This window comes from Gymnoscopelus microlampas (assembly GCF_963454915.1).
Source record: "Gymnoscopelus microlampas genome assembly, chromosome: 17".
Lineage (NCBI taxonomy): Eukaryota > Metazoa > Chordata > Actinopteri > Myctophiformes > Myctophidae > Gymnoscopelus > Gymnoscopelus microlampas.
Genome location: NC_139954.1, coordinates 29,518,815 through 29,656,314, shown reverse-complemented (window position 1 = coordinate 29,656,314; position 137,500 = coordinate 29,518,815). Strand labels below are relative to the sequence as shown.

The following is a 137,500-nucleotide window of genomic DNA, read 5'->3' as shown; positions in this document are numbered from 1 at the left end:
TCAAAATCTTAAAATCAATTCTGAAACGGACCGGGAGCCAGTGGAGAGAGGCCAGAACGGGTAATATGGTTCCGCTTCTTTGTACCAGTGAGGAGGCAGGCAGCGGCATTTTGGATGAACTGCAAACGTTTAAGCAGCGATTGGTCAATGCCGATGTAAAGTGAATTACAATAATCCAGCCTGGGAGAAATGAAGGCGTGGATCACTCTCTCAAGGTCGCTGGGAGAGAGGTAGGGCTTGACCTTTGCCAATAGGCGCAGCTGGAAGAAGCTAGCTCTTACCAGCTTCTCTTTAATCCTCTTTAATCCATAGTAAGTTTCTATAAGGACAATGCACCAGACAGTCAGAGCACAGTGGCACCCTTATCAATACATTTGGCCTTGAGAGCAGGCTTGTAGGCATAAACCCTACGCGTCACTGCGGGGTCCGCTCATAATTCCGACATCATAAGGTGTGTATGTGTGTTTGTGTACCTGTGCAGGACGAGGACTACCACGGCATAGTCCAGTTTGCTGTGTCCCTGGTGGACTCCCTGCTGTTCGTTCATTACCTGGCCGTGGTGCTGCTGGAGCTCCGGCACCTGCAGCCTTGCTACAGCATACGCATCATCCGCTCCACGGACGGAGAGACGCGGCACTACAACGTGGGACAGCTCAGGTACAGCGCATGCAACACTTGCTCGCTTGCGTTTAGGAGGGGCTGCTGTGTCCAGTAGTCATTTTCTCGAAGAAAAAAACCCAGAGAGGATTAAGTATTAGAGAAATAAAGTGTGAGAAGTGAGGTGGCGGGATGAGAAAGATCGTCTTGACATTGTTGGAGGACGCACGTATACAGCAGCTCCAAGTATCCCCCCCCCCTTTCCTTGTTGATCTATGTGTGTAATTGGAGGCTCATGTCCAGAGGGAAGAATGGCGGTAGCAGTAATTGAGTTACTCATCATTCAGTCTCCTTGTCCAGTTTGCTTGAGGGGGGTGGGCTGTGTCAGGAAGGTTTGGGGCGGGGGGGTGGCTACTATTCTAGGACCAAGCGAGAGAGGGTAGTAATGGGAATATGCCCCAGACAGACACCGATCCTGTGTTTGACTTTTTACTCGGTAAGGCAGCTCTGTAGGAGGCAATGGCGTCTACAAATGGGTCTGTGTGTGTTTGATTGTCCGGGTGTATTCGCGCAAACCGCTGGACTGATCAGGACCACATTTGCCAGTAGGCAGCATGCACAGTAGACATCGAAATATGTCAATTTGTTTCTATAATGGAAGTGAATGGCAGTTGGCTTGGGCTGAAACCCAAATAGATACATCATACAGTCTGCCCACATGAAGTCTGAGATCCACATCCATCATCTTTCTTTTTCTCTGTCTGTGTCTCAGTATCCAGAAGGTGGCTCTGTCCATTCTGGAGTACTACTACCGAGATTTTCCACTCCACAACCCAGCCCTCCTCTCTGCCTCCAAGCACCGGGCTGCCAAACACCTTGCAGGCTTGAAGGTCTACAACGTGGATGGTGAGTGTCCTCGCGAACGGACATAATTAAGAACACATACAAACATCTGTTTTCTTTGATCTGTCTTCAGATGATACCATTTCATTTGTATTCATGACTGCTCTCCTTCCGCCTCCTTGTTGTTGTGCCCCTTCTCTCTCTTTCCCCTGTGCCTTCATGAGCAGCTTTTAAAAATAAACTGAGAATGTACCTTTTGGACAGTAAGTACTGATAACAGTTCCTCCCAGTCCCTCGCCACAGCACTTTATCACAGGAAACAGACCGATCTCATGGTTGACTTCACAGCTATTCCTCTGGCCTCTGTCCTTAATGTACTGTATGTACAGAACTGCATCCCTGGCTAGCGCACACTTACTGCACTGTGTATATGCGCGTGCACACGCACATTAGTGTGATCTAGAGAGGCTGCTTGCCTCTGCACACACAAACACACAGCGATGCTACAGTTTCCTCTCGTTGAAAGGGTTCCAGAGCATCACCGAACCACCACAACCCATCCCCCACCAGCAAAAACACCCTCCCCCCACCTCCCGCCCCTGCCAACTCGCATTGTGGTTGTAATGATCTATGGGAGAGGTGCAGTCTGGGAGATGGTGTCCTTACAGCCCCCCACTAAAATACAGCAGAAAGGCCTCTGGGGCTGTGGAATTTCAAACCCTTCAATAATTCATCACAGTAAAGCTCATTCCTCGCATACCCTCACTCTCCCCCTCCCACTCGCCCCGTCTCCGGATTACTCCCGATCCCTCTCTCTCTCTGTCTCTCGCTCTGTCTCTGTGTGTGTGTGTGTGTGTGTGTGTGTGTGTGTGTGTGTGTGTGTGTGTGTGTGTGTGTGTGTGTGTGTGTGTGTGTGTGTGTGTGTGTGTGTGTGTGTGTGTGTGTGTGTGTGTGTGCGCGCGCGCGTGCGTGCGTGTGTGTGTGTGTCTCTCTCTCCCTCCCTCCTTCGCTCTCTTTCTCTTTCCCCTTCTTTTTGTCCTTCATTATTTTTTCCCCTTTTACTTCACCACCACCCTCCTGCCCGCACCACCAACACCCTTCCTCTGTCTACCTTTCTGCCTATCATTCATTCAGTCTCTAGGCAACATGAATATGTAGGCCAGGCTGACATTCACCGAAATTATTGTGTGTTTGTGTGCATGGTGAGGAGATGGTGGGGTAGAGGAGTGTATAAGGGTTATGATGTATAGATCACTCTCTAGAGTATATTACGGCTGTTAAAATATGTTGTTTGCTTCCACGGTCCACACCCCCCTCTCTCTCTCTCTCTCTCTCTCTCTCTCTCTCTCTCACACACACTCACACACACACACGCGCGCGTGCGCACGCACACATAAGTATGGACATCAAAGATTAATGATGCATAACTTATACCTCACCTGCAGGGTCTAGAATGCATTCTGTATGTCCTCTAATCATGCCTAATATGGACCTGATTCTACTCTGTATTCATTTATCAGTTTACCCTGATCCACTAACACCACTGAATTTGAACTTTTCACAGAAGCTAACAAATTCACACATTTAACTGGAGCTACAGCCTTGTAAGTCTATATCGATGAATATTTAATCCATCCCCACAATACCGCGGTTTAACCATTACAAAGAACTGCCAGGGCTGTGTTCTTTTCACTGTAATTAATGGTCTCTGAGAATGCAACAAGATAAGCTGGCAGGCGCCCCAGATATGTCCTTAAAATCAGCATACCTCGTAGCTCAAATCTTAAACTTTCAAATGGTGGGTGGGACATAATACTGACCAAGGCTTATTCACACACATTCATTGTTGTAACCTAGTGCTGGACCAAACAAATTTAAGTGGCTTACCCTCCCCTGACCCTTTTTGTTCTCCTCTTTTCTAAATGAGCCACAAACCCATGTATCAATGTCCAGGGTCCACTATCTCCAGCTGACATAACCATTAAGCCTAATTTATACTTAGTTGCAGGCCAGTGTTGCGCACTGATAATAGCAGATCTACAAGCACACAACGCGGCACACTGCGACTCGTTGTGAGCTTGTAGATCAGCTATTTTCGATGCGCGACACGATGCGCAACCAAGTATAAATCAGGCTTTGTGTCTATGTGCGCCCTCATGAAGCAGGTTCAGGGAACACAGCAGGGGCACAGCCTGGGACTGGGAATCAGTCACGGATGTCAGCTGCAGCTGCCACCAAGCGCAAGGACAGTGCCCACAATGAGCTGTACTACGAGGAGGCTGACCATGATAGAAGAATGCGCAAACGTAGGGCCAGGTGAGGAACAGAGACGATGAGGGTCTGTTGATTTGGAAAAGAGAGGAATGGGTCACTGACGTTGCACAGTGACCAATGCTGACCATTGAGGAGTAAAGCTTAATTTATACTTTGTTGTGCGACGTATAAATATCAAAATCATCTATCCTTTCTTTAACCAGGTAAAATTCTCATTTGAGATTAAAATCTCTTTTCCACAAGTGACCTGGTTAAGAGCCATCAGATTTCTACCTACATCACTTGATCAATGGCCACGCCCCGTGCGAGCCTGGCTCGTCTTGTCAACCTAAAGCTAAACTAGCTACGTTGAATGTTGAGGTTTCTGAAACAAGGTCAGCAGGACCGCTATCCAATGAGAAATGGGGGGGGTCATTGATCAAGTGGTGTAGGAAAAAGTACGTAGCGAAGAGCAGCATGAATACTATTACAACAATAAAACATACACAGTACAAACAGACTAATAGAACTACAACCAAGTGAACACAATATCCAGTTAAAATGCAAAACAGGGTCAAGAACAAAAACAATTAAAATACATATACAGGTGCAAATCAGTACGCAAATCAGTTCTTTTTGCCAAATGATGTCGCAAAGCAAAGTATAAATTAGGCCTTAGGTTAAGTATCAAGAGTTTATAACTTGCGGGACGCTGAACGTTGTGTGTTGCGTCGATGTTAGGCTGGTGGTGGCTGTGGAGGAGGCCTTCACACATGTCCGCCGAATGAAGAAAGAGGACGAGCGGGAATCTCCCTCAGATATCATGGATGTGCGGGAGGCAGCCTTAGCCATCTTCCCTTCAATGGCCCGCGCCCTACAGAAGTACCTCCGAACCACCAGGAGGCAGCACTGCCACAGCATGGAGAACATCCAGAAACACCTGGCTTTCTGTCTCATCAACAACATGAGCCCAAAGGTGAGTACGACTTCACTGGTCTGCTGATGGGATTTATTTAAAATAGTCAAAGGTAGCTAGGTATATTTTGAGGTGGAATTTTGCTGAATTATGTCACGACAGCACCACAGACCAAATGTATTGTCACATCACAGGTTTATGAGTGTAAAGAAGTAGGTGAGATTCTGTTTTCATGCCAGCTACATTATTTGTTGTTTTCAGGAAAGAGAGGAAGGATACAGGAAAGAGTAAGGAGAAAAAAAGCACAGGATTGAAACAGATCAAACAGAAAGAGATATACATAGCATAAATAGTCGCAGGTATGTACATGAAGTTAGACATGAGGTGCAGCAATACGGTGAGGTAAAAAAAAAATAGCAGCAGTACATAAGGTGCCACACTAGAACAGTAACAGATATGGCATACAGGCATTCATGCTAAAATATGTCATAATCCACAGGACTTAAAGCAGCAAAATGTAACTTTTTTAACAACTTTAAAGTATATTATGTCTCACAAAATTATAAAGTTACATGTTTAAGCAATAACAATCATCCTTCCATACATTTACTGTAGACTCCCTGCTAGGGACTTGACTGTATTATGTATAGGGGAGACAATGAGTTTCATCCTGGCATTTTCTAAGGCACCAAGGCAGAACTGCCAGTCAAAGCAAAGACTGGTCAATCACAGCACGTCATCGCTGGACATGCTTGCAGAGACTCTTGGGTAATGATGTTGGCTGCCATGTTATTTGTGTCAAAGTGGCCACTGATAGCCCAAACTACATAGTGCTGCTTTAACCTAACCTAAACTCTTATATTGTCTCTCCACAGTATGTTCTTTGTGATTTTTTTAATAACAGTGGTTGTTTGTCTGTGTTTAGGCCTTCCTGGAGGCCTACCTAGCACCTGGCCCTACTCTGCAGTACGGTACGGAGCGTTGGATGGCTGACCAGTGGACTTTGGTTAGCGAGGCATCAGTCACCAGTAGCATGAAGGAGGGCACCGAGTTTCTCCTGCGGTGTCTGGATTTTAGCTTGGCTGTCACCGTCAAGAGCATCCCATACATCCGAATAACTGAGGAGTACATTGACCCCAAGTCTCACAAGTTTACACTGCTGCTCCAGTCAGAGACATCAGTTTAAAAGAGCAGTAGACTGGTGCTGCTGATCTGGTCTGACCTGGGCTTTTATGACTATCATGACTTGTTTTTTCCAACAATAAAAAAAAGAAGAAGACATTTTTGTATTTTTTATGTACTTGTGGTTTACACCTGTATTTTTCTCTTCCCCAATGATTTGCGTACATACATACTGTACACTCCTTTGGACACAAACCTAGCATAATTGTGGCTGAAGTTCAACTGAAGGGAAGTGCTAGCTCTGCATCCCTGGACACACAATGAAGGCTGGAAATTGGGAGGAAACATGCATGGATCGCTCTGCACTGATGCTCACCAGAATACAGCTCAAGAATTCCTCTATGCACTACAAATGACGGCCCCAATTTGTGTTGTTATTTTTCATGTGCATGCCAGCACATGAAGGTGGGTTGTAAGCATTTGTGTGTGTGTGTGTGTGTGTGTGTGTGTGTGTGTGTGTGTGTGTGTGTGTGTGTGTGTGTGTGTGTGTGTGTGTGTGTGTGTGTGTGTGTGTGTGTGTGTGTGTGTGTGTGTGTGTGTGCATGCGCTGCACTCACCGAGTCTGTCTTGACCTGTGTCCAGTCGCTCCTTAGTGTTGTTATAGCAACGGGGACATTTTCCAATTCCCTGGTTGCCCTACTGAAACGAACAAAAACTGTTCTATTTCAGCTTCATTGTCCTATTCACACAACTACACTACTAAGCTGTCATGTATTGTGAATTTGTGTATAGTATTTATACGTGTACATATTACATCCCTGTCTACCTTTTTATATCAATATTTGTGTATTGTATTATGTTTGTTTTTTTTACCTTGTTCTACCTTGTCTGTCTGCCCTATATTTGTGGACATATTTTGACTGTAAATAATATAAGACATATTTGTAACTGACTGGCAAAACACTGGCCACCCATGGACTGTGCCCAAAATACAGTGTGCCTGAACAGATGGACATAGGCCGACCCAAGTGATTATTAATGAACATTTCTGTCTCTGTATTATTCAAGGTGGGATTTGTGCTTTTTTTTCTCCCCGTACAGTACACGCTGGTAAAAGAAAGGGCGCGGAAAGTTATCTGACTCATGTGGTTGAACTTATTATTTTTACATTTAAAACAATCCCTGTCTACTGCTCAGTCTTAATGTCATCTTAATGACAAAAATATGCTTATATTTCTGTCCTAATTCCTTACTCGTGAAATGGATCCATTATAAACACTCCATTTCTGGACAATGGAATCCTGTATGCCAAGTGAAGTACCTTCATCCTCAATAAGAGATATCTCAGATAAGAGAGATTATTATTCAGTGGTCTTTATTTCCTTTACTCAAACTACATTCTTATCCGTCATGATACCCTCTGAAATTTATAGTCGACTTCAATTGAACTGGCGTCAGTGTTTAAACAAGTGTTTAATTTAATTTGATACTTCTTTAATGTAGATGAACCCAGTGTCAGTATTTCTAGTGTCAGTATTATCTCTGTGTAGACACCACAGTCATTGTCAAGTGTCACACTACTGCCACCTAGTTCTGCCTATTGGAAGTGTAGCTCTTAGGAAATAGTTTTGTGTTTCTCTCGGCACTAAACAAAAAAAGAAGAAAATAATTTGTATAAATATTATACTTCAATGCATTTAAAACCCTATTTAGTTAGCCTGTCATGCTGTACATTCATATTTACACAAGTGTTATTATTGTCGCTTACGGTATGTGTAGTTAGGATTTTATAGTGTCGATAGTTGTGAACATTATGTCTCCTTAACTACACACGTGCCTCTGTCACACATACAGTGTGTACGTATGTGCTCAGCATGCATGTGCAGTTTTCAAGGTTGTGTGTGTGTGTGTGTGTGGGTGTGTGTGTGTGTGCATGTGTGCGTGCATGAGCGTGAGAAAGAAAAACTGACCAGCGTTCGCTGTCTTCACTGTCATCCAGGTGACCACTCACAAGCCCACAAGTTTTCCCTGGCTTCTTTTATATGGTGACACTTGTGAAATCACAGCAGCTGTGTCAAAATGACATTTGTACAAAATAAATATTTGTAATGACCTTTTCAAGACATTTGAGCAATGCATTGTTTTCTTCATGTACAGTATTATTATCCTCAGTATTAATTTAACTATTAAAAGTGTAATAAATGGACCCTTACCACTGAGTTAAATTAATACTGAGGATCTTCCTGTGTATAATGCTATAGGTTGGTGTGTGTCATCTGATATCACTCAGTGCAGACTGCTATCTCAGGTCTTTGCTTGGCAGAGCGGGACAGTGAGCTTCATAAAGGCCCCTTCCCCCAAACCTGGACCACATAGGAACACCTGGACCCCTCCTGCCACAATGCATTATTCACCCCCTTAAAACTAGACGGACAGTGACATGAGTCAATTACATTTACAATTTAGGCATTTAGCAGACGTTCTTATCCAGAGCGACTTACAAAGTCCATGATGAAAAGGGACAGCAGTGGAGTAGAATGAATGGTTTTTAGAGGAATAGGAACGAAATAGAGGAACTGAAACATGACGAATTAGCATTCAGATGAGCTTTCCAGCACCTTTCTAACAGTGTAATGGTGATTATTATCTCCCAGTGCAGCTGCTCCTGGCTCTATTGATTCAGTTGAGAAATAAACCCCTAAAGATGGAGAAGGAGAAATGAGCGAGAGATGGGTTATGCTTACTATGTAGGTATGCTACTGAAAATGGAGATTGTTGTCAGCAAATTATATGTTTTCAAAGCTGTGACCCCTGGGGCAGAGCATAAGGATTCTGCTCTATCGCAAAAACAACCTGCAAACTTCATTACCTGAATTGAAGCTGCAATACAACAAAAGGACACAACGCACAAAGACCATCAGATTTGTTTATTGGAATTGAAGGTAATGAACCTTTAATCTTAATCTCGGAAAAATACGTAAAGATTATGATAGAAAGTGCTATTTTTGTTCAAGTACCAGTTGACTTTCTAGTTGGGGTAAGTTCTCTCTAATGTTCAAGGTTCATTAAACTAAAGACCTGAGATAGTAGCCTATGTTATATTGGCTTAATTGCACACAACTGTATTCAGAAACAGAAATATTTGACTTGACCAGGTGCAATTCTAACATAATATATTTTCTCTGTACCTTTTCCTTGTAAACATCCATTTATCTTCATACAGTCATTTACGGTGTGGTGTGAAGTAAATGCCTGGTCCAGGCTCCTGTTGTCTCAAATATTACTTACGTTGACTTTGCATCATAGGAAAACTCCAGTCAATAATTTTTTTATATATTATATTTCATAATATATATATATATATATATTTATGTATCAAGTAGATTTTTACTGTGTGCAGCATACACACCATTCAATACAAATCCCAAAGAGATTGTTCTGAAACGTGAAAATGAAAACTTTGCTGTCTGCTGTGACGGTGTGGCTTGTGATGCTGACGACCCTGCTGGCTGAATCCAGGTCTGTTAACCGGAAATCACTCACTCTGATAACAGCGTGACAAGAGTGACAAGAAGTCAATGATAGATCTACAATTCACAGTTTATGAATTATTCATCATCGTCATCATCGTCGTCATCATCATCATTATCATCGTCGTCATCATCATCATCATCGTCGTCATCATCGTCATCATCGTTGTCATCATCATCGTTGCCATCATCATCCTCGTCTTCATCATCGTCGTCATCATCATCATCATCATCGTCATCATCATCGTCATCATCGTCATCATCATCATCGTCATCATCCTCAGTGTTGACTTTGCCAGAGAGAACATCATCAACCCAGGCCGCCAGCTCCTGAGCAGTAGGCAGGTCTTCCTCATCGTCCATCTCCATCCACACACTGTCAGCCTGCATATGAAAAAGAGTTATATCAGCAATTCCCAACCTGTGGGCCCCCAAATAATTGGCAAAACACTAAGATTGTATTGATAATAATAATAATATAACATTCATATTTTTATTAATGTTAATGTTATTGTGATACTGATAAGAACTTAAAGTATACTATGTTAGTTCCACTGATCCAAGCCACAACACAATCAATGTATTGATCATCAAAATAAACATGTTCTGCAAATGCACGCAGCCCACACATCTGACCACCGTGTTAAGTGGACAGATGGGTAGGCCTTGAACACTTGCAAGATTTTCAAGTGGGCCCTGATCCACAAAAAGTTGGGAACCACTCTAAATAACTTCAGGGAAAATCCAATATGTTATCCACCTGTTTCTTGGCTGTGTGTTTTCCACTTCCTGTCGGATTTCATTGGATATCATTAGTCATCTGACCGGTTTCATTGGATTTCATTGGATCAAAAGACAGGAAGTGGAACACAGTGAAACACCTAGGAAACAGGTGGATAGTCTGACTGCTATGGATTTAACTTGGCTGGCCGTGGCCGGTCTGGGACTTACGTCTGTAACATTGACAACTCCGATCTGAGGTCTGAACAGGTCCACCTTAAATGTCTTCTCCCAGTATGGAATCAGCTGAGAGGGGCAGCAAGAACAGCATATTAGAAATAAATAGACCACTAGGTGACATGTTGAGGATGATATTGACACGTTCAAATCCTCAGTGTTCATTTATCCATTTGTAACTCAGACTCTCAGAGTTCAATTAACACACATATATATTTCTATGTTTTTTTTCTCCATGTGTTTGTTAGCCTGTCTGTCTGTCTATCTGTCTCACCAGTGGGAAGTCATCAGGGTCGATCCAGACAATGCTGAGGTCAGGGAGATGGGTGTTGTCTCTGGCTACCTCCTTCAAGATCTCCAGGAACTCAAAACCATCTGCAGGAAATCAACACCACATGGGACAAACGCGATAGCAATGTAAGTCTTGCAGAACTGCACTCCATGGTGTCTGGACCACTGGTTCTCAACATTAGGTCGGGGGACCACCAGGGGTCCAAATAGATCCTTATGAGTATGTAACTCTCAGAGTTAAATAAGTACTGAGGAGTTTACAGTGTAGTTCAAATACCACCAAAGTGGAAAAAGCGGCACTCCAAAATAAAAGATGCAAGACAGGCTCAGATGCATATTTCTTCTATTTATTGAGAACGCTAACGCGTTTCAGCCTTCCTCAGAGCAGATTAAAAAGGTTTACGCGTAGATTGGGGTTCCAGTATAGTTTAGTTAATGATTCTCAACCCTTTTCATTTCAAGGACTCCCGGTTTTATATGCAGCATTAGCCCACGGACCTCCATTTGATACCATTTTATCTCTGGGACCCAATCTCACTGTAAAATCCAAATGTACCCATAACCATTTGGTTCCATTTGTATGCTCTCTGAGGTATAGACCTGTAAGGGTCCATTTGGACCCTTGGTGGTCCCCGGACCTCATGTTGAGAACCGCTGGTCTAGACCGAAAAGGTTCTATGGGTTCATGCATCCATCTGCCCTGGCCAGACACATGGTAATATATTTATGTTTCATCATGACATTGCTAATGGTCTCACCAGCGTCCTCCTCTTCTGCAAAAGCAACGATGTGGATCCCCTCCATGTCGTCCTCCTGAGAAAGACATCACGGCATTTCACAGATGTCAAATAGAAATATAAAGGTCTTTTAGTATATTTAGTATATCAATCTGTCTTATATGTGCAGTCAAGAGGTCCTCGCTCACCCATGTTTCAAACATATCCTCAGGTCGCAGCTTTCTCAGGGTTGGTCTGATAACACAGGGAAGATAATATGAACTACATGTGTCACACATCAACAACGTAGCAGTTACGTTTAGACTGTAGGCTAGGCCTCAATCCACACCAGAGGAAATGCACCAATTAACCTTCTGTGCTTGTTGATGTATTCCACCAGGTCCTCTTCGGAGTGTGGCTTGCCTGGGATGGTTACAGGCTCCTCCATGAAGGGTTCATAGAAATCCACCTCATTCATCTTCAGTGTCAGCTCCTTGGCCACCTGCAAGGCCAAAGACCAGCTCAAGGCAAAGTTGTGTCCCACTCAAGGTTGGACGCTGTTTCACGAATCTTTATTAATTTCAGATTTATTTTTGTGAAAGAGCATGTCTTACTACTTACAGACTTCTCAAATGTGGCAAAAAACTTAATGTAGGGCTGAAACTGCTCTGCTGCTTCTTTGAAAGCAAGGTAGTCTGAGGATGAAAGAGAGGAAAGGTATGAGGGGCGAATGCAGTGGGCAGAGCTATCAATAGTAAGTTACAATGTGTGCAGTTTGTGTACAAACTAAGCCACACAATACACAGCGTGGGACTAAACAGAAAGAATTATGATGGCATCATCCCTGCATTAACAAACCGGGTCCTTGTTGGCATGTCAACTAGAATGGTGACTGTCTTTTAAATGGAAATAGTGATCTTTATGAGTTTTATCAAAATCTGACACATTCTTGTCTTCATGAGATTCACTTTGGCATTTCCTGGTTGTACAGACTGTTTGTGCTGCCATCGTTTATGGATGGAGGTGGTTCTCCTTCGTGACATCATGCACTTACAGTTTGTGATTGGTCTACTTTTCAGGTGACAAACATACAGACAAACCAGCAAGTCGTATTGCATATCATTTTAGCATCGCCATCAACAAAACAGTTGTCCACACATTTATACAATAATTATTACCACTATTATAAGTTATTTAAGAGTCGTAATATCACAAAACAGTTCACTTTTCTTTTGCTATAGTATTATTACACACATCAGTGCGTGCTAGTTCTGGCCCCAGGAGAGATGTCACAGACACATCAGGGAACTGAAATAGCTGAACTTTGCTCCCTGGTTCATGCTCCCACAGTTAGTCAGAGGCAACACAACAGATGCTGTGGTGCTCATCCCGCCACATCCCGCCACATTAATAGAGAAGACGTACGTTGTTTATCCGCGTAGAGAGAATGCATTTGCACGCACATGCAGATCCGTGCACAAATTACGTAGGGATTGTTTTTCTGTGTGTACACACACACCCACACGTATTGTGAATGTTGCGTGTGCCAAGCCGAAGCTGATCGTATTTGAGCACAAGTGTGTTGCCTGCGATGTATGAGAAATGAAGACAAAACAACAGTTACTGAAGGGCTGAACCATGTAGAATTGATTGCCTTAACTAGAACGGTCCTCCTCAGAACGCAAATCTCCGCCAATCTCGGCCAGGCCGGGTTGTCTACCCAGGGCCCGCAAACTTTGGGAGGCAGTCATAGCCACTTGGAATGGGAAATAATCTGAACTTTTCAAAGAATGTTAACTAATCTTCTTAAAGGTCGGGTGCAATAGCTTTTTCGGTAATTTTATTTGAAGTTTCAGTCTGAAACGTTGTCGCAACCTGGTCTCAACCAATCAGAAGGTCCCATCCCTTCAGGCTATGGGACGTTGAAATCTCAATCACTGCAGACATGTGCGCAGGGCTATAGTGTTTGTTTACAAGGGAGAGAGAGATGGCCAGCTAAGCATGTTTGCTACTACAAGGCTTATTTCTAACCTATAATGTTTTCAGATACATATTTTAGTGTGCTAATTAAGTTTAAAATGAGTAATACACCGTCTGGATGTCATCTAGAATGAGATTCAAAACGGAGTAGTTCTGTAATTAAAATCACGGATATGCTCTAAATTTAAAAGCTTGAAAGACGTATTTTTGATTTCACCAGACCTTTAAAGAAGAATCTGAAAATGTCAATGTTGATAAGACAACGTTTATATTATTAATATGTTAAACGTTTTATTATCCTATATTCTCATTTGTTATTTATAATCATTATTCAAATAAAAGTTACTAATAATAATAATAATAAAATACACTAATCCTATATTAAAATTGGCTTAAGGGAGGACAGGCGGGCGGTTGGACCACGCCATCACATTCATGTCACCATGACTCAGCCATAGGAGTTCCCAAAGCAGCTAGGCCCAAATATGGAGTGTGTTGTCTAACCTCAATGCACCACAAAAGGGGCATCAGGCATCAGGGATCTCGATTTATGCCCATAAAAGCGACAAGGGCTGACAGACACAGAAATCTCCATATATGGCCATATCAGTCAGATCGACAGTGCTACGTAGGTGTGAGGGCCACGTAGCAGCCCAAACTCTAGATGTGAGGGCCGTGTATGTAGTGGGCCGAACCTCTAGTCATAATAACTGCACTTCACTGAGTTCTTCGTATGAAACAGGCACCGGCAGCTGCATGTAAAGTTGTGGTAAAAATGGAACTGTAAATCACTGGAGATGAGATCAAATGAAGGATATTCACCTTGAAGATCCCATCACAGATATACGAATTATCACAAACCCATTACATTCAAGGCAGCACATGCTCATAGGCTTGATTTATACTTGGCACGCCTGTGTCATGTTGCATAAATACCAGATCTACAAGCTCATATGCACAATACTGGTGCGCTAAGTATAAATCAGGCTCATGTGCAATTTCACTTGCATTATCGTCACACACTCACAGCTCACTCATCCTAACAGCCTCACACACTCACGCTCAGAGTCTTCACTCTTGAAGTAGCCAATGAGGCGGATGTCCTCCTCCATCCTATCAAAGGCTCTCAGCTCTGGAGCATTGCCTATCACCTCCACCGGTTCTTCCAACAGCTAGAGACAAACACACAGCGACACGTCAAAAGAGAAGGTGAGAGGAGTCACCAGAACACATGGCTTGTGACTGGTACCGATGCTAGCGTGTTGATTAGTACAAGCAGCCTACAATCACACCAGTCCACTTACATCTAGTAGGAACTCCACCAGGGTGTCAGCAGACAGGAGCCCGTCAAACTCGATCACTCGGTCGGCCTTGAATACGTAAATACTGCCCTCCTCCTTCAGACCTACAAATAGTGTAAACATTATTGAAGTAGATACTGTACATAGCTTAAGCTAGACTTAACCCACTTAACGTACTCTGTGTTTTTCCATCGGTAAAATCACAGTAAAATCCTGAATCCAGTTCCTCTACAGTATGTAGACGCGCTTCTTGCCTTTCCTGGCTTTGCCTTGGGTTGGCTCCCAATCCCATAGTGTCAGTTTGCCTGCCACTCATGTCCTTGCTCAAGGACATGAGTTGGATAGAAGATATAATACTTCACTTACCAAGTTTCTTGGCCACCTTGGCGTCTTTATTGGAGTCAACCATTCCAAATCCAATGTCTTTCTCCTCCATTACCTGGGCAGCCATCTGAAGAGAGAAAGAAAATATCATCAAAGACTAAATGTTGAGGAAATTATGAGAAACAATGAGAAAGCAACATATGAGATAATTGAACAGAGCCATAAACTACAGAAACTGACCAGTAACAGTGTTACTATTACTTGTGATTCTTCATCATTGTAACAAAATTGCCAAGAGCGGTTGTGTTTGCAAAATATCTCAATTAGCTCTTTATTGTGCAAAATAAGGCCTCGATTTTTCAACATTAAGAACATGGCTCTGACTAAAACTTAGTAAAAAGCGAGGGACAACAGTAATACATGGGTTAGTCATATTTACAATTTTCAATTTAGGCATTTAGCAGACACTCTTATCCAGAGCGACTTATAGCATATCAAATCAAATCTGAGCTACACAGATATATACATAGTGTAATAGTGTACTATATGTACAGACTCAAACACAGACCCACGGCATGCAATCACAGTCCATATTATTGGCAAGAAGACAGAGCTGCTGAGCAAAGGATTAGTGGTGGTGGCGTTATTGACACAGCCCAGAGAAAGGACAGCCCAGGGGCCACCGACAGTTATATAATCATCCAAAATGCTGTGGTCTATTTATAACCTAAGCATACCATTATAGCCATTGTGCAGTGAATTAGATTAAATAAATCAGATTTGGAGACCAACCCTAACACAACAGAGTCATTTCAAAGCTGCGGGTGGAAATATAGTTTGTACGACAAACGCTGCAACTGTTTGGGTTTGTGGGTTTGTTTGAAAGAAAGAAAGAAATAGGCCCCACCCTAATGTTTTGAAAGCAATTAAAGGCAAACAGAATGGGGTATCAAAACCCTGTTTGACAGGCATTGTCACTTGACTCATGATGAGACCATTGTGCTTAATTTAGTGGGGGGAAATCATGTGACATTTATAGCATTTGTGGCACCCCCTATGGGTGGAAGTGAAATCACTTTTGGTTACAATATGTAATTCAAATTTGTGGAATGTTTTTTGCTAAATGGGCCCCTCCCACATACCTTGGAAGCCAATCAAAATGATATGTATGTATGATACATCTTGATCACATGATGAGTTGAAGCGCAAGAGTTGATGTTCACGGATTTGTGTGAGTTTTGGACAAAATCTGTAGGAGTAGTAGAAAAACGTGTGTTTTGAAGAAAATGCTAAATGGAAGAAATTGGCGTGGCCTATATGGGGAGTTGCATCGTGATCCAAGGAATCATGGGGAACATTTTTGATTGTATGAAACATAATCTCCGCCTCCCGGCCGTACCGGCCTGGCAGAGATAATTAAACAGACTAGTATGTTTGCCAGTACTGACAGATGACCGGTGAATGCTCTATATACTGTGAAAAGTGTAAGCTGGACTAGTTGTTGCTAATGCTAGAACAAACAGGCCTCTGACAGGATGTGAGATTGTGTGTGATCTTCTGCCAACCGCAGCTGTGTGAGACATATACCAGCAGTTTCATTCAAAAGTTAAACATCTGACTGTGTTGGCACAAACAATATCCCACGGGACACAGGAATGTGTCTCTGCGACATGCCATGGGCCAATGAAACTAAATAGCTGCTTAAACAAAACTAACGACTTCCGAGTCTGACCACTACACTGTACTGTATGTAGTCAAATATAGTTAACCTTTAGTACAAGTCAAGTTCATATTGGTCTTTGTACATGGGTACAGTGGTGCCTAGTTCCCGCTAATATGTCCCACCTGTGCTGTGTAAAATAACTCAGGCTATTATCAGAGTTAGAAGACTACAGGTCTCAAGTTACATTCTACAAATCAGGCTGCAACTCAGCACAGACTGTGACAAAGAATGAACAGCTCATGCTGTCACCCCCTGTGCAGGATTCTGACAGTAAGGAAATCAAAATGTCACTTAGGATTTCATCTGACTACCGTAAGCCTGAATATCTACAAAGTTTAGCATTTTATATTTGGGCTTGAAAATAGACCTAATAAAAAACTAACAAAAATAAAGATCAAAGTGAATTGCACAGATACAGTACAGTACTGTATATTTTGCGGTTGGTAAGCTGGCTGAACAAAAAGACACTTCAGCTTCTTGGTGCAACGAGTTTGAGCGTTGTTGGCTCCAGTATACTAGTATTATCCAAATGGACACCTGGTCTGAAAAGGGGCTGCATTGCTGCAATCAATCAATCCTTCAATTGCTGCTTGACCGTATCACAGTACACATACTGTAACAGGTAGAAACACAAAAGATGATCAGTTTTTGTACCCGGATCTTGCTTTATTTAAAAATGTTATATAGGGAGTATAGGGCTTAATTACTGTGTACTTCTTCATACAACAAATAGGGAGAGTAGCCAATTTAAAAATGCACTGTGAGCTTGTAGATATACAGTATCCTTTTCATGTGCAGTTCAATAACATAGAGGAGCCCTTGCCCTGTTTCTGCCACTCTTGGAGAGCCAGGGAAGCATGACAGGGCTACGTTTGTGTGAGACTCGGGTGCACAATTAGCCTAGCAGAAATAACTATAACTGACAGAATTGTATCTCACTGTGCAACTACACACACACAGGCCCCCATGGATTGTCTTTGAGGAAACACATACAGTACAGACATACACATGCATAGGATATATGTGGGAACGTTGAAATGGCAGGCTGAAAATTCTGTTGACTCCATTGATATGCGTTTTTTTATAAAGGGTTAAGTCAAATAATAAGTCTATAGGGTTTTGACCTCATCAGAGGGTTCTTTGACTAGTGGGGGACCAAAGTACTGCAATAACACCCTCATTGTTCATTTAACTGGGCGAACAAATGTAACCAAATGGACACATTTGTACACTCAAATGCTACAATGGATAAATGAACACTGAGGATTTTACTGTATGCTCTGGTACAGTAAATCAGTCATACGAGCCTAGGCAAGGGGCTGCGATGACCTATTCACCCCTACAAGTCCCCCATTCCTCATGCCTCTCCCATCCACAGCACACCTGCTCACTCTTCTCCTTTTTTATCTCTCTTTATATCTTTTTATTAACACTGTCAATCCCCCCTGTGCCTATCATCTATCATCTCCATCCACCATCTCGTCTAGCTGGTTTCCCCTGCTCTCTCTCTTCTTCCTCTTCCCTGTGTCTTACCTCTAGCACCAACTCAGTCAGCTGATATTTCTTCTGTAGCTCCTTGCTCTCTGGCATGGGCTCATGGTAGAGCAAACACAGCATGCTGTACTTCTTCAGGGCCTTCTTGTAGTTCTTGTCGCTGATGTCCAGAACGCGGTCTTTGCCATCATAGCGGGGGAACTCCAGGCCCTTCTCAGCAGGGACCAAAGGCACAAGACTCAGGCAAGGGAGCAGGAACAACCACAGAGAGCGCATGGTCCACAACTACCACCCACACCCTGAGAGTCAGAGAATGTGGTTCGGTCACAATGTGCAGAACTGTGTGGCTGGCAAGGTCACCGCGACCCCTGAAACAGTAGAGAAATACAGGAAATAGTGCATAAGTAAAGGTTGGTCCTTCGATGTGAGCTCTCCTCAAGATGTCCCTGGTAATCCAAAACTATGTGCACAGGGACCAGTGACCCTGTATCTCACTCTTTCCAGCAGAGACAAAGGCAAAAGAGGAGGACTATCAGGCCTGTAGAAGACTGGGGATTGGATGCCGTACATAGCAGCACCCCTCTCCTCCTACCCACGCGAGACAGGCCCATTTTTAGGAGACCAGTTGTTTGGAGGCTAAAAATAAAGAGGTGAGCAAAGAAAGAGGGACAGGACAAGAGAGCGGCTGATAGCATTTTACGGGATCCTTAAGCATGCACTTAATGATTGCTCTGTTAGGCATGGATGTGGGTATAGAAGATGATTGGGCGAGAGAGATTTGGAGGGGTTCAGATATTTTGGGGTGTGTAAGTCTGCAGGGGCAAGAGTCAAAGTGGATGTTAAGTTTGCTGCTGCAGGGGAAACTGCTAATGTATTTTAAGAGACAGCTCACTGGACAATCTGCCAACAGGTGTGCAAAGGGCAACTGGAATAACTCTCTGTTAAAGAGTGTAAACGTGAACACGCAATGGCTGCTCTGCAGATGTGTCTTAAAGAGTTTAATATGGATAATGTGCTTATTGTTATTTTACGTAATTAGGGTTTACTAATATTACCATTTGCTGGTGCCAGTTTAGACTATTTGAAAATGAATTTGTCAATCAAAAGTGATTGCAGCTCCCCTGACATTATTTGAATTATCCTGTTGTGGAAAACACCACCAGTCTGATAAAAATTCAGTTACACTGTTATTGAGAAACATTTGCAAATAGACGCTGTCGGGAAGGAACCTTCTGTTTCCATAATTCATCTTTTGTTTTTATTAATATGAAATAATTACCCATTATATACTTCGTCATATGACGAGGTCGTGTCATGGAATAGCATATCTAAAAGCTGCACAAAAAATGCATATCTACAATGGTCACCATGCACAATGCATCTAAATTTTCTGTTTGAATTTTATATCTTTATTTGTTTTCACCTGCCCAACATATGCCAGGTTGAAAGTGGTTAAGACTGGGCTTTATAAATATTTCACCAATGAAAAGTCTTAACAAGAGCTTGTGTCTTTCTTCCATTTCCTGAAAGATAACGGTTTTGGACATACAAGGTTTACAATGTGATTTAGATTTAGATTTGACAGGTACAGGTAGGAGACCAGTGTTCTGAGGATCTGAGAGGTTAAAATAGGTTAAGATTTATGACCAGCTCATTAGGTTTCATGAGAGCAAATCAGAATGGATCTCCTGCCTTTAAAGCTTTAGGACCTTGTTCCTTTCAGCAAAACTGTTGAGTCAGGGTGCTGCTATTGTGCTCTGCAGTGGTGGAAGAAGTATTCAGATATTTTATTTAAGTAAAGTAGCAATACCACAATGTAATAATACTCTGTTACAAGTAAAAGGCCTTCTTTTGAGGAAGTTGCGGGCCGGATTGAGATGGTGCAGGGGCCAGGTCTGGTCCACCAGGCCGTATGTTGCCCATGTGTGCTATAGGCCAATAGACTATAATTGGTAACACCTGTGAAGGATATTGTCAACGTGGCTGCCATGAATCCGCACTTATCAACCAACCACTCAAGAAAGCAGCGTGCCAGTTAGTGGCATGTTGTTTTGGAAATGTAATAGGCTTCAAGGGTGCTTGGTCCTACCCATGCACACAGGCTAGTACAGCAATGAAAGGTAATTGACATGTTTAATTAATCCTAGTTATTAGACTATTGGTTTGTTTGTGTGTGGTTCAGTTGTAATATGAAGTGTTTTCATTCATGTTCAATTTGTGGCTTGTATTAGAATTGTCCTGTGTAGGCTACAAAATAGATAGTAGCAATAAAGCCTATATGTGAGTTAAATGCTCACTACACTTATTCAGCTAAGCTAAGGTGTTTCCAAGCTTGCACCATTTCAACCATTTTATCATTATTTTTTATGCAAAAAAATTAAATGTGCATAAAAACAGGTTGATGGAAACCCAGCAAGTGAGAGAGGGATAAAAAAGGTGAGCAAAATCTGTAAACTTCTCAACCAATTGAACCCTAGCATTCCCATTGAGCACTTGCCCTTTTGCCCCTGATGCCCAAAGCGCCATTTAAAAATTAAAAATGATAAGGGTTTTTTTTTTCAGACCTCCCCAACACCTTTAGGCCCTCATCTAGAAGAACATTTCACAAATAATAATGCGTTACAATAACTATAATTACATAATCATTTTATGAAATGAACTGGCTGCTATCTGTTTCAGTTTTCACCTGATGCAGTAATCTCTAGCCCTCCCACCTCGTTATTCTTTGCAGCTGCAACCAAGTAGCTTTGAAAAGGGAACAGCCTGAGTCATGAGAGACAATTAAGTACGGTAACCAAGCAGACAAAGTTGAAATGCAGTAGCCTATTAGGCTATACACAATCAGCCTGACTCAAAGCTAACAAAAGCTCACAAATTAATGAAATGAGAAATGTGCAGATTTCTTATTTGTGAAATCTGCACAAAAGCATCAATTTATGGATAGAAAGGGAGTATCAATCAGTTAATCACACAAATAAGCTAGATTATTGCATTGTTAATAGTTCACTGTATTATATTCTCTATTAGTTGTTGGACATTTTCTGATATGAGCATTTGCACCTGTAGTATAGTAGTCTCTGCATGGCCTGTGTTTCAATCCTCATTAGGAAAAAACACCTCAAAAAGACACATTGGTGTCTAGGTTGTACAAGGGTGATGCAGAATAAACATGCTATGCCGACAATGTTATTACTCTGCTTCACAATTGTTACATGTGGGAGTTAGCTCTGTTAAAGTCACAGGATAATTCTGTACCACAAGTTGTACTGATATCACATGGGGGACATACAGGCAAGACAGTGAATGGAAGCTATGATTTTGTGCAGCATATTTAAAACTTTGGACTGGTGTCCCCCCACCCCAAGTTAAGGAACACGGATTTATGGCTCCAACCAACTCCCAAACAATGTTGGTTGGAGTATGTTTTTTTTTATGCCTTTTTAGACAGTTACCAGCGCATAGGCAGATTTCACACTAGTGTCAGAAATGCAGTCATCAGACAGAATTCTGATAATTCAGCTAGATAACATAAGGCGAAGTCATCTTTATTTGTATTTGTATTGATTGCTCCATAAGTGAGAAAGCTAATGTTTAAAGATACTCTATTTGCATTGGCTGCAATTGGTTACATTAGGAATAGGATAGATATTCAAAATATTGACAATTTCTAAAATACTATTCAGAAATTCCCTACACTACATCTACATGACAAAGATTTTGGAAAATTGGCCCACGATGCCAGTTGAGGAAGTTTGGCATAGGACTGGATTTATGTGCAAAGTTGTGTTTATTTTCATGCATGGGCAGATATCCTGATTGGAAGAAAGGCAAATACAAGAGGGACTACAGTCTGCCCAACCCCTAATAGTAGTCAGGACAGCTGGTTAAAAAAAAGTAAGTCTACTCATTTGTGTCTATGTTTATCAGTACATTTCTAAACATCATACATCATCCTCTTCTCGTTTTTCCATACAAACAATCTATTGTCCAAGCTTTTCTCCCCTCTACGTTTTTTCCGGCCAAGCAATTTTCTCTGTAAGCTCTTCTTTTTAGCCTCCATTGCTAACAATAATAGCCTTTCTCTCTCATCTTTTTCTTTCACCAATCTGTCCAGCTCTTCTTTAGCATGGCACGCTTCCTTTTTACGACGCTCTTCCATTTTATCTAGCTGATCGTTGAGAACAGTCAGAAGGGAGATGATCTCCTCGTTTCTCTCTCTGCACTTTTGCTCCAGTTCATGGCATTTGTCATCCAGCTCCTGTAGTTGTGTAACGCTTTGTGTCTGGAACTCCATCCATATTTCCCTCATCTCTTTATCCACGTTAGGCAAGGGAACCTGTTGTCTAAAGCTGTGTTCACACCGGACTCGAAGCAAATTGGGTTTCAATATAAACACATACACCGCAAATTGTATACAAATAACAGCAATGTTGAGTGCAAGTTGGTACAGCAGCGACATGTACTGCGTTAATACACTTAAACATGAGGTGTATAAGCAGCAAATAGCACGGTGTCACGGCTTATGCATTATAGACCACCTGACTCATTGTGGCAAAGGTGGTGATGCGGTTATACTTATATGTATGCCCCGCCTGACTCGTTATGACGTAAGTGGTAATGTTTAGTTTTATGTTTTGTTATTCCAAACATAGATTGAACCAAACGTGACATCATTGTGTCATCACCACAATTACTTTATATACATGATTTTAGGCAGGACATTAACAGCTAATGCTCCAACCGGAAGTACACAACGCTACAGGAAGTTCCGGTAGGTAGGACAAATGTAGCCGTGTAACCTACTTCCTGTTAGACATTTTCAGATCACATGCACGTTGGAAAGGCTTGTATTCACTTGAAAAAGGTAAAGTGGGCAAGAGAGGAATTTGGCAAGTTTTATCACTGAAATAAATTACTATATAAATAACAATGCCACTTTGGGATTGCAGAGACGTAGGAGTATGTTATGGCAAGAATGTGGGAGGACAGTGGAATGGTGGGGATGAGTTTAAATACTTGATTTGTGACAGAAGGGTAAGCAAGGCTGAAAGAGAAGGTTTATAAGATAGTTGTGAGTCCACCTATGTTTTACGATTTGGCACTATGATGAAAAGACAGGAGGCTGAGCTGGAGGTGGCAGAGATGATGATATTGCGATTTTTGTTAAGAGTGACAAGGATGGACAGGATCAGGAATGTGTATAACTATAGGGAGAGCTCAGATTAGACAGTTTGGAGACAAAGACAAAGAGAGGCGCGGTTGAGTTGCTTTGGTTATTGTGGAGTGGAGTGATGCTGGGTAAATTGGAAGAAGGATGTTAAAGATGGAACTGCCAGGCAAGAGGAAAAGAGGTTGGTCAAAGAGGAGATGTATGGATGGGTAACCGCCTTCCATTCCGACATCTCACCACTCCGACTAGTGGCTTCCGCGTGCGGTTAGGGTTAGGGTTAGGGTTAGGTATAGGGTTAGTTAACGTCGGAAAGGTGACATGTCGGAAAGGCGACATGTAACCGTATGGACGCGGTGTGAGAGAAGACATGCAGGTGGCTGGTGCCAGAGGAAGCAATGGAAACTGATCTGCTGTAGTGAGCATACGAAAGAAGAGGAATGAGAAATGGTTCCCTCAGGTGGAATATCAACAACAATGCATCACATATTAGTTTTGCCTAGTAATTTGTTTTGTCACTGAATCACATTTACAGTAGATTATGTTTTGCATTCATGATGTTCAAGGGCATTGCTGAAATATGATACAAAATATTTTTGTTTGGCTCCTCAGACAGCAGCATTCGTAATAGTAATAAGACAAAATGATAATCACTCTATACAGCAGTACACGAATGTTGCCAGTAGAGAGCAATGTGACTCCACACATAAACTGTTAGCTTACTTTTCTCTACATCAGTGTTTCTCAACTTTTTTGGGCCAGTGCCCCCTATATCCATCATCCAGGTCCCTTACCCGCCCCCCACACAATTAAAATGTAAGCTTGATTTGTATTGTTTATTGTGTTACTAATATAATTTAAACATCTCATGATTTCCAAATTTGCCATGATTTTCCATTAAACTGGACTATTATTATGTGATTATTAAGTAATGATTAGGCTACTTTCCAAGGGAAAGGGGGAAAAAAAACTATTGTGATTATAAGTAGAATATGGATGTCAGGCCCTGTCACATCAGGCCACTCTCACAGCACTGAATGGCAGGACTGTCATGTTACCATGGCAACAACATGGTAACATGACAGTGAACCGCTACTCTCACAGGGATGCCAGGCCCTGTGACAGGGACTGACATCCCTGTACACAGTCCCTGCCCCCCCCCCCCCCCCCCCCACCCCATTCGACTCAAAACACTACAGTTAAAAGGGAATTAAAAACATTATCACACTCTTATGATAACAGGCTGTTATTGAAAATTACCATTTGTTCTTAATAATCTGCCTAGATAAATGAAGCTTATATAAAATAAATAAATAAGAACCATTTGGTGATATCGCCACTAATTATAGCATATTTGGCAGGTCTACATTTCAATCCTAAAGTAGAACTGATCTTGGTGGAATAAGAATGGCTCTGTGCCACAAGTTAGATGCACAAAACTGTTTATTCAGGTAACAAATAAACAGACATAATCAACATTCATTATTTATCAATTGGTGATGGTCAAGGTGACAATCTGTGATAGTGATGATGATGATGATGATGATTATAATAGCCTAGAAGATAATGACTATGACGATGATAATGACCCACATGTCCCACCCCTGTGTGTAAAGACTAATTTATACTTTGTCAAAGATTGAGGTATACATTTCACTTTAGCTGTCAATGTTTGGGTTGTTGATGACATAGCTCTGGCGCAACTTCTCGGACCAGTCCTCCTCGATATATGTGTGGTAAGGGTCGTCCGAGTGCTCCATTCTCTTGGATTTCACTGTGCTGACCAGGATGGCCACGATAATGAAGGCAAACATGCCAATCATCACCGCCAGGTACCAGACGACATTCCTGAAGTTCTCCTCTGCTAACGTGTTGTCCAGGGCATTTGCTGATGCCGTCATGTTACGCCTCCAGCTGTCAAGGTAATGACCCAAGGCGCTGGTCAGGGAATCCTGAAGGTGGAGGGTGAGGTTGGACCAAGCAACTGGTGCATCCATCTAGTGAGTAGGAAAACAAAGATTTTCTTCTTGTTGTTCTGGTTAGCATTAATTGACAATTTGCATTTACCCTGTGAATGGGGTAAATGCACACACGCACACGCACGCACACGCACACGCACACGCACACACTTATTTAGGTCCACTTAAAGGAGAAACATACAGGGACACATTATAGGTGCAGTAAGGTTACATTCACAAAATCATGGCATATGTCTATACAATAAGCATGTCACTCAGTACTCTGTGAGCATAAGTAACAGCGTCTGCCAATTACAGCAGAGACAGCACAATACTTTGCCAGCCTTTTTGCCTCCTTTTTGGGCACCCCAAGTAGTTGAAACCAGTCTGTGGGTCCTGGGCTGCCAAATATAAAAACAAATAGTCTGCTCCTGTAACCTAGCTCTGAGATGGTATGTAGGAGTGGTTGGTATTTAATGACCTTGGTCATAAAGGTCAAAGGTACATGCCATCTCTAATAGACACTCCCCTAGACTCTCTCTCTCTCTCTCTCTCTCTCTCTCACACACACACACACACACACACACACACACACACACACACACACACACACACACACACACACACACACACACACACACACACACACACACACACACACACACACACACACACACACACACACACACACACACACACACACACACACACACACACACACACACACAGCTACTTCCAATTCCACAGCAAAAAAGAGAATCCCATCCACCATGAAGATAGTCATGACGTGTTGTGCCAACCTTTTTGAGATGTCCTTGAAGGTTTGTCTGGAGATCCAGGTTTTAAGGGAAGTAAACTGAGAGAGAAGAGAAGTCGTCAGAAAGCACTGCTGGTCTATACAAGATGTCTCCTCACAAAGAAACACTCATACGCTTGTACTTGGTTTACATCTTATCTTTACTATTCGCCAAGTATGCTGTGTGCACGTGTGTGTGTGTGTGTGTGTGTGTGTGTGTGTGTGTGTGTGTGTGTGTGTGTGTGTGTGTGTGTGTGTGTGTGTGTGTGTGTGTGTGTGTGTGTGTGTGTGTGTGTGTGTGTGTGTGTGTGTGTGTGTGTGTGCGTGCGCGTGCGCGCATGTTTGATGATAACCTTGAAAACCAGTAAAACGGATAAAGAGCTGGGAGGTTTTAAGAACACACACACACACACACACACACACACACACACAGGTATATAGATACACACGTACTGTATGCACGCAAAAACACACAAACATACATAGCCTACAGTAGGTACATGCATGCATGTTAACAACTACACATTACAATAATAACAGCTTTTATGCATGGGAAAATATGTATTATGGGTACACAGTATAATAGTCTACTCTAAAACATTAAATATTGATTGTGTTTTAAATTATGATATTGTATACAATGGACAGTTGCAGCAAATGCATTGCCTCTCTACTCCAAATGAACACAAACAACTGTCTGAATTGACTGACTCAATACTTTTTATAAGATCTCATTGAACAATCAAACTTTAACTTCCATCCCCAAAAATGTATTTGGTTAACAATAACAAACATTTTTTTGTCACCGGTTGCTTAATTTAAGGTATATTACACACCAAAGGCAGCGAACTGTTTGCAGACAGTACTTTGTATTTTGTTATCGGCATTATAACATTATTTGTCAATTATTGTGAATTTGTCAACTTTGCCTGAAAGGGTACCATTGTGTTGTAATACCAAGTTTGTCCACACAGGAGCAGGCCAATACAACGGGAAAGGTGCTGTCAGAGTAGTTGGAACTAAGTGAACCTTTCATTCAACATAATTTAGAGGGATAGAACCCATTATATTACCTTTCACCTTTATTATATTTTAAGTTATATAGTACTTTTGTTAATTCAAATAATCTATAAAATATGTGGATGTAAATTACGCACATTGACTGCTCTTATAAGTCACTTGACTTGCTTGTATTTCCTTTCATACTTTTTCTCAATGTTATATCTGAAAATATAATTATTAATATAAAAATATTCTCAACATCTGCATGTGAGGGGTGACTTGGTGATGCCTGAGATTAGGTAAATTGATGAAAAGTATTTCACCAATTGAATTTCTCATAAGAAATTGTTCTCAGGGAGAGCTTTTTGTTAGTGACACAGCATTATGAAAAGAATACAGAGGGTTAGATGAGAGACATAGATATGAAATCAACTGATATCTGAACATCTGATCTATATGATTTATCATAGTCATTGATGAGCTATACAAACACTACAGTGTACTGTATACATTAGGTACATACATACATACATGCATACACAATTTGCTTGTAATATTCAAATCTTTGTCATGGTGTTTGTCTTTGTCATTTTTTGTGTTGTCTTTGTCATATTTGTCTTTGTCATTACAGTCAGATTTGCTGAGAAATTGGACAAGATGCATTAGGACTTATATAATTATAATTAACCACAGCCATTGAACCGTAATGTTCCCGATTCGATGTGTACTTGAGTTGCGTAAGATACTGAACCCCCCCAACTGTACCACATCACAGGTTTACAGGTGTATAAATGGGTAAATCTTTTGTCGTACAAGCTCCCAAGACAGATTGTGGCTGACACAGAATGTTTATCAAATTTGATGAGTTTGCAATGTGGATCTGGTCCATCTTGTTTAGTGTATTTCTTGTCAAAACAGCTAGGGAGGGTTACAAAATGTCTTGTTGGTGGTGAAGGGTTACAAAGATATAAATTGGGTGCAGCTTGATATGGGAACGTCACAAGTATCATCTCTACAGCAACAAGGACCCTGAGGACATCAATTGTTATGTTTTCTGCATTGATAGCAGCAGTGCTGGTGTGGCACACTGTACTTGATTAAGAAGAGTTAAGGTGGGCAGATTTGTAGACTTGGTTTTCAGCAAGAAAATTATACTGTCAGGTTATGCCTTGCAGGTTTTATGACAAAACATTTGTCTCTCTAGTACTCTAGTATGTAAAACTTTGAGAGCCTGGGACTGTAAGAGAAAGATGGCTTGTGATTTGCAGCCAACAGAGTGTGCTCTGTGTGTAATGTACTCCAGTCTCCAGGGTACTCCATTCTCCAGTTAGAGCTTGAGTGATCAAAAAGAACAGTATGTACTTTCCACATTATTCAAACAAATCTCACCATCTCTGTGTGTGTGTGTGTGTGTGCGTGTGTGTGTGTGTGTGTGTGTGTGTGCGTGTGCGTGTGTGTGCGTGTGCGTGTGTGTGCGTGTGTGTGCGTGTGTGTGTGTGTGTGTGTGTGCTCGCGCTCACGTGCGCGCGCAGGTGCAGGAGTGAGGCAGTCCAGATTCATGCTACAAGGGGAACGTGTGAGATGAGGATTATTTCTGTACAGGCATTCTAAGGCATGAGGACACGTGATCTTTTGCCCCATTAAAGGGCAAGACCACTTTGGTAGAGGTTTGGTTTGTGTAGTTACCTTGCCGTGATGTAACTCCAAAGGTGGGCAAGAAATAAAAAATAATTGCTCCATTGATTAGCAATTGATAATTCAAAATATGCTCCTCATTGACTTACATTGTACGGTAAAACAGCTCTCAAAGTCACTCTTTTAGCACATAAACGAACGCAAACAAAGTTGATTCAGACAATTTAGAACATCACCAAACCCAGTACTGTTTTTTTTTTAAATAGAAATGTCAACTTCCTGTTGATTTTGCCATTTTTAATAAGTAGAAAACCTGGACTGGATCCGCGGATCCGGATCCAGATCTTCAAATAGTAAAATCAACAGGAAGTTGACATTTATATTTAAAAAAAAACAGTACTGGGTTTGGTGATGCTCTATATTGCCTGAATCAGCTATGTTTGGGTTCATTTATGTGCTAAAAGAGTGACTTTGAGAGCTGTTTTACCGTACAATGTAAGTCAATGAGGAGCATATTTTGAATTATCAATTTCTAATCAATGGAGCAATTTTTTTTTATTTCTTGCCCACCTTTGGGGTTACATCATGGCAAGGTAACTACACAACCCAAACCTCTACCAAAGTGGTCTTACCCTTTAAAGGTGCACTAAGTGATATTTTAAAATAAGTGTTACATTTCTCTATATTCTGATAGCAGTCATTGCTAGAGTGTTTGTTCAGTAACAGGGGTCAACATAAAATGCATTTTCAGGTTGAGATACCATTTTTATCTTACCAGGAGAGAGTACTCATACAGGATACAGGATAAACAAGTGAAATTGGACACATGATGATGACACAATGAATGGAGAAATGGGTACTCATCCCTGATTGCCTGAAATTGGCAACCCACCTGAAAATGCATTTTCTGTTTATTAAAGAGCTGGAGAGACAAGGGAGAGGGAGACCTGTATTACTGAACAAACACTATAGCAATGATGAGCTTTTTAACAAAAAACACTTTTGTTTTAACCAAAAAATATCACATACAGTACACTACCTTTAAAACCAAACTCAGTTGCTCTTTTCTTTGCCTGATACATTGCTGTTTCCCCAAAACAAGTTTCCTCATCAACAATTTACACATGACACTCAAGGGAGGAGCCATGTTGTTTACCTGTCAATGTTGAGTAATGTCATTGTTACTGGATAGTTCTACTCTGTAGACTGGAAGTAAAAAGGCCAAGTTAGGTGCAACAGATACTATACAAACGTAGCTTTATACATACGTGTGTGTTTTCTTTTCCCTAATGTGTTGCAGTGAATGTGAATAAAAGGGGAATATGCATATTCCCAGGTGTGGCGGGAAATTTGGTTAAAATAGATTTTGAAGGAAGGAATCGTCTTCTCGGGGATGGGAGACAGTGTTGCAATATTTTGCGTCAATTGAGATAGAGAAAACAAGGCTCCAGACATCCCAAAACAAACTGGTAAGGCTACTTCTTGGCCTCAAACATACAACCCATCTAACCCCTTCTCACTTTGCTAGGGTTGGATGGCTCAGGGTTGAGGACAGAGTACAGCAACTTGCAATGGGCCTGGTCTACAAGATACACCACAACATTGGGATACCCATGTACCTGTCAAAATACTTCAAAAACGTAAATGAAGTCCACAATCATAACACCAGAGGCAGCTCCACTGATCATGTTCAACCCAGATTTCGCACAAACAAGGGAATGAACTCTTTCTCATGCTATGCAACAAAAATGTGGAATGCCCTACCTAAAGGAGTAAAGGAGTGTAAAACCCTACTCACTTTCAAAACTGCCCTAAAAAACACCTTCAGGAGGCTGCAATTCCAAACTGGCCCCTGTGAAAGTCTTAACCTAAAAGTGCTCCCCCTCCACCCAGCCCATCACAATGATGATTTTAACGAGATTCCCTGCTCCACACACACACACGCACACGCACACATCCCTGCCCTACACAGCCTAGTCTAGTCTTCCCACTGTTATGCCTAGAGGAAGGTGCATATTTCCCATTGGCATTGAAGCCTTTTTCCATGGATTAATGCCATGATCTGCACGCCACCATAGTTTAGTCAGTGGTGTGTGTAGAATGATAGGAATGCTTTGGCTACAGTATGTGTTTGCTATATATTGGAACGGTCACACCACATTCCTTACATGGCTCCTTCCGTTCCATCAACCAAATAAGTTGGAATTACCGTGACGTGTTTACGCTTTCCAATTGGCTCGCTAACCAACATTTCGCAGCTTGGACACACACCACTGATACATTTGGAAATACATAAATGAGCCATGTTTTTACTGTGTGGCTCTGAAAGAGGTAGCCATCCAGAGCTAATCTCGTTAACCCGATCAACTAATCAACCACATTTCTTGTGCACACTGTCACTCGGCCAACGTAGAATTCCACAAAGTTTTGTTCACATAATATGTTCTATACTTTAATTCAAATTTAAAGTAAAATGGAATGCTAACTCAAATTTTCTTCATTCAGTCATTGGGGCTCGGATTGTCTAAATTTGCGCAAGGGTGACATCACTAGTTCAGAGTCAAGCCATCAAGGGCATCAATGGCAGTCAAATCAGGCTGAACACCTTGCCCAAATATGGAGTCACGCTGTAGATACATCATAGAGGACATTTTGTCAAGAGTGGCTGACAGGGAGTGAAGGGTCAGCATCAAGTACATTTTAGCAGGGACTCTAATATCATCAATGAATATTGACTAGAGGTTTGGGCCGCTTTACGGCCCTCACATCTAGGCCCGATTAGCTACATCACAGCTACGTTGCACCAGTGATCCAACTGGCCATATATGGAGATGCGCAGTAGGCTGGGGTCAAAACAAAGGTGCTGCGGCCAAAAAGAAGGAAAGCTGCTGTGGCTAAAATGTTAAAATGTATTTTTTATATTAATTGTACACTATGTAAGTACATTGAAGGCGGGAAAGAGGCCTAAATAGTTGCCAGAGCACTGATCAACAGTCTGTGGCAAGTTTGGAGGCAAGTGGAGCAATCGTACGTACTTTTACCCCGGACAAACATTTGGAGGTCATTTCAATTATAGTAGTAGGATAGGATGATGGATGCACATTGGCTGTAACCTGACAATAATGTGAGTCTCTCTACCACTAAAGCACAGTAATGCCACAATGTTCATATTAAATTAATCATAAAAAAATACACCACCTCTCGGCTAGCTGCAACCCCATCTTCCTTTTTTTAATTATCACTACATAGTTCTTATTCTTATTTTAATCTTAGTTATAACTCTTTGCTCTTACCTGTATCATGTTTCATGCCGACTGTGGGGTCGGCTGTGGTTTGTTTGTCTGTCTGTTTGTCTGTACGTTACGTTACGTTATGCTACATTAGGCTACGTTATGTTTAATTAAGTTACATTACAATATAAGTTACGTTACGTTATGTTTCCTTTATTTTGTCCCCATTAGCTCACACTCAACTCACTCCATATCCCGGAGGGATCCACTCAGGCCTAACATAGATATGACCTGATTGACCTCTCTACTTTCCCTCACCTGGTAGTGACTTCTCGGTCAATTTATAGAGCCATCTCTGGTGAGAATGGTGGGCCTGCGTCCAAACCATCCTTGATTTCCCTATATACCCCCGGACAAAAGCAATGCATTTAGACACGTGCCTAACTATCACTTGTCCCTGTCTGACCCAGCTGTGACATTTTGTTATAACTTTTGTTTCTGCCTCTCCATTGTCAGAGAACCAGAGCTTGAGTGGATTCCTCGTGTCTCTCTCAGGTGCATCTCCATGGCAACCAGTCATTACTTCAGATTTGAGAAAGCAAATGGCATCTTATCGTCCACATCACTCAAGTGGAGTAGACATGTGATGTGTTGTTATGTAAGTGGGAAGAGTCAGATATATACCCCCGGACAAAAGCTATATGTTTTTTCCCCTCCAGAATGAGTTTGAACAGCGATTGTCAACCTTTTTAATTTCAAGGACCCCCTATTTGATATACACTATAGGCCATGGCCCCCCATTTGATCAAATGTTTTAATCTCTGGGACCCCAATCTACTCTGTTCTCTACCATATTGATCAAACAGCATAATTATTCATGACCAGTAGTATCATCATACTAATGTTGTAAGGCCATTGCGACTTCACACAATTGTTCTTTTTTCAGTCCAAAAAAGACAATAAACAAAGCCAGGCCTGTATGCCAGTACTTTTCCACAAGGACAATATCATTAGTTTCCTCTTGGGAGAGAGGGAGGGTGTGGGTTGGGTCTGAGTGTAAAAATGGACCCATAGATTCTCAGAGTTAATTTAACACTCAAAATGTGTCTGCGCACTCTGTAGTAGGCTATGGATACGGTAGAGGAACCACAAGCTGCAGGTAGACTATTACCGAAGTAAGAGAGCACTGTTCCATCTATTTATCTTAGAGGTGGGCATAGATTATTTTTTTTAATCTAGATTAATCTATCTGCAATCCTGGAGTTAATCTAGATTAATCTAGATTAAAATGGCTCATTTGAAGTCTGCCGAAGGCATTCAAAATATGTGTGTTCTAGGGATGCACCGATGGGATTTTGGCCGATATCGATATCCGATATGATATATTGCTGTTATGACCGATAACCGATATAACCGATGTCGATATGATCGATAAAAAAAACAGTTTTATCCAGTCTGAAAAACATGTGTAAACACTGCATTTGAAAAAGCAATCCCTGTTTATTCCAAATTATTTTATATTATCATCTGGATAATCCCCAGAGCAAAAAACATATGTGTCAACTGCAAAAAGTACCAGTGACAGCAGCTTAGAAAGAAACTTGGCAAATATCATTGATATTGAATAATTGAATAAAAAGTTTGGGCCCCAATACTGACCCCTGGGAGACGCCCAAATGATTTGAGCTGTATTTGCCCAGCTTCACAAACTGTTGACGTCTGTCCAAATAACTTTGTTTTAATCCAGTCTACTGCAATGCCTCTAATACCAATTTTCTCCAGTTTGTTTATTAATATGGTGTGATAGATAGTGTCAAAAGCTTTTTTGGGGTAAATTAATATTCCAATTGCAACTGTGATTCTTTCAATGGATTCCATCAATGCCTGAGATGTTGATCTGTTAGTTCTAAAACCATATTGACTCTCTGAGAGTAGGCTACATTACATTTTTCCAAAAAAGAATCTAGTCTGCTATTGAAAAGTTTCTCCAGTAGGCCTATCATTGAAAATTGTGAACAATTGGTTCCATTTGGACACTGAATTTACAGACCCATAAGGGTCCATTTGGTTTGTACACTCCGAGTTACAGACCCATATAAGGACCCACTTTTAGAACCACTGTCCTACACTGTGTGTGTGTGTGTGTGTGTGTGTGTGTGTGTGCGTGTGCACCCGCACGCTTAATAGCATACATGTTTGTTGTTGTTAGCATGTAGCACTCATTAGCATGCTCACGCAACAAGTATTACCAAACAGCGCCCAACTACTGCTATGTTTGTTCATCAACACGGTAGCGGAGGCTCTGCTTTTGTCCAATGACCACTTTAATAAGCTTCGCTGGGCTTACAGACCTGAAGCAAATGAATTAACGAGTGGAGCAACACGCTCCTCCTCTCTCTATCTGAGTGAAATGAATGAGAGGCAGTGCGCACGTCTGACCATGTGAAACCCGACACCTATTCCCCCCCCACACACACACACACACACACACACACACACACACGCACACGCACACGCACACGCACACACGCATTGCAGTCACACACAGACACAGAGTAATTCGCCCAGCTACATCAGCTAATGTTTTGGCTCCCAGACCCAACTTTGAGAATAGATTAACGGCGGTAATTTTTTTTATCGCACGATAAGAGTCCGCGTTAACTTAGCCCGTTAACGGCGTTAACGGCCCGGCCTTATTATATTGTATTGTTGACTCAAGGGATGCAGGCCATTAAAGTTGAAGACGACCAGCAATACCGCAGTTCTCGGCAATGCTGCACTAATTAAAAAAAAAAAAAGCAAAACACTTACTGCACCTTTAGTCCTATGTGCAAGGTTCTTGTGTCTGGGGTAGGAAGACTCTGGTGTGGATTCTGTCATGGCGGACTTCATGTTTGTGGTTTATGTGGTTGGCTTGATTATTAATTATAATTATTAAAAAAAAACATGTGATGTTAGTTTTATTATTTGAATATGGAACACTTAATATCTTAGTTTACCACTTGGAATCTACGCGATGATGCAGTTATTATTTGTTATCATCCGAGTCTTCAGACTCCACCTTAGCCCGTAGCACTTGACCTATAATGACGACCATGAAGACTTACCGTGGTCATTTGTTCTCATGTTTTTTTTACCACAATGTTATCATTTAGATTGCAGGTTATGATGCTAGGTTTGTTGTTTACCTGGTATCCTATAGTTTCACTGTACAGATTATTATTTTTATAGTATATTGTTTAGACTGATGCTAGGTTCTTGGTTACTCTGGATCCTAGTTTACGGATCCTTGTTTATATATATATATATATATATATATATATATATATATATATATATATATATATATATATATATATATATATATATATATATATATATATATATACTACAACTACAATAATCAGCTGTAAATATTACAGCTTGTCAAATCTTTGAAAATTCAACTGTTCATCGCCCTTAGTTCAGTCTTGGACAAAACTATAGTGAGAAATAAACATACATGACGATGCCCAATGAGCAGACAAGCAGCAGGCCCAGATTTAGCAGCAGTCTGATTCTCGGAGGCTCATATAGCATCTCCATAATAACCCTCTCATCCGCCTTGCTTTCCTTTGGTGTGGTGGTCTGTGTTCCATCCTTGTACCCACAAAACCAATTGAGCAGACTCAGACCCATGCCATGCGTTCCTTCACAGAGGCAGCGTTCCTCATCCCTGACCAGCTCTGCCTTCCCATTACCAATCTGTTCTCCAGGGGTGGTTACCGGGGTTGTCTCTGTACTAGGTGTTGCTGGGTCATGATAAGTGGATGGGAACAGGAGGTTGATGTCTTCCCCATCTAGACACCTTTCATTTCTGACATCCAGGGGAAGATCTTTATGGTGGCTTCCATTACGATTGTTCTTCTCGATGTCGTCTCGTTCCTTGGGGGGAAACTTTTCAATGTGGCGCAGCCCCCACAAAGTAGTGGTGCGAACCTGCTCCTTATCTGGTGGAGGGGTGCAGAGACTGACCACCACAGCGACAATCCCCGAGCCCCAAAACAACCCTGCTGCCACATACATGTAATGGACATGTGTGATGAAGGAAGGCCTATCATCTGGTTGATCACAGGGAGGCTCACGGTAGATAAATGCCAGGATCAGACGCAGGGTACCTAGTGTGAAACCTGTCATGCCTCCCCAGAATGCACCTGTTTCATTACAGCGTTTCCAGAACACACCCAGAAGGAAGAGAGCAGCAATAGGTGGAGTCAGGTAGCCAGCTACTTCCTGTATGTACAGGTACATCTGCCCACCCTGCATTTCAATGATGACAGGGACCCAGACAACGCTAATGACCACCATGAACACCACGAACAGTCGGCCAACAACCAGTAGTTCCCTCTGGGACGCACCTTTTCGAGCACTCTGGTAGATGTCCAGGGTGAAGATGGTGCTGGCACTGTTGAAGATGGAATCTAAATCACTCATCAGGGCAGCAATCATGACTGCCATCATCAGACCCCTCAGACCCACAGGCATCACTGACATGACCAGGCGTGGATAGGCGATGTTAGAGCAGCCAGCCTGAGAGCCACAAACTGCCAGGCAGTGCTCTGGCCCAATGCAGGCAATCTCATCAGCAAATAGGATACGGGAAATCATACCTGGAATGACAATTATAAACATGGGCAGGACTTTAAGAAACCCAGCCATGAGCGTGGAACCCTTGGCATGAGCAATGTTCTTTGCTGCGAGTACTCTTTGAACAATGACCTGGTCAGCACACCAGTACCAGATGGAAGCTGGGGTTTGGCCAAGAAGGAACCCTGGCCAAGGCATATCTTTGTCTAGAGGTCCACGAAGGATAAGCAGAGCATTAGGTTTGGGCTCGATGTGGCAGGAGGGAGAATATGTGAAGTTGCCACTGGCCAAGATAGCAGAAACATTGGGGACAGCCTGCATATATTTTGTCCGAACACCCTCCAGCCCACCCACCTTAACAAGGCTGATCACTGTCAAGCTGAGGGCTCCACCAATCATCAACACTGCCTGAAGACTATCTGTGTACATTACTGCTACCAGTCCGCCGGTTACTGTGAGCAGTGCAGTCATACCAATCAGTAAGATAATGGACAGATAAAGGTTCCATCCCAGTGACTCTTGAATGAACAGAGCTCCAGCATACAAGTTTACAGAGAGTTTGGTAAAAATGTAGAGCAATATAGACAAGGCAGCAAAGTAAACCCTCAGCCTGTTGCCTCCATAGCGTTTTGACAGATACTCTGGCATCGTGTAGACCCCTGAGTGGATGTATACAGGGATAAACACCCATCCTAGTAGCTGCAATAGTAGAAGAGCGTTGAACTCGAATGCTCCCACAGCAAAGCCACTTGCAGCTCCTGATCCAGCCAAACCTATGAAATGTTCACTGCCGATGTTGCTGACGAAAAGTGATGCTCCAATCACTATCCATGTCATCGAGCGCCCAGCCAGGAAGTAGCCACTTACCGTGCTACGATTGGTCTTCCACATGGCAAAAAATCCGATGCTTAGCACCAGGACAAAATAAAGTGCCACGACAGCAATGTCAGCTGCCTCCATTCCAGGACCCATTTCTGCAGATTACCGTTAAGGAAATACTCTGCTAACTATAACCTTTAAATGTCTCAATATGACAGCTATGGGATAATATGGCTGACATGACATAGTCAAAAGCTGTATGAATAAATAAAGGTGATGTGATGCATGTTATATGTCACGTGCATGTCATATGGGCATATGTACATATATGGACAGGACATGCCTGACGTCAGAGCTAAGTGGGCTAGAGCTAGCCTGGGACCAGACGAATCTGCGAGTGCAAAAAAAAATTCCACTCTGCGATTTGGGTCTGGCACCGCTCCTTAGAGAATCCATTTGCTGCTCCAGAAGACGGGGGTAACCAATCAGGGCCCAGTATTCTAATATGGGAGACTGTAATTGGTAGTTGGTTTGTAGGTCTAACCAATTGCGTTCAGAGTCATTGTTTTGATCCCGCCCCCTTGGAAAAAAAACGTCCTCATAGAAGCACCAGACTCATATCCACGCAGTGATATAGTCTGTCTACGCCAGGCTAGGCTAGAGCGGATACGGAAAGGGTCTCTCTATGTATGTGTGAGTGCAAATTATCGGAAACAGTAGACAGTAGATCTGAACACTGAGCAGAAAAATGACTATCCAGTTCCACCTTATTGTGGAAAGCCTGGTGACGCAAGTTTAACTACTGTGTACTGTATCAAATGGTCCTTTCACGTTGCATCGAGTCAGTACTGTATGAGGCATACATATTGTATACCAGGCTTCAATACCTTTTTTTTAGCTAACTTCTATAGCTCACAATCACAAAGAAAAGAACAAGGGTGACTCTAGGTGAGAATTTCCTATATTCATATGACTCACAGGGTTATTTATTTACTGTCCTTCCATTAAACAAAGTAACCTCTAAGTCATATAACAGAGATTATTCACTTGGGAGAATTTCAATGATTAGTCGCATAGCAAATTACATAGCGTGCGCCGTGAACTACATTTTAACATGCCACTGTTATGAATCATAATCTAAATATGAATACAGCTCATCCCTTGCTTCTAAATGCCGGCCTCTTTGACTAAAAGAGAACAGATGAACCTACCATTGTGGAATTTGTCATTGTGGGACATCGACAACTGCAGTTGTCTTTATGTTGTCTATCATCTGTCTGTGTTGTCAATGAATCACAGAATGCTGTTCATAAAATACATTCAGCTCCATCTCATGTGCAAAAGGTGTAATACAAATAAAGCTCTGATCATCATAATTAGCCTATATTTACAATGGTTTATTTATTTCTAACTGGATGTTATATCATTTTGGAAATTGGTACAGTACATTGGGATTTATACATGCTCTTCTAATGTTATGAGGCCATACATGTTTTTTTCATATGATAGACCTGTAATTTGTAAGAAACTTAGGCCTACTTCATGGTCACTCCTTCCTCTATTATGTGTTGAAATGGGGGGTAGATTACCCATGTTGAAGGAGGTTAAGAGTTGCGGTATACACCAATACTAGCTTTTTGATTGGTGGAGCTTTGTGGTACACCAATGCTGTCTTTGACTCTTTTTGATTGGTTATGTCCTGAGCCATCATCTTGGCTCAGGACAGTTTAATGAGAATATGTAACAGAAAGGACCCAAGGCATACATTAGGAAAATGTAAGCCTAATTTATACTTTTACAGACCATGCTGTTTGCCAAAAATTGCATCTTTGTTTTTATTTCATTCAAGTAAGGGTTAGGAGTCAATCAGTGTTCAGTTCTCTAGACCAGTTCAGTCACATTAGATCAGTGGTTTATTTGAGGAGGTAAGTTAGGAAGGATGCAATTTAATGGCATTCAAACAGATACCTTTTCAGTAACTAGGCCTGCATTTCCTAAGTGAGGAGGAATGGTTCATGCTCTAGTCTACACCCTGTCCACAACAGCAGTTCATACAGACAGAACAGGAATAACAAAACATAAAATACATGCAATAAACATATAAATGAATACAATTAAATACATATATATTTGTTTTAATTCCCCCAGTGGTGTAGAAAATAATGGAAGAAAAAAAAACACTAATAAGGCACTTCGTCTTCAGGTGAAAGAAATTAAGGATTTATAATTTTTGTCTTGCTCAAAAAGAAAAAATCATTCATTTTTTCATCTGAAGTTGGAGTGCCTTATTGCCTTTTGCATGTTTGTCTGCACCACTGGAGGATTATAGATCAAGCAAGACTTCTCTTTGCTTCATGTAGCTCAGTGGTAGGCAACAGGGCGGCCCGTGGGACAGGAGTCTTGCCGATCAGCGATAATATCTGACCTGGCATATTAGTTTGTAAATAATTTACAATATCTAATGGCACATAATGTCCAAATAGAGAATCTACCCCCACCTGTAGAATACTTATTATACTTTTGTCCATGTTAAGAGTAGAAGACAGGCATGTGAATTGCAGTGAGGTGCACTGAACCCCTCATAGAGCAGTCAGCAGACTGGGTATGATCATTTTCATCATGCAGTCATTTTGACTTTTGATCATTGATCTTGCATTAAAAAAAAGTGTTTCACATGCCTTAACAAGCTGTTTATCTCCCCAATAGACCTTGAATGAAAGAGCCCCTGTTCTATGAAATATCTCTTATTTATCACTGTTCAAAAAGGAGTATGCCCTTCTCTATGTTCTTTTTTAACTTTTTAATTAAGTACTGTAAATATCCTCACATTCAAGGATGTGGCCTGCGCAAAATCATTACACAGGTATTTCTATCTGCACCTGTAACATTTGATTACACACACACACACACACACACACACACACACACACACACACACACACACACACACACACACACACACACACACACACACACACACACACACACACACACACACACACACACACACACACACACACACACACACACACACACACACACACACACACAGTTCTATAGGCTATGCGCCACACAAATCTTTATTTATTAACTCTTATAGCAATATAGTTTTTATTGTATACAGTATAAGGCAGGCTATTGAATGATCCAGTTCTTAAATTAGCCATTATGTTCTGGCCCGTCATCTAATGGCTTATAAAAAGATTAGCCTGAGGCCAAACTTATTTGCCTACCCTTGATGTAGCCTATCTACCTATTCCACTAAGGCAGTGGTTATCAAAGTTGGGGTCCAGGAACACCCACTGGTCCTTGAGAAGGTTCCAGGGATCCCCAGAAAAATGAGGAACAGTTTAATTTCAATATAATTTCACCAGCTAGTGTTAACCCAATGACAGAATGTATAAGAATGCACTCATAGGTCTCACTCACTCCACTGTTATCTCCTTACCTACGGCATAAGTACATTAGTTGTATGTAGGCTACTACAGTACATCTAATATTCCAACAACAAAAAGCTTACTCTTACGGGGGTCCATGACACAAAATCATTTCAAATAGGGGTCTGCGGTCTAATATGTATCAGTGTTACTTGACATGAAAATATTGAGAACCACTGCACTAAAGTGCCAAGTGCACCTACTGTATCACATAGAACCAAACAGTGCTTTGTGTTATCTGGTGTCGCAGCACAGATTTTCAAGACGCAAAGTTTGACTTACACTTTTTATTCACTTAATATTGCACAACTAAGACACATTTGGTAAGAATAGGTTTAGAAAAGACACTTTAAATAAGATATAAAAGACAGTTCTGCATTACACTGTGAAAAATAAAATGTAACAGAATAGATACACGGTGTTATAGCGGGTGATCTCATGGGCTATGAAAAACATAATTCAACACAAGACTTCACCAAGTTTTAAAAAACATTATTTGAAAAGTATGAACTATACAAAATATGTGCATTGGTACTTGTGGCTTTTTTTGTTAAGCTGTGATAACAAAGCATTATAAGCTGAATTCACTAGCTGTAAAATGCAATTATACAATCATAAAATGATTTGCCACATTAGCTGAAATAATATTTGTAAACAGAAACAACACTACATTCATGACTTGAATTTTGGTCAACAAGAACTCACTACATATACTTACAAAAGCGAGTAACATACTGTAATAGGTTATGCGGTTTCTTCTTTATGAATGGAAGGAAATGTATTTTGATGGATACCAGTATTAAGTTGTTTTTTTCTGCTTCTATTTTCGATAAAGCTGACACATAAGGCTGACAAATCAGCACAATGATGTACTGCTACCGATGTAATGCCTCTTCAGAAGGGCTAAATCAAAAACACCTTGTGGAAAAACACGTAGAGACAGCATTTTAGCACTTTCAAGAGAAATTTCACTGGTGATTATTTGACTGGCTGTGGGATGACTGTTGCACAGATTATGGAGGAATATGGTATTAAAGATAGTGTACCGGTATGTGATATTTGCAATTTGTTGGTTCAAACAAATGTTCACTGATCAGTGAAAAGGTTAAAGCACTATATTCAGATAATAATCATTGCTATAGTGTTTAGTTCAAATAACAGGGCTCTGCCGTCTCTCCATCTCTTTATTGAACAGAAAATACATTTTCAGGTGGGGTTTTATAGTGTTCCAGTTTAAAATGTGTCTCTTCATTTCTTTGTGTCATCACTTCCAATTTCACTTGTTTATCCTGTATCCTAAATGACTTCTCTATCCTGATTGGAAACATTTGGTATCCCGAAAATGCATTTTCTGATTACCAAAGAGACGAGACAGGCAGACCCTTGCTAATGAACAAACACTCTATAGCAATGATTGCTACCAGAATATAGAGCTATTTAAGACTTATTTTAACAAAAGAAAATCACTTACTGCGCTTTTAATGGTATGCAAGACTCTTGTGTCTGGGGTGGGATGACTCTTGATTCTGGCATGGCGGATGACTTCATGTCCGTGGTTTGTGTGGTTGGCTTGATTATTAATTTTAATAAATAATTAAAAAGTGTTATTAGATCAGTTATTTTGAACAGGAATAGACAGATAAGCATAATATAACAAAGAAATGACATAAATTAAAATTACTCTAATCATCTGAGTATGGAGGCAAGAATGATATAACATGGCCAATAATGAAGAATTAATTGAAGACCCAGACAATGAACTGTTACACCTTCAAAATGCAATGTGGAGGGAGGAAGCTTTAAACAGATAACATTTATTCACCTTACAAAATTGGAAAAAAGCATATGTCCAATAAGGCAAATATTTAATTCACTTAAAGTACAACACTATTAAAAACATCCCAGTATATTCTTTGTGCAGGATCACAGTACCAATTAGCACACAACCAAAATTGGTACGTCAGTCCCAATGAAGCTTTATAGTCACACGCGAAGCTTCAGTCATTTAAAAAAATACAGTTGAATAAGCTAAAATTCCCATTAGAGAACTACAATAATAATCAACTGTAAATATTACAGCTTGTCAAATCTTTGAAAATTCAACTGTGCATCGACAATAACACCCTTCCTCAACTCCTATCCCCATACTGTACCAAACCAATCTGCCCTTTAGTTCAGTGTTGGATAAAACTATAGTGAGAAATAAACAAACATGAAGATGCCCAATGAGCAGACAAGTATCAGGCCCAGATTTAGCAGAAGTTTAATTCTTGGAGGCTCATATAGCATCTCCATAAGAACCCTCTCATCCTCCTTGCTTTCCTTTGGTGTGGTGGTCTGTGCTCCCTCCTTGTACCCACAAAACCAATTGAGCAGACTCAGACCCATGCCACGCGTTCCTTCACAGAGGCAGCTTTCCTCATCCCTGACCAGCTCTGCCTTCCCATTACCAATCTGTTCTCCAGGGGTGGTTACCGGGGTTGTCTCTGTACTAGGTGTTGCTGGGTCATGATCAGTGGATGGGAACAGGAGCTTGATGTCTGCCCCATCTAGACACCTTTCATTTCTGACATCCAGGGGAAGATCTTTATAGTGGCTTCCATTATGGTTGCTCGTTTCTATGTTGTCTCGATCCTTGAGGGGAACCTTTTCAATGTTGCGCAGCCCCCAGAAAGTAGTGGTGCGAACCTGCTCCTTATCTGGTGGGGGGGTGCAGAGACTGACCACCACAGCGACAACCCCTGACAACCAAAACAACCCTGCTGCCACATACATGTAATGGACATGAATAATGAAGGAAGGCCTATCATCTGGTTGATCACAGCGAGGCTCACGGTAGATAAATGCCAGGATCAGACGCAGGGTACCTAGTGTGATGCCTGTCATGCCTCCCCAGAATGCACCGGTTTCGTTACAGCGTTTCCAGAACACACCCAGAAGGAAGAGAGCAGCAATAGGTGGAGTCAGGTAGCCAGCTATTTCCTGTATGTACAGGTACATCTGCCCGCCCTGCATTTCAATGATGACAGGGACCCAGGCAATGCTAATGACCACCATGAACACCACGAACAGTCGGCCGACAACCAGTAGTTCCCTCTGGGACGCACCTTTTCGAGCACTCTGGTAGATGTCCAGGGTGAAGATGGTGCTGGCGCTGTTGAAGATGGAATCTAAATCACTCATCAGGGCAGCAATCATGACTGCCATCATCAGACCCCTCAGACCCACAGGCATCACTGACATGACCAGACGTGGATAGGCGATGTTAGAGCAGCCAGCCTGAGAGCCACAAACTGCCAGGCAGTGCTCTGGCCCAATGCAGGCAATCTCATCAGCAAATAGGATACGGGAAATCATACCTGGAATGACAATTATAAACATGGGCAGGACTTTAAGGAACCCAGCCATGAGCGTGGAACCCTTGGCATGAACAATGTTCTTTGCAGCGAGTACTCTCTGAACAATGACCTGGTCAGCACACCAGTACCAGATGGAAGCCGGGGTTTGGCCAAGAAGGAACCCTGGCCAAGGTATGTCTTCGTCTAGAGGTCCACGAAGGAGGCGCAGAGCATTAGGCTTGGGCTTGATGCGGCAGGAGGGATAATATGTGAAGTTGCCACTGGCCAAGATAGCAGAAACATTGGGGACAGCCTGCATGTATTTTGTCCGAACACCCTCCAGCCCACCCACCTTAACAAGGCTAATCACCGTCAAGCTGAGGGCTCCACCAATCATCAACACTGCCTGAAGACTATCTGTGTACATTACTGCTACCAGTCCGCCGGTTACTGTGAGCAGTGCAGTCATACTAATCAGTAAGATAATGGACAGATAAAGGTTCCATCCCAGTGACTCTTGAATGAACAGAGCTCCAGCATACAAGTCTACAGAGAGTTTGGTAAAAATGTAGAGCAATATAGACAAGGCAGCAAAGTAAACCCTCAGCCTGTTGCCTCCATAGCGTTTTGACAGATACTCTGGCATCGTGTAGACCCCTGAGTGGATGTATACAGGGATAAACACCCAGCCTAGTAGCTGCAGTAGTAGAAGTGCGTTGAACTCCCATGCTCCCACAGCAAAGCCACTTGCAGCTCCTGATCCAGCCAAGCCTATGAAATGTTCACTGCCGATGTTGCTGACGAAAAGTGATGCTCCAATCACTATCCATGTCATCGAGCGCCCAGCCAGGAAGTAGCCACTTACCGTGCTGCGATTAGCCTTCCACATGGCAAAAAACCCGATGCTTAGCACCAGGACAAAATAAAGTGCTACAACAGCAATGTCAGCTGCCTCCATTCCAGGACCCATTTTTACTGTTAATGGAAAAATAAAGGTTCACAACCGCCTAAAGTCATGCAAAAAAAATCGTTTGTGTTTTTATAAAAGAGCAAAGGGAAATGCTCTCCTTTGGTTTGCTGTCTCGATGGAAGCTGTAGTATCCACCGTCAGGTCAAATTCACTAGGGTGTGCTTCGGGAGGTTATCCACCGGCACTGGGGATGTTCTACTTCTGGTCTAGTAAACTCTATAGATTCAGAAAATTCCTGCAAGACAGCAAAGACAAAGAAAATACCTCATTAGAGCCTTAATTTGAGTGGGGAAATGATCGACACCCACCAACTAAAGCTAACTAAATTATAACCTTAATATGACAGATAGGGACGATATGGCTGACATGACAGAAAGACTGTAGCTCAGTTATTCAAAGCTGTATGAATAAGTAAAGTTGAATTTGTGATGGGCAGGTGTCTGTCAGTCCGTAGCATGTGCAGATATGTCCATATATGCACTGGACTTGCCCAGTGTCAGTGCAAATCAGCATATGCAATGCAATACGATGTATGTCATATGTCATGTGGACCTATGACATGCCCATATGAACTGGACATGCCTGACGTCAGTGTACATTTCCATTGGTAGGCTACGGTTTCTGGTGGGTATGATACAGTATGAGACCAGAGCTCGTTCAGCAAAAGAGAGAGAAGGTGACAGAGAGGGGGGGGGAGAGAGGGAGAGACAGGGGGGGAGATAGAGGGAGACAGGGAGCAATAACCCCACAGAGTTATTGGAGGGCTTTTTGTACCATATTTAATAAATTCAATAATAAATTGTAATTTAATTTTAATTAATTTTACCTACTGAAAGAAGTCTTGTATCTCAACAGCAGATCAAAAACAAGATTAGTCATATACTGTTTACTCTGTGCCAATTGTTCCGTTTTAGCCTGCACTGACTTCCATTAATCTTTTAAATCTCTTAAAACTACTAACGGATTAAAGCCATGCCCCTGGAAAAGGTTCAAAGCAAGTTTACTACATTTTTTCTATGTTTATCAAAAGAGTAAAGAAAATGTATGTAAGCAGACTGTATGCATTCTCCATGACACAAATCTTACATTTCTAAAAAACATCTTTCACCACATCTAGGCCTAATCCAAAGTAAAAAGGTTTTTCCACCTAATCTGCCTCTTATTGTCCTTCCATAATGTGATGTGTCTAGGCCAGGGTTCTTCAACAGGGGGTCCGGGACCCCTAGGGGGTCCTCAGAGATATTGCAGGGGAGCCGCCAAATATTTGTGTGATAGGGACTTTATTTTTACATTTACCACACCCTATTCTGGGGGGGAACATTAGGCGAAAATAGCAGATCTACAAGCTCACAGTGCTTGTAGATCTGCTATTTTTGGCGAATAGGTTAAGTGTACAGGGAAAAAAGAGCAGACCAAGTACCGAGCCAAAGGTCAAGTTTACAAAGTATTGAGGGTTTAAGTGGTTAAATGTCTGAAAACACACATTTACTCTCTCTCAGCTAAGGGGTCCTTGGCCTGAAAAACTTTGAAGACCCCTGGTCTAGGCTATATGCGGGAGGGGGAAGACAGAAACAAGGCATTTGTGAGTCAGTTCATGCAGCATGACCTTATCTATTCAAATTGAGACTAAAGGAGCATGGTGATTACAGGTCACATATTTACCACGCAGCTACAAATAAAAATGTCACTGACCACACTCAAAACATCAAAAGATCAACATCAAAAAAGTAACTAAACCCATCAATGTTATTTTGAGTTGGGCTATGAGGCTGGAAAAGAAAGCATACATATTTGATATTCTTTTATTTATTTATTTTTCAAAAAGAATCATACAAAAAAGAAGAATTTGATATTATGTTTTTCATTTAAAGAAAATCATACAAAAAAAGAAGAAAAGAATAATTGAAAAAAACACAGACCCTGCATACATTAGGACAATATCAGTCACCAGAACCAGAGGTGTTTTCAATATTAATCTAAAGAATAAAGGACAGACTAGGCTGCCTACTTCAGGGTAAAGATGTATAGTGTATGTGACATTAAATACACAGATGACACCCATTGCAGATCGTGTCAGTGTAAATGGTGCATTTATATGAACCCGAATTGGGACCAGTTCTATACAGGTGGAAAATTACAGAGTTGAAATGGAGAACAGCATGAAGACTCTCTTTGATCTGTTGGCTGGCACCTGGCAAGGAAGAGTCTTCTTCACCCATTCTCCATTTCAACTCTGTAATTTTCCACCTGTATAGAACTGGTCCCAATGTGTGTTGATTGAATGGTCACACACTCACACCCTGCTTATCTAACATGGTTAAAATGGAGTTTGAAGATTGGGTTTATATAGGATCGAGGGGGCGGGTCTGTTTATTAGGTAATAGGTTCATTATAATTAAAATAAAAATCTCTAAATATCTAAATATTGAATGAAGCAACTTAAAAACTGTCTGGGGTGTAGGCTACACAAAAGCCAGAGCAGCAGACATTAAATGACCCCTAGTGTTTAAAAGTGAAATACCCTAAATGATACATAATGTTCTCCTGTCATATTCCATGCACTCTAGCTAAACAGAATATGCCATTCAACTAATATGTAGTAGGCTATAGGCTACTCTATTCAAACATGATTACCTCCTTAGTCCTATGTGACAGTCAGGCACTGATGGACATAAAAGACGCATGGAATATTAATAAAAACACGTTGCACAGTGATGCGCACAGAACCATGAAAAGACAAAGCAACGGTAGGCCTAATAAATAAACCCAGTTCCGTTTGAGGTTGCTGTCTTTAATGCAAAAATCGCCTCCAGCAGAACTGAATTAGAAAATATGCAGTGGTGGAAAAAGTACTAAATTTTGAGTACAAGTACAAAAGTATCGGCAATTCGGCATCAAAATATACTCAATGTACCAAAAGTAAAAGTACTCATTCTGCAGAATGTCCCATTTCACTCGTTTTCAAATGTATACAAATATTTTTAAAACAGCAGATCTACATGTGAGCTTGTAGATCGGCTATTTTCAAATATAGGTCTGAAGTGGTTTTGTAATAATAAATCAATATCTACATAGTAACTAGTAACTAAAGTTTTTAAATAATTATAGTGGAGTAAAAGTACAATATTTGGTGGAGTAGAAGTAAAAGTATTGAACATTGGAAATACTCCAGTAAAGTAAAAAAAACAACAACAAAAACTCAAAATTGTACTTAAGTACAGTACTGAGTATATGTACTAAGTTACTTTCCACCACTGAAAATGTTCGTAATATTAGCCTACTCATCATCAGGATCCCAAGGGTCAATTAAGGCAACAGATGAGGGCGTGACACCGTCGTACTATGGAGCATAATAGGGCGTCTGGTGGACAACATCTGGCGTATAGCACCTATATACGCACCTCCTGGTGCACTTCTAGAAGATTCTAGTGATTCGTTCTTCAGTCGGTTATTACGCGCATCCTCCTTCCTTCCGTATCTTCCACTGGTGTGCACTTCTCTTCATCAGTTGCACTTGCAAATAACGTTAAATTTAAGGTACCGTATTTAATAACAAAGGAACATTTCCACATGCTCTAATAGGCTAAAGTCAGGCAGATGCTCAGCGAACTCCTCTCAAATATGAATTAGACATCGTCATCAACAACAAGCTCTTCTGCCACATGTATCCATTTATCGGTGTTGATCTAAAACATGTTCATGGTAATCGTCCTCATTAAATACCCTTTCAGAGAATAATTTCCCCCCGACTATAAAACCATGCGATCTCACTTAAATCAGCGATGTCACTGGAATAAAATCACTCACCGGTTCCTATAATATGCTATAAATGAGATGTAATTTCCACGCCCAAAAGGAGGATGTGGATGAAGGGATGATATGTCTCCAATAGTGCGTTGCTTAACAGCCCGGCTCTTCCTCTTTACAACACCGCTGAATGTCAGTGTCAAACAGCAGCCTTTCCTTTACAATGGGCTACAACACCACAACAATCCTGCCTCTTCTCCTTATATAGCCCGATTTGTACTTGGTCGTACGACGGAGTCGATCGCCGAAAATAGTGGATCGACAAGCTCACAACGAGGTTGCGATGCAACGCACCGTGAGCTTGTACGTCTGCTGTCTGTGTTTGGGCACGCGACTCCGTAGTACGATGGAGTATACACACAGTGGGGGCACCAGTCTTCTCTTTTTTTTGTTCACAAATCTTTATTTATAACAATCATGAAAAACAATACAATACAATACAATACAATACAATACAATACAATACAATACAATACAATACAATACAATACAAACAAACAAAGAAGTTATTAATACATCGATATAACAACATTAGATCCAGGGGGATTTACTAACAGAAAACATTAAAGAGTGAACACAAAAGAACAGTTCTTGCAACAGTGGCACCAGTTCAGGTCTACACCCCGTGACATATGCTATAAGACGCCCACTGGGAATTGTTCTAATTATTTTGGAAACCATTGTTTTTGCCCTGTATTGCCCTGGACATATAAGATAACTACATTTCTGACACTGTCTGTATTTGACAGTATAGGCTAGTCCATCCTTTCCAGAATGCAACTTAAAATGCAACATGACAGCCAGGACAGATATTAGTTTGTGTGCTGTTGATGGACAATAGACAATACTTTGTTGATTAGCCCACAGGATAGTTTTTAATTTGATAACATCATGTAGGCCTACGAGTGTGATGATGATCAAGGGCAGATTAGACGGTATATGAAGCATATGGATATGAACACTATAATAATATAGCTGTGCCTGTGCGCCACTGCCAGCTATTTTGGCTGTGATTCAGAATGCTTCTTAGGCTACTGACTGCAAAGCAGGCTTAAAATTAAGCTTGTTCTTTGTCTCTTAAAAAACGCACAGGGATCACATGATTTATTAAATATGAGAGGAATCTGGAGCCTTTAACATTCATTTAATTATATGTAGGCTATGTCCTGGCTTACACCTGCATGTGATGTCACAACCTCACAATTATGTACACAAACACACACATTGCGGATCAAGTGTGTGTGTGTGTGTGTGTGTGTGTGTGTGTGTGTGTGTGTGTGTGTGTGTGTGTGTGTGTGTGTGTGTGTGTGTGTGTGTGTGTGTGTGTGTGTGTGTGTGTGTGTGTGTGTGTGCGTGCGTGCGTGCGTGCGCGTGTGCGTGTGTGTGAGTGATGAATTAACATTGATCACCTATTACTTGGCTCTGCATTTGATGATTCAATGCTTCAAAATAATAGACTGTCTGGAGAATGAATAAAAGCAATAATTATAAATCAGTCAACCAGCCATAATCATTGTCAATTAATCTAGCTACTTTAGTTTACAGTAGTCTATTAGAATTTAATATAATGTTTTCAGACTGGGCGATTTTCTGCAAAACATCCTCATGTCTGCACTGCGCAGATGATTACAGAGGGACTCGGGATGGCAATATAGTAAATTTCCATTCACTCCCCTAGTGAGGTCTAGCTTGGAAATTTCCACTTAATGAAAAACTACATATCCCAGAAAGCCTCATATCTTTGTGTTGACTTCGCGACACGCTGTTGCTGCGCTATTGCTGCACGTGCACACGCTCAGGAGGAAAAAACAATGGCTGCATTCAGACAGGGGCTGCACTACTGCACCCTCTATGGGCTGCACGTGTGAAAACTTAAATATGTTTAAAGTGTAACATTATGTGCATGGTATTCTACTTTTCTTTTGCAGAGTTATGTGTATTGCTTGTTTTATTGTACAGAGCAGTGTTTAATTTCCATTTGAAAGATTTAACCAAACCTTGAACTTGGCATTACCAACAGAACAGTGTGTTATTTCCCTTTGTTTATGTAACCAAACCTTAAACTTGACATTACCAACGCCTTCATTTCAGTATGGGGTACATCAAGTGCAATGTGCCTGAGATCACCTTGTGAACCAAGGTGGATTTTCCACAATATGAGTAAAACAACAAACTGTTCAGATTTCACCACCAAGAGTTCCTTACCTTTGGCAAACACTATATTGGTTTGGTTTCGCAAAGTAAACTTTCTGTGACAGCCCATTCATCCAAACAGAAAAGTCCTGTCTGATTGTATTAAAGTTTATTAAACTATACAACTCACCAAGATGGCAGCTGTGCGGAAAGCTTGGATTATCCTCTTTGTATCTGTCAATTGTTTTGGCATATAGTTTTACTGAGGTTAGGGTTAGGGTTACGGTTGGGTTTAGGCATAGTCTTACTGAGGTTAGGGTTAGGGTTAGGTTTAGGCATAGTTTTCAATCACAGCGACTACTGGCCAACACTAAAAGTAGTGTTTTAAGATAAGTGTATTTGTGCCATGTGTACAGTATATTAACATCCCTAGTAGGCCAAGTGTACTCTTCCCGTCTTGTGTGTTTGTTTATGGTCATGTTATACATGTTATAATGAAACATGCTCAATTTCATTCTTGCAGTACAACAGTGACGCTTGCTGAGGAACTAATTTTCTTTTTTTTAAATATTTATTTTTTATGCCTTTATTGATAGAAGGGACAGTAGGCTGACAGGAAATGGGGAGAGATGGGGAGTGACATGCAACAAAGGCCGTCTGACTCGAACCCGCAACACGCTGTCAGGCTACATTGAGCCTAGGTGTCTACGCCAGCTGTCCAGGCCATAAGAACTGATTTTCAAGCCAACAAGACGTCCCAATCTGACGTGTTATTAGCTTGAAAATCAATTTTTTGGCAAGCGATGGAGTATAAATCAAGCTTAAGTCGGACCAGTTTATGTCTTCAGCCCCCATTAAGGTATATGGGATTGAAGGACGCTATGCCACAGCCCTGTTCTCTGCTGCCAGCAAACAGGAGAAGCTGGACCAGGTAGAACAGGAGCTGGCACAGGTGTCTGTAAGTTCATTTCAGCTGATTGTTGTTTTTCTTTTTCTCATGTGTCAGCCAGCATTATATTCTTCTTTTGTTTTTGTAGACAATTATTTTTTACCCCCCTTTTTTCTCCCCAATTTAGTCGTTATGCCGATTCATTCCTCTCCACACACATTTCTGAGTTCTCACTGCTGTTGTATCCCACTGCCTCACCTGCCAGTGAGGAGTCCCCACCGGGAGGACATAGGGCCTTCGTACCACTTCTCCCACCCAACACTCTCCGCTGACAGGTGCCGCCCCCAGCCCGTAGGAGTATGTGCAACGACCAATCACCCTCCCCACATGGCTTCCCCCCCCCGAACACGCCACGGGCCAATTGTGTAAAGACGCCCGACAAAGCAGATGCACCACGGTGGATTCGATTTCGAACCCACAACCTCTGTGGGGGTGGGCAGGGACTTTACCACTACGGCACCCGAGCACCAGCTTGCCCTAGATTCTATTGAGATCTACTGCCTCGTTATTTCATTTTGGTTGTGCAGTACTGCAGTTATATTTCTTTGGGAGTGACATAGAATTTGCCACACTTTTTTGTAGTTAACCCATTTTTGGGCGGGAACCCCTATTTGTAACTATACCTTTCAGGAGGGGAACCCTTTTGGGGTTCTTGTTGCTATGTACAGTATATAGCAACATACATTTGTTGTGATTTTTGAATGAATATTTGTAGTTTTTCTGAAAACTTAGGTCAGGATTTTTAGAATCGGCTTCAGGAGGAAAACGACAACTGAGTTGGTACATTTCAGGTTATGCATTTCTGTCAGAAGGCAAAAATTCAGTTATGTAGATTGGGGTGGTGGTGATTCTTTTATTTCTAAATGCAGAATGTGAAAATGGAAGGACAGTGTGCACCTGAAATGTAAAAACCAGAATCAAATTCAAAACATCATGGACATGAAGGAAGTAATTAAAAGAAGAGCCCAGGGAAGTAGGTATGCGAGACCATTCTCAGTGATAGTTTATGCATATCTTGCACACACTGGCCATAGTCTTGTGTTGAGATGTTGTTTGGGTGAAGCAAGATAAAAAAAATAGTAATATCTAAAATGAGCGTAATATATCTCTATTCCAAAGCATATTTTCTATAGTTAAAAGCATATTTTCTATAGTATTTTATCAATTGCAACTTTCATAGTACTGTAGTTGTGCAACAAGCTGCTTAATTTCATTACATGACACACGACCTGATTTTGTTATTAACTCATTAAAACCGTGAAAGCATCTGTGTCATTTTAGATTTTTGCGTTGGCTATTCAGAAATAGCAGATATACAAGCTCACAGCGTGTCACTTTGTGCATCTGCTATTTTTGATCATTTTTGAAAAATCTTGAAAGTGTGAGAACTACTGATTTAGAAGGCATTTGTAGAATCTGCCTCAGGTCTTAATGGGTTAAAGGGGTTTGGGTTATTTATTCTTCAGAGCCAACATGCCACAGTCAAAGACAGACACTGGGCATCTAATACAATATTAACATTTCCTACATTTCCTGAAATCATAATGATCAGATCTGAGAATGCATCACATTCAAGCTCAGGTACCTGACATCCCTATGGGATTTTAGTGCCTATGTTGAATTCTTACACTCTCTGAGTAAATCATTTCGCTATGAGTTTGTGGGATCCAAGTGTCGTGACAAACAAGTAGGCGGCTTGGCACATAAAAATAGATGGATCAGTGGATGGATTTGAGCTATGTAGGATATTGTCAAACAGCTTCTTGTGCCCTGCTTTTGACACACAATTACATCTTGTTTACTTCCAGGCTTTAATAAAAGAATCAACATGGTCCAGTATTGTGATGAATCCCCATGTAAAACAGCATCAAACATAAGACCTAAACAGATGCTTTGGGCGAAAAGCAGTGATATTAGTCTGGCCATCCTAGGCTAACTCTCTTCCACCACCATTAACCTCATCAGTAAGACCTCAATTACAGTCAAGTTATACTTGCATGTGTGGCCTCCTCTGAAAACCACAGTTGACAATACAATAGTTAATGCTCTACCCCAGTGACTTAGAATGATAAAATATTATATTCTTAATAAATAGCTTTCTCTTACAGAGCTTACTGTATGATCTATTAATGAAGTTAACGCCATAACAGTTTTTAGTTTTAGCTTTTGTAGGTTTAGGTTACCACGAGCATGTAGGCTAATCTATGATCTGCAATTTCAAACAAACCTGTCAAAGCCATTTAGAGCAACCTTCAAATCTGACAGGTTAGCCTCATCCAAGGCCAAGGGCTGAGAAATAAAATAATAATTTATTTTATTTCTCAGCCCTTGGATGAGGCTAACCTGTCAGATTTGATGGTTGCTCTAAATGGCTTTCTGGTAAAGGGATTCATTCTCAAATTAGAGACCAAGGTGAGTCTGTTTTAAGGGTTCAGATATTCTGTGAAAAACATTTAGTTTTATTTCCAAAGGATGCAAACTTGAAGCTTCTTCAACATGTACTTTGTGAACATCTCATAAAATGCATGTATTTTGATAATTGTCCTTTCATGCTATACATTACTGTTACAATTTCAGTCATTAATTAAAGGTAGGGTAAGTGATATTTTTGGGTTAAAACAAAAAGTATTTTGTTAAAAGGTTAAAGCACTATATTCTGATAGAATCATTGCTATAGAGTGTTTGTTCAGTAACAGGAGTCTCCCCGTGTCTCCAGCTCTTTAATAAACAGAAAATACATTTTCCAGTAGGTGTTAAAATCTCAGCCAATCAGATATCCTGATTGAGTTCTCTATCCTGATTGGATAAAATTGGAAATGAAACTGAAACTGAAACGAAAATGCATTTTCTGTTTTATAAAGAGCTGGAGAGACAAGGACACTCCTTTTACTGAACAAACACTCTATAGCAACGAGTACTATCAGAATATAGAGCTATTTAACACTTATTTTAACCAATGAAAATCACTTACCCTACCTTTAATTTTTTAATTTGATTATTTGTTTTATGACATCACTTTGGTTTCCACCATCTCTCCCTTAGTAATGTAGTAATGTTTTGTAAAGTAATTGAAAATTAACTAATTTCACCTGCCATTATCTGAAGTGGACCATGTACTTGTACTGTAGCATAAGGTAAAAAGGCTCCATCTAGAGGTGTCAATTTGTAATTTTCAATTTAGTGTGCATGTGCAAGTGAAGCAGGTAGGTATGGGGAAACCAAACATATCTACTATCACTCAGCCAAAGGACACTTCTTGCTGGTTATTAAAGTGAGATATTAGCATAGCTGAGCTTGTTCTTTTGTCACCTAATTTTTTTTTCAAATAACAGAATAAACTGAACCAAATATAGAATATATGAAATGTATTAAAAAGGATTAAAAAAAAAACAATGACATGGGACATTATTTTAAGGAAGTAATATTATGTTACATTCACTCCAAATGTCCTACATCAGCAAACCAAAAATGTATGTAGGCCTATGACCTTAAGTGTCCACTAACAGCCAGTCAAGCTAAACCATACTGTGGTGGCTGATGAGAGGGACGACATGGTTTTCTAGTTCATCAGCATTTGCTTATCAGTATTGTCAATACACTGTCATGTGTAGGCTACCAAGCCCCATTCACCATATCTCTGTTATAAGGAAAAGCTGTATTCTCTAGTCTACGCTGTATTTCTATTTTGAAATGCTTGACATCCCTTGTGGTAAATGTCTGTTTATCCAAAGCTGGACACTGATTGATTGATTGATTGATGTACTTTATTTAGTAAGACATGAGAACAACAGTACATGGAAGTACAAATTCACAATACAAGGTCTACTAAACTGGAAGGCTCATAAAGCACTAAGCTTGTTTAAAATGAGATCCCCACGCACACAAATCATGATGACAAAAGAGACAGACAGATATACACACTACTATACAGAACATCATACAATCAGCGTACAGGTTACTGGTATGAAAGAAAAGAAAAGTACAATATGTACAAAAATATGTACTGACTTTTGTATTTATCAATAAAACTAAGACGTGTGCACTGGGTGCTGAAACCTGCCAAAGTGATTCAATATTTTGTATGTATGGGTGTGTCTAAATGTAGAAAAAGTCAAATGTATGATTATGTTTTTTTGTTTGTTTTTTTAGTAGCATATGCTACTTAGGTCTTTCAAAGCATAGGCTACATGTAAGACATAGGCTACACTAGACAAGCAATTATTTTAGCATGTACTTCTCACACCATGACCATAAGAGGCTATCTCATACTTGAAATGGTTTTGAATCCCCACTTTACATAGTGTGAGTGTCTTTATAACAGTGGTGTAAAGTAACTATAAACTACATTTACTCAAGTACTGTACTTAAATACAATTTTCAGGTACTTTTACTTTACTGGAGTATTTCCAATTTTCAGTACTTTTACTTCTACTCAACTACATCTCAGAGGCAAATATTATACTTTTACTCCAACTCCACTACAATTATTTGACAACTTTAGTTACTAGTTACTTACTTCATAGATATTTGTTATAATTACAAAACATACATTCACAACTCAAGCTCTGTATACATCTTGGCCATTTGAAAATAGCCGATCTACAAGCTCGCGATGAGATGCATTGTGAGCTTGTAGAAAGATTGTTTTATTATTTTATACATTTGAAAACTTGTGAAATGGGACATTCTGCATCATGAGTGGTTTCTACTTTTGGTACTTTAAGTACATTTTGATGACAATACTTTTGCACTTACTCAAGTACATTTTTTAATACAGGACTTTCACTTGTAACAGTATCTACATTGATACTTTTACTTAAGTAAAACATGCGAGTACTTCTTCCATCACTGCTTTATAAGCACAAAGCAGTTGCAGCAGAAGTCTGCCCCCAAATATCTGACAGCTCAGTGAGAGGTTTGTAAACATTGCACATCCTGGACTGAACCAAAGCAAGTGGGTTTAGAAGAAAAATGACACCTAAAAATAGAGGCGTTTGTGGAGAGACAGGTTTAATTTTGTTGCTTGGAGCTTCGAATGAGCATGTCATTTTCTTGTAAACAGGTAGGGTGAGCTGCGAGCTTTGTTGACTTTGTGGAGGAAGGCTTTGCTTTGCAGACACATTATTAGTGTTAACATGGAGAGACACACCACCCCCTTTATATCAGGAAGTGAGCTCTTCGTATTCAGTACAGTGTTGCCATTTTCGCTTATTATAAGCGACTTTGGGCTTCTTCTTTTGTCGCGTTTTTTTTTTGGAGGGGGGGGGCTTGTTTCTAAAGTGTACTTGCTTATTTAGGCGTGCTTAAAAATATATATTATTATTTAAACCAGTGGTTCTCAAATATTTTCATAAAAACGTTTTTGTGCCCAGCACGGGAGCATTTGTGTTGTTAGAATGTTTCAAAAAAAATAATATTTCAAATATTTCACATTTTATTGCAAAAGTTTTTGACCGGCTATTTTCAAATAGCCGACGCATAATAGGTTTAAAGTGCTGCGTCCTATTTAGTCGCTTCTTTTCGGCTTTTTTTCCTTGACCTGGTTTCCTTATTTCTCTCACATAATATGGCAACACTGGTACTGAATCAGCTGAGTCGGAGGCTCCCACCCTCTATGTTCCCACCCCGTTGCGTTATTATGATTGTCTCGGATACTGTGAGGATGTACAGCTGATCTTCACCTGACGAATATAACGATATAACAACTGTTTTTGTCTAAATTTATACATAATAAATGATGAGCGATTGGCCAGCCATCGGTCATTTGAATGGGATTATTTGACTGAAGAAGAGCTCAACCAAATCGCGGGCTTGTTTGTGCAGTTGGTGAGTCATGATGTTGATGCATCATCTATGGCTTTAAAGTGTTGTTGTTGACCACGCCATCATTATACACTTTGGCCACAGGAGTTGTGATTTATGGTGCGTGGATTGCTTCATTATCTGGAGAGAGAGAAATTACTTATATACCCTTTGAATGGTGAGCTGTCGGAATACTGCGATTACTGTCCACTAAGTATGTTATTATTACAATGTGTTATATGTGCGTTTAGCCATGTACTGCACTTGCTGTGGTCGATAAATACTGCCATAAACTGAGGTCGTCATCGATGTTCTCCTGTAAGTGAGCTACTGGCACATAATGCAGCCATATAGTAATTACATTGTCAGTAGGCTGCTGGAGGCCAAAGCCAAGGCAGTGTCATGATTTGGCAGTCTTCAGCCAGTGATGTAGGTTAATATCACTGTATATCACAGACGGTTGACAAATTATTATAGAGAAACCCTGAATAAATAAGTGTAGAAACACAATTAATACAGATGCTTACAACAGGTGTACTGATGATATACAATTAAGAAATGATCATCCTATTATGTTACTTACTGTACAGTATGTGGCATGTAAAGAATTCTGATCAGGAACAGTTTGACCTCGATTGTGGATCAAGATGGCAAGAGAAGTGGTATTGAGGTGTGACTGATGGCAGGAGCTTCACATTTGAGAGTTCAGTAGAGCAAAAAACATGTCTGGCACTGTTCTACAGAAGTAAAAAGAAAAGGGAAATGGTCAGATGAGTCATCCATTACAATATTCACTAGTTGGCAGGTGCATGTTTGGCGCACCAAGACAACGGTACAGGCCTGATTCTGAATGCTTGTCTCTTATGTTGTGGGGGGCTTTTTCCTGGCATAATTTGGGCCCACTTGATCCATTAGAGGGAAGGGTCACTGCAAATCAATACAAAGTCATAATTTTGTCTTCGCAATCACCAGAACCAAACCCAATTGAACACGTATGGGATATTTTGGACTGACATATTGTTAGACATTGCTCCCCACCACATCATCAAAACACCAAATGAGGGAATATATTTAGTTAGTTACTTAATGTAGACACTTAATGTAGTTTTTTCTTTTAATTTCTAATATAATTTCTCTCTCTCTCTCTCTCACACACACGCACACGCACACGCACAAGCACACACACACACACACACACACACACACACACACACACACACACACACACACACACACACACACACACACACACACACACACACACACACACACACACACACACACACACACACACACACACACACACACAGCATTATCACTCATGTTGACATTAGCTGGAAGTGAAAGTGTTTGTCTTTCTTCTTGTTCTACATAATTTGTTTATCTAGACCACAGTTTGATTTGCATTGATAATCTCATCGTTTTTTTGCTTAATGCATCATCACTCATCACAATCCTTACTAGGTAACATTTCCAGGCTCGGTATGCTCTATCATCAGCATCAGTTAACTGTACATCATCAATCATGCCTGATGGTCAGAGTAGTTTGATTGCAATATTGCTAAATTAAGCTATACTAAGCTTCCCCTTCTCTCTCTTTTAATTTCTCTCTCTCTCTCTCTCTCTCTCTCTCTCTCTCTCTCTCTCTCTCTCTCTCTCTCTCTCTCTCTCTCTCTCTCTCTCTCTCTCTCTCTCTCTCTCCTTCTCTCTCTCTCTTTATATGCCATTTGCTGTATCTATCCTCCTTCACTCTCCTGGGGCAGCAACTTGATCAGGCGGAGCCCTTCTCTTAGCACGTGTTTAAAGGGTTGATGACAAAGCCTCTCTCAGCTCAGCTCCAGGGAGTCCAGATGTCTGTATGGCTCTAATCCTGTATTTCATCTCACCCCCGTCTCTCTGTTCATCCACAGAAATACACAGATCACAGCCTTTGCCTCGTGCATTAAAACTAAAATGTGGAGGATTTTGTATCTCCAATTCTCTACTCAAAGATGCATAGTGATTATGTGGCTTTAATATCTCGATTAGGCATTTTTAGCCTAGTGAAACATTACTCATGCACATTAATCAACATTAATCACCACCTTAGCCTAATGCCCACTACGGGCGATGGTACAGAACATTGAGGTGCAAAAGAGCTTTATTTTGGGAAAAGCCTGATACCTGCAGTCATAGTTGGCCTTAAACAGCCGCTGTCTGACATTTTCTGTTGTAATTACCGTTTTGTATTGCTGTTACTGTGTGCCCATGTTTGCTGTCGTATGTTTTATTGTACGACAGAAAAACGGGTGCAACAGTTAATCAAACTAATCGATTATGAAAAATAATCAATTTTATTATTATTTTTTAAAACATTTTGAATTTGATTTATCCAAAAAATATCTAAAACAGAAAATAAACAAGTTCACAATGCATCAGATCAGCTATTATTGCTATTTCTGTACATCACTGTTGAACGACAAAGAATAACATAGGGCTTAAGTGGTTAATCACCAGGCTAATCGATTTAGTTGATTATAAATAATTTATCTTTTTTTAAGCCTTTTTGATTATTTGATTAATTGAAAAGGGAATCGATAGAATAATTACATTAGAAAATAATGGATAGTTGCAGCCCTAGTGACACATACCTGTGCTGTGCCATGGAAAGGAATATCCCCCTGTGGGACAAAAAGTCTAAAGTCTGACCCATTTTAGTTCTTACATTAACCCCAAGGCATCTCACTGTGTGGATGCAGGATGCAATATCCTTGTTTGTGTTATCCTAGCTCAGTCACAGCTTGTTTTTTCCTTATGGCAGTGCATGCAGTGTGCTCTACTATTTGTGTGTGTTTGAAGGACTCCTCCTTCCTCCGAATGAGAGACCGGTCAGCCAGACAAGACCCGGCTGACCCGGCCATGAATGAGAACTTTGTCCCCATTGGCCCTGGGTTTGTGTCAGTGAACAGTACAAATTGGCTAATTTTGTTTTCCACAAACAGCCCTCAGACGCAACAGGACAGGACGTAGACAGCGGAGGGGAATTGATACCTGATGATACTTTGATAAACCCCCTCCTCACTTTTGTCCCATTCTCAACCAAGATCTTTGCTTCACCTGCTCCTCCCCAGACGTATTATTCTGAGCATGCTGGGACGAGACTGATGCATCATGGATCCTGAGGAGCTAGAGCTGCAGAATGACTATCGTTACCGTAGTTACGGGGCAGTCATCGAAAAGGCTTTGCGAAACTTTGAGTCCTCCACTGAGTGGGCCGATCTCATCTCCTCCCTGGGCAAGCTCAACAAGGTATAGTTCATACCCTTCAGGTCCTCGTGACATTCGTCAGATGGATTAAACTTGAATGAGATTGCTCAGATGCAATCATTTCAATGCATATTTACAATTGTGAGAAAGAAAGAAAGAAAGAAAGACTGTTGCAGCTCAACCAAGGAGCTTGAACAGCACAGAGTACCAAAAGCAACACTCAATCTTTTTTATAGTTTGTAACCCAATGAAGGCTTTGTCAACCAAAACGTAATTGTTTCATGATTAAAGTTTATCAAGTTCTCTTTGGTGTTGACATTCCCTTTTGGTACAATTGTGATTTGTGATTAAAAGAAATCTGTTTGAAAAAAAATGCTATTTGTGCGTATGAATTGTCTCATATTATGTTGAACAATCGGTATTGCAGAGTTTTGACTGAAGTTGGGTATTTATGGTCACGAGTCACAACACTGTAAAATCCTGTGCAAATTTAATGCTGAGTGTGTAATTATTGACCCAAATTTGTACTTTTATCATTCAATTCAAGGTGTGGACTGTGGATAGACATACAGTATTTCAACATCAAAGTTATATGTTGACGTATTAGCTCAAGTTCTCTAAAATCATGGGTTAGTTGTTATTTCATATGCCACTGCTGTATTCTCTCCCTCAACAGCAGTGTAGTGGTCAGAATGGACTTTGGACTATACGTTTAACTATATGTTCACAGAGTTTGTTTTGGAGTGTCACTATGTGTGGATTTGTAAGAATGACAGCTTACAATACCCACATGAAGAATGTGAGGAAGAGATAATGAACAACTGTTCTTGACTCTGATGAAGAGTCATTGAAACATTGGTTGTTGTACCTGATAAATAAGCATCAGACAACTGTGTGCTCTAGTTTACTTTTTGAGATTCTGATCTAGGTAATGAGCAATTTTCATCTTTCTGAGTAGTTATAAGTCAATCATAAAGCATTTTAGTCTGCTGTGTGTTTTTGTTTGTTTTCTTATTCCAATGGAGATTTGTCTGGCAGACTGGCACTGTAACGTTACTATTTCTTTCTGTCTCATTCTGAACCTCTCCCTCTCTGTCTCTGTCTCTCCTTCTCCCTCTCTCCCTCTCTCTCCTCCTTCTGTCCTCTCTCTCCCCATTCCTCTCCCTCTGCATATCAGGCACTGCAGAGTAACCTTCGCTACTCCCTCCTACCCAAGAGGCTAATCATAGGGAAGCGTTTGGCCCAGTGCCTGCACCCAGCCCTGCCCAGCGGGGTGCACCTCAAGGCCTTGGAAACCTATGAAATAATTTTCAAAATCATCGGGACAAAATGGCTGGCCAAGGATCTGTTCATTTACAGGTGAGTGAAGAGGGAACAGACCTGAGACTGTCTGTGCAGTCATGTTACTCTGGAGTGTAAATATGGATCTATATGGGTCCATGTTTACATGTCTCGGAGGTAAATGAACACTGAGGATTTTACTGTATGGTTAGTTATGAGTCTGTCCACCAGTGCCTCTGTAGGACTGATTATCACAATATGTTGTGTGTGTTTCATTTCCTTCTTTAGCTCAGGATTGTTCCCATTGTTGGGCCATGCAGCAATGGCCGTGAAGCCTGTATTATTGACGTTGTACGAGCGTTACTACCTCCCCATTCAGAAGGCCTTACTGCCCAGTCTCCAGGCTTTCATAACGGGACTACTGCCTGGACTGGAGGAGGGCCTGGAGGTCTATGACAGGTACATCTCTCTCTCTCTCTCTCGCTCTCGCTCTCGCTCTCGCTCTCGCTCTCTCTCTCTCTCTCTCTCTCTGTTTACTGTCTGATTTGACCTGCTTCCCTAGCTAATGGTTTTATTTTATGATTTGACCTGCTTCCCTAGCTAATGGTTTTATTGTATGCTTTCTAATATGCTTTTATGTTCTGCCATATGTTGTTTGTTGTAACATTTTGTACTGCTGCTATCCCTCGTAAAAGAGATCATGTATCTTAATGGGACTTTCACCTGTATAAATAAAGGTAAAATAAACACACACACACGTACAATCTTAACCCTTCATCTGCCATCCAACAGAGAACTTTAAACAGTTGACATTCTACCAGACAGCCAGGTGGATTCATTATTTGGATTATACCTGGTTTCTAACCCTCTCGTCCGCTATCCTCCCCACTCAGGACGGATGCCTTGTTGCTGAAGCTGTCTGTGCTGATGGGCCAGCAGGTGTTCTATGGTGCCCTGTGGGGCAGCATGCTGGTCAGCCCCCTCGTCCGGCTGCCCGCCTCTCACTTCATCGTCAAACACTTTGACCGTATGGCGCCCGCGCACCAGAAAACACAGATGCTGGGTTATGACCACCAACTGGCGGTGAGTATCTGTCTCTGTATGGCTGTGTGTGTGTGTGTTGTCTCTCTGCGTGTGAGCTCCAAAAGAACTCACAGGAAGAGTAAACTTTTTTAACCCATTCAATCCGGCGGCGCATCTCTTGTCATTTTAGATTTCTTTGGCTAATCAAAAAATAGCAGATATACAAGCTCACAGCTTGAGCTTGTTGATCTGCTATTTTTGAAAAATCATGAAAATGTGTGCAAATATTTTAAATTCATTTTTTAAGCGGACATTTGTTACTCAAATCTTTGCTTCTGGGGGTCCCTGGAACTAAATATTTTACAAATGTTTGCTTTAAAATATATTTTATTCCAAGATTTGCACAAATTTTCACTATTCTAGCAGATCTACAAGCGCGCTATGAGCTTGTATATCTGCTATTTTTGAATAGCCAAAGAAATCTTAAAATGACACAAATGATGCTTAAAGGGTTAAAAGGGACTTGTGTGATGAGTGTGAAGCCGTTATCTCAGAGTGTGTCCTCCTCAGCCAGGTCTCTCACCTCAGTTCGTCTCCATCTGTCCCCAGGTGAAATCGGTCTGTCTGTGTCTGCAGGACACTAATGTCTTAGTCCAAAGGAACACATTGGAGATCCTTCTGTACTTCTTCCCCATTGCTACTTGTCAGGTAACACACGCACACGCACGCACACGCACACGCACACACACACACACACACACACACACACACACACACACACACACACACACACACACACACACACACACACACACACACACACACACACACACACACACACACACACACACACACACACACACACGTTACTCAGTCACTGACGATCCAATGTTCTTCAGATTCTTACTCTACTCTCTGTGTAATTCTGGAATCCTGTTGTAGTCCGAGAACCCAAAGGAGACCATTATATCCATGAGCAATGAGGACATGGTCACCGTGGTCTCTGCAGCTTCCCTCACGCTGCTTCGCCGAGACATGTCCCTCAACAGACGGCTCTACGCCTGGCTCCTAGGTAGGGCTCATGCCCATACACAATGTGGTGGAATGTTCTGAAGTTGGCAACACATAATGAGTGGTAAAACGCGCGAGACATTGAGCACAGAGCTGGCGCAGAGCCAACACATTATGAGCGGTCTGGATACGTCATCATTGCGATCTTGTTAATTGCTGTGTTGTCATTTAATTGCATCGCAGATATCTATAGATAAAGAAGTCCCGGTAGCACTTGCTATGCATCCCATGTGTATAACGCATTATACACATACTTATAAGGCATTGTAATGCTGATCATAATCCTTTATAATCATATTTATAAGAGCTTATAAATAATCATAATGCTTTATAACCATAACCATAACACATTATAAAGCTTATTATTAAGACTTATAAGTTCAAGTATAAATGCATTGTATTATGCTTATAACACGTGATGATTAAAGTTATAAATATTCATAACAACGTATAATGCAATCATAACACGTTATAGAGTATGTTATAATGACTTATAATGTCAATTATTATAATACTTCATATTTGCTCCCCACTTTGTAACCCTTGCTATGCAACCCGAAATTAATTATCATCATTATAATCCATTATAATCAATTGATAATGCCCTGCTATAATGCATTATAATCACAGTTATAATGCATTATAAGTGATAATAAGGCATTATAACAGTTATTAAAATGCGTTATGACAGTGAGTATAAGGCGTTTTAGACACTACAATACAGCATTATTAAATGATCATAAAGTAACAAATAGCCACTTATAATAACTTATGATCATAGTGTAATGCATTATAACAGTAATTATAATGCATTAGTGCAGTGATTTAAAGGTGATAAAAATGTAATAATAACACCTTATAAAATCATCATAATGTCCATTTTATAATAACTTATAATCACAGTATAATTCCTTATAAGTGATAATAAGGCATTATAAACGTGATAATAAAGCCTCATCAAATGTTCATAAAGTAAGAAATGAGCACTTATAATAACTTATAATCGTAGTATAATGCATTATAATAATGCACTATAATAATTATGACACATTATAACAGTGATAATAAAGCATTATCAATTGATTATAATGGATTATAATTATGATAATTAATTTGGTAGTTTAGCAGCAATTATGAAGTATTATAACACTTGATACTTATAAGTCATTATAAAATGCCTTATAATGTGTTATGGTTATGGTTATAAAGCATTATGAGTATTTATGAGCGCTTATAAATCTGATTATACAGGGTTATGAGCATATTATGATGCCTTATAAGTATGTTCATGATGCGTTATACACATAGGATGCATAGCAAGTGCCACCGAAGTCCCAGCCAGTATTATGGAGTGCACTTTTTATTTTGACCTAATCTGATCTATACAAGCTCAATGCGATGTGTTGTGAACTAATAGAACGCCAATTTTCGCTACTTTTGAGCAACACTGTAACATGACCATGTATAAAATAGGGAATTCATTTATGAAAAAACACAAATAGAACGTGAAACGTGTCTGACTTGTTATTTTTTTCTGTTTAGGCACAGATATAAAGGGGGACATGGTGGCTCCACACTCGAGTCTGTCCAACACCACAGAGGAACACATGACCTACTATTTCAGCAACTACTCCAGAGATCTACTTGTGCAGGTAACTCACACACGCACGCACGCACGCACGCACGCGCGCACACGCACACGCACACGCACACGCACACGCACACGCACACGCACACGCACACACACACACAGGCACATGTAGGCACTCACACACACACAGGCACTCACACACGACACCCGCCCAAATTCTTTAACCTGGAAAAAATTAATCTTTGAAGCATTATTTCTTTTCCTGTTAGTAGCAATTTACACAAAAATGTAAGGTCTTTGTGTGTGTATGTGTGTGTGTTGTACCTGTTTGTCCTGTGTGCCTGTGGGAGTTCTTATACAAACTGTCTCTCTCTCTCTCTCGCTGTGTGTCCTCAGGCTTTGATCAACATCTTGAACATGAAGGATGTGGAGTCTGACCCAGAGAATGTGATCAGTTACCTCAGGCCCTTCCGCATTATTATCAGCCTGCTGGATAAGCCAGAGATAGGTAAAGAGATAAACACCATACGTAGAGCATATTCAGGTTAAATATGTTCTCTACTACACTGTTACTCATTCATGTTCCTTTATATTGTACCTATGTGAACGTAGTGTGGGAAAAAAGCTTGAAATGAAATAATGACAGTTAAGGGCTTGATATACTTAATTGCGTGCAGTGTCACGCACCAAAAATAGCAGATCTACAAGCTCATGTGTTGCAGCATGGCTATTTTTATTGCACTAATCTGGTTTTATGATCATAATAATACAATGAAATAGAAATGACTGTGTTATGACTGTGTTATGGCTATATCGTGCATGTCTAGACCCCAACGTGGGAGGTGCGAGTCAATACAAGAAAATGTACAAAATAATTAAAATAATTACCTTCAAAAGAAGGGACTGCACACTTTAACTTAAATGCAGGATGACTTGCTTTATTGCACAACGCGAAACTGGTTGTGCAATAAAGCAAGTTATCCTGCATTTGAGTTGGAGTGTGATATGTGTGTGTGTGTGTGTGTATGTATGCGTGTATACACCTTGTGTATATATATATACACATACACATACATATATACATATACTTATACATCTTTACGGTATGTTTGTTTCCGGATGCTTTGTGATCTGTTCACAGCCATGTTGATAATGATGGTAGCTGTGATATTTCTCCTTTAGGTCCCGTGGTCCTGGGCAGTGTGCTGCTGGAAGTGGTCCGAGCGTTCTACAGCTACTGCCTAGAGATGCTGGGAGAGGAAACCATCAGTAGTACTGGGCTCACCGGAAACCATCTGGCTAGGTGGGTGTGGGGATTGGACATGCTTGAAGGACCATACTGCCATTAATACATGCCATAGTCTATTCATAGATTTGGCCACACAGTATATTGTGCTCAAACCTAGACCCAGTAATGGCTTTATTTTTACACTTCACTTCATTGTTGGCCCGAACAAAATTGAGTGGTTAATAATTCATGGATGTTTGAATTTCGTTCATAAATCTTTTCTCAGGGACTATTTTCGGTGTCTGATTGTACTTCTGAAAATGTTCATGTTCAAATTCATTAATAACATTATTTTAGTTTCGTTTTTGAGGTTTGTTGAAAGAATACTTTGCATTATTTTTTTGTGAATACTTGTACATCGCACTTGAGAGAATGCCCCCAGTAAAGGATGCTATTTGTCTTATGTTGTCTTGAGCAGTAAGATAAAGGAGAATAAGAATGCGTCGGAGATCATAAAGACGGTAAATATGCTGGTGAGCTCCATGAACAGCGAGTACCTGTGGGACTACATGACTCGACGCTACTGCACCTCGCTCAGGTGGGACGCTGTGGCCAGTTACCAGAACACATTTAGGTTTTTTTTACACAAAACCATTGCATGTCAACTCTGACAATGCCTTTTCTGCTGTTTGTTTTCTTGTGGCCTCGCTCCGCAGTGGCTCGACTGATCCACCAACGCCTCCTCACCAGGACCGCAGCCACCCTGCTCCCACTGTCACTGAGATCTCCACACTCATCATATTCCTGATGGATATTATACCTCTGGTATGCAAAACATGCAATATTCAGTGCACCATTATGTGAACCTTATGTAAACATTTGGAAAATGCACTACAGTGAGTGCAATACTTTGTCCGACTTCACTATGCCTGTACACCAAAACACTACAAACCTGCTGTTTGGTATTTTTCTTATGCTTTATGAATTTCCTATTTCCTTGATTGTGCTAGTGTGTGACCATTTCACCTGCCAATAAACTACTTTCTGATTAGTAAAATAAACTTTATTAACTTTCTGATTAATAAAATATAAAAAATAATTATACATTTATTAGCACTTTTCAAAAACAAACGTTTAAGTGCTAAAAAATTCAATACAGTAGAACAGTGCATAGTAATACAACATAAGATGTTATTAACAAACTTAAAAATACAATAATTAAAACTAAACAATACAATACAATTAAAGGGGCTACACCATGAATTTAAAAAAAATATATTATATATAAATATTGCCCCCTAATACGTTTTAAACAGGTTGTAAGCCTAAAAAACATCCAGATACTTTTTCTCACAATCTGACTGTCTGTCATTCCAAGCTTTTTCAGCTGCAATACCAAAACGCCCTATTGGGCAGGGGGGAGCTACTGAGCAATTCTGTCTGGCCATCATCAATGCAAAATCAGGGCAAGTGACATCACTTGCCCTGCCATTCTGAAATGGCCTGTTCAGACACGCCCATTCAGGAAATCCATGAAATGAGCATGAATGACTGAATGTTAAAAAAATATTTTTTTTTGGGTACAAGAGACACTGGGGAGCCCAAAAAATACTAAAAACCTAAAAAAAAAATGAAATTCATGGTGTAGCCCCTTTAAACATAGGTAAAAAGATTAAAAAGCAATACCTGTATACAGGTACGCTTTTAACCTTTTAAAAACATCCACGGATTGAGCATGGGGGGGGGTATTCAGCTCCCATATTCCTGGTTCTCGTCCACATTTCTGCATGTGTGTAACTGCATGTGACTGATCTGTGTGTTTTCATCAACAGGAGCTCCATGCTGACATCCAGTCCCAGTACCTCCCTGAGATGCTGGGATGCATGCTACGGGCCCTGTGCACCCACATGGACACTCTGGACCTGGCTGAGCTCACACAGGGACTACGTGCATGCTTCAAAGTGCTGAGTAAGATCCAGATGCCCGTGGCTTATATGGATGTGGATGCAGGATCGCATGGCAAAGACATGGAAGCCCAGGCTCAAGAGGAGACAGACTTACAAGATCAGGTTGGTTGCAGTGATTCTCAAACATGTTTTATGGCAAGCCCCCCCCCCCCCCCCCAATTGATGTATTTGGCCTTGGACCCCCATTTGAAAAGAGTTTGTGCTAGGGACCCTCAAAAGAGAAGATTTGTCAAAATGATTTACAAGCTCACAACAGGTCGCATCGCGACCATGTAGAACGGCTATTGGGGCAAATGGGGCTTAAGTGTTTAAAATGTTACTAATTTTACTGTTAAAGAAAAATCTAAAGATATCTACATAAATACGGTACACACAGACTGACTAACCGGTACAGTGGCTTATACAAACGGCTTGGTAACAGCTGCTTGTTAGATCAGTTATTGTCTCCGCCAGGAGACTATGTTTTCACTTTCCGCCCCCCCCCCTCGGTCAAGCCTCACGTGACACGTGACAATACGTTGAAAGAGTGTGCTCTGATTGGCTAGTGAGACGCATGACGTATAGCGGCCTATAAATAGATGTGTCACTTTGAAAGAGTTTTGTTCTCTTTCAAAGTGAGGTAAGACAGGAATAATCACGGAATGGCTGAGAAATGGCGGAGTAACACTTAAGACAGGATTAATCAAGTAACACTTAAGACAGGACTAATCAGGAACAGTACTGGCGGAGACCTGTGCTCCGAGGAGCACATTTTCTAGTTCCTTTTTGTGTTCTATCCAGGCTGAGGAGAAGGCGGGAGAGAGAGACGACGTTGATGTCGGCCAGGTAAACGGTGGACATGAAAATGGAGAGCTGAACGGCGACGGGAGACAAGAGGCAGAGCCTGTGGACGGCGAGTTCCCACCTCTGCGATCGGAAGACAGCGGACTGGGCATCAGCGCATCGCCGTCCGCGCAGCACCTCCTTCCCGGGGTGGGACCGGGGCCAGAGGGAACGGGGACCACCAGGGAGGGCGAGGCGATGTGGAGGAAGGGAGGCAGCGTGGACACCATGGCCCAGTGTCTGCAGGACATCCTGGCCTTCATTACTACGAGGTGAACCATTCAGGCACAGTCAAATAAACCAAGTTCAACTTATATCTATAGACTAACATTCATGTATACACAGAACCATTAAATGTTGTGTTCCTACCCCCCCCCCCCCCCCGAACTGTGTACTGTATATATTTTTATTTTCCATTTCTACCCGTTTATATGATGTTTACTGTACATATTTTTATCTTCGATTTCTACCAGTTTATATGATGTTTTTGCACATTAGCGTATATTTGTCTGTCATTAAATGTTTCGATGAATTGAATACAAAGGACCCCAATGGAAACAAGCCATAGTGCTTTCTTGGGTTTAAAATCCTCTTAACAGACCTTGTATTGAACTGTACTTCCCTGTGCTTGTCTTTGCAAACTGTTAATAAAGTATTCAATCAATCAATCAGCAAGTAGGTTACTGTTGATAATAAATAGAATATGAAGAAAAAGAAATCAACATCAATAACTTGAAATGAAATGGGCTGTTAACCCATTAAGACCTGGAACTGTGTCATTTTTTGATTTGAGCTAAAAAGCATTATTTTACACTTTGGGCTATTCAAAAATAGCAGATCTACAAGCTCATAGCGCGGCACCGAGTGCCGCGCTACGAGCTTGTAGATCTGCTATTTTTGAAAATGTGTGCAAATCTGTGAACATATATATATTTAAAGCGAACATTTTTAACTCAAATCTTTGCTTCTGGGGGTCCCTGGAACAAAATATTTTGATGGGGGTCGGCGGCCAAATACATTTAATTTTGGGGGTCCTTGACATGAAAAAGATTGAGCACCACTGATATAGAAACATAGGTTTTTCAGAAAACTGTTGAGATTTAGGAGACATGTAGAATCGGCTTCAGGTCTCAATGGGTTAAGTTAAGTTTTCACATTTTCTTCCCTGCATCTCAGATACCTGCTGGTTCAGGTGGAGGACACCAGGGCTCATGAGCAAGAGCCGCAGGCCGACCTCCTGGAACGGAGGCCCTCGTTCGCAGCTCTGGGGGGGAGAGAGATAAAAGACAAACTGGCCGGATTGTTCACCCCTAACAAGGCGAAGAAGCCCCACGCTGCATCTGATGCCACCCACCTCGTAGAGGTTGCCATAGAGAAGAAGAAGGAGCGTTGTCGCACAGCGGCGCTGGACTGGGGGGCGGGTTACATGCCCCGGGGCAGGGCGGAGATCTCCGAGGCCTGTCGACAGGCCTTCAGCGCCACCAGCCACCTGCTGCTAGAGTGCACCACCTTCCCGGTGTACCTGAGCGAAGGCGAGAGCTTGGCTCTCTTCACAGACATGTTCGGTAACACAGGTCAGTGCGCAAAGCTCATGTTACCCATTGTGCACTTTCTTAACAAAAATTATTCAAAAATAGCAGATATACAAGCTCGAGCTTGTAGTTCTGCTATCTTTTGAATAATCTTGGAAAATGTGTGCAAATCTTTGAATATACATTTACATTACATTACAGTCATTTAGCAGACAATATATATTATGTTTTAAAGCGAACATTTTTAACTCTGATCTGTGCTTCTGGGCTGTCCCTGGGACAACGTATTACGAGACACCGGCCAAATACATATAATTTTGGGGGTCCTTGACATGGAAAAGTTGGAGCAACATACTGTTAGGATTTAGAAAGCATTTTAGATGTAAAGCATTTTAGATGTATTTGGCCGCGGATCCCCATCTCAAAATGTTTTGTTCCAGGGACCCTCAAAGATTTGAGTTAAAAAATGTAAAATTGCCCAAAGAAATAAAAAAAAAATCACAGATGCGTTCCCGGTCCTAATGGGTTAAATGACACAAGGTGTTTTGTTTTATTTCCTACAGGTAGTGATGTGGGCAGCTTGCCAGTGTGGCTGAGGTCCTTGATGACTCTGTGCTGCCTGTCCCGGGACTATGTCATCCAGCACACGGCGGTGGCCTCCCTGTTGGAACTCATCAACCACTCCCAGTCCCTGGCCCTGGTGATCGAGGACAAACACAGGCGCTACCAGATGTCCGACTCCAATCCCCTGAGTGGTAGACTGCAGATGGTCACTGTGCCACCCATCTACCCTGCAATGCTTAGCGCCATAGAGGAGGGAACAGACTTCTACCAGGTCAGAATACTGCTGTCGCACTGGTTAGAGACACAATGTGGTCATTTTATTATGCTGTCTTTATCTTATTTTATTATTTGTATGTATTATATTCTTTTTTCTATCCACTTTATTATTTTAAACTTGAATATTGTAATCTTATGGCTAGTTCAGACCAAAGATTTGCAACGAGATTTGAACCATTTTAAATCTTCAATCTCAAATATATTTGTGTGTGTGTGTGTGTGTGTGTGTGTGTGTGTGTGTGTGTGTGTGTGTGTGTGTGTGTGTGTGTGTGTGTGTGTGTGTGTGTGTGTGTGTGTGTGTGTGTGTGTGTGTGTGTGTGTGTGTGTGTGTTTCATGATCCAGCGGATGTCCCAGGTGCTGTGGAACCAGTTGGACACAGAGAGGAGGGAACAGCACATCTCCTGTGTGGAACTCTTCTACAGACTTCACTGTTTGGCTCCCTCAGCAACCATCTGTGAAGACATCATCTGTCAGGCCTTACTGCACAAGGACAAGGTGAATACACACACACACACACACACACACACACACACACACACACACACACACACACACACACACACACACACACACACACACACACACACACACACACACACACACACACACACACACAACCTAACAGAGAATGGTTCTCACCTGCTTTTGAATATTTCACTATGTGAGCAGTATTAAACAAGCAAATGCAACTACAGTACCTCATGTGATGCGATGAGCAAACAAGCCTGGGGGATGGACGGGTGACGCTCTGTTATGCTTTGTTTGTCTGCTCCAGGCTGTGAGGCTGGAGGCGCTCCACCGCTTCTCAATTCTGTGGCATCTAACCCGGGAGATTCAGACCAACAGGACCATGTCCCACAACCGCTCCTTTGACCGGTCAGTACTGCATACAGTTCAAATACGAGAGGGAAGTGAGAGATGCAGAGAGACATTCCTTTGCCTGTTTCATTTCCTCCAGCTACACAATAAAATGTGCAGCTGTCCATAGTTGCGACCGTAGGTCGCACTTACTACAGAAAGCTGCTCCAGGTGTCCGTCCGTCACACACGTCACACTTTTGCCCTGCTCATATCTCCGCACCCATTGCCCCGATCCATGCCACATTTTGCACACACACTCCTTACCTGCCAAACTACACCCTCCAAGGACCCCCGGAGCTCCAGGGACCCCCAGCTGCCTCGGGGACCCCCAAGTGTAAAAAATGAGCACATGTGGACAAATTACCAAATGACCACCCCAACGGGGCTGCTCACGGGGCATTCCCGGGGACCACCCACTCCTGGTGCTCCAGAACGGATGCACAAGTGGTGGCGCCCCCAGTGGAGGACCCCCTGCCACTGCAGCTCACATAAAATGCCGTAACTCGGGGGCTTGCCCCCCACAAACAATCCCTCCTTTCCCCTATAAACACACTCTCTCTCCCACACCACACACACACACACACCAACAGCTCGTTACAGCCCTCTTCTGTATACATGTGACCTACGGTCGCTTATCTCCCGATTAGGGAGTCTTACTGGTAAATTTAACTCTGAAAGTGTACAAATGTGTGCACAGACTATAATACGTTTCTTGAAGATTGTTTGGTATCTCAATCTGCTGTCTGTGTGAACATGGGTTTTAGGTGCCTTTGCGTTGTGGTGGATAGTCTGAATGGCTCAGACACCTCGATGAGTGCTGCAGCTCAGTGCTGGCTGATCAGGGCTCTGTCCCTCAATGACGTGGCTCGGATCCTGGAGCCCATCTTATTACTACTGCTTCATCCTTCCACCCAGCGCTGCTCCATTCAGAGCATCAAACAGAACCTCACTGCTGGTACGTGTGCGTGCGTGTGTGTGTGTGTGTGTGTGTGTGTGTGTGTGTGTGTGTGTGTGTGTGTGTGTGTGTGTGTGTGTGTGCGTGTGTGTGTGTGAAATGTATGTTAATAAGCATGTATTGTCTTATCTCTTAGCCTATAAGTCTTGTTATACATATATTTTCTTTCCACTAAAGGTAATCTGAAGATTCTGAGTAACAGAGGTCGAAGCTCCACTAAAGGTGCTGGGGCATCTGTGGATGTCACCGCAACAGAGGACTGCACTGTGACTTACATGAGTGTTGTGGACCGGGAGTCCCTGTGGACACATTTAGAGAGCAGCCCGGAAATCCCCCGAGCACTGGACACTATGGTGGCATCCAGAAGCGATAGTGAAGAGACGGAAGAGGGGGACGCGCTGGAAGAAGAAAAGGAGGAGGAGGAGGATGAGGAGGGAGAGAGCGAACACACCGAGTCAGCGGACACCAGCGGTGCCCAGGTGTCCACGGAGAACTCCAGCTCGGGTTCTGTCCCTTATCACAGCAGCACTGAGGAAGGAGGCGTGGTCAACGGCCTGCAGAGGGTGGAGTCTGAGCACACGCAGGCGTCCGATTCGATGACGAGTGAGGATGAAGAGGACCTTGAGCTCGAGTCCATGGCCAGGTCTCGCCTGTTGAAACAGGAGCGGGAGAAGAGGGAGGCCATTGACTCTCTGTTCCGCCATGTGCTGCTGTACCCTGCGGTTGGTGGCTGGCGTCATCTGCTACAAGGCCTGGCCCTGCTCGACAGTCTGCTGAAGAGCAGCGCCCAGCGCCATCTAGTGGACGCCTTGTCCTTCACCTCTCTGGACACCAGCTCTGCCGCCCATCTCAACCTGGTCTCCAACCTCTTGCAGCGCCACCAACAGGCCCAGGATGGTATGGGCTTCTACGGCCACCTGCTCTCGCCCTCCTCCACGCCCTCCGTGTCCCCTTCCCTGCTCATTGATTTGCTGGTGTGCCTGTGCCTGCGGATCCTGCGGTCACACTACCCTTCCTACCTGAGCCTGGGTCCACATGACCTGCAGGGGAACAGGGACGTGCAGGTGAAGAGTGTGGAGGTGCTGACCCGGCTCGTGGACCAACTGCGCTCTGTGGCGAGGGTGCAGGAAGGTGATGGTTCCAGTCTGGAGCCCATCCGAAAGCTTCTCTCCGGCTGTCAAGTGCAGCAGTTTGCGCTGCTAACCCTCTCTGCATCCATGTATGTCAGCCAGCGGGGGATAGACAAGGGGGGCCCAAAGGGCGTGGAGCTTCTGCAGGACCAGGGGGGGCTGTCAGAGGAGAGCCTGGTGAACCTGGGTTCCGGAGGCGGACAGGATCAGTACCCCTTACAGATAGAGCTGCTCAAACTCCTCCGGGCCCTCATAGTGCTGGAGTACCATGTGTGGCCTGGTGGGGCCGTCCCTGCCACGGGGACAGCAGGGGCAACCGGACACCAGGAAGAGCTCCGCAAGTCCCCCACAGCCAGCACGCCCCTCGCCAGGGAGTGGCAGACCGCCGTTCTCTTCCAGCAGTCCATTAAGGCGGCCCAGTATGTCCAGAGCCATCCCATCACAGCCCAGGGCATGTTTGTGTCCGCAGCAGCCAGAGCACTTCAGCCACAGTACGGCTACACTATGCACCCGCACTGGGTGGAACTGCTGTGCTCCACTCTTCCCTACCTGGGGCGCTCGCTGGGCATTATCGTGGCTCCCCTCATCGCTCAGATCTGCCGGAACTTAGACGAGCAGGTGAAGCTGTATGAGCACGACGGAGGCAAAACTAATCAGAGGTACACCAATAGCATGCAACACATGCACTCACTCACTCACTCCCAACAAATCATGCCTTTAGACGTTGACGTTTTTTATTGTCAAAAATGCAAATACAAATATTATTTGTACAGATCTGTCAAAAGGATAAAACACAAAAAATCTCAAGAGCTTATTTACATTGTGGTCCTTTGAGTGCAAGTGTGTGTTAACTGAATACCACGTTTTGGGGTGGACTGGAAGTTAACAATAGAGCTATGAGCTAATTGACGTATCTTTATCTAGCCTTTTGCTTGTTTTTCACTTGTGCTGATCCAGGTGTTTGTTTTTCTTGCTCTCTAGATCAAGTTGAAGCTGCTGTGTGTTTTAATGTTCATGTTTATGTTTCTGTGTTCTAACCAGTCTGGGTGGCAGGAAAGAAAACATTGCCCCTGATTACCCTCTCACCCTACTAGAAGGCCTGACTACCATCACACACCACTGTCTACTGGACAATAAGAAGGTGAGGACACATACACACACACACAGATGTGGAATCCTTACTAATTAACTTATGGCTATCCAGTCTAATTAGTTCTTGCAGAATTAAGACTCTGAAATTATTGAGATTAACACCTTGATTCAAGTTTAAACAATAAATGACATGGAAAGATGTATTTACATACAGAGCTGTATCAGACACACACCATATTAAGCTGTGCAAACATACAAAGATAGAATGACTGGTCTCTCCTCTCACAGTCTCACTAAAATCTAAAGTAGCTCTCTCTAATTCCTTGATTTCCTTCTACCGTGCCAGGTGCACGTTGCTTCTCAGACACCCCCTTGTATTCCAAAACATATCTAAGTTGTAACAACAGCACAAGGGTGTCACAGGACAATAGGCTACAAGCAAAACAACATTTAAAATTATATAATAATTTTTCTTCATCAACACACACACACACACAAAATATTGATTTAACTGTGAACTTTAAATGTTTTCTTATGATTTTCTTCTCTCGCTGCGTCAGTCCCTGGTTACCTGTGATGCTGCAGATGTACGTAACGCACGCAACGCTGTGATCGAGGAGCTGCCACACATGCTCAGTAGCATGGCACTGTTATGGGGTGTGATCAGGAAGGAAGACTCTCAAAAAAGGAGCTGTGACTCCACCCAGTACATCAGGCATACCTCTACCTCTGTCTACTTCAGAAGCACCAAGGTGTGTGTGTGCGTGTGTGTGTGCGTGTGTGTGTGTGTGTGTGTGTGTGTGTGTGTGTGTGTGTGTGTGTGTGTGTGTGTGTGTGTGTGTGTGTGTGAAAGGATATTCACTTATTACCTTACTGTTGGCCAATAAGTTCTTGGCTCACAACGTGTTGCATCCATGACGCGTTGTGAGCATGTAGATCTGCTATTTTCAGCACGCGACAGCGTCATATGATGAAGCATGCATTTAAGCATTAGAACGTTCCAGAAGAAAAATCACAGCAGTCTGCTTTAAGAGCTAATTTAACACCCATTATTTTGTTTCGTAGATATTACGACAGCGAATCCTGGAGTTCCTAATCCCTCTTACGGGTCAGTATGGGGTTCAACTGATGGCCTCAGTGGGAGCAGTGTGGAGCAGCAGGAAAAATAAGAGGAGACACAAAATCAAGGTAAGCACTCTACTCGCGTTGTGAGCTTGTGGATCGACTTTTTTCACTATTTTTGAAATGGTGCTTAAGTACATTCATAATTCCTTCACAAGGAATACATTCATAAGTATTTATAATATTTTGTACGTTTGGGTACCGGGGAGACACCAAATGTCTCTTTTGGGTTTCAAGCTGATACAGTTTGGGAACCCTTGCATTAAGTGATGCGATGTGTTGGTTACATGATTAAATGTTTGCATGTATGTCTCTCTCTCTCTCTCTCTCCTTAGATTTTGCCAGTGGCCAGTGAATCTCGCCTGACCATAGTGGATCTGGTCAAATCACTGAACACCCTGCTTGCAGACAACATACTACACTTAGTCAAGGAAGTGGTGAAGAAACCACATCAGATCAAAGGAGACCAGGTAAAGAGATGGACACAAACTCTTATACTCTTTAATAACTCACTCTACTTCTCTTAATATGAGCTGATTCATATCACTTAATGTTGTACCTTTTTCTTCTTGCGTCCATGACATCAATTAGAAGTCCACCCTGGTAGACATCCCCATGTTACAGTTCAGCTACGCCTATATCCAGAGGTACATACAAATCTACAACTCAGTTCCCTATTTCTAGCCACAGTCAGCTAAATATAGCTCTAAATGTGCAAACTGTATCTGATCACTTTGCCTTTCTGTACGTAGCATCTCTACTCAGGCACTGCAGGAGAACATTGTTCCTCTTCTCAGCCTCCTGCGGGAGTCTGTCCAGCTTAACCTGGCACCTCCGGGCTTCTTCTTACTGCTGGGGTCTGTGTTACTTTATTTATACATTTTCTTTTACGCAGTGCACAGTACACTTTACACAGTGCCATGAATCATAAACTGCTTGTTTGACCTGTTTGTTCTTTTTAATGGTCAGACCAATAAAAAGGTAAAAAAAAAACAACAAAGTAATTAATACTTGGCTTCTGTTTCACAGAATTCTCAACAACGTTGTTAACCGGCTCCCTAACCTGGACAATAATAAGAAGGACACTAGAGATCTGCAGGTATGATGCACCCTGGTAAAACCCTGGTAATATCTTTATTTATATAGCACTTTCATAAAACTAAATAAAGGAACAATGCGTCACAATGCACTGTACAATAACACAAAGGCAGTAAGACAGCATAAGATGTAATAATAACTCAACTAAATTAAGTAATAAAAGACAATAAAATGAGGAGTAGAGTAAGAGTAAAATAATCACGGCAGAACCAGTCAATAAAAAATGTATTTATTAGAGACTTAATCTGATCTCTTCAGGTAAGTAATTAAAGGAGGACATTTTCAACCTTATCTTCATATATTTGGTCCTCACTAATGCTCATTATAAGTTGGTACCAGTTCAGAATCTGAATCAGTTTTATTGTCACATGGGGTGCTGGTGGCCAATCGGTTAAGGCGCGTACCACAGGCTCTGATGCAGTCTGACAGCGAGTCGATTCCTGAGCCCGGTGGACCTTTGCTCCCTGTTACTCCCGGACTCTCCCCCCGTTTCCTGTCAATCTCCACTGTACCATCAAATAAAGGCATAAAAGCCCAACACTTACTTTTGGTTCTTCGTATAATATATTTTGATTTGAATACTTTTTTACTTTTATAGAATTTTACTTGTAACATTATGTAGAGTATTTCTACATCGTGGTAGTGCTGCTTATTTTGTGGTATTGTACTTCTTCCAGCATTGGTGAAGGGTTTCTTAAATGACTGAGCGTTTATGATAACGATATTGGCAATGATCATGCAGGAAGTGACTCAGCGCATCCTGGAAGCAGTGGGAGGTGTGGCTGGAGCGTCTCTGGAGCAGACCAGCTGGCTCAGCCGCAACCTGGAGGTGAAAGTTCAACCACAGGTGTGCGCTGAGGAGCCTGATGACGCAGAGGCCGAAGGTGAACTTTATGGTAACTATATGGATGTCAAACACAACATAGACCAATGAAGACACAGAAAAAGATACAGACATTTCACTAATACTTACAGTTGATGTATGCATTAATACTACTGCACAACATTTAATGTTACTGCACACAGGCATATGTCCATTCATACATACATTACTTGTATGAGTCTCTACATCTTAATTGTCATCTGATTATACCAGGTTGCAGAAATGGTCAGGTCAACAAGAAAAAAGCGACACAATAGTTTTTTCGGAATAACTGTGGAATAACTTATTCCATAGTTATTCAACCACTATCCATTCTATCTGCTCCTCTATCTCTTCTCCAGACTCAGTGGCTCAGGGCAGCACCATGGTTTCCTCTTCTGCCCCCTCTGTTTACAGCGTGCAGGCCCTGGCACTCTTGGCTGAGGTAAGATTCACACTGTGTGCGTGCGTGTGAAACAGGGTCATTTGGAGATAGGATGATGGGTCAGTGTGGGACATTTTGGACCGACGTGTTGGGCAGCACTCTCGACCTCCTCCATCCTCATCAAAACACCAAATGAGGGAATATCTTTTGGAAGAATGGTGTGCAATCCTTCCAGTACAGTTCCAGAAACGTTATGCCTCTATGCCAAGGAGCAATTGAAGCTGTTCTGGCCCAAAACCTTACTAAGACACGTTGTTGTCTCCGCCAGAGGTGGAGAGTATGTTTTCGTTCCCGTCACGCTGTGTGTCCCCCCCCCTAGCCAAGCTAACATTGGTCAAGCTTCACGTGACACGTGACAATATGTTGTCACCAATGCTTTTGATTGGCTAGCGAGACGCATGACGAAATAAAATCCTATAAATAGGTGTGTCACTTCCAAAAACCTTTTATGTTTTTGGAAGTGAGGTAGCATTGGTCAAGCTAACGGGATCAAGCTAACATTGGTCAAGTGACACGTGACAATATGTAATATGAATAGGTAAGACAGGATTAATCAGGAACAGTACTGGCGGAGACCTGTGCTCCGAGGAGCACATTTTCTAGTTTATTTTTTCCTTTAATTTGTCACCTGTCCGTATATATTGTTATATTTAGTGTGTGAGGGGAGGCCAATATGTCAGCATTTTGTGCAAGTGAACTTAATATGCTTTCTATTTACCGTATGTAGATTCTGGCCCCGTTACTGGACATGGTGTATCGCAGTGATGAAAAGGAGAAGGCAGTTCCTCTCATCTCTCGGCTCATGTATTATGTTTTCCCTTACCTGAAGAACCACAGGTAAGCATTACTTCAGGTTCCCCGTATGTGACCTAAGTTAAATCTAGCAGGCTTCTGAAGTTGCACTTTTGCACCTGGATGGGTCTCGTGCGGCAGTGGATCACATAGGAATACACAAAGACACATAGACTCAAACACACTGTAAATAGATTGCAGAACATCTTTACTAAGTATTTTGCGCGATACATTGAAATGCAGTTTTGTACATAATAGACAGAATAAGTGAACAAGCAGTCCTTCTTACCAGTTACTAAACCCGTGTCCCACAGAAGGCCCCGTGCTCTCAATGTGCCTCTGCTTAAATACCTTCTGGCCGTGACTTAACTCTCCCCACAGTCTCCCCACCAGGTATGACCTAATCCTCCCCACCCCACCAAGCTGTCAGCAAAGTATATGAGAGATTAATCAAAGTCCACCTTGCTGACTTGTATGGTTATTTAGAGGGAGATTCTGGGCACTCGATCCCTGTGAATACCCTAGAGAGGGAGATTCTGGGCACGGACCAGTGCTAATCGTTGGACCACATCAGTGTTTTGTTGCGGTAACCAACCCTGGTGTCTCGTTGATGCTCCCACCCTGTTGTCTCTTGTTATCTTGTTGATGTGGGAGAATATCTTGTTGATGTGGAAGAATCATCACATCACCTCTCCCAGAACCCGACCGGGGCTCAGGTTCGAGGAGTCACAGGCCTCAGTTAGTCGAACTTCTTTGTGGCTTGTGGTACAGTAGTTCTGCCAACAAACATAAGGATCAGACCATAGTTATACTCTAGCAGCCAGGTCAACAATTTAACCTGGCATGTGTGTTTAGTTTCAGATTCAGATTCAGATTCCTTTATTAGCCATTGTGTAATACACATAGGCTAAAGGCTAAATTTCAATGTACAGGCTGATGATAGGTTCTTGGTTTACGTATGTATTAGTTATTATTAGATTATTGGTTTACTTATGTATTACTTTATTATTTACTTTTGCTAGGCATTTGATGTATTATGATGTATTTACTGTAAATCGCTCTGGATTAAGAGCGTCTGCTAAATTTCTAAATGAATGCTAAATTTAAATGCCTAAACTGTAAACTGTACATGGACAAGCTGAACCATAACAACACGGGATGTACCAAAACAATAGCTATCAGGCCTAGGGGGGACATCTTGGCTCCTACAAGCTACAAAATATCATGTCATATTAAAAGGCTCTATAATAGAGTGTAGGTTAGATATAAGCAACTATAATAGCAATATAATATAATTCTACCACGACTCTTCACAGTTTGTTAGTAATAATTAATTAAAATAAACCCAGACAGGGTGATTCATGTCAGGGTCCCTAAAGGGATTTATTTCTCAACAAAGACCTGCTCACCATTCAATATCCTGCTTATTACATGGCTACTTAATAAAGCAATAAATACATTGACACCAAATGTAATAAAAAAATTTCATTGATTAAAAACAATATTTAATTGCTTACAGTAAAGAAAGATAGCCCATTAAATTATGCCAGGTGTGTCCAGGGCAACAGGTCGGCTTGCAAAACTCCGGTAGGAAGTGTTGATCAAATATAAATCAACATTACTGCACACAAAACTGCCTATTTTTCGTCTCAAATATTTTCAAAAATATTTTTGTGTACTTTTTAGATGTAAAATGACATAGTGCGTTTGTTTTCATGGCTGCCTTTTTGAATAAAGCAAAAACCAAGCACTGTGGATTGCTTAATTAATTGGTTGATTCAGGTGAGTTGTCTCCATCGGTCTATTGATAGCAGTGGTCATAACTGACAAATAACAGACCGCTGAATTCTGTGATTGACCAATCAGAATCAAGCATTCAACCAAGCGGCGTAATAATACAATATAACTGGCACATCTGCAGTGATTGGAGATGGTCTCCCAACTTCTAATGTCAGGTAGACAATGTCAAAGTTATTTGAAGCAGTCGGAACACCATTTTGGACATTATTGTAGTTCGGACATCGTTGAAATTACATTTCTCCTTCTGGAGAGGGAGACAACAGACATAAGATTCAGGGATTGTAGCTTTAAATCTTCCTTGCTTGCTTTTCATTGATATACACAGCAGCTCATACACTGGCCACACTACGACTCTCCACTCTACTGGTCTCTTTATAAGTGCAAATTATTATGTTCCACTAAGGCTTTTTGTTCCTATCTTTTAGTGCCTATAACATGCCCAGTTTTGGAGCAGGTGCTCAGCTCCTGAGCAACCTGAGCGGATACGCCTACACCAAAAGAGCCTGGAAGAAAGAGGCCTTTGAACTCTTTATGGAACCACTCTTTTTCACCATGGATGCTTCCTGCACGCCCCAGTAAGGATACTAACAGAACAAATATATAGAACTCATTGTTGCATTGAAACCAAGCAGTTAAATATTGTGTTGTTTGACTTCTCAGTGTACATTATGTGTTAAAAAAGACTGTTTCCAGGATTAGATTAATATATTGCAAAACTGAATTAATTAATCTAATGGCCGGTGCTTGTCTCTATAGTTGGAGATCTATCATTGACCACCTCCTGACTCATGAGAAGACCATGTTCAAAGACCTCATGAGTAAGTACCGCCTCCAGAAATGGGTATTCAAAAGAGCGCTTATCTCAGAGCGCTTTTTACACACAACGCAATTTATAGATTATTGTTACAGTCCCCACTAACTAACTGTACCTCCAGCCACCTGCAATATTCTATCGGTACATATGACCTAGATATGGGTTCAGCCATATAGATTTACATTTTCCTAGCTTCAATATGCCCACAGCCTCATTACTCCTAATAATATATATATCAGAGAGTGATAAAGTACTCACAACATGCCAGATTGACCCATCAAATGACGTCACAGCTAAGTCCCGGCCCCCTATTCCGGCGGGGAAAAAAGTGCGCGATAAAAAGTGTGGGAGAAAAAGAGTGTATCTTGCAAAATAGCTGATGTAAGCAGTGCTATGCTGGGTTGGGTGTGTTTTTAAAAGCTTTTTATAGACTCTGTAGTGTGGAGGGTTCTTTGTGTTTGGATGAAGAAATATATAGTTTAAAAAAGTTGGAATCAAAGTCGGTGACGCGTAGATTTTGGCGGCACATGGGTGGTGGCATGGTTTCAAACTTTGCAACGGGCAATAGCATCTAGGGCTTTCCGTGCCACGTCACTTGTGTGAATGTCTCTCTCCACCTTTATAGTTCTTAACAACCCGTGTGGTTACACTTACCCTCTCAGGGTCTAAATGAACCCATTTTGCACTAACCATGGGTTCCTACCCAGGCTAGTTACGACATACGTTCCCATGTTTGAGGTTTTTACTTCTCTTTTCTATGATATTTCTCTATAACTGCCAGGTTTCCAAATGTTAAACTGGTAAACAATATCATCATAGGTCACACGCAGGTATTTAGTACTTACATTACAATCATTATTACCATTATAATTATAATCGCCCTGGTATTAACAAACCCAATTACTTGACTCAATACATTTATCTCAATTACATTCTTAACTAATCTTTAATTAATACCAAGCCTGAGTATGATTGTTTTGTTTGCAAAACTATCATAGAGCAGAATTGAGGCCGAAGTCAATTACATGACGTGACATGCACAGTAGTATAGATGTCATCCATCTCCGATATGCTTGAATATGTGTTTGCCATTATATTTTTGGCTTGTATGCATGTGTGCCTTCTAGGTATGCAGAGCAGCTCCCTGAAACTGTTCGCTAGTGCAGAACAGAGGCCCATGCTGCTGAAGCGCCAGGCCTTTGCCATGTTCAGTGGAGAACTAGACCAGTATCATCTCTATCTTCCCCTTATCCAAGGTATGTGTGTTAATGTGAATGTACCTTCAGATTTAACAGGCTAATAAGACATACTGTATATTTCAAAGTGACTTTCTCTTCAGAGCGTCTGACTGAGGCCTTGCGTACCAGCCAGACTCCTGCTGTTTCAGCTCAGATTTTCCTGATGTTCCGCGTACTGCTGCTACGTATCTCACCTCAGCACCTCACCTCCCTCTGGCCTATCATGGTTACTGAACTGGTAAGACCTTATATTCACAATGACTGTATCTTAAGGATTGAGATGGGTAATTACGTCACTCTGGATGTAGAGAAGGTGCGCCTCCTCTGATTGCCTCCTTTGCCATAGGTGCTCATAGTCTTTCGAGGTAGAAATAGTGGCCTTCCAAATAATAAAGATGCACGACTGTTGACTCAAATGCACATTTGTTCATTGCTACCTCAGGCTAACACATTTTGGAAGGAGCTTTCATCAGAGCATATTCAAAAGTTGAGATGGGTAATTTTTGTTTTATTACAGGAGTGTCAAACTCATTTTAGTTTGTGAGTCGGATTGGTCAAAACGCCCTTTGTGTGGGCCAGATATTGAAAGGCTACTGACTTTTCAGGTCTAGGACTAAAAAGGAATGTGTATACCAGTGGTTCTCAAATACTTTCATGTCAAGGACCCCAAATGAATATGTATTTGGTCATGGACCCCCATCTGAAAAGATATTGAGCAAAAGTCAGCAGAACTCCTTCTCCGTACCGGTGAATACCGCCCCAATTCAAGCACTTTCTCGAACAACTTTGCTGTTCATGAATAGTCAAATTTCCAGACGTAGCCTAATTCAAAAGAATGTTTGAGTAAAGCCAGTCTGCTCAACTAGTGGTCGTCAGTGTGGCAGGTTGAACCAGAAAAAGAGCGTCAAATTGACAATGTTTGATTCCTTAGGCTGTAATAAAATGAACCATTTTGATTACTACACTGTTAAATACTTTTCTACACTTTCTTTTTCTCCAGATCCGCACATTTGTACGGCTAGAGAAAGCCCTGCAGGAAGATAAAGAAGTTTCAAAGTGAGTTTGTTATCAAACTCCATCTTTTATGACAGACACAAATCCACATCATTATTTTGTGTCACAATTTTTACATACAAGCTTCAAATACAATGTATATTTTCCTGCGTACAACCTAGGCTGACCAAAGTGGTGCGTGGAGCACTCGAAAGGAATGGCCCGGTGCATTTCTCCCAGCCAGAGTTGAATATGTATCTGTCAGCCTGCAAGTTTCTAGATACTTCCCTGGCTTTTCCTCCAGGAAGGATGCCCCTCTTTCAGATGTAAGAATCACAACACTGGAATATCTTGCTTGGGTGTCCTTCTTATATATTTCATTCATTTTGCATCCTTTCTCTGAATGCCAACCTCCAAATGCTGCATATCTTTGACAAGCAGAATATCGGGGTGGGGTGTGTATGTGCAGGTATCGCTGGGCATTTGTCCCTGAGGTGGATGTAGATCGCTACAGTGGCCCAGAGAATGCTCTTCTGGAAGGAGAGCAGGAATGCAAGCCTCATGTGGCCAGAGTACTGGAAAGAATACAGCAAAGATATGGGGTAGGTAGACACACATTTACACCTTGTGTGGGTGATCAGGCCCAAACATATGTCCATGTCCCATACTGATGATGTCATGTCACTCTATTCCAGGCACTAAATGGGTTGAGTGAGGAGTCATCCACAGAGCGCTTGGAATTCCCCCTCCTGACACAACGCTCGCTGACATCCATAACTCAACTGGCGCCCTTCCTCTGCACGCTTTGTGTTTCCTTCCAGGGCCCTCGCCTGGATAGCTCCTCACTAAGCTACCCATCATCCCACCTCCCAGTAGCAGTTTACCCAGCAGCCAGCACAGATGCAGTCCTGAAGAGGCTGGAGATCATCACTGAGGACGAGTTCTTAGACTCCACCGAGAATTAGGTCTTGTTTAAAAATCAAGCCTTCTTTTTCAGCTTTTGCTACCCTGGGAAAATTGCACTGGAGGTATAGAAGTGGAAAATGTAGAAAAGGCAGACAACCACTGAAAATGTTGTATTGTATAAAAAGAAAAGGAAAACGCTTTGGAGTACCATTTTAATGTGGAGTTGTGTCTTACCAGGTCATATCTCTCCATGTTTACCTCTGACGTACTCCCATGCTCAATCTGTTCTGGATTATTATGTTTGCAAGTGTCACTTTTTGGATATTGTGATGTTTTGGGGAACTGCTGTAAACCTGCTGGTGGGATGCTTTGTTTTCTCTGTAGGTACAGTGGCATCTCCATGTTCCACATTCAGATTACATACATTCCTTTTTCGTTTGCATAGTTTATACTCCAATTTGATCAGTGAAGACGGAACAGGGTCTATTTAAGGAACTGGTTCTTAAGACTAGAACATTCAAAACATTTGCCTTACTGTAATAATAGTGTTGATGCGAACATTTTTAGAGTACCACTGACACTAACCGCAGATTCAGTGTACCAGTGATGTCCCCCTGTAGCTCTTGTAACCTTCCCTTAAACATGCTCTGTCCTTTTAGCATACATCTGTCTGACTCTTAGAATGTACAGTAATTAAAGACAATGTGAAGGCAGGACAAGACTGGTTACGTAGCTTGTTTATTGTTGGATAAACAGTACTGGACCTTTAAGCTCCAGTAGTTGAAGTCGATGTGAGACTTGTAGGGGTAATTATTGAATGTGATGTGTGTACACTGGAAAGAACTTTTAAATATCTACAGTAACATACATAAAATACATGCTTGGCATTTATTAGTATTTGAATTAAGGGAACTCAGTCTTTGTTTCTAATTGTTAATGGATAACTTTAACCATTGCCCACAATTGTATTCCTCAATTGTTGAATGTTTATGTAATTTATTTTGAATGCTTAATGATCTCATAATTTTTGGATTAACAGAAGCACATAAATAAAATCAGCCTATGAACTACTGTGTGTATTCATTTCAATTTGCCTGGACTGCCTCGACGGAACAGGATCTGAAGGCCAGAAGGGCACTTGCCTGGAATGCCTTGTACGGGATAAGGTGAGTGTGGAAATCTGTGATAGGAGATGACCGCAAGAGGCGGCTGTTTGTGGCTACAGTAGAATCAGTAATGCTGAGACATGGACACTCAAGAATACAGCAGGAAAAGGCCCTGGATGGCACCGTCTACACAAGAATGCTACGAATTGCATTTGATGGCACATGGGAGGACCACATCAGAAACGTGAACCTCTACAGGGGCCCCCCACAGGTCACGGACAAGGTCATTGAGAGAAGCATGAGGCTGGCTGGGCACTGTGCAAACTGACACTGTGGGAGCCAACCAAAGGCACAACTACACGCCCATCAGCATATTGCTGCCTCCCATGGTTGGTGTTAGGTACTGCCCATTGTTTAATTATACTATGGCCTTACATCTTACAGTACAAGCCTGTATCAAAGATAAAAACTTTCACCACTTCCCATTGATGTTACACGACTGAGCAGAGAAATGTAGGATTTCCCCGAATCTAGCACTGCAGAGAACAGCACGCAAACCTCAAACCTTGTCATGATCTTTGTATTGAGTATAATAAAATGTTCCTCTTTTCCCTCTCCCACTCATTCTTCCACTTCCTAGTTATCGACCCCTTTATTCATCTGCAGTACTCAGAGATCCCCAAGGCTATGCCCATGTCCACCAGGTCAACTCTGTTGGTGGAGAGTCACCTGCGCCTATAGTGCTGTAACTGCTGTTAGAAGTTCACATATGAGGTCAGACCTGAAATGTGACTTTACTCGCTGCAGAAGCATCAAAGCAGCTGAGTCAGACTCTGAGAAAATTCCCACCTGTCCTGCTGTGACCTCACTTTTTCTACCCAATTTAGTGCCCATGTCAAGGCCACTACTTCCGAGGTACAGACTGACACCCCATCTGACAGCAGTCAGATCTGAGTCATCCACAGGCTGAGATTGGGAATATGTAGAGCAAAACCCACTCTTACTCTTGGGGTCCATACCATCTGTGAAAATGTGTGATTTGCCCAGTTCTCCTCCATCCTCTCCCTCACCAATAATCTTGGTCTCTTCTACCCTCCTCCCTCATCCTCAGATTCTGCTAAATGCTGCTATTTTCAAAAGATTTGCATACATTTTTCATATTTGAAAACTTGTGAAATGGGACATTCTACTTTTGGTACTTAAGTACATTTTGATACCAATACTTTTGTACTTTTACTCAAGTACATTTTGAATTCCGGACTTTTACTTCTGACAGAGTATTTCTACAATGCCATACATATACTTTTACTTAAGTAGAAAATGTAAGTACTTTGGCAGGCTTTTTCTCATGACCTCATGAGGTGGCTGTGGTGTGTGGTCATGTGACCACAGATGACAGACCCGTCCCGGGCTGGTATCTATCCAAGACACACCCACAGGCTGCAGCGCGGTATTATGTCTATCTCTATGCATGGATTTCCTTAAGTTTCGTTTCTTTCAAAGATGTCTTCAGAGAGGGGAGTCCCTCTAAGCGCTGTGAGTACATTGTTCTAGCATTTTCATTACGGTGAAACTGTCAAGACATTATTCTCTAGAATTGAGTTATAAACAAAACAACTGTCATAATAAGCATTAGCTCCATAAAGAACCTCTCACTCCGCTATACAGCTCCGAGATGAGGTTCTATGTGGTTCTCATCCGGGATCGGTCGAACGTCCGCCAAGCTCCGCTGTTTACCCTTTTGTATACATCGTATCCCAAAACTAATGGTAGATTCCAAACCTCACGGATGTTTAAGGTTTGGACCGGAACATAATATTTTAGGTCTGGAGCGAAACTACCCGTTTAAATCGCTTATTTAGTCCGCCGGTGGCCATGTTTCCCATTGTAGCCAAACCAGGAGCAGTACTGGCAGCGGACGTAGGGGGGTTTTCCGGGTTGAATGGGAAACATGGCCACAGGCTGACTAAATAAGCAATTTAAACGGGTAGTTTCGCTCCAGACCTAAAATATTATGCTCCGGTCCAAACCTTAAACATCCGTGAGGTTTGGAATCTACCATTAGTTTTGGGATACGATGTATACAAAAGGGTAAACAGCGGAGCCTTGGCGGACGTTCGACCGATCCCGGATGAGAACCACATAGAGCCTCATCTCGGAGCTGTATAGCGGAGTGAGAGGTTCTTTATGGAGCTAAATAAGCATGTGCGGCTGCCCACATCTCTCCGTCGTATCGCATCATAAGGAAATGGCCAAATGGCCAATGATAACATCTTTGGCTAATTGGCTAGCGTAGCTATGTTTTGGTGCTGGGGGCAGCTAGCTTGTCTGCTAGCCAACTAAATCAACATGCTATGGTCGCGGAACGAACGTGTATGTTTCTCGATAACAGTGGCGTCCTTTTCAACTGAAAACAGGCACTTTTCCTCGTTAAAAACATCATTGTTGATGATAACCAGGCTGTAGACAAAATGCTGTAAATGCTCCTCCAATATAACAGGATAAGTGGGCACTGGTCCTGAAACATGACTGTCATATCATGACAGTCATGGCGGAGCTTCAACCTGGTTTTCATTCTATTTACAACCCGTACCTCTACATAAACGTTCAGATTTCAAGCATAAAGTGCGTACCCCATGGCCACGGATGTTACAATTTGAATCGCGCGGGTCTAAGTACCCGTTCAATAAAAAGCATTTTAATCCGATTGGTGGCCATTTTCTCCGAATTTTCTCCATATGCATTCAACTACGTGACCCTATCGGTGGGGAGGTGTATTGCACTCTTATTCATTATAACTATGAGAAAATGTCCGCCGATCGGCGATAAAATGCATTTTATTGAACAATACGAAAGAAACCGGTACTTAGACCCGCCCGATTCAAATTGTAACATCCGTGGCCATGGGGTAAGCACTTTATATTTGAAATCTGAACGTTTATGTAGATGTAAAGGTTGTAAATGGAGAAAGTGCCAAAACCAGGTTGAAGTTCCGCCATGACGCTTGTGACAGACGAGCGTCATGTGAACGATGGCAAGGTGAGCAGAGCACCAAGGAAGAGTGGGCACCTGCCGCACCTCGGTGTTAAATTGGCTATTTTTTCCAAAATGTAAAAAAAAAAAATATATATTTACCCTGTATCTATTGTAAACTGGCATTCAAAATAAGGATTTTCCTAAAACTGGAAAAAGGCTGAAACATTTAGAATCAGTATTGTATCAGTATTTACACTTGGCCAAAGCATGCAACTTTAATTTCTTTGACCACCACCATCATCATCATCATCACCATCATCATCATCATTCTACCCTTTCACACAACATAAATACACATTCTAAATTGGAGCTAGTTTATATCCTGTTGCAGTATTTGTAAATATCAGCTAGTTTATTTCCTTTTGCAGTATTTGTAAATATCAATAGTGCTGCTGACAGAAAATAAACTTGCAGCCAGGCTATTCTGTAGCAACACTATTCACTGACAAGGTTTAGTGCAGGGGTATTCAACTAGATTAGGCAGGCAGGGGGCCACAATTGTAAAATGACTTGAAGTCGGGGGCCACAAGACCGTGTTCGTGGTTAACCGTTTGACTGTTTGTTGTGTGTGCTATATAGGACACAACAATGGACATATTATGTCTATTATGGTAACTTATTAGGGCCTGCTTCATACTGCATTTGAAAGAATAATTTCTGTGCCAGTCCTTTATAATGCACAGGCTTTGATTTGGATATTGAGAAAATAGGTTTCAGTGTTTCATAGATTCAGTGTTTTGTGCACGGGTCCTTGGCATGGAAGTGTCTTTGTGAGAAGATAATTTGAGGCAGGCTGGCAAGGTGAAGTGTTAACATGTTCGTATGAAGGAAAGGTTTTTGCTTTTTTTTTTGTTTTGAGCATCCAGCTGATAATAGCACAAGCTCTTATGATGTATTTCATTAATAGTGGAGAGTTAGACCATCATTCAGCCCAGGGCACTATTGAGGATGACGGAATCATACTGTGTAAAACCTACAAGTGGATGGAGATGTAGAAGATGGACAAAATCCACTCAAAACTAACCAATTGGTTGATTTGAAAGCCACTCAAAACTCAGAAATAGCTACACAGGAATGCCATGTGATGGATGAAATGCACACAAAACTTATCTGTTGTGCTCTTTTATGTTGATATCTCACTGAAATGTAGTGAGTGATAGCTACCTAAAAAAACAGCTGAACTACTTGAAAGCTACATTATGCTGAAAGTAGAGAAGTAGACAACATTTCTGGCTGTTTTGTTTCTTTGTACCATGAAAAGGTCTTTAATACTTTTACTTTTGATAATTGTACTCAATTCCTCAACGGTCTTGGTTAACTATGAACATTTTGTTCATTTTTGTTGTCACGGTCTTGTGGCCCCCAACTTCAAGTGATTTGTGGCTCCCTGCCTAATCTAGCTACCCCAGACGTGCTATAACAACACGCAGCACAGCAGATCTACAGATTAGGAAACGTACAGTACCACCCTGAGTGGTGGATGTTCTTCACAACTTATTTTGGGTTCTTGTAGCAGTGTTTTGACTGCAAATGCAGTAGGCGCTCAGTATTAATTAACCCTTAGTTAACCCTGAGTGAGTCCCAAACATTGCTCCATTCTAAAGAGTAGCCTACATTTTTTTCTTAGCGGGTTATTGGTTGGTTAACAAGCTTCGGTTAACGGTTATGAAAAACATTCAAAATGGCCATTCTGTACAACCAACCATCTAATAATAGTTTTTTAATTTTTTTTAAATATTGGAATATGGAATGTGTTCCAGGGGCCACAAGAGAGCTCAGCTGGGGCCGGATTTGGTCCGCGGGCCATAAGTTCAATATCACTAGTGTTTAGTGATAGTAGTCTCACAGGTAGAGAGCAAGTAAAAAAAAGGAAAATGGACAAACATGTTGATGGCCATATGAAATATATGGGGAAATGGAAAAACATCCATTCTCACCCATTTTAATCATTTTAGAACTTGCTATTAATCTTTCATCAACCACAAGGTTGGTGTCTACCGATTAAACCTCAGAGGAAGACCACATGCCGGTAGTTGATGTTGACAAAACTGGATTTGCTCTGCTCTGACGTGATTTAGTATGGAGAAGTAGACGTAGAAGTAGATCTGACTCACTGTTATTATCGAATATATACCCTGTCTAGTACAGTAGTATACACGGTTAGGTCGCTTCCTTAGTTCCTACACTACTCAAATCTCCCTACACCTATCACAAATACTCTACATGATGGAATGATACTCTTTAACAGTGGTGAAGATGAAAGATAAATTGTTTACAACTAGTAGACCAGGTGGTTTTCAAATGATCTGCAATAAAAAGCAGGGACAATATTACAAGATGTTTAAAAGCTACGCTCATTTAAAAAACATTGGAACAAAGGGATTTTCAATAAAAAACGTAGTTGTCATTTGTGTATTGATTCACTAGCACTTATTAATCGTCTCCTCCTCTTGCAGCTTTGCCCCAAGTTTCTCCATAGCAACTCCACCAGCCACATCTGGCCTTTCAGTGCCATAGCTGAACTCATAGGTGAGTCATTAGACAATCGCTTGACCAGTTTCTCTAAAATGGTTAGGATTTAATTTAAAAGATGGTAAAACATACACATTCAGTATAACCTGTATGAAAGCTGTTAAAGAAGTGGTCACCTGTTGCCTCGCTGTCATTTGCTGAAATAACGCTACTGCCAAAAGTTTTGAATCAGAATTAATCTGTGTGTCTGTCTCTCTCTCTCTGTCTCTCACGCTCTCTCTCTCTCTTTCTCTCTTTCTCTCTTTCTCTTTTTAGTTTAGAAGTTTATGAACATTTCGATTTAGTCAACAACTACATTTTGTGTTGCCTGTTTAACCTCGCATCCGTCTGTATGAAAATAGATAGATTCAACCAGTTTGATTTCAGCAGTCTGTACTCAAGTTAAAGGTTACATCATACATGCAAAGTACATCATACCATTAAACATATTGTTCCTGTTGATGGGTGTGTATTATGCAGTGCTCTTGTTTGACTCCTGTTATATTTTTGCTCCCTACCTAATGATGACCTACTGTATAAAGTGCTGGTACTGTATAGCAGCTATTCATTGGAAGATCAGCTATACAATAGCAGATTTTATTTCCATTGTCAACTCACAGGTGTCCATATGATTATCTCTGAAGGCCAGAGTCAGGGATTATGTTTTTAAAATCAGCTTCATGGTGGCTATAACAGGCTGCTTAACATTTTGGCCCATAACTCTTGCACCATACAGTAGGTCATACAATAAAAAATATCAAATCCCCTTATAGGCCACACCCATTTCCACGTGCATTTTCCAAAACACACTTTTTGTCAAATATTTTTGATTGGCTTACCGTCTTTCTTATTAGTAAGAATGCTGATTCATCATTAGTTGAGTTGAACTTGGGAGCGGAGACAATGATCTTACCGATATCATCACTGTTCAGAGCTCTTTGAATAATTGATCGATCCTGTTTTTCCCAAGATAATGGCTATGACCCTGATGTCAATGCCAAACAATTCTGGATTGATAAGACCCAGATCAAAGAAGAAGACTGTCTCATCTTCATGGACAATGGAAAAGGGCTGAACTCTGAAAAGATGCTTAAGATGCTCAGGTATCTAATCACTAATATTGTCTGAATAGTATCAGATTTCTTAAAGTGTTTAAACATGTTATGTTTCCTCTTAATAATGTCTCTTTTCTTTTACCTTCAAGCTTTGGATACAGTGACAAGGAGGCAGTAAATGGCGTACTTCCTATTGGTATCTATGGTAATGGTTTCAAGTCTGGCTCCATGCGCCTGGGGAAGGACGCCATTGTCTTCTCCAAGTCAGAAGATGCCATGTGCGTTGGGATGCTTTCCCAGAGCTACCTGAAGGAGATTGAGGCTCAGCAGATCAGTGTACCGATTGTTAGTTTTAACCAGGCCACCCCACATGATGTGTATCCTTTTATTGCAATCTTTATATTTAGAAGATAATAGCAAAATCAAGGAGATTGATTATGATTAATACAGTGCTTAAAACATATCGTTGCTGTCGGGCGGGAACCAGCCAACTCCATTTACAGCAGCTTCTTTTTTTTCTTAAATCAACGCTATTGAACCTTTACGTCTGTGTGTTGGTTAAAAAAATATTTAACCAATGAAAAGTATTAAAAAGCGCTTCTGACAAAACCTCCCAACTCCATTGGATCCTCAAACTGTCGGTCAAACCACCCAACTCCACCCCCTCTCCACAGAGGACAGAGCTGCTGTGGAGTTGAAGATAAACAAACTTTAATGAGGCAGGGTTTTTCCCCCATAGTCTGTTCAAAGTAACTATGCAGTGTACCTGTTTATCAAACGAGCACTGACTCTAATGTTATGATTACAATGAATTCTATTTCTAAAATCTGTGTAGTGTTTTCTGAGGAGAGCAATTTGACAAGAAATTAATTCATAGCATTTCTCTCGCTAGGTCTACTGACATTGCAACTCTGTGAAACCCTCTTTGCAGAAGTTATTGTAATATTTAAAATCCTGCTTAATATTGTAGGCCTATATAAGCAGTGTCATGAAGCATCAGGGCATTAATTCACGTGTTGATACATTGTGAGCTTGGAGATCCATTGTCAGCTGTTCTTATCAATGATGAACTCCACTTGAGCTGGATTGGGGTAAAGTGGTGATAATATAGTGACACATGCAAGTATCTGACAATATTTAAAGTCACAATACCAACTTTGATGAGGCAGTATTGCTTTGTTTAAAAAATATAAGGTTTTCTTTATTTTCGGGAAAAAAATCTATTTTGTTTTTTCATTTCCTGAAAAATGAACATTTTGGAGTTAGCTAGTTTCTGCCCGACAGCAGACATATACACAATAATTTGTGCAGCAGGACAACAAACCAAGAGTTTTCACCTCAGAATGAAGATTACTGCCATTATTTATCTCAAACCTTTAAGACTTTGAAAAGACCAAGGTCTTTTTTAGGTTGTCTTTATCAATTTAGTCCCTGTGAAACGCTAATGTTGGTTTGTTCTTGACTGCGGACCAACCAAGTGTAGAAGACAAACATGAAGCCAGTCTACAGGACATTTTGCGCTACTCCCCATTCGAGACAAAAGATGAACTGATCACTGAAATCCTTGCCATCTCCTCCACCCCCATGGGCAGCACAGGGACAAGAATCATAATCTGGAATCTCCGCAAGTATGTCATTTCCTTTTGTCAGTTCATACAGTTATAAACACTAAACAATAGAACTGTCAATCTTCCTCTATAATCTAAGTTATTTAAAAATTGGAATATTTTAATGTTCAAATGTAGCCTATTATGTATAGTCTAGGGCAGCCAATGTCTATTATGTCAATGTACACATACACATGCTGAAGTATGGTACTTTTGATGAATCTCATTGTAAGAGGAAGATCCATCCACTGTTCCATACAATGTCCCCAGGGCTTTTGAGATCCACCAGTCCATGTTGTAGCAACAGAGTAAACAGTGTTACCTAGATTAACGTTTTTTTTAAACCTTGGGTGGAGCGTTTATGGGACAAAAGTCTTGAGGAGTCTTGCCTGCTTCGCATAGACGCCGTGATCGGCCTATCTGTCTCAGTGTGCCCAGACGCACACAGGCACGCACAACACAGACATGAGATGAAACGGAAATTGGAGACGCTCGTAATAACTTGCTAGTGTGCAGTGCCCACACTCAAACTTTGATGATCACACATGAAGTGTAGGCCAGGAAGTGAGGATGAGATTTGCATTGTTATATTCGCTACTCAATACATTTAGGGGAAAACAAAACCAAAAGAAACGACTGCATTTGAATGTCAATTTCAACATTCGAAGATTATTTAAAAAAAAACATATTCTAATTATATTCAACTTCTGAAATTCGTTCCAGCAGCCCTAATAAACACCCATAAACACACTTGATTTGCCATCTGATCAAGTCAAATCTAGAGACTCAGCAGAGTTTGTAGAATAACATTATTATGTTCAGGATAAAGTAAGTTGCTATGCCTATTTCTTTTTTTTACAGGACAACCGATGGATCGTCAGAGTTTGATTTTGTGAAAGACAAGTACGATATCAGAATTCCAACTGAAGTGTACTATGAGACCATCAGTGAGAAGGATAAACAAGACAGACTCACATCATCCATCCCTGAAAATGAAACGAAATTTTCATTGCGTGTAAGGAATAAAGTTACATAATACATTGATTAATATATTATAGTTCGGTTCATGATTTGGAAACCGTATGTGACATTCTCTTTTAAGTTGGGGCTTATCAAATCTTTATACAGCGGTAAAAATAACTTTTGTGCTTTGTCCATCAAAAAATATTTAATTTAAGGGGGTAATTCACTTTCAAACACTTCTGGGATCATTTTAACGTTTGCTCTGGCTTTTGTGTGCACCCCAGACAGTTTTTAAGTTGCTTGATTTAATATTTAGATATTTGATATTCAGATTTTTTATATTCCATCCTGAAAGGCTAAGATTGGCTTCTAAAGTTCGCAGGAGTGGCCTGTTTTGAACAAAATACCTCAAATCATGAACACAGCGTCCAATTGCCTTTGCACACAGCTAATCTACAGCACAGTTTGACCGATCAGCGTGAAACTTTGCACACACGCTCCCTGGAGGCCAAGCAATAACATCTGCCACAAATCTTTCACATCAGCCTGTTATAGTGCCACCAGGAAGCAGATTTTTGCTAAACACATTTTTTTTATATTACTCCTACAGATTTTGTCCAAACATCACGCCAATCGGTACACATTATCTCTATAGTCATGTGATAGATAGGTAGATAGATATATAGCTTAATTGTCATTCAACAATACATGAAATGCATAATTGAACCAGATTTCGTTCCACTGGCTTACTAAGACAGATCTGTCTGATTTTTCATATTCCATCCTGTTGGCTAAGATTGACTTCCAATACAGCCCCCTCACAAATTAGAAGGTCTATATCAGTCACCAGAACAGGGACGTGTGTTTTCAATGAGTTTAACGTGGTAGAAGTTGAGTTTGAAGTTCAATGGGTTTATTTAAGTGGGGTGCGTGTCTGATAAAATTAATATCAAATAAATATTAAAGCAAGCAACTTAACTGTCTGGGGTGCACATATAAGCCAGAGTAGATGTTAAAATTACCCCAGAAATTATTACGTTTATTATTTAATTATTAAGTGAAATACCACTTTAATGTTGCTGCTACTCAGTATACTGTACCTGATAAATGAAGATGAACTTTAAAGCCTGCTTTTTTAGTTGCCAAGTCATCCCTGCTATCAGAAAGCACACTTTTATAATGATACAGGTCAGCGTCTAAAATTTCCATATAACTTCAATTGGAACTTGTGAAGTACATCATGTGTAGCTAGTTGTCATGTATGTGGTTATACTTTTAATTTTGTAATATCTACATACTAACAGTTGTGTTAATGGGTCTAGGCCTACTGCAGCATTCTGTACCTGAAGCCTCGGATGCAGATCATCCTTCGTGGCCAGAAAGTGAAGACTCAGCTCATCTCAAAGAGTCTGGCTCATATTGAAAAGGACCATTATAGGCCCAATTTTCTAGTATCCTTTACACAGCCTCTATGGGCCTGGTAGTAGCATTTTCAAGACTACTTTTTTTATATCTTCTTTTATTTGTATTACATGTTGTCAGATAAAACATTAAGAAGTTAAAAAAGAAATCTCTTTTTTACTGTTCCTGATTCTTCCTTAAGTCATATGTTTAGAGCACTGGTCTCACATCAGTGATAGTCCCTATCACCTTTGGGTACAACACCAAGAGTAAAGACCATTACGGCATAATGATGTATCACAAAAACCGCCTCATCAAAGCTTATGAACGTGTAGGATGCCAGCTCAAGGTCAGTTTGTGCTAAAATCATGTGTTTGAAACATGCATAGGTATTTCCCATTCCAGGCTAGGTCTCATCCATCTTTGCTTCCTACAGGCCAACAACAAAGGTGTTGGGGTCATTGGAGTTGTCGAATGCAACTTTCTGGATCCTACCCACAACAAGCAGGATTTTCTCAATACTGATAACTACAGGTAGGAGTGCTACAAGCGTATTAGTGTGAAGGTAATTATCTCCACCAGGCCGGAAATGGTTGGTAGGACAGAGAGGTTTTTTTTACACCCCGTCTGTGTATGTCCGTAGCTAATCTCCCAAAATACTACACTGATTAGCGTCAAATTTCTTTCTGCACTCTGCCAGCAGCCTAAGGAACTCATTTCCAGAATATTTTCCACAGCTATATTATTTCCCCCCTTTTTTCCCTCCCAAATTAGTCATTATGCAAATTCCCTGTTTATTCTACTCCCTTGTCACTGCTTACTCCTACAGTTGGTCCTAGGAAGGCCACTTTGCCTCATAGTGGGGTGCCAGGACACTCAGTCATTTCAAATTCATGTGAAAGTTAATTTTTCACTTCTAATGTGTAGATAATGGTCTATAGAACAATTTGGCTCGAAGATATATGAACCAGATTGAAAAAAATATATTGTTTTTGCCCCATTTCCAAAATGGCCAAAATCGGAATTATGATGTTTTGATCAATTTCTTAATTATCCCACAATTGCTGTGTAATGTTTTTTTGTATTGCTATATCACATCAATACTGTGTGTGGAATCAACTGGAGTTAAAATATTGATGTTTTGAATATTCTGGTATGGAAAAAAAATTAAGATGGCTGACATTTACATCAAATTAATTCAAATTACACCTAACTTCTATTAGGCCAGTCAGTCATTTCAAGTTGTTGTGAAAGTTCATTTCTAATTTGAAGATAAGGGTCTATAGAACAATTTTAGTTTGAGTGTCAAGAAACCAGATTGAAATGTTTTTGTTTTTTTTACCCATTTTCCAAAATGGCAACAATCGAAATTAGTCTACATGTAGGTCAGATTCCCAAAAATCTTAACCATGAAGGCAAATTGTGTTAATTTATGGCATACATGGTTGTAGGGGTAATAAGGGGTGCTGGGTCCAAATCTTCTGTATGCCAAGCTCAGAAATCGTTCAGAAATGGCTGACAATGGCTCAAAATGTACCATTTAAAGATGGCGGCAACCACTATGCTGAAATATATTTAAAACAACATATACTTTTGACTAAACCAGGTATAAACTGGATTGCATTTAGCTTTATTGGGTTTTCATATGGGGAATACAATGGCATATTCTGATTAGAGATCAAATATGAATTGTAATTATTGGTGAATAGGTTATCCAACCAACTTTATCCCATGACATATGCTGTGCAATAAGTAGCCTACTTACAATATATGGATTTGAAAAGCTCCCGACCTAGGGATTGAGCTGGGCCATCAGGTGTCTAGGGAAGATGGGCTACTCAGTGGGGATACCGTGAAGAGACATGGCCTATTATGGGCCAGGGTGTGAAGGTTGGTGCAAAGCTATCAGAATCCACTGTCTGGATGAGTGTAACAGGGCTATGGAGCCCCTCAGGTGGGTAGAGGGGGGTATGGAGTGGGTGGTGGGTTTGGAGGTAATAGGGGGTCTGGTTCATGAGTTTAGTGAGCCTAGGATGCCCCTCAGGTGGGTAAAGGGGAGTATGGGGGTCACTGGATAGATCCCTGGGCACTTGGAGCATGGAAGATCAAAGTTATGGGGACCAAGAAAGCACTCCATCGGCTGATTCCCTTTCCCATCTCATAACAGCTGCCAAAGAAATAATGCTGTAGACTGGGGCACTTGTGAGCCCAGGAGGAGTGCTCAGAGCCGGTTAGAGAGAGTGTTGATATGCGAGTCGGTTGCTGGTGATGGTGGTTCTAAGAACTCCATGTAGTGCATGGCTATGCGTACGGCCGACAGGGGTGTTCCTATGTCGGTCTGTATCACTGGATACGTTCATCCCAAGTGGACCTCCATGAGGATCTGCTGGCTCTTCCTATGCCCAAGATAGGTGCTCGTGGGCAGACATAGGTAGCGATGCAGGTCAGTCCCCAGTGGTGTCAGGCAGACAAGGATATCCCTATGTCAGACTGGCTCACAGGAGAGTCTGGTTGTTTCTAAGTAATATTACCAATGGTCATCAGTGACTTATCATTATGACATGGGCTGTAACAGGTGAATACAGAAAGCAATGCTTGTCTGTCCGATAGCAGCAGGGACATGGCCCCTTGTGGGCCTGGAGGTTGGTTACACTAGGATCATATGGAGGAGAATGGAGCACAGGGCATCATGGACTGACTGTTCACCTTTCCCCTATAGCTGTTAAAAAGCTCCAGATAAAAAGCAACGGTAAACCCTATCCCTGCTACACTCCGTCTCTACCCGTTCGTAGACACCCAGTAGACACTGTATGTTCTGACAGTTGGTTCTGCACTGATCTCCACACCCTCTCCATGCCTCTTCACTGTATCCCCACTGATGAGCCCATCTAACTTATACCCTTAATGGCCCTGCTCAGCCCTCGAATCTGGAGCTTATCAAAACTGTACAGGGGAGAAGGGGGACAACCCAGGACTTCCAGCTGTCACGGGTCCCCTTAGGCCTGATTTGTTCCAATTGTTTGTAATATCCCCTATAAATGACAATTTTCCCAATATATGTTTTAAACACGTTCCTCACATTTGATCTCAAATCAGAATATGGGATTGGATTCCCCATATATGAAAACCTAAAAAGCTAAATTCAATCAAGTTTCTGCCTTGTGTAGTCAAAAATATGTTTTACGTAATATATTTCAGCCTAGTGGTGGCCGCCATCTTTAAATGATGAATTTTGAGCTGGGCATACAGCAGATTTGGATTCAGTACCACTTAATACCCCCAAAAAACATGTATGCCACAAATTAATAGAAATCCTGCCTATATTGAAAGACATTTAACATGCTGTTCTGGAATGATTTATCTTAAAATGGAAAGTAATACTATTAATTGTAATGTTAGTTATTCAAGTAGATATATGGGTAGTGGAGACAAAAATGGAAATTAATGCTATTCCGACACATAAGTTAGCGCATAGACCTCTTCTGACTATTCTTGTGGAAATGTGCAGATAGCAGAAGAAATATTGCTTCTTTGGGAAATATGTGTTAAGTACCAGTTGCTACTCCTGATCCTGAATCCATAGATACCTCATTATGTTCATATTGGATAATCCAATCAAAAGTTATAACAGTTCCCATATTTTTCTACGGCTGGTGTGGGGTTGGGAACCGCTGACACCCCCTAGAGGCCATTTTCTTTATCTGAGTGCTTGACACTCGAACCAGAAATGTTCTATAGACCCTTAACTTCAATTTAGTATTGAAAACGAAACTTTCACATCAATTTGAAATTAAAACAACAAATTACCCATACACGGTCCCCTACTATATCTATTTTTGTCGATATGCGGCAATACTGGAAAATTAAATTGATTCTATGGGTAATATGCTTGAATTACCAAATGCTACTCCTGATCCTGCATCCATACATATCTCATATGTTCAGATCGGATAATCCAATCAAAAGTTACAACAGTTAACATATTTTGCTAGGGCTGGCAACTGCCGGCGCCCCCTAGAGGCCAATTTTTTATCTGGGTGAAAATATCTTCGACCAGAATTGTTTTATAGACCCTTACCTTCAAATTAGTAGTGAAGACGAAACTTTCACAAGAATCGGAAATGAAAATTAAAAATTGCATTGACACGGAACCCCACTATCAGGCACCACTGAGAATTTGAACGAATAGTTTCCATGGTGGTGGACAGGAACTTTAACCTGCACCACCCGCGTGCCCCAACTATGTTGTTTTCGTGAATTCATAACCTCTCAGACCCACTGTCTCCAGGTTATTGGGATATGTGTCTGCACTCTGTATATAAGTCTATATTCTCCAGTGAATCTCTTAGTTATACTAACATTGTTGAGGTGAAGTAGTGTACGGCAGTCTCACACTCACGCACACTCGTAGAGAAAGAGAGAGTGCGTGCCATAACCCATGGATCATAACACTGCATCACACATGATGCGTGTTATGCATGTGCATGCGTGCATGCATGTCTCTCTACCATGTGTGTCGTGTTTTAATTTATTTAGTTTGAACGTGATTTCCAATTGTTTGACACAGACTTGAGTCTCCTGGACTACAGTCCATGTTTCCTGTAGTTCCAGTCAGACCATCGCAACATTCACATTAATTAAAATGGATTTGGGTGCAAAATCGGTGAAGTGCTCATTTAAGCAGAATTAGGATGTCCTAAATGGTTATGCTTGTTATTGCAGGAAAACGATGAACAATTTAGGGATAAAACTGGAGGAATACTGGAAGGAAATCAGCTATAAGAGGACCCAGGCAGACCCAAGCAGCCTACCAGTGGAGGATACCAAGTAAGTACAACATCGCTCATACAATGAATCATGCATTCGTTTGGCAGTTGACTATTTTAAGTTATTATTTTTTGAATGTGGCTTGTTTTTTGAAAAACACTGAAATCCGAGGAAAATTTGACTTTTGTGAATCCTTTAACATGGAAGAAGGCAATTATTTTTTTTGTTGCGATAACGTGATTTCTGAGTGTACTCTCCTTCGGTGGTGCTTGGATCATTCACAGGCAGCGCCTTAATCAGTCACCTATTTAAACAAGAGCTTTGACAGTCATTTGATCTCGACAAAGGCAGATCTGGCTCTATTAACCACATGAACCCTAGCGTCCTTATTCTGTGCATGTCATAATAGGTGAACATTCTGTGCAAACATTTGCCAAAAAACGCTACACCCTTGAATGTTTACACATTGATTAGTCTCGCGTCACCAGACAACTATTCCACAATCTCTGAATGCTATATAGAGTCTGGAACTCCACTTCCCGAAAGCTGTTTAACGGAAGTTGTTCAGACCGGAAAGACATTCGACCAATCACGACGCGGTGCCCGCGGACCTGTAGTCCCAGTGGAAACAGAACCGAGGCGGAAGCATAGTCATAGTAGCGGTAGATTCATGTTATTTGTGCGAGGATTGTTTATCACAGAAAACTGAGAAAGGTATCATGGAATTAACGGCGAGAAAACTCTGAAAGAAGACACTAGTAGACATAAACGATGTTTATGAGATTCGTTGATTCCAGTCGGACTCCTTTGCGCCACTGCACAATGCTAAAACGGAAGTGGGTAGGGGAGGGGCATCCGCTTTCCCCTTACACATTATCAGATCTTCCGAGTCCCAGACTGTATGCCGGAAACATTTGCAAATTGTGGGAGGCAACAGTCTGGTAACGCGAGACTACACATTGATCAATCGATGACGATGTGATGACAACCTTGCCAGGATATTATTCATAAATGTAATGGCATAGGGGACAACTTATTTTGCAAAACAGACACATCTCCAGGGTGCACTGCAAAGATGGAGTCACTTCTTCTGTGATGCGCAAAATTAATATCCAAAAAGTATTCCAATCATGACAAATATTTTGTTGTTATTGATCTGCTAGGTGACAAAGATGATCCACCCACAGAATACCTTGTAATCGCATTGGCAAACACTGCAAGAGTGCAGGTCCACAGTGTGCCAAAATACGCACGGGTTGGGCTGCATGGATCAGCGACTTTCTGACCTGTATGGTTCTGCACAATATTGCTATAATGGGACATTAGATGTTTCGTTGCAGCCATAGAGCTGTGGACAGCACAGTCCCAAGTACTGTACAACGGAGACAGGATAGGGCCTCATTCATCGCTTTAAAAATTATGTTTGGCAAGTAGGCTGTTCATAGCAGGAAACGGACAACACGCGTTTAGCCCAAAAATGATTTATGTAATGCATATTTTAGGTTTTTTTCAAGGGGTATTCGGTGTGATATTTAGATGATCCTTTGCAGCCACCGCCTTTACCAACACACAACCATTCTTATGCTGTGATTGGTGGTATACGGCCGTTTCGTAAATCACACGTGAACCCTGACGGGACATGATTCTTGCGGTCAGATCTGCACTGGTTCCTGCCTTAGATTGATAAATGAGGGCCAATATGTTTTAGTCCTTGAATGAGTTTTTTTTTGTCTGCCTCTGTGTCTGATAGCAAACGACCAGATCAAAACTGGGTTCAGTGTGATTTGTGTCTGCGCTGGCGGAAACTTCCAGATGGGGTTGACAGCAGGAAGCTCCCAGAGAAATGGTTCTGCCATTTGAACCCTGACCCTCAATTCAGGTAATTTGAAATGAATCTGTTACCAATGATGCTTCCCCATATATTTGTATTATAAGTATTACTATTTGGATATGTGAAATACACATAATTTACTCTGTATGTGTTTGTATATTCTGTATATAAACATGGATTAAAGTTCAGCGATTGCTGCGGTGTGGACGAGTGCCCTACAGTTGAACCTAGTCGTCAAAACTAAGCCTACTACAGGCTAGTCTACTGATCTGCAAACCATGATTGTTTACTCATCATAATTTGCAGATTGGCTGGCTGAAGGGTGGTCAACAACAGGCAGAGAGAACAAAATAGAGTACCGTCAGAGAGATTTTAAAATCATGAAATAGAAGAACTGTGTAAAAAAAAAAGAAGGGTACTGTGAAGGCTAGTAGAGATTGCTTGCATTCCTATAAAAGCAGATATTAAGATGGTATAACATTGAGTGCATTTCATAGTGTTTTTGTTTATTTCTGCCTTGCATTAACCTGTTTTCTGGTGTAAGTGAATTTTTATTATTATTAACTGAGCTTATGATTAAGGCTATATTTAGGTGGCGGGGGGAAAAAACTGCTCGCCTAGTTACTATTTATAATGTTTGCGATGCAAAAACATGTACACGTGTAAGCTTTAAGTCCTGTTGGAGAAATGTCATGGTGGAGAATTGGAGAATATACTAACCCACACCTTATTTGTGCTAATACATTTGTCTGTCTGTAATTTGTCCTTCCAGGACCTGCCTGGCACCGGAGGAGGCAGAGGACTCAGACGATGAACAGCCGTATCAAAAGACCTTCAGAAAACAGTAAGTCAAAATCGCCACATTAGCCCTGATGTCTGCTGATTTCTAGCAGTGTAAATATTGTAGTCCAATTTTAGTCATAACAGTGATCTGCTATGCAAGATGATCCAGGTAACTTTATAGCTGTAGCTTTACATATGTTGTAAATGTAACAATCCACTGTGACATTGTTATTGTCGTTGATGGTCATTATTCCTGCGATGTATTTACTACAGGGAGAGGGCGGACAAAAGGAAACAGAAAGAAGAGAAAGACAGGGTATGATCTACAGTCTTTGTTTGAAACATATGCTCTCAGTTATCCCTTTTTTAAATATTTGTGTGCGCGTGCATGGATTCAAGTTCTCAGTCACAAATGTTTCACATGGGCCTGTTATAGCGCCACCAGGAGGCAGATTTTTGCAAAACAAATGTTTTGACAGTACTCCTACAGATTTTGTCCAAACATCACGCAAATCGGTACAGAGTATTTCTATAGTCATTAAACGAAACAGGTCTGTCTGATTTTTCATATTCCATCCTGATTGGCTAAGATTGGCTTCCAAAGTTTGCAGGAGTGCTTTGTTTTGAACAAAATGCCTCAAATCATGACCACGGGTGCAATGTTCGTGAAATGTTGCTCGCACAGTCCCACTAGGCCCAGGAAGCAATGCCACTTGAAAATGTTCAAATCAGCCGCATGGTGGCGCTATAACAGGCCGATTAGTGTTTTTACCTATAACTGCACCGATCTGTGTAAAACTCTGTATGCGCACTCCATAGAGGTCAAGGAAAAACCTTTGCCCTGCATTTTTCACATCTGCCTTTTATAGCGCCACCAGGAGGCCAACTTATGTAAAACACATTTTTTTATATTTCTTACTTATTAATTACTTCAGATTACTAAAGTTCACGCAAATCTGTACACATGATCTCTACAGTCATGTGATCAAGACGGGTCTGTTTGATTTTCATATTCCATCCTGATTGGCGAATTCCGAACATTGCTGGCCCACAATAACCTGCCTGACCTGGCAGAGACCTGTGCTCCGAGGAGCACTTTTTCTAGTTAGAGACATGAAATCACAGTCATGTTATGTTTTTAATATTTCTTCATGTCTTCATTGCTTGTTTCATGTGAGCTAATTTCACGTGCAAAACAATTGCTGCATATTTAATATCTTAGTGTGTTGCACTTGAAATGCACTTTGAAAATGGTTTCTCTTATTATGAACACGTACAGTATCTGGGACTTTCTATGCAGTTTGCTGTGATCTTGGCTTTAAAACAGTTTGGAAAAAGTGGTTCATGATATTCAAGTCCAGTTCCTTCATTATGCATGCTAATAGTAGAGCTTTCACTAAATGTTTTTTGTTAGATTGAGGAAGAGCTCCTGAACATGAAAAGGCAGTTGAATCAACAGGTGAGTGAGTATATGCAAGGGATAATGCACTGGAAGCATAAGAAAATAATTATGTATTATTTATTTATTTTTCTTAACTGACTTGCTCATGTGCATTATCCTGCTTGTACGATGGCAAAATTGTGACTTCTGTATAATTGCCACTGTAACTGGTTACATTAGAAAGGTCTTGTGCTTCCATCACCCAGGTTTTGCTAATTACAAACTGGATTGCTACTACATTATATACATTTAAATAGTGTATTTAGGAATATAATTACATATAAAATACTGTTTTATTTTTGCTATATTGACACCCATAGACCGTAGAAGTTCTTGTCCATACTCCCTCTACTCCGAAGACTCCAAGGACGGGGCCTAACATTGGAACACCCTGCGGGGGGGCTGCATCCTCTCCACACTGCTCATCTAAACTCTCTCAAGCTGGTAAGATTGTTTTAACAGTGACAGAAGCTGCCTGACTACCCACAGTCCTTCAAAGGCAGCGTTTTTCACTGGAGTTACCTGGAAATTAATGTGACTGAAACAGGCTTCCAAGGCAGGAAGTTCATCATGAACTTTAACATTTCACAGCTCACATACAAGTAGCCTACAACTGTTTTGTTGCACTTGTCTGCTAATACAACTATTGGTATTTTTATGCCATCTCCTTTAGCTGACAGATTAGCTGCCACCATTTATCACTGCAAGATAATAAAAACAATATTTTCATGAAAGAAATAGGTCAAATATTGGTAAAATATTCTCTAATAATTATTGATTCGTTTAACTGCCAAGTTAAAATATTATTTGATAGTTGTAGCTTGCAAATTTCTTTAGTGTCTTTGATGGCTTAGGAATAAAAACTGTCTGTTTCTCTAGCCTGCAGTCCTTCCACTAGCAGCAGTCTTCCTGTGATATCTGCCGTACGCTCTCTGGCAACAACTCCATCAAGGTAGAAATCTTGCTCTTTCTCTCCCTCTCTCTTGGTTAATACTTGTATTTCATTTTATGGGGGGCATTTTATGTGAAGTGCCAGATAACCCGCTAGACCCTTTGTGTACAACAGGTTGAAAAGAACACAACCAGAGTCTCCAGCATGTGAATCCAAAAGACCCAGGTTGAATCGTTTCCGTGGAAGCATCCACCAGACTTCATCATCTGAGGGGGGTTCACCGGCCCCAGCATCAACGACAGTTAAGGATAAAGATTGTGTTGATATCTCGGACGATATCTCAGACGACGATGATGTCATCATCATCTCTGAGGTTACCTCTGTACCGAAGAAATCTGTCTTTGACTTGTCTAACGTGAAAACAGAGCGACATAACGATACAGAGATCTCTACAGAGACCGCTGCAGTGGGCACCGGGCCCTCTCCGCCACCCCCTCCAGAACATGCGAGCACCACCACTCAGACGCAACCACCCGGAGTAAAGGTCAAAGATGAGGAGGAAAGAAAAACGGTAGAGGAAGATGTGAAAAAAGAAGGGGAAATGGAGGGATCTGAGCAGAGCGCACCTCCGGCAAATCAGCAGCACACAGAGGAAGCAGCCAGTTGTTCTCGCCCAGATCTCACGGCTCCTGAATCTCCAGCGCTTGACATCTACAACATGAGCGATGCACAGAGACAGCAAGATGAGCTCATGGAGCTCATGCAGGCCACGGCCCACGAGAGAGACTCCTTAAAAGATCAGGTCCAACAGCTCACCCAACAGCTCAGTGACATGGAGCTGCAGCTTTCTAAGACCACTGTGAACAAAGAGTGCAAGAATCAGGCCAGCCAGTCGGAGCCAACAGAGGACTACAGAAGTCAGTATGAGCAGGTCAAACGAGAAGTGGCTGAATTAAGAAGGGAGAATGATACTTTATTGGCTGCCGCCCAACAGGCTGAGGATAAGCCCAGTGATGAGGTCCTGTCACAGATTAATGCTCTGATGCGGGATGTAGAGCAAAGGACGAGCGAAAGGGACGATATGAACTCAAAGGTGTGTGGGTCACGTTTATTTCAAGGTTCACTGAACATGAATTCACCCGGCCGTTTTCCATTTGCGTCATAACTGTCACACCAACCTGAGTATGGCTTAAGAGCAACATGGCTGCCGTGTATATATGGCCAATGGCAGCTATCGTCATCAGCTGTGACCTAGCCACAGTATCAAGCCAAATATTCGATTTTTCTATTTGAATATGATTTTGCAAAGTACAGAATAAGCTGACTTTTAAAACAATACATAGGTATTGAATTGTTATACCAAAAGATTCATATAACACCAAAAATGTATTGTTTCAACATTGTTGGTCAGTACTGTAGATGCAGGCATGAAAATGTTTGATGAAGGCAAATATGGGAATATTATCTCCTCATGCTACTATGCTCCCTGTTCCTCTTTTGATACCTGTGGTCGATTCAGTTGGTGGTTGTGGAGGAGCAGTGTGTGAACCTGGTGGTCCAATGTCAACTGCTAGAGTTGAAGCTTGAGGAGAAGAAAGCAAACCCAGAAGAGGGACCCTCCACCGAGCAGAGCACAGCCTGTGACCCAGGAACATCTAGGGAGGCAGAGCGTTCTGGAGGTGCAGAAGACTCCAGCACAGCCTCAGGTTCAGATCAGACCAAGAGGTGGGAGAATTTAATTATTGTCCACTTTTCTGATGATTAGATATTCTCCAATCCCTCAACCCCTTCTCATCTCTCTCTCTCTCTCGTGTCCTTCAGGTTGGCCGATCTACGTCACAAGATTGGACGCCTTCTGGTGCCTTTCTATCCAGATCTTGATTTTAGCCAGGTTAATTATGAGTGTGATGTAATTGATGGAATGTTTGAACTGTATCTGCAAGACAGTGGGAAATAGATGCTTTTTTGTTATCCAGATGATATATCTAGATCATACATGGGCAACTGGCGGCCCAGGGGCCACATGCGGCCCCCTCCTTCACTTAATGCGGCCCACAGGTTAATCGGAATAATTACGTTTAGTTAATATCGGAATTCCAAACGTGCAAACATGACCCTTTAATTTCTTCAGTCTATTAGTAGCTTAATGATTAGTATTCAAATCCAAATGCCTTTTTTTTTGTCCAATGTATTTGTATTTAAGTTCATAAAGTTAACATAAGTATGTAAGTAACATAAATGCATTTGAAATTAAATAAAAATATTACTTTTCAGGATTCCGATTAAAAAATTGCAAAATGCCAGATCTAAAAGCTCAGAACGCGCCTCACTGCGAAGCGTTCTGAGCTTGTAGATCGGCTATTTTTGCTACTTTTGTGCGACATAGAATGGTGAAGTACGGCATTAATTTACGAAGAAACGTTAGAGTACGGAGATAAGAGGTTTCGGCCCGACAGTATATGCAATGTGGCCCTCTGGAATGAGTGTGGAAATATAGTGGCCCTCTCCATCATCAAAGTTGCCCACCCCTGATCTAAATACAAATCACATTTTAATGCAATGTATAAATGGGGTCAGAGAAGCAGATCTGAAATTCCCATTATTCCTTTGTCACATTCTAAATGTATACACTTGATACTAATCCATATGACTATGGAAAAAAGACAAACATATGATATCTTACGGAGATATTTGTACTGCGTAGGGGGCTATCTGTACAGTATATAAGAGGGGTCAGTCAAATCGCTTTCGAGATCCACATTTAGATTTCATACTTTCATTTTGATTATACTGTAAATGCAGTAAATCATGTACAGTACTTTGCTCTACCCATACTTTTTTATGACAGGTTTATTTACATTGTAATGTAAAAATATTTGTACCTTTTGGTTGCACAATTGTTCCAATGCATCTCTGTTGCAAATATGTCTTTGCATTTCATTCTTTGAAGCATTTTGAATAAATATCAATTTTAATTTATTTTTTTATGTATTAAAGCATGATTGCCATACTTTATTATCTTAATTAACTTAATTATCTTATCAACGGTTTTATATACTGGATACAGACAGTTGACAAACTAAAGGAAAGCCCTGAATAAATGAGTGGAGAAGCAACAAGTACAGATGCTTCCATACAGTGCACTGCACGATACAATTAAGCAATTCAAATCTTAGTTACTGTGGCACGGAAGTCAGAGTAGGGCAGGGTTCAATAGGAGCAGTGAGCTAAGTGATATCTGCTTTTTTATGCCTCCACCGGCAACAGCTGTGGCCTGAGGCATAACATTTCCATGTCGTCCGGCTCGCCCAACCATGTAAAGGAACACTTTGAAGAAATGTCATGACATTTGGCACAAACCTCCACTTGACTCAAGGATGAGCTGATTAGAAGTAGGTGGTCTTTCAAAACACATTGATTAAATTCCTCAAATCTTTATTCACTGAGTCTGGACAGACATGTAAATGGCAACAACTGGTTGGTGGAAGCATACAACCACATGTATCTCTAGTTATCTATGGCAACATCAGTAAATAGGGTCAGGTGCAGGACATGATCAGACTATCACTATCAGTACAGTCTGTCTGTCTAGAACTAAATGTTGCAGTGCATAAAACCCCCATTATAAATATAATTGCACATTTAAGACTTCAGTGGTGCAAGAACCATAGGTTCTGTTCTACGGAGATGTGGAAAGAAGTGATTTGGTCAATAGGTCATCCAGTGGGTGAGTGCATATGTGTTGTACACCAAGAGAAAGGTACAGGCCTGAATACTTGACCCCTTCAGTGAGAGGGTCTGGCGGCTCTGTTATGCTCTGGCCTTTGAGGGTATTTTCCTGGCATGGTTTGGGTCCATTTGTCCCCATAAGACTTCGAGGGATGGGTCATTGCAAAGTAATTCCGAGTGATTACCTTTATCCTGTGATGGAACATTTCTATTCTGGTGGGAGTGGTCTCTTCCACGATGACCGTGCCCTAGACCAGTGGTTCTCAAACTTTTTCATGTCAAGGACCCCCAAATTGACACTTAATAGCCCGCGGACCCCCACTTCAAAAGATATGCCAGGGACCCCCATAAGAGAAGATTTTTTACGGCTCTAGCAGTGATTCTCAACCATTTTAAATTCAAGGACCCCCAGTTTGACATGCATTAGGGCTACAGACCCCCATTTAATGGCATTTCTATCACTTGGACCGCAATATATATTGTAAAATCAATCAAATGGACCCGGGTCCATTTGGTTTCATTTGTACACTCTCAGAGTTACAGACCCACAAGGGTCCATTTGGTGCCTAATCTATCATTTAGCTGGGGACCCCCTGGAACTCCCTCAAGGACCCCTAGACTTCACAGTTATTTTTCATATTATTCACCGCCCCTGGTCTGGTCTGGAAATAAGAAATTGAAGGTCTGTCCCACGGTTTAAGCCGTGCAACAGCGACACCTTCTGTCTATTGTGTTGACTTTCCATACTGTGTAGATGGATTGGATTGTTATGTGCAATTAAGAAGACTGAAGACACTCAAGACAATGTGTTGCGACTTGCGATGCAACGCATCGTGAGCTTGTAGATCTGCTATTTTCAAAATACTTTTATACATTTGAAAAATGTTGAAATGGGACATTCTTCATAATGAGTACTTTTACTTTTGTACTTATAAGTATATTTTTGATACCAAGTTACCAAATTTTGAATTCCTGACATTTACAGAGTGTTTCTACATTGCAGTATTGATACTTTTACTTGAGTAAAAAAAAAAGAGAGTACTTTTTCCACCACTGCTCTCAGATCACAGGTTCTGGGCTTATGCACAGCAGCCATATTGGAAAGAAATTGGGCTTCTTCTTACTTCCTTCACAGGTGTTACCAATGATACTAATGAAGGCTCTGTTCCATTCTGGTCAGGTCAGGGTGCTGATATCGTGCATGTTGGCTCACTAGACACTCCATTTTGGTTCCCAAATGGCCCCTTATGGTGGGTGTGTAACTCCAGAGTTATGGGAAATAAGACTTGAAAATAAGACAACCACTATGCCACACTAAATGGAACAGAGCCTTAATTAGTATCATTGGTAACACCTGTGAAGGAAGTAAGAAAGGGGCCCAATTCATTCCCAATATGGATGCTGTGCATAGAGCCGTCCTGTCCTGTCCGGTCCTGTGTCCACCGCCAGAGGCAGTATACTCAACTGAACACAAACATTTCTGTGCTCTGGGGTCAGGGGGACGTAGTGCTCAGGGTGGAAACGAAGACTATACGTTCTCGGGTTCTGTTTGTACAGAATTTACAGAAAAATCATCATGGTTGATTTAATGTAATGTATGATATAAAATGTAAGCCTTGGGGTCTCTCTGTATTGAAAACAACCTGGGACATGGTGGAGGAGAATGGAGCCTACCCAACTGTTCTCCACAATGTTGCCATGTGCACTTATTATAAGCGACGTTGGGCTTGTTTTTCTGTAAAGTTGCTTGTAAATATTGGTTGGTTGCGGGTTGCCGTTGTTTTTCTGAGCTTGTTTCTGAAGCGTATTTGCTTATTTGGACTTGTTTCATAATGTTGTTTAAAGCAGTGGTTCTCAACCATTTTTATGTCTAATTATACGCATGTGTCCACGGACCCCCCCCCCTATCTGATGTTGTGCCAGCCTGCCTGCCAGGTACCCCCATATCAGATAACAAAAAACACATTTTGTCACATTGTTCCCCCGGTTTCTTTTTTTTAAATGAGCAGATCTACGTCGCATTGTGTGACGCGTTGTGAGCTTGCAGATCTGCCATTTTCAAATAGCGTGCTGCTGCTCATGTGGCCGCTTCTTTTGGGCTTGTTTTCATAGACCTAGTTGCTGTCTTGCTGATTTCTCTCGCAAAATCTGGCAACACAGTTCCCAGCCAATCCCTGTCGTTTCCTACACCGGAAGTTTTCGGCAAATCTTACGCGCCGCTACGCGGGAAATGTAGATTTTTTCAGTGTTGTTACCCGTGGAGCTGCAGGGAAACTTTACCAGGGACAACAATAAGCATAGTAAACAGAGGGAAAAGGTATGACATGTGCATATTATTATTTAATATGTTAGCACGACGTGTTAATGTTGTTGACCTCCAAGCTCGTGTGCCATGATGTTGATTTTGTACAGGCTGAATCGAGTTTAATAATGCCAACCAACATTTAAGCTAGACCAGTAGCTAACGTAACATACTGCATAAGTTAAGTATTCATTTATTCCCTGGACAAAAAACGAAATACCTAAATGGTTGCTCTAATTACGTAGACATTGTATTGTGATCTAAAATGAACGATTATACTTAAACATGGGGACATTATCACTCGTTAAAGTTAACTAGATAATATCACCCACTACTCTCTATTTCTTTTATACATAGTGTTTCAGACAGAACAATGAAGGTGGTAACGTGTGAGATTGCATGGCACAACAAGGAACCTGTCTACAGTCTGGACTTCCAACACAATGCTGATGGTCGCATCCATCGTTTGGCTACAGCTGGAGTTGAATCCACTGTCAGAGTAAGTAGGAGAGTAGCCACCTACTCATTGGAAAATATATAAAAATCACTCAATAGGTAGTATTTTGTGACTAACCTCCTAGCAGGTGTTGTACAGGCTGTTATTATTTATTCATTTTAGAAGACTGGTAAAAGTTAAGAATTATGCAACGCCGGCATCTAGATCTCGCTGATTCCAGTATCCCTTGACCAAGCAAGGAACCACAATGGGCTTCAACTGGAGCTACAGCCTGTCAATCACGAGAGCACACATATAGTAATATACATAGTTGACAGGCTGTAGTAGTTCCATTGCTTCATTGCATTACTTTGTTTACAATGGCTAAAAAGCCAGCATCTTCAACCATTCCTGTTGTGCTGCTCCCAACAAGTGTATTCTAACAAGCTAAAAAAGAAACAGAAGAATGAAGAGCAGTACAGGAACGACAGGTGCCAAGCGGTGATTTTGTATCTACATATAATTTTACATTTAGTTTTGATAGTAAACCTGAAGCCCATGATGAAAACAGCTGTGTCTGTACTGTAGGCTGCTTATATCCAGACAGTATTGATGAATGTTGCAACGGTAGCAAATTTCACTTTCAATCATCATACATCAATAATGCAGATGTGCAGCCATACTGGTTTTTTATTTCTCCAACGATACCTGACTGCCTGTCACGCATTTTGATCATCATTTCAATCTACTCTGATCCTGGTGCAGCTGTGGCAGGTTGATACAGACGCAGATGGGAAAGCAGTAGTGGGGTTCCTATCTAACCTGACCAGACACACAAAGGCTGTTAACGTGGTGCGCTTCTGTCCCAACGGCGAGCTGCTTGCCTCAGGTGGAGATGGTATGTCACATCTACACATTACCTCCTGGGTTATGGTCATGTAGGTTGTTTAGCCCTGCTGGTGGCGTGGCTCTAAGGATGACAATGTTGGCTGGTCCGTCCAACACTCCTGGCCAAAACAAGATATCTTTTTTTATCTTGTTTTGCTTTTAGCTATTCAATGTGTGTGACTTGAAACCAGAACCACCTTTTTTGTTTGTCTGTTTCATACAAATTGCACATTGGTGGACATTATTTTATTCATTTGAGTTAAATGTTTTTCACATAGAATCTGAATATTTTACAAATTAATTGTGCTTTGATATGTATAATAACAATAACTATTGTGTCTTAGTATGGTAACACCACCAACATTTGATATATAAATGAATGTGATTTGATATGGTGCAGATGCTGCCATCCTGCTATGGAAGCTGAATGACAGTAAAGAGCCAGAGCAAACCCCAGCATTCCAAGAGGAAGAAGATGCTCAGCTCAACAAGGAAAGCTGGACTGTGGTGAAGACGCTAAGGTGATGAACTATGACAGCTAGCTTACTGTAGTCTTACAGTGCAGATCCATGAAGTGATGTAACCTATTCATTTAAATGTTTCCATTTTGTTTGGAAGTAGGTGGCAGTCTTACGCAGGGGGTTGTGGGATTGATGGCAGAGCGTAGCAGGCCAAAAGTTTAGAAGAATTACAAGCAAATCTTGCCAGGCCGTTGCCAGTCAGATTGTTGGATGTGACAGGCTGGAGGGCAACCACGTAGCAACAATTTTGTTAAGTGACATGATGTCACTAGAGATCGTTGGCACAGTTGTTAGCACAGTCTCGCAGAACATGACACAACCTCATTTTGCAGCTTTCACTTGTATGAGTGAGTGATAAATAAACCCCCTTAAAACTTGAGATTGACAGAAAGGAGGCAATGATGGCTGATGGATTTTTCACAAGTTGATAAATTGCAGCTGAGGTTAATGGTATTAAATGTTGGCTATTTTTATTTAGGTCTTTCTATCTGTGCCAACATTGAGTTAACTATACAGGAGTTAGCTGGGAAAAATACCCACAATTAAGGCTGCGGTTTACCTAGTATCTCTGAAAAAGGTTCATTTCTGTATTGTATTCTGCTTTGTATGACCAGCTTTTTGAATTTTTAAACCCAACATTTATTTTCCTTTTCTTTTTTGTGCTGCTCAAATATCAAGGCTCTGATGCTGTACTTGGCTACTGAGGATGCTGTAATGTGAATAACTGTGTTGGTTATATAAACAGATCATTATTAACCGTGGTAATGTTTGTAGGGGACACATAGAAGATGTTTATGACATCTCCTGGACTCGTGATGGAAATTCCATGGTGTCTGGATCTGTGGACAATACTGCTATCATGTGGGATGTCACCAAAGGTTTGATGAGCATTTAAGCTTTTGTGTTGTGTTCAGTGCATCATAATTTCGTTTTCTCATGTGTGATACATATGTAGAATATTTCAACAATACAAAGACAATTGTGTGTTGCATAATATTCAAAACCTTTTCTGTCTTTAGGTCAGAAACTGTGCATCTTCAATGACCATAAGAGCTATGTGCAGGGGGTGACTTGGGATCCCCTGGGACAATACATTGCCACTCTCAGCTGTGACCGGTAGATAAATCCTATTGAAACCTCCTGTTTTTGACTCTTAAAAGAAAAGAAAATAACTCAGTACGATTCAGCAGGCCCATGTTAAACATGCATGTATTTTGCTTCCCCCATACTCAGAGTGATGCGAGTGTTCAACGCTCACACCAGGAAGAAGGCCTACTGTGTCAGTAAGATGACCTCTGGGTCACCTGGAGAAGGAGAGGTCTGTGTTGGGCATGCTTGTTGGTATATTAACATATCAACATTTTTTCAAAATTTGAATGTGGCACATATTGCATACATGTGCATGTGCAAACACTTAACTACAGTACCTGTATATCTCTTGTGTTTCCGCAGGTCAAACAGTATAGAATGTTCCACGATGACAGCATGAGGTCATTCTTTAGACGTCTTACCTTCACACCGGACGGATCCTTCCTGCTCGCACCAGGTATGTGAACAGATGCAGCTCGTATTGTCTCATATTTATACGGGAACAGGAAATGCCTTGTGTTGTTATATCCTGTGAGACCGTAAGCGTTATTCCGTTTAGTACCCTCATTCTGGCAAGACCAACCCTTACCTGCCTCTGATTATACTTAATATATTTTTTCTTTATCTTATATTTTAAACATTTATTTTCCTCTAACCTGCCATATATATTTTTTTCTATGATGTATCAGATGCACCAAGTCCTTAACCTCGTATTGTGAGTATACTTAATCAATAAACAGTCTAACAGATTTCTCATTCTGATTCTTCTTTCACTGTCTTGTTTACCAGCTGGTTGCGTGGAGGCAGGAGAAAACATTACGAACACCACCTATATGTTCTCCAGGAAGGGCCTCAAAAGGTGACTAATCTGGACTATGACACTGACATTATCTAGAATTGCAGTTGTGGGCATAGTAACTTATCGACCTGTAAATCTGTGTGTTTTAGGCCAATCGCTCACTTCCCCTGTCCAGCTAAGGCTACCGTGGCTGTGCGCTGCTGTCCTGTCTATTTTGAATTGAGGACTAAGAATGCGCAAGGTAACAGTGTGTATACAGTTTAACAATATCTATTAAACTATTACACCAATGATTCATGATGATGTCAACACTTTTGAAATATTTTCCCATTCTGTACCACAGATGGTACTGTGGAGGCAATGCCCAATGTGTTCCAGCTGCCATATCGCATGGTGTTTGCTGTGGCATCCGAAGATTCCATCTTTTTATATGACACACAGCAGGCCCTTCCTTTTGCATTTGTGTCCAACATCCACTACCACACTCTCAGTGACCTCACCTGGTAGGCCAGCTCAAATCCTGTAGAAGAACCGTAATTATTGAAACCTCCAGATGGATGTAGTTACGTAGCAATATATTTTTTAAGCACACCAATATGAACATTTTTGCACGTAATTTGCAGTAGGTAGTGCAATACATCAACCAAGAAAAGTATGCAGGAATGTCACGGTCAACAGTCACGTCATTACCCCGCTGGTCACAGAGTTGTTTTCCCCATTCTAAATCCCATAAGCATTTTTTACTTCACATCATATAAGAACTGTGTTTTAAAATGAAACATAGAAGTCCGGCAAGGGGGAGATGGCTCTGTGTCGTTTATGAGGTTTAGTTACATTTGATAACGTCTGTGTTAAAAGAAAAGGATAGAAAGGAAAACCACGTGATTCACCGTTCCCAATGAAGCATGTCCACACTCCGTCAAAAACATTCCTGAGATTTCCTTAGATTTGGTGACATTTGTTGTCCGTGTGTGTTATTATTTAGTTTGATGAAACAACTGAAAACTGACAAAGCTACTCTCTACAGAAAGGAAAGAATCCAATGCCATTATGTTGTGACGCTGATTATGTGCGACGGTAGGGCCATGATTTGGGCGCTTGTTGTGTATTGTAATGCGAAATGTAGTAATTTTTAAGCCTAGATTGTAGTCAATTTTAGGCAGCCCTCTTTGGATAAATTAGTACCTTTTCATCGTCAGTTGATACCTCATATCCATATGTAAAATTGCCGACCTCATTTATTTTGGGGGAAGATAGTTCTTATATGAAGTGATGTTAAAAATGTAAAATTTAGAATGGTGACCCATGGAGGTAATGGAAGTGACCTCAGACAGAGACTTTGGTGGACTATAGGTTATAACACAGTCCTATTACGGCATTCTACCCATTAACATGTCATATCCTGTTTAGGTCTCGGGATGGTTCCTTCCTGGCAGTTTCCTCCACTGATGGCTATTGCTCCTTCCTGTCCTTCTCTCCTGGGGAACTGGGCACTCCTCTGAAGGAGCCCCCCATCCTGGAAGTATTCACCCCAAATATCGGCCCTGAGAAAAGGGGCAAAAAGTCTTCGGTTCCCAGGACCATGTCACCAGTACCCCAGCCTCAGACATTGACCACCACACCCCAAGCTAATCTTGGTAAAGATGCCCCTTCAGCACCCCTCACTTCCCCTCAGAACCCTGCGCTCCCAGAGGACAAGAAGAGCCTCTCTGGTGGCAAGACCAAACCTCAGTCCCGTAGGATCACTCTTAACACCCTGCAGGGCTGGGGGAAACCCTCTACCCCTAAATCCACACCCTCTGCTGCCCAGACCCCATCCTCTGAGAGCACCCCACCCCAACCACATGCCACCCCTGTTACCCCCACCAGTTCCTCCACAGCTCAGCCTAAACTTACACCCCTCACTCCCGCCACCCCTAAAGTCCTCAACAGCACCAACACTTCTGGACCCAGTACTCCTAAAGCTACCACCACCCCCAAAGGCCCCACTCCAAGGTAAGTGCAAACAGCATCTTTGTCTTTCAGACAAAAAGAAGTGGAAATGTTATTGTGCAGCATTGATCAGTCTTTTTACACTCACCAGGGGCTTTGCTTGTTGACATGGAGGACTCTCGAGGCACCTGAAGGGAATTGTGCTGGTGTTCCCTGTGTGCACTCGCTGCCTGTGTTATGCATAGATTACATCAGCTTTAAAGTCACAACCTCTTCTGGGCAAAGAGGCCTGCTTTGTACCGATGAAATGTAAAGAAGAGATGGGATGGTTTTCTTTAACTAATTAGGTGTGACTGGATAGTTAATATTTCTACATTGGATAGTACAGAGGTGTGGGTTTTTCAGCTTTTTGCTGGTATTGTAGCTCCCACATCAACTTTGACCGAATGAATGAATTTATTTGGTGATAAAATACTTGTACCACATGGACAAGTCTTAAGATAAATAACAGATTCTGTACTGCAGTTTAATTGGGATACTCTTTCCCATATTTATGGGGTTTCCATGTTTAAAAAGTGTTCGAAGGGGATCTTTAAAAGCACTGTTTTGGTTATTAGAATTTGTGATATGCCAATGTTATTATACCCATAAACTGCTTACAGATAATCTTGTTTAATGCAAATGTTTTAACGTAAAGAACGGACGGGGAGGTGGTCTTTCGAGGATGACCGGAATCAGCTCTCAAAATATTTATCCTATGCTGTGGGTTTTTTGTAGACATATGTAGTGTTTTGTTAAAGTAGTGAATGACAAGTATTTAAAACAAGAGTTAAGATGTGTAAAGAAAGCCTGTAACTGCTTTGAGTTACTTCTCCACAAGACAAATATGTTGTCCTCAATATATCTCCCCCAAAGTAAGATGTTAGATGAATAAAATGTACCTTTCCTCAAGCAATACCATATAGCTTAGCAAATGTAGGGGCAAACAGGCGTATGTAAATCTCCTATTCAAATGCTCTTTGTCTTTGGTAAGCAGAACTCTACAGAGGAAGTATGTCGACACAAAACATACTACAGTGAAATAAGAAGGAGGTTTCAATAGGAAGCATTGTGCTCAGAAGTGTAGTGGCAGTGCACAATCTTTTTGTAACATTTAATTCAAGAAGTGAATAATTATGTTTTAGTTCAAAATTTGTTTTTTTTGTGTGTGTGCTCATTACTGGAACTAAGGGAACAAAGCCCTGTCTAGTATGAGGGTTCGTTGGAACCCCTGCTGATTATTATACAATGTCTGCTCAGACAACGGACTGCCTGGCAGTTGTCACTGGGCTAGTAGTAGCCAATAATTGACCAAGGGGGCAATGAACAGTGCTGTAGTGATGCATTGTTTGTAGACAGAATCCCTCTGTACCTGTCTTCTGGGAATTCTGGGATTTAGTTGTTTTTGACATCTTTATAAAGTTCATTAGGACAGATTGTGTACATCAAATTATAAATGGACTGCATTTACAGTATGTGGCGCCTTTCTCCAAAGCACTTAACAATGTACAGTATTTCACATTCACCCATTCACACACCGACGGGAGAGGAAACAATGCAAAGCATTAAGGCAGCAGCCATATTTCTGTCTGCAACCTACCGCCCACCCGTGATATGGGGGATAAAAACAAGCGCTCTCACTCATGATGCTGCCATCACAAGCCCTGGCAGGCAGGGGAGACAGAAGGAAGACAAAGATTTGATTGCAGCACATTTTGAACATTTGAAACGTGCTGCAACAAATAATAATTTGTTGAACAAAATAGCTGTCAGCCCTCATGCAACATTTTCACAGTCTATTTTACAACAGTCTTGTTGCAGGTTTAAGCGTACTCTAATATACCATGGGAAAACTTCACATTTGTATTCAAAATATTTTTTATGTTGCTATATATATTGATATAGGTGTTCCTGGCTTGAAAGGTATAACAAGGTTTAGGTGTTACTGGTCTAAATGGGTTAAGTCTAAGCTAGCACCAGTACAAATGTACAGCTTATGTTAGATGTTAACAATGTGGCCAATATCACATTGTTCCCCACAGTGGAGATGCAAGATCCATAGAGATAGGTACAGGAGAAGGTGAAGGACCGGCAGCTGATTCAAGATCTAAAGAAAAAAAAATCATGGAGAAACAGATATTCATCCTGAGAAGATGAGACCTACAGAAAAATGGGGAGGCAAGGAAAGGAGCAAGCAAATGCAACTGGACAGCACTAGTGTATTAAAAGCATCAAAAGCATAGATATTTATGAACAGGAAGTAGGTATATTCGTCAAATCAATAGGTTGATCTTACGATCAATTTCTGGGCTGAAATGAGTTAGGGTTTTTTATACTGACCTGATGAAGATCCTGTGAGGATCAAAACGTCAATTCAATAAAGTGATCCTTTACCTTGAAGACCGTGTGTGGGCTCTACCACTTTAAATAGAGTAAGGGTTTACCCAACTTTTTATTCACCACAACACCAATAGCAACATCAGGAAAGTAAAATGTACATAAATCTACATTATATTTATTGATTGTGGACGGATGTGTGTGAGCGTGTGCACAGAATATTTGCAGGGTTCATTGTATCTGTCGCTCAAGCCCGGATTATATTTAAAATAAATCAAAGTGTATATATCTCTCTCTCTCTTCCCCCTCCCTCCCTCCTAGCAGTGCTACTATTGATTTGTCTCTTCCACCTCATTCCAGGCGGATATCTTTGACTCCTGTCGGGCTACGATCTCCAGCTGTCTCCACCTTCTTTACCACTCCCTCTTCCACTGAGAAGGCCAAACACGGTCAGTATACCTTATAGTCTTTTTTATGATATGCCTGTCAACGACGGGTAGTAATACAATATGCTGTTCATCTGTCCGTTCACCTTTTATTTAGGGTCTGATTTCATTAAAGCTTCATACAGGTGTTCAGTATCACTCAAGATGGCTTCAGTAAGCTCGTGTTTCAGTATTCTATGCCCACGGTCAAAGTTCAAGGTCATCGTTACTCTATAGTTTGCATTTTCTTGTCACCTCTCTACTGTCTTTGTTTGGGGTTTTGAATGAAACTACATAACATGGGTTCTGTATACGTATAAAGCATTCTGCACCCACGGTCAAGGTAAAAAGAAAATGGGAAAAGAATGTCGGCACTCTACCGCCATCATTTTGGGTCCCATTTGAATGAAACTTCATACTGGTCATTCAGTCCCGACACAGCTTTAGTGAATTCACGGTTCAAAACACTTCCTGTTGATGCGTGATAATAGTTCCTCCTGACATTATCTCAGTTTAGGGAAATGGATACTATGAGCATGAACATATGCCAAACCTAAGTGTGGGAAAGCATGTAAGGCCTAGCAGTTGAATTTTATCGAGCCAGGTGGCCCGAGAGATTTGAGCCTCTGGTCATTGTCAGGTTTCTTTGCAAAGTAGCATTGAAGACTGGTGAAATCAGTCGGGAAGGCTGGCGTAGACGTCTGGGCACCTAGGCTGCTAATGCCGGCGTGTCGCGGGTTCGACTCCCAATCCCGACGACCTTTGCTGCATGTATCTCCCCATTTCCTGTCAGTCCTATCAATAAAGGCAGAAAAAGCCCCAAAAAATAATCTTAAAGAGGAAGAAAAAATGCTGGTGATATCAGCTGAACAGCACCAGTAACCCCACTGTTCCAGCACTGGGATTGTCCTATCCTGGTTGTACCCACCAACGCTCCACACGTCCTAGACCTAGACTCTTCTCCCTCCTGGCTCCTCTCCCTTACAGTCAGAACTCCAGTCCTCTCTCCCATTTTCCACTGAAGTCTGAAAACTGATCACGTCAGACTCCACTTCCCCCTCTCTCCTTGTATCCCTTCTTGTCCCCTTTTTTTGATATATGCTAATTATACTATGTTGATCTATGGTAGTTATTTGTTCCCCTTATTTTTGTTATTTTGATTTGTTTTGCTTGACCTCAAATTTTAAGAATGTTATTTACTGTACAATGATTGCATGTTGTTTAGAACATTTTTTTTACCTGGCATCCTTGTTTCTTTGAAGCACTACATTGTTTTCTTTGCACTCTACTTATGTGACTATTTACCCTGTCATTTTTTTTGACTAAGGTTCATGTCACAAATGATCCAGTGGTCAATGCGGCATCTACGTGTATTATGTCTATGATTGTAAGTGTAGCCCTTCTTTCATTGATCCCTTTTATTTGTATTCCTCCAGAGCGCCCATCTCCTCCCTCTGATCCAGTATGCCAGCCCCCTGAGCCCAAACGTCCAAAGACCAGTGACCCACCAGTCAAGAGCAATGTCACTCAGCCTTAGTGCTAAATGCAGGATGCTCAGTGGTCTTGTGGACTGGCCCAAGAGCCTCTGTCCTCAGCCAGATCCTCACACACCACCTCTGTACAACTGCACCCATTGGGTTCTACGTGAATGTCATTTCACAGTGCAGTGTCCTCATGGTTTGGTTGATGTATGTCTTATCTACCTAGATAAAGGTTTAATATCATGTGCAGTTTGTGAAAGAAAACTACCTGGTCTTATTATCCTTATCTTATCTTCCGTGTTTCGCTGAACTGATAATTGTATTATATACTTCCGATGTTGGTAACATTTAGAAGAATAAAGTTATGTATAAAATAAATGGGTCCATCTCTTTTTGTTGTTTACATGATACAGCTCAAGAACATGAATGTGAAACTGAAACTCCACTGCAAATCCAGATGAGTCATATTTGTTATTGAGCCAAATGCAATAAGGTTCACTGTCACTAGCCTAATGGAAAGACAAAGTATCAAAGTTTGTCACTTTATCATATAACACAACTTATTTTATAATTGTTTTATTAAAAAATGATTATGTGCCCAAGTCAGGCTACACTGGTTAGGCTGTAGAATGTCGTTTCTCAGAGTAAATCAGTTATGGGTAATCATTGTATCAAGAGGAAAAACAACCGAGCCTTAAACTTTAAGGAAACATTACTGTGACATCTTTTGGCTATATGGATCAGGATTCAGTCAAATCATACATGGAGTTTGCTAATAGCCATCAGTATTGTGCTATTTGTGCAATATTGATGACACTCACATAAAGATTACATTGATAGAGTAAACGTCCAATAGATCAAGATCATCGGTTCTTTCTTTTTTTTACTAATTAATGCTGCTGCCAGATCACATTTTAGGCTTGGATACAAAGGCGGGGGGAGATCAGGAAATCATTCTCTTGATGACACTCAAGACAAGACTAGTATTTAAGTTTTACTTCACCAAGTGAGGCAATAGCGTTGGCAATAGGCTACTGGCATCGTGTGCTGACAGCCTATCTTGATTCGTGAGTGTGTGTGGTGGTGATGGAGGTGGGGGGGCTTCGGAATGACGGTTGTAGCAGCCAATCGCATTTCTTCTTTTTGTGCCTCCTTAAACCATCCACTAATGGTCTTTGTCTGAAGGCGGGGTTGAGATGTCTTTAGTTTGGCTGATATTTAGTAACAACCCAGAAGGTTACGAGTTAAAACATTGGATTATTTGATCATCTGACTGGCTTTACGTAAATGGGTGAGACATGGAATAATGTCGGCTATCAAACCACAGCGTGTTGGCTCGCTTTGGACCGGATCGGGGTGTGAATCGCAACATTCTGGGTGATCGGGGAGACCGACGCCGCTTTTTAGGTCGTTCAACTCGCGATGCTGGATAGATAGATAGATAGAGCTGCATCATCATGTTGCTGCTTCCGACTCGACTTACCGAAACAAATCACAAGTTACACCAGAGGTAAAGCTACAAAGACCAAACTGAAAGACAGACTAAACAATGCACTGGCATCCGTTGATAAACCAGACTGACTGGAGTGACTGCTGTTGAATGTGATCCGTTCTAAAACGGGTTAGTTTGTAAATTAGCTTGAAGCCTGAGATTGGCGCGATATCCACTTGCATGTAATACAGTCAGCATTGTTATTGATATGCACCTATAGCCTATTATTGACGGCAAGATCCTCGAGGATTGACACCACAACGGAGAGTTTTACATAGCACTTTGCCAATGAAAGAATAATGCTTGTAGCTTTTATTTCTGCAACTGCTTTTAGATAGAGAGATGATGGGATGATGACCTCGACTTGGCAAATTGTATGATGCACGACCCTGGAATGTATGGAAACGATCCAAGAGGATGCTGCTTGACTCCTTGAGGACGGTCATATTTGTATTTATTTTATCATATAAATAAACATTTTTTTGTTTTGTTCAGCAACGGTATTCATAAGCCATCATAAACTGAGAAGATCATTTCCGATTAATGGTTAAAGGAAATTGTTGCCTTGCAATGGGATATGCTAATTTTAAATGAAGGTGTCGGAGTTGCACTTATGATCTTCTCGAGACATAACTAGATTATTTCTTAGTCTAGTCCACGTGGAGTTGATGTCGCGGCAGTTAGGTGGTCCAGACCACAGTTGTTGTGACTGGGGGGTCCCTGCTGTGATACACAAGAGGTGAAAAAGGAGGCTCGAGAGTTTGTGTTTGTTCCGACGCCCGGTGAGGCCAAAAGGCAGCCTATAGGCGCCAGTCCTGGTCTGGGGTAAAGTTACATGCATAAGACAATTAAATCCCGTTAAAATGGCCGGCGATTGCACGTACAACACGCACTACGGGAGGGCAGAAACCTTTTGTCCGTCCAAACAACAACCATCAGACGGAGAGGTCTGCTCACCAGACGGTAACTTGAAAGGGCGCGGCTCGTCCAACTTGGAGCTGATCGACGGGCTGCTGTACCGCAAGAAGCTGGAGCGAGGCTTCATCCACTACCGTGAGGTTCTGGCCGAGGACCGGAGACACGAGGCGGTGTCCGCCTTCCACCGGAGGCGGCGGACCCCCGGTGGTCCCCCCGGCAGAGGAGGCGGACCACCGCCACGCCACCTCTCCCTGGAGGAGACCTACAGATGTGTGGCTGAGAACTACTGGTGGGACGGTATGAGCGCTAATGTCTGCTGCCATGTATTCGACTTAACAGCATGTGTTCTGCCCCACTATATAAGTTCTCTTCTCTTAACACATTGGCCATGGCAGGTGGGAAGACAGGATATCATTTGTACCAGTTATTTATGACTGCAGTTCCCTTTTTTAATTTTAGTTTTGTATAGTTTTGTTCTGCAGTTTAGTTTGTAGTTTTATTTGATCTGAGCAGACTGGTCATTCAGTCTATTTTTAGGGAGATTTGGTAACTGTCAAACTGACATGTTTAAATTAAAGATGAAACCAATCAATTTATCAAAGCTTAAACCTACACAAGTCACATGAATGGATATGTTAATCATGGCCCTGGCTCTTTCTTTGTGGGACTGTAATGTAGGTGCCATTGTTCTCTTTTCAGGGATGTACTTCCAGATTCGAGAACATGTCCTGGGCTGTCCAGAGTGCCTGGGGCAGCACAGCAAGAGATCAGAGGTAAGGTCAGGGCTAGCAACACACAGTGGCTGTATAACAACTGACTACCGGTACATACAAATCAGTGTCCACAAGTCTGTCCAAACGTATACATCATTATTCTTTCATTACATTACCCATTTCTACCCTTATTTCTTTCCGTCCATTGTTTTAGTGCACTCCTTCTCACGTGTCTTGCACTTCAGCTTACACCCATACCTCATCACTCATTTTTATTCACTGATTTGCCCTTTGTGTGCCTCAACATTACACAATAGAAATATGCCCAGATTATTAAGTGTTCCTGTGTGTGTGTGTGTGTGTGTGTGTGTGTGTGTGTGTGTGTGTGTGTGTGTGTGTGTGTGTGTGTGTGTGTGTGTGTGTGTGTGTGTGTGTGTGTGTGTGTGTGTGTGTGTGTGTGTGTGTGTGTGTGTGTGTGTGTATCTCAGGACGGGGGCGCTGAAGGACGTGTGTCAAAGACAATGTTGTCACAGAGCAGTGACGTGCTGAGCAAGTTGAGGAGTCAGCGGGAGGCCGGCTTGTTCTGTGACATCACCCTGCACACAAACGGACAATCCTACTGTGCTCATAGGGCCGTTCTGGCTGCCGTCAGCGAGTACTTCCAGGAAATCTTCACAGAGATGGAATTGAGCGCCAAGGCCGACATAGACCTCACCGGTGAGTATATAACACATAGAGACCAACTGATTTTGATAAAGATAGTGGACATTTAGCCATCTGTCCCTCAGTAAAACTTGTATTGTTGATGGCAGTCACATGGCCATAGTTTGCTGCTGGTTCAGGATAGGCGCTGTTACCATGTGTTTATACGCATGTGGCACTCCTCGTACATTTTCTTGCAGTGGGTCACTTGAGAATCAGAAGTTTCCTGCCCGGTTCGATCCCCGGCTCCTCCTGACATAGTGTCAAAGTGTCCTTGAGCAAGACTCTTAACTGCTCCCGATGAGCCTTGCACAATGGTCGGCTTTAGTTTAGCTGTAGTTTGTGTGTAAATGGGTGAATGTAATGCACGTTTTAATTAGTGTGGTTAGGTTCAGGTATGAGTTTGGTGCGGTTAATGTTATTCATTTTATTTAAGGTAGGGACTGTTTGTTAAGTTGAGTTTAGGAATCACACAGTGCCATCAGACGCCTGAATATCCACTGCCTTTGATAAATCTTACAGCATCCTTGGTTGCTTGTTTCTCTCACACTGTTTGCATTTGATGCAAGCTGTCTGATCGAGACAGAAGCTGCTCTGATTAAAGCAGTTGTTCAAATCCAACCTCCTCACTCATGTTTACACTTTGGTGCTAATCTTTCTCCCGGCTCTTTGATCCGCTATTTACAGTCACTCACTTTCATCTTGCTTATCTCACTCACTGTCCGAAGTTGAACATGTCTGATTAACGGCCCTCTGTCTTGCTTTTCTAGGCTTCAGTGAGGAGAGCTTGCTTTCTCTGCTGGATTTTTCGTACTCCTCTACACTGTGTGTGCGCCAGGAGGACCTGCCTGAAGTCGGCACCTTGGCCCGCCACCTGGGTATGTGGCCCGCTGTGGAAGCCTGCTCTGCCCTCCAGAGGGAACAGGAGCAGCCACCCTCTCACTGTCCAAGGACAGAGTGCCTGGGCATGGCCTTTCCATCAGGTACCGCTGGGTCTCGTTCGGAGCTCCACCACCAACTGAGGGAGAGAAAAAGCAAGAAGGTCTCACCTGATGGGGACAGAGTGGGCGATGGCTTCTCTCTGACATTGGACGCATCAGATGAGTCTTTAGCGGAGAGTCCCAGGCGTTCCTTGCGCAGACCCCTCAGACAAGGAGTCCAGGGACACAATGAACTCCCCCTCAGTCCCACACACAGGATGAAGCTCATGGACTTCAAATCCCCCTCCTGCAAGAGGCCTCAAGCCCCCCGGAATGCATTACTCACCCCACAGTCACGGAATCGCCCCCCGCCATCCCCGCCAACCGCCCGTCTCCTCCGCTCCAGTCCCGGGGCTGCCCAAGAGGTCCAGAAGTTGCTTCCCCGTCCAGAAAGTCCACGGCGGAATCGAAAATCTCACTCTGTTCCCAGGCCTTCCTCCATCTCCAGGCAAAGACCCAGTACCATGGGGAGTCCGTTGAGGGTGAAGCAGGAGGTAGAAAACATCGGAGTGGATGAGGAGGACTACGCACGGGCACAGGAGAAGTACCGGCTCATGAACGTTTTGGGGCTGCAGAGGACTGCCTTGTTGCCGCGACCGGAAGATCTGATTGGCTGGAGACAGAAGAAACGTCTGAGGAAACTGAAGGCAAACAACTATTCGCTGACTAAACGGAGAAAGACTGAACCGCCGGCTCCAGGAATGGCGTTTGGGGATTTGCCCCTGTCAATCCCCCTGTGTAACCCGGTTAATACTCGCTTCCTCAAGAAAATCATCAAGACGGAGCCTGGAGATCCGGTCAATGTGGATGAAATTAGGCTGAAAAGGTCGAAACCAATCCCCCGGCACGTCCCTCCCAGCGACAGGAGCTTGAGAAGTAAAGGCACTTTTCCGGATCTTCTGCAGCCTGCGTCATGGCCCGCTTTTGGTGGGAGGGAACTCAGACACTTGGCGAGGAGAGATGCTGCCAGGCCTCCTCCTTGCAGTGGCAGCTCCAGAGCTCTGGCGCGGAACATGGTCAGGATCAAACCAGAGCCAGTTGACTACTCAATCTCAGGTCAGCTGCTACCATCCCGTGGCCGCCACGACCCTGCGCGTTCTCACAAACCCCCTCCTCCGCTGAGGACACGGAGTAGGAGCAAGATCCCCCTGGAGACCGTCAGAATGCTACGCTACAACAGTGGTCGGCCAGCAGCGAAGACAAAACTGAAGCAGAGCGCTGCGAGAGGAGAAAAGAAGTCGCAGTCTAAGAACAGAGAGGAGGAAAGGAAGGTACGGACTGGCTTGATGGACCGTAATCCCAGAGCTCAGGATAACAAATCCACAGGGCTCCAACTACCTGACCTGTCACCTCCATCATCCCTTTATAACAATCCTTTGTATAAGGTCATTAAAGAGGAGCCAGCAGATCCCCTGCCAGTGACGGTACCATTCCCCGACCCTCCTTCCCCAGACCGGGGCAAGCGTCAGAGCAAGCCCCCCGTCAAGCTACTAGACCCAGGCTTCCTCTTCAGCTTTTATCGCCCAGCAGGGGGGGCAATGGTGGCAGGGAAGAGGGAGGAAGAGAGTGTGGATATCTGTTTGATGCGCTCTGTGTCGCAGAGGGAGACATTCAGAGCTCAGGAGCCCCAGCCCAGGGTGCTTAGGGCCAGGAGTGGACCGCCCACCCCACCTCACACAAGGAGGGAGAGGGATGAGAGAAGTGTGAGTCAAAGACTCGTCCACAGACACCAGACAAACTCCAACCATAACAACACTCCTATTCGGGCAAAGTGCACAGGATCAAAGACCACACAGAACATGCCAAAGGTAGGTGGTAGGATAGAGGGCAGTGATTCATGCTTTCTTTTGTACCTGCAACCAAATTAGGATAAAGCTACACTTTACAAGACTTACATGGGTAGATTCATAGATTCTAGAGTAAGAAAAAAAACTGAAATTGTCTGCAAACCATGTTCAAAAAAAGGGTAGGAAGAATTTACAAATGCATAAAGTAGTACCCCCTTTTTCTTTGCATATTTCTAGATAAACTTTCTCTTTTGGGGATTTTCGGCCTTTATTGATAGGATAGTAGGCTGACAGGAAATGGGGAGAGAGATGGGGGGGGGTGACACACAGCAAAGGTCGTCGGGATCTGGAGACACCCTGTCAAGCTGGACTAGCAGCATATGTGGTATGCGCCTGGACCGTTAGGCCAACGGGCGCCCCCAGATAAACTTTCTCTTAACATAAATGTATATCATACACACCAAAATCAAGTCAATAAAAAAAAGACAATCTGAATGATACACCAAAACCTACACATCCCGTCTTGCTATGCCAGTCCTATTTTATCTATTCAATATATGCTTTTTAAACATTGACATGAACACTTTTGTCCCATCGCAACACCCAGCGACCGAAGTGAAGCGATTCAAGCGACTAGAAAGCCATTTTATCTTTCGGTGGGAACGCAGCTTTATTCCTCATTTTACTAATTCATAATAAAGCTGTCATTTATTTTGGTATGTCTTAGCACCCACACAAACGTGTTTCTGATCTCTATCCTGTTTTTTGCAGCTGCAGAAGAAAGGTAATAAACTCCCTACGAGTAATAAAAAGTTTGTCTTATTGGAGTCCATCCGTCGGGCGCGGCTGAAGCAGCTACGGGGTCCTCGCAGTCAAGCTCCCAAGGCTCTGAAGGGAGCACACAACTGCGTGCAGTGTCACACATCCTACAGGGACTGTGAGGCCCTCATCATGCATTCCCTCAAGCACATTGAGGGCAAGCACTGGCCCTGTCCGGTAAGCAATTCATTTGAATCATACCTACCATAAAACATCGATCTCTCCTCCCATGTTTTTTGTCTTTTCCCCATTTTTATTGTCACTGCAAAACATCCCTTTTCTCCTCTTGTCTTTCACCTTACATCTCGGTGCCATTAACACTTCCTTTCTCTCCCTTGGCGTGATGTAGCTGTGCAGCAAGACGTTCTTTCGGCTGCGGAATGTGAGGAACCACATCCGTAACCACGATCAGAAGTTGTACAAGTGCCGTAGCTGTATTGCTGCTGCCTCCTGAGAAGAACTTACATGCCTGTAAGGGACTGAGGTGAGGGGGTTTGATGCCTCAAGATACGTGCCACGCTCTTGTTACACGTGTTCCATCCTTGGCGGAAGTGTGAACAGAGGGCATGCATAGGTGTGAAGAAGGTCTGAGCACATGTCTGCGGTCATATTTCCCACAGGCTTGGGATCTGTTTTGGAGACTGTCGAGCACCACTGTTGATTCGTCCAATTGTATGTGAGAATGTTTGTTACACGTCCTATTTCTTTTTCTCCAGGGCGTAGGTTGTCATCATTGCATGGGGTTCACAAATAAGACGGGGAAAAGGCAAATCCTGTTCGATCAGCAGCTTGTACATAAGAAATGTCCGTCACATGCAAGCACATGATTCTGTGGAAAGGTTTAATCACTCTGATTCTGGTCATTGTGGTCGTCCAATATCGCTAATGGTATTTACTGTATGTAAACTGTATGCATTTTGGTAGCTAGAGGGGTTAAACTTGAACGCTCAGGGGGTGGGGAACTGTGACATCATTGTGTTAGTGAGAGAATGTCACAGTTTGTACATAATTAAAGCAGAAAATGATTGTGATTAATTATTACTACCTAATTATGGCTATTGTTATTTTTTTATGTATAGATGAATTTCCAGTGCACTTATATCATAGCTTTTGTTGTAAACCTAAGAAATGGTTATGTTATGAAGTGGAAGGTCGGAAGTCATGGCAGGAATACTTGAAGTGGCATGGAATCTGGAGGGAATACTTGAACCGGGGAGTTGTTGACTAGACTGTCCTGAGGGTGTTTTAAAATGGATATCTTCTAGTCTTTGTACTTTGTGGTGTTCAGATAAAGTTCAACCTCTCTCGCTTTGTTTGTTGTTTTCGTCATCATAGGGTTAGGGAGGGGAGATTTGACAATGTTTGTATGGCACCACTGCATGTGTAATTGCAGATACATTATATTCCACATGTCTTTTGTAAGGCCACCTATTTACTAAAGGGAAAAGCGTCCAATGTGAATCTCCATAAGTAGTAATCAACACATCATTAACGATGTTTCAATGATCTATGTATTTTTTTTCTTTGTTTTTAGCACAAAACAAGGGGTTTCTCTTCCTTACTCTATTTAATAATTTCCCTCCTACTGAATTGTTGCGAAGTGTGCACATATAGACATTTAAGATGTTCCAGAAATTGATTTTAGAAATGATTGACATTTGACATTTCTCCCAGGTTATCTGTACAAAGATAATATTTAATAAATTTTGCTCCTCTTGTATATCTTCCTGAGTATCTGGTTGTTCTCAATGTGTTTATAGGAATGTAGTGTCTCTATAGAAGGGTTTAATTACGAAGTTATTGCTATTTGCTATAATATATTGGGGTCACTATAATATAAGAATTCAGTGAGCTATGACTGATATTCATTTGCTGGTCTTGTTCTGTGCTATTACCGTATCATTGGCTTATCATTGGCTATGCGTATTGATTGTTATCTGCACTACTTTCAACCACTTGGGAGAAGGATGAATTGATCTTTTAGGAAAAGGTTGAAGGGAGGAAGAGCTTTGAAAATGTTCATTTTTAAATTAAATATTGACTCATTTGATCAATAAATTGAGGCTATATTTATTTAATCTTGTATAGTGTATTGGGGGGGTACAAAAAAAGTAGTATATTTAACCAATTTACCCTGTGCTCTTGGAGTAATCTTAGAAATTATCTTCACTAGAGGAGATTACACAGTACACACACAATGTGTTCAAAGCACTTCTAGACTAGTCTACCCAAAGAGGATATTTTCATATACATAATTCCTTACCCATAGACTAGAATGCATGAGAAAGCGTATGTTTACATTGCCAAAGCAATTGTCAAAATATAATTCAAAACAGTTTAAGAAAATGGAAAAATTTAAAGTATGTACAGTTGGACTTGGAAGGGGTACAGCATTGTGTTAAACAGAGCTCTGTCACATTGCGTCGTTATACATGTTATTAATACAGGGTATACTATAAAGCTTTTTGAAACGATCTTTTTCAGTCACTTTGGGACAATTAGCAGAATTTTTCTCAAGATTATTTAAATAGTAGTAGATTTATACAATGGTTAGCCACAAGTATCCATTATCTATGTCCTCACAATTAACGGCAACAGTTCTACATTTCTACGTTTTATAAAAAAGTATTGTCAGTTGGCTGTAATGTCAAAAAGAATAACTCAAGTTTGTATTTTTGTTGAATTATCCCCATGCAAACAGTGTCTAAATCTAACACTAGGTGGCAACATACACTAGTATATCATAGCAGCCAACTCTGTTAGTCCAAAATGTTAGTGCAAAATGGTTCCAAATCGCTGCTGCTAGATGTAAATGAGCACGATGTAGGCCTACACTAGTGGTTTTCAACCTTTTTCATATCAAGGACCATTATTTATTCGACATTTGAGCCGCGGACCACTATTAGATGAGATTTAGCCTCTCAGACCCAAAACTTCTCTAATTGTGTAGACTTCTTGTAAATTAAGTAATGCAGATGTTTAACAATAATTTAACTATTGAGAGCGTAAAATGGAACCATTTCATTCTACAAGGGTCCATTTAGTAACCAACTCTCCATCATTTAGCTGGGGACCACCTGGAACCCACTCAAGGACCACTGGTTGAGAATCACTGGCCTACACGATTACCTGAGAGCAAGGTAAGAACGTTTGGTGACTTGGATCATTGAATCAAAATACAGTACAACGAAATATGAATTATGCAATAGTGAACAAATTTGACTGAAAGCCATCACACAACAAAACAACGTTAATAGGCTGGCTATAGTATTACATTAAGTAAGTTAAAGGAGTAGTTCACCCAAAAAAAATATTTTCTATCAGTTACGCACCCCATGAAGCCTTGAATAGAAAATAAGTCACTTTTTGGGCGTACTACACCTTTAACCTAGGGGGTTAAGAGGGCAGCATTGTGTGACACCTGGCTAAGTGTGACCCAACAACAGTGATCGCCCTTTGGTTTTGAATGGGTTTCCCAAGAACAGACTAGATTTTAAAATAAAGAGTCACATTGGCACAAAGTCTAGCTTTGTTTATATTATGGAAAAACACATACAAATAGCCAATGCTGGAATTTGCATGAATGAGTTGCACAGACAGAAAAATATATCAGCATTGCAGTAACTTTATAATACCATTACAGCCTAATAGCCTACAGTATATCCAGTCCCAGTTATCACTGCCCATTATTATGGAATGCAAAATGTAATTTGTCTTCAGGCTGCAAGTTTATTTTGGCGGTCCTTCATTGCAGTACGTGTCTCTCAACCTTTTCATGCTGTGACCCCCAAAATAATCATATATATGACTGGGGACCCCCCACCCCGACAAGCACTTGGAATATAGGAGTAGTATTACTCCTATATTCCATATAGGTATTGCATTTAGTTTGACTCTGTTCCACAGATAAATATTGTGAAAATAGCAGATCTACAAGCTCACAATGCCTCGCATTGCATTGTAAGCTTGTAGACAGGCTATTTTCATTGTTTTGCCTCTTTCTTATGTTATTTGACAATTTGGCCAATGTTTGACCAGTTTTATAGTATAGTTTGTTGATTACTTTTGATGCTGTAATGGTAATTTTGAGGTATTAAAAAGGTCTTAAGTTAAAAGTCCTTAAATTGTCACTTCCAAAATCATGTATGGAACCCATACATTTACAAATGCACAACCATCGGCCTTGTGTTGGGTTACTATACTCTGGCCCTGCCAGCGGGCTGCATATGTAAGCTTATGAGAGTTTAGGGAGCCATGGAGAGTACGCCCAGGAACAGCTGACAATTTATGCTAGTGGGGCCCCCACATTCTCAGAGAGAGAGAGAGAGAGAGAGAGAGAGAGAGAGAGAGAGAGAGAGAGAGAGAGAGAGAGAGAGAAAAGGGGGAGGGAGGAATAGGGGAGGGGGGAGACATGGGGGGGGATTGCAGAGGGTGGAAAGGGTATAATGCCTAAGTCTCTAGTTCTAAGTATGACCGTGTCCAGTGGTGTAAAGTAACTTAGTACATTTACTCAAGTACTACTGTACTTAAGTACAATTTTGAGGTATTTTGTACTTTATTGGAGTATTTACAATTTTCTGTACTTTTACTTCTACTCCTCTACACCTCAGAAGCAAATATTATATTTTTACTCCATACAATTATTTGAAAACTAAAAACGAGTTACTTTGTAGATTTGTATTATTACAAAACATGCATTAACCACTTCATGCATTAACCACGCTCACAATGCATGCATTGTGAGCTTGTAGATTTGCTATTTTCAAAATAATTTTATACATTTGAAAACTTGTGAAATGGGACATTCTGCATAATGACTAATGAGTACTTTCTACTTTTGGTACTTTGAGTAAAAAATGTTACCAATACTTTTGTACTTTTACTCAAGTCATTTTTTTTATTCTGGACCTTTACTTGTAACAGAGTATTTCTACATTCCAGTATTGATACTTTTACTCAAGTACAAAATGTGAGTATTTTTTTTCCACTACTGAATAGGGGAGGGGGAGACATGGGGGGTGGCGGTGCAGAGGCTGGAAAGGGTAATAATGCCTAATCTATACTTCTAAGTACGACCGTGTCGCTCGACGACAATAACTGATATTCAACTGGAAAAACGTGACACGACGGATCCATGCGTCACGCGTTGCAATTGAAAATCAGTTATGTTCGCTCGACACGGTCGTACTTGGAAGTATAAATCGGCCAGGCAGTACTGTCTAATACTACGGACTGAGGATGGGTTGCATTGGTTCTCAAAGTGGGGTCCGGGGACCCCCAGGGGTACTTGAGGGAGTTCCAGGGGGTCCCCAGAAAAATGTGTGAAAATAGCATCACAATAGTTTTAACCTTTTATACTTTGGCTATTCAAAAATAGCAGATATACAAGCTCATGCGCTATGAGCTTGTAGATCTGCTATTTTTGAAAAAATCGTGAAGATTTGTGCAAATCTTTGAATATATTTCTTTTAAAGCGAACATTTTAACACAAATCTTTGCTTCTGGGGGGTCCCTGGCACAACATATTTTCAGTCGGGGGTCCCCGGCCAAATATATATCAATTTGGGGGTCACTGGCATGAAAAAGTTTGAGAAGCACTGGGTTGGAGTAAAGAGATGTGGGTTGTAGGGTGGTGCTATGAGAGAGGAAGAGAGAGAGAGAGAGAGAGAGAGAGAGAGAGAGAGAGAGAGAGAGAGAGAGAGAGAGAGAGAGAGTGAGAGAGACACGAAAGAGAGGGGGAGAGTGAGAGAGAGAGAGAGAGAGAGAGAGAGAGAGAGAGAGAGAGAGAGAGAGAGAGGCTGTCTTGTTTGTAGCTTGTCAGCAATTGCTTGAGACAAGCTTCCCCTCCATGTGTGAAAGCTACTTGGCAGGAATGCTTGGAGCGTACCAAGTGTGGCCAGTCAGGAGGGGGGTTTTGCGCAAAAGAAACAGACCCGGATTGAGCAGCCAGTAGTGTGGCTGAAGTAATCCTTCGGCGGTGTCGACTCTTTGATGTTGTATCTTTGTATGTGTGCATGAGTGTGTGTGCGTGTATGTGTGTGTGTGTGTGTGTGTGTGTGTGTGTGTGTGTGTGTGTGTGTGTGTGTGTGTGTGTGTGTGGGGGGGGGGGCACTGTGTGTGGGTGTGAATGGGGCTGGAGAGAGCGTTCTGTATGGATATGTGCTCTCTCTCCCCCCAGCAGCAACAAAAGAGAGGGAATGAGACACCTCCTTCTCCCCCTCCCCAGCTCTCAAGAGAAAGAGAGGAAAAAAAGAGGGAAAGAAGATGATGAAACCTGAAGTGGTCCTGCAGTG

The 137,500-nt window shown here is 41.6% G+C and overlaps 8 protein-coding genes across 13 annotated transcripts in view; 5 read left to right on the top strand and 3 right to left on the bottom strand.

Annotated features, from left to right (window-relative positions):
- Positions 1-5,795, top strand: part of LOC311064572 (vang-like protein 1) — a gene marked incomplete at both ends in the record, with an annotated part of 18,495 nt that extends 12,700 nt beyond the window's left edge. Inside the window, 6 exons of the mRNA XM_084084433.1 lie at positions 482-657; positions 1,370-1,503; positions 1,668-1,703; positions 3,606-3,756; positions 4,435-4,669; positions 5,535-5,795. Coding sequence (XP_083940559.1) covers positions 482-657; positions 1,370-1,503; positions 1,668-1,703; positions 3,606-3,756; positions 4,435-4,669; positions 5,535-5,795 — 993 coding nt within the window. The remainder of the gene's footprint in view (positions 1-481; positions 658-1,369; positions 1,504-1,667; positions 1,704-3,605; positions 3,757-4,434; positions 4,670-5,534) is intronic.
- Positions 5,796-8,770: 2,975 nt separating this feature from the next.
- On the bottom strand, positions 8,771-18,520 carry casq2 (calsequestrin 2). Its single transcript, XM_084084905.1, has 11 exons — positions 18,087-18,520; positions 14,873-14,957; positions 14,510-14,610; positions 14,266-14,377; positions 11,847-11,920; positions 11,597-11,727; positions 11,435-11,480; positions 11,268-11,322; positions 10,493-10,593; positions 10,213-10,287; positions 8,771-9,645 (listed from the first exon to the last, which is right to left on the bottom strand). Exons 1-11 carry the CDS (start codon positions 18,321-18,323, stop codon positions 9,340-9,342), a joined length of 1,323 nt encoding a protein of 440 aa, XP_083941031.1. The 5' UTR covers positions 18,324-18,520; the 3' UTR covers positions 8,771-9,339.
- Positions 18,521-35,315: 16,795 nt separating this feature from the next.
- LOC311064515 (sodium/myo-inositol cotransporter-like) lies at positions 35,316-37,433 on the bottom strand (the record flags this gene model as incomplete). The annotated part of the gene is made up of 1 exon (XM_084084367.1): positions 35,316-37,433. One exon carries the CDS (start codon positions 37,431-37,433, stop codon positions 35,316-35,318), a length of 2,118 nt encoding a protein of 705 aa, XP_083940493.1.
- Positions 37,434-41,521: 4,088 nt separating this feature from the next.
- Positions 41,522-49,140, bottom strand: slc5a3b (solute carrier family 5 member 3b). Of its 4 annotated transcripts, none has more exons than XM_084084532.1 (3): positions 48,833-49,140; positions 48,415-48,538; positions 41,522-45,260 (listed from the first exon to the last, which is right to left on the bottom strand). In XM_084084532.1, the coding sequence occupies exon 3, from the start codon at positions 45,023-45,025 to the stop codon at positions 42,908-42,910; it is 2,118 nt and encodes a 705-aa protein (XP_083940658.1). In that variant the 5' UTR covers positions 45,026-45,260; positions 48,415-48,538; positions 48,833-49,140; the 3' UTR covers positions 41,522-42,907. The 4 variants fall into 4 exon arrangements, 3 of the variants coding, with proteins under 3 accessions (XP_083940658.1, XP_083940657.1, XP_083940659.1); XM_084084531.1 differs by having other exon boundaries at positions 48,427-48,538; XR_014602729.1 differs by lacking the exon at positions 41,522-45,260 and adding an exon at positions 46,514-46,570 and having other exon boundaries at positions 48,427-48,538.
- Positions 49,141-57,556: 8,416 nt separating this feature from the next.
- dop1b (DOP1 leucine zipper like protein B) lies at positions 57,557-87,492 on the top strand. Of its 2 annotated transcripts, none has more exons than XM_084084867.1 (38): positions 57,557-57,740; positions 60,827-61,004; positions 62,140-62,321; positions 62,532-62,702; positions 63,137-63,326; positions 63,876-63,974; positions 64,209-64,338; positions 65,880-65,989; positions 66,325-66,436; positions 67,111-67,231; positions 67,635-67,754; positions 67,873-67,981; positions 68,989-69,225; positions 69,904-70,217; positions 71,122-71,519; positions 72,041-72,312; positions 72,661-72,813; positions 73,094-73,194; positions 73,943-74,133; positions 74,311-75,922; positions 76,305-76,404; positions 76,916-77,107; positions 77,421-77,543; positions 77,813-77,947; positions 78,069-78,124; positions 78,230-78,334; positions 78,507-78,576; positions 79,318-79,471; positions 79,800-79,882; positions 80,610-80,719; positions 82,900-83,049; positions 83,231-83,292; positions 84,416-84,544; positions 84,628-84,764; positions 85,527-85,582; positions 85,702-85,845; positions 85,989-86,121; positions 86,215-87,492. In XM_084084867.1, exons 2-38 carry the CDS (start codon positions 60,867-60,869, stop codon positions 86,482-86,484), a joined length of 6,969 nt encoding a protein of 2,322 aa, XP_083940993.1. In that variant the 5' UTR covers positions 57,557-57,740; positions 60,827-60,866; the 3' UTR covers positions 86,485-87,492. The 2 variants fall into 2 exon arrangements, with proteins under 2 accessions (XP_083940993.1, XP_083940994.1); XM_084084868.1 differs by having other exon boundaries at positions 60,800-61,004.
- Positions 87,493-88,971: 1,479 nt separating this feature from the next.
- On the top strand, positions 88,972-110,797 carry morc3a (MORC family CW-type zinc finger 3a). Of its 2 annotated transcripts, XM_084083772.1 has the most exons (20): positions 88,972-89,067; positions 93,024-93,096; positions 94,049-94,181; positions 94,283-94,510; positions 95,612-95,761; positions 96,602-96,668; positions 96,702-96,755; positions 98,026-98,154; positions 98,319-98,453; positions 98,541-98,638; positions 102,827-102,931; positions 104,622-104,750; positions 105,475-105,546; positions 105,759-105,801; positions 106,900-106,944; positions 107,247-107,370; positions 107,806-107,878; positions 107,993-108,911; positions 109,338-109,543; positions 109,640-110,797. In XM_084083772.1, the coding sequence occupies exons 1-20, from the start codon at positions 89,035-89,037 to the stop codon at positions 109,773-109,775; spliced, it is 2,952 nt and encodes a 983-aa protein (XP_083939898.1). In that variant the 5' UTR covers positions 88,972-89,034; the 3' UTR covers positions 109,776-110,797. The 2 variants fall into 2 exon arrangements, with proteins under 2 accessions (XP_083939898.1, XP_083939897.1); XM_084083771.1 differs by having other exon boundaries at positions 88,974-89,067; positions 96,602-96,755.
- A 2,957-nt stretch (positions 110,798-113,754) lies between these two features.
- Positions 113,755-124,156, top strand: chaf1b (chromatin assembly factor 1, subunit B). Its single transcript, XM_084084564.1, has 14 exons — positions 113,755-113,864; positions 114,207-114,348; positions 115,051-115,183; positions 115,574-115,694; positions 116,469-116,572; positions 116,714-116,810; positions 116,928-117,012; positions 117,147-117,240; positions 117,573-117,642; positions 117,732-117,823; positions 117,926-118,085; positions 118,993-119,577; positions 122,251-122,339; positions 123,752-124,156. The coding sequence occupies exons 2-14, from the start codon at positions 114,223-114,225 to the stop codon at positions 123,850-123,852; spliced, it is 1,857 nt and encodes a 618-aa protein (XP_083940690.1). The 5' UTR covers positions 113,755-113,864; positions 114,207-114,222; the 3' UTR covers positions 123,853-124,156.
- Positions 124,157-125,013: 857 nt separating this feature from the next.
- LOC311065067 (uncharacterized protein) lies at positions 125,014-132,927 on the top strand. Its single transcript, XM_084085264.1, has 6 exons — positions 125,014-126,503; positions 126,906-126,979; positions 127,408-127,636; positions 128,392-130,409; positions 131,160-131,384; positions 131,557-132,927. Exons 1-6 carry the CDS (start codon positions 126,152-126,154, stop codon positions 131,659-131,661), a joined length of 3,003 nt encoding a protein of 1,000 aa, XP_083941390.1. The 5' UTR covers positions 125,014-126,151; the 3' UTR covers positions 131,662-132,927.
- Positions 132,928-137,500: the final 4,573 nt, after the last annotated feature.

Coding starts and splice junctions, on each gene's coding strand:
- casq2 (XM_084084905.1), bottom strand. CDS start 18,323: ATGCGCTCTCTGTGGTTGTTCCTGCTCCCTTGCCTGAGTCTTGTGCCT. Junction 11,481..11,596: donor TACATCAACAAGCACAGAAG/GTTAATTGGTGC, acceptor CTGTGTTATCAG/ACCAACCCTGAGAAAGCTGC. Junction 10,288..10,492: donor ACCCTGATGACTTCCCACTG/GTGAGACAGATA, acceptor TGCCCCTCTCAG/CTGATTCCATACTGGGAGAA.
- slc5a3b (XM_084084532.1), bottom strand. CDS start 45,025: ATGGGTCCTGGAATGGAGGCAGCTGACATTGCTGTTGTAGCACTTTAT.
- dop1b (XM_084084867.1), top strand. CDS start 60,867: ATGGATCCTGAGGAGCTAGAGCTGCAGAATGACTATCGTTACCGTAGT. Junction 71,520..72,040: donor AGACATGTTCGGTAACACAG/GTCAGTGCGCAA, acceptor TATTTCCTACAG/GTAGTGATGTGGGCAGCTTG. Junction 86,122..86,214: donor GAATACAGCAAAGATATGGG/GTAGGTAGACAC, acceptor ACTCTATTCCAG/GCACTAAATGGGTTGAGTGA.
- morc3a (XM_084083771.1), top strand. CDS start 89,035: ATGTCTTCAGAGAGGGGAGTCCCTCTAAGCGCT. Junction 94,511..95,611: donor CAGGCCACCCCACATGATGT/GTATCCTTTTAT, acceptor GGACCAACCAAG/TGTAGAAGACAAACATGAAG. Junction 98,454..98,540: donor GTGTAGGATGCCAGCTCAAG/GTCAGTTTGTGC, acceptor TGCTTCCTACAG/GCCAACAACAAAGGTGTTGG.
- chaf1b (XM_084084564.1), top strand. CDS start 114,223: ATGAAGGTGGTAACGTGTGAGATTGCATGGCACAACAAGGAACCTGTC. Junction 115,695..116,468: donor ACTGTGGTGAAGACGCTAAG/GTGATGAACTAT, acceptor TAATGTTTGTAG/GGGACACATAGAAGATGTTT. Junction 117,643..117,731: donor TCCAGGAAGGGCCTCAAAAG/GTGACTAATCTG, acceptor TGTGTGTTTTAG/GCCAATCGCTCACTTCCCCT.
- LOC311065067 (XM_084085264.1), top strand. CDS start 126,152: ATGGCCGGCGATTGCACGTACAACACGCACTACGGGAGGGCAGAAACC. Junction 130,410..131,159: donor CCACACAGAACATGCCAAAG/GTAGGTGGTAGG, acceptor TGTTTTTTGCAG/CTGCAGAAGAAAGGTAATAA. Junction 131,385..131,556: donor GCAAGCACTGGCCCTGTCCG/GTAAGCAATTCA, acceptor GGCGTGATGTAG/CTGTGCAGCAAGACGTTCTT.